At 37.9% G+C, this 144,179-nt stretch overlaps 2 protein-coding genes across 3 annotated transcripts; both read left to right on the top strand.

Moving 5' to 3' along the window:
* Positions 1-6,025: 6,025 nt before the first annotated feature.
* Positions 6,026-18,559, top strand: EPCAM (epithelial cell adhesion molecule). Its single transcript, XM_021001298.2, has 9 exons — positions 6,026-6,349; positions 8,422-8,526; positions 9,243-9,483; positions 9,765-9,830; positions 11,069-11,132; positions 12,471-12,572; positions 13,238-13,438; positions 14,744-14,788; positions 18,049-18,559. Exons 1-9 carry the CDS (start codon positions 6,274-6,276, stop codon positions 18,088-18,090), a joined length of 942 nt encoding a protein of 313 aa, XP_020856957.1. The 5' UTR covers positions 6,026-6,273; the 3' UTR covers positions 18,091-18,559.
* A 26,791-nt stretch (positions 18,560-45,350) lies between these two features.
* On the top strand, positions 45,351-108,360 carry MSH2 (mutS homolog 2). 2 transcript variants are annotated; one of them, XM_021001266.2, is made up of 16 exons: positions 45,351-45,598; positions 51,099-51,253; positions 54,601-54,879; positions 55,634-55,780; positions 57,648-57,797; positions 58,584-58,717; positions 68,281-68,480; positions 84,300-84,409; positions 90,112-90,235; positions 90,793-90,943; positions 95,817-95,914; positions 98,932-99,177; positions 100,356-100,560; positions 101,639-101,886; positions 105,180-105,355; positions 108,024-108,360. In XM_021001266.2, exons 1-16 carry the CDS (start codon positions 45,388-45,390, stop codon positions 108,192-108,194), a joined length of 2,805 nt encoding a protein of 934 aa, XP_020856925.1. In that variant the 5' UTR covers positions 45,351-45,387; the 3' UTR covers positions 108,195-108,360. The 2 variants fall into 2 exon arrangements, with proteins under 2 accessions (XP_020856925.1, XP_078005627.1); XM_078149501.1 differs by lacking the exon at positions 51,099-51,253 and having other exon boundaries at positions 45,521-45,598.
* The last annotated feature ends 35,819 nt before the right edge of the window (positions 108,361-144,179 follow it).

A 144,179-nucleotide genomic window follows, 5' to 3' on the forward strand; every position in this document is an offset into this window, starting at 1 on the left:
ATTTCTTGAAAGATGATGTCTAGGCTCTTTTTTTGGTCATGGCTTTCAGGTAGTCCAATAATTTTTAAATGATTTCTCCTGGATCTATTTTCCAGGTCAGTTGTTTTCCCAATGAGATATTTCACATTGTCTTCTATTTTTTTCGTTCCTTTGGTTTTGTTTTATAATTTCTTGATTTCTCAAAGAGTCATTAGCTTCCATTTACTCAATTCTAATTTTTAAGGAATTATTTTCTTCAGTGACCTTTTGTACCTCCTTTTCCATTTGGCCAGTTCTACTTTTTAAGGAGCTTTTTTAATTCAGCAAATTCTTATGCTTCTTTTTCCACTTGACCAATCCTGCTTTTCAAGGCATTCCTCTCTTCATTGGCTTTTTGTACCTCTTTCACCATTTGGCCTATTTTGTTTTTTAAGGTGTTATTTTCTTCAGCATTTTTTTTTGTGTGTCCCCTTTACCAAGCTGTTGACTGTTTTTTCATGATTTTCTTGCATCACTCTCATTTCTCTTTCCAATTTTTCTTCTACTTCTCTTACTTGGTTTTCAAAATCCTTTTTGAGCTCTTTCATGGCCTGAGACCAATTCATATTTTTCTTGTAGGCTCTGGATATACATGCTTTGACTTTGCTGTCTTCTTCTGAGTGTGTGTTTTGATCTTTCTTGTCACCATAGTAACTTTCTATGGTCAGAATTTTTTTTCTGTTGTTTGCTCATTGTCCCAGCCTATTTCTTGACTTTTAACTCTTTGCTAAAGTGGGGCTCTGCTTCCAGGGTTGAGGACACACTGTCCCAGGCTTCAAGGGTCAGGCTTCAGGGGTTTTGTGCAGCTGTTTCAGAGATACTTCTTAGGGACCTGTAAATTTTCAGTTCTTCCAAGGTGGTATGATCTAGGGAGAGGTGTGTTTACTCCTCTCCTGGCTTGTGCTCTAGTCTGTGACTGATCACAAGCACTCTTTTCTGTCCCCACTCCACCGTGGCTGCAAGCTCTTATGTGCTAGTGCTCTTCCTGATCCTGGAACTGTTACCGAGGACTATGACCCAGATTTGAGTATGGGCAAAGCAACAGAGTCCTGCCCCCCCCCCAGTGCCAGCAAAGACACCTCTGTAATCGCCTTCTGATCAGCTGTTCAATCCCCTTACCATCTATGGGCTGAGAGCTCCAGAAGCAGCTGCCACCACTGCTAATTCAGTAGCTCACAAGGCCTGCTCCTGGTTTTCTGGGGCCTGGTCTATGCTGGCATGGCCTACACTGTGCTCCACTCTAGGTACAACAGACCTTTCCTGCCAACCTTCTAAGTTATCTTTGGCTGGAAAATTATTTCACCCCATCCTTTTGTGGGTTCTGCCACTCTAGAAATTGTTTTATGGCATCATTTAAAGGTGTTTGGTGTTTTTTGGGTTTTGGGGTTTTTTAGGTTTTTTTTTTTTTAGGCTAGGCAATGGGGTTAAGTGACTTACCCAGGGTCACACAGCTAGTAAGTGCTATGTGTCTGAGGTTGGATTTGAACTCAGGTCCTCCTGACTCCAAGGCTGGTGCTCTATCCACTGTACCACCTAGCTGCCCCCATTTAAAGGTGTTTGAAGAGAGTTCAGGCAAGTCACTGCCTTTTCTCCACCATCTCCCCACTGTGCTTTTCCATACCCTTTGTTTTTAAAAAGCATATAGTGAATTTAACAAAATAGTAACAAAATTGTCCTTTGCATCCACTTTTGGACTTTTTTCTTTCTATATATTTTTAAACGTTTTGTGGATACTTCTTTTTTCATGTGCTACTACCTACTAATTTCTCTCATAAAAGCCCTTTCTTAAGTAATAACTAGCATGTATATAATATTTTTTTAAATTACAAAGCACTTTACATATATCATCAATTCTATGCAGAGTTGCTGTCTTAAACTTTGTACCTCTATAAGTGTCTATTGCCAGAGTTCTGCACTAATAAGGAGTAATGCAGATCATTTTGTTTAGGGAGAGAAACTGCCATACAAATGAAAGATGAAGAATATTTTACTACCATGGTGAAAATCAAAATGGAGGTGAACTGATTATAGGTGATTTAAACCAGAAAATAGTGTCCTAAAAATCTTAGTGCAGTTTTAGGCTATCAAGGCTTAAAACTGCACTAAGACTTTTGGGACACCCTTTTTGGGATCAGAGGCAGCATGGTATGGTAGATAGACAACTAGCAGCAGGACAGGAAGACGTGAGTTCAAATACAGCTTCTTTCTCATACCAGCTGTGCAATCTTGGGTAAGTTTTTAGGAAGAAACACTTGAACTAGGGTTTTTAACTCATATTTTTCTTTAGGCATACAGCATACACTGAAGATATGGGGGAGTATTTTATATGAATATAGAGAGATGTGAGAAAGTTCAGGATCAAATTATGGAACAACTATCCATTAGCCCACTATAGCTACTGGCTAGCCCTGGATATAAAACCATGCTTTAGCTTTACATGCTATCCAATTACTCTTTGAGTCCATCTCACCACCTTTTTCTACCACCTAATTCTGGTGTACCTAATTCTCCCCTTTCCTACCTTCCCAGAACAAATACCTTTCCCTAGTCACCATTCCCCTATATGTGTTGTCTTTCTTTATTTTTCTGGTCTCCTTAAGAATGTAAGTTCCTCAAGAACAGAATTCCTGTCTTTGGCTTGGCACTGGATCTGACATATAGCAAGTGCTTAATAACGCCTTTTAATTCATTCATCATGCTTTTCAAATAGGAAAAGAGGAATAGTATGAATTAAAATTTGAAAGGCAGATTGGAGCCAAATTTTGGAGGCTTAAATGCCAGGCTAAGAAGCTTGAATTTATAAGTAAGAGAATTGAAATGTATTTGTGTTAGAAGGAAAGTGACGTGGTCAGATGTATACATTAATAAAATGAAACTGGCAGCTATGTGAAGAATGGAAAGGGAAGAGACTAGAGGCAAAGAGTCCCGTTAGGAGACTATTATACTAGTACAGAAATAACTGTAAAGAGAAGGGGATGGATAGTGGAGACATGAATTTAGCAAATGATTAGATATAATGTGGTAAAGAAGAGTCAAAAATGTCTTGATATGAAGCCTTGTTGACAGGGAAGACAGTGAATAATTTCATAAAAGAAATAGGAAACTTGGGTGGAAGGGCAGATCTTAGCAGGAAAGATAATGTTTAGTTCTGAACATGTTAAATTAGGGGTAAACAGGAAATTCAGGTGATGTCCAGTAGAGTTTTGGAAATGTGTGAATAGAGCTTAGGGGCATGATTAGTGCTGTTGATGAATATCAGCTTAGAACTAATCATTAAACTATTTGGGTGGATAAAATTGTCTAAAGAGAGCAAAAGGAGAGAGAACCTTGACTGACAATTAAAGGGCAGAAGGAGGAAGATGAACTAATGGAGGGGAGCATCAGACAAGTAGGAAGAGAATCAAGAAATAAAGTGCCCTGGAAGAGAAAGGAGAGCATCAAGAAAGTAGTCAAAGGTGTTAAATGCTGCAAAAAAAAAAAATCAATCAAAAAGAAACGAGGACTGAGAAAAGGCTACTAGATTGATTGCTAAGAGGTAACTGGTAATCTTAGAAAGGAAAATTTCAGTGGAGAAGAGAATTGGAAGTCAGGTTTCAAGTAGTTGAGTGAGTGGGAGCCAAAGAAATGAAAGTAAATATATAGTTTTGGCATGGGCTTTTTGACAATATCTTCTAGCATACTGGTAGATTTGTGGAAGGCTTAGGACAAGATTAAAGCAGAATAAGGCATGGATAAGTGCTGGCTGGGGCACCCATATCAAGAAAATTACAGGTCTAAATCCACTGAAGGGGGCTCTCTATTTTGTTTCCTAAGGACTATACTGAAGATGTCTATCCAGAAGGTTTGGACACGCTATTAAAATTCACCATACTAATGTATTACATCAACTAATTAATATTAATGCTAGATACTCTAATAGTTAAAATTGAGAAATTACCTGTAAAAAACTGACTGTACACAAAAATGACAGAAATAGGGGTTTGAGGATGAACAATCAAAACACTTTAAAACGGGGAAAAATTGGGTAGTATTGATCAAATTTGGAAAAGTTTTCAGAGCAGGAAAGAATAAACAATGCTAGGGAGACAAACTATGAGTCAAAGATTACTGTGATACCCTATGACAATATTTGATAATCGCGCTGATTTGATTCACCTCATAATAGATAACAGAAAGTACAATAAAAAATGTTATAAGATTAAATCCTTCCTTGATTTGTAAATTTGGCATTAATCATTGAATAAGGCAGAGTAAAAATATAATAATGAAGAGATATTGGAAGTTAAATAACTCTTGGCAAAAAGTATATTTGAGTTTTATCCTTTACCGTACGCAACTTCCTCAACAATTGTACCATTAACAAAAAGACCACAGTATATGTTTAATTAAAAAAATTTATATTCCAACATGTTGTACTCAGAAATTAGATTTAAATAGCGAATTATTCAGTTGACCAAACTACTGGAAAAAAAAATCGACGTCTTAAAGTAGCTCTACTGGAAAAAATAGTCATCTCTCAATTATTCAGAATTAAAGATAAAAAAAAAATGGCAGTCTTCCTTGAGTTTCTTTTGTGAGGCTGATTGAGTTACAACCTGTCCGGTCTTCGGTTTCATTACCAGCAAAATAAGAAGACTGAACTAGATTAAAATTATTTCTATAAGGGTCCTTCTCTATCCAGGATTCTGTGGTTCTGTATTTTAATTTGGCACCTGTTCATATTTCCTTGTAAAAATTCAAATTATATAGTTACTGTATGTACAACTGTATAAATAACATTTCATAAACTCTTTCAAATGTAGTAGAACACATTTACTGTAGACATAAAAAACTAGTCCTAAGATTTTTTTAAAATGATTTTTCACTTTATTTTTGTACATTTGTAATAATTTCTTAAAGATTAAGAATATCGCTTAATTAGGTTCCCAGGTAAAGAAAAGAAGCTGTAGACAAGGAAACTGTTATAAGAAAATGATCCCTTTGGGACCGTGAGGATTCTTTTGTTTACATTTCCTTGAAGATATTTAAAACTCCAACTCAAGGGCTTTGGAAGATTTGTCTTAACTCTACTGAATCTATATTAATCCTTTTATTCCCTACTTTGGAGAAGAAAAAAATGCAGGAATTCATTAACACGCCAGCCTGCCATTTGGCAGGTAAAAGAAAAGCTAAAAAAACTCGGTTCTTAGAACTTATCTCTGTCGAAACATCACCGATTTCCGCCAAAGGGCTAACAACGTTGAGCAAATTACCTGGCATATGAAAGGTCAGGAATTATCAACTGTAGCTATAAAGAAGGACCTGGTACATCTGCTTCCTCATTCACCCACCTCTGAAGCCAAGCTTTTTTCCTGGGCCCTCAAGTTTATAGCTCAAGGGACTCAACTGAAATGGCCTTGGGGAGATGAGGGGTAGCGAGAGTGATCCAAGCGGCTGCGGGCCGCCCTCCACTTTGGTCCCCTTTGTCTGGGCTGGGCTGGCCTTCCCGGGTTTGACCCTGCCCACCCCCTCCTCCCGGACTCGTCCTCCGGGGCCTCCTCTCCCTCATCCTGTTCTAACTAGGGCGGGACAGAGGAGCCCAGGTGCCTGGAGGGTGTCACTGGGCGCCCCCCGCCACGTCCTCCCTTCCCTTATCGCTTCCCCCCAGCGGGGCAAACTCGAAGGAACGGAAGCAGAGAGGTGGCGGGGGCTTCAGGAGGAGGGGTGAAGGGGGAGCCGGCGGGTCCGCGGTGGCTTAGCGGGAAGTGCCCAGATACCACACCTGAGGAGCGCCCGGGGAGGGGGAAGAAGGGGGCGGTGCCTAAGCTGCTGCCCGCGCCGCGGGCGCCAGGGGAGGGGAGCGGAGGGGAGGGGACTCTACTCCCCCCTCCTCCGGGAAGGGGAGGGGGGAGGAGAAGGCGGCCCGTGACTGTACCAGGGGAACCGGTCGGGCAGGTGGGGGTGGGGGGCAGGGGGCTCGCAGCCCTGAGGGAGGGGCTTGGGGAGAGGCGGAGACGAGGACGGCCGGGCTGGTCGTGGTGCGGCACCAGACACCCGCCCCACACTCGCTCTGTCCGTCCGGGAGTCGCGCTCACCTGGGGCTTCTCTTCGCGCTCGGGGCCAGGTGACCTTCCCTCCTCGCCCCTCCCTGTCCCGAGGGGCACGAGACCCTTCCGCTCCCCCCCAGCCCGAGCTCTCGAGGATCCTCGTGTGCGTCCGACGAGCCGGAGGAGCCCCCGCGCCCCTGTGCCCCTTCGCTCCCTCCGGCGCGCCTCCATGGGTCTGCCCCGGGCTTTTGCGCTTGGGCTGCTGCTCGCGGCTACGGTCGTGGCGCTAAGCTCGGCTGAGACAGGTGAGCCGGAGGGGTGGCCGGGCGTGCTGGGGCGGGGGGCGGCCGAGGATGCTGGGCATGCTGGAGCCGCCGTCGGGCTGGCCCGAGAGGCCCAGGAGGGAGAGAGGGATGGACGATGGCGTCGGGCGGACACCGCACTTGGTGACCCGAAGACCCGGAGAGGGGAGGCGGCGGCGGGGGGTGGCCAGCCCGAGCCCCGCGTCCTCGCGACCGTCTTTGTCCCCCGGGGGAGGGGGCAGCGCTGAGCTTCGCCTCGGAGACCCCCGCCACTTTCGTTCCTCTGAAGTGACCAAGGGTGGGTTGGGGGTGAGGGCCTAAAGAGGGGACCAGTCTCGGGAGGATGATGGGCGGGGGGGGGCCCGGGAAAGATTACCGGGTTATGGAGAGTCTAGGAGAATGGGACCCGGGGAGGGGTCCTTGTTGGTGTTCTTTGGCGGGACCCTGGGGTTGTGCGTCGGGTCGCCCCCTCCACCCTCCAACCCTGTCCTTTCTCTTCCCTCCTTGTCCCTTTCCATTCCCTCTTCCTCTTTTGCACACAATGGCGCCCCTCTCCCTCTTCCGGGTTGTGGCTACTTCGGCGACTGAAGGGAGCGCCTTGGGGAAGCTGGGGAGAGCGGGAACTGGTCAGTGGCCCGGGTTGGGCCGGGCCCCGCCCCCCGAGAGGCTGCTGCCTACCTGTGCTAAGGCCCGGATGTGGGCCAGGCGCTGCGCGAGAGGTGACCGCCCTGAAGCGCTCCTCGCCCGCCTGCAGTGCACCTGCATCCTCCAGGCGTCCCCTCCCTTCTCCCTGCAGCACGTCTGCACCCTCGGGGAGCTGGAAACCAGTTACGCAGTCTGGAAGGAAAGCTGTCTAATCTTGACCCATCTTCTTTGTTTCCTTCTGAGACCCAAAGACTTCAAATTAGTTTACTGTTATCGGAAAGATAAAAAGCAAATGATGATTTCCTTTAAGTGCGGTTGGATGCTACATTCCATACTCTTTGAAGACAGTTTTCAGCTAGCTCTAATTAAGTAGTTTGACTGCAGTAATTTTTTATTCTAGCTAGTTGCAAATAGATTAAAGCCTTTTCTGGATCACTTATTCCAAGTCTTCCTTCTGGGGCAGCTAGGTGGTGCAGTGGATAGAGCACCGGCCCTGAAGTCAGGAGGACCTGAGTTCAAATCCGGCCTCAGACCAAACATTTGACACTTACTAGCTGTGTGACCCTGGGCAAGTCACTTAACCCCAATTGCCTAAAAGCAAAAAACAAAAAAACAAAAAAAAACCCCAAGTCTTCCTTCTGTTGATTTACCTACCATTTGCCTGTCTCCCATCCCTACCTCCCTCTCCTTGAGAGCAGGTTGGGTTTTTAATTTTCATTCTGTTATGTTTTTTGCCTTTCTTTATGTCCCTGGCCCGTTGCACAGCCCTTGCCGCATAGTGCATGCTTCATAAATGTTTGTTGGCTGACTTCGGGATAGAAAGGCAATTTTGTTGGAGACCATTTGCCGTTTCATTAATGAATCAAATAATTTTTGGACTGCAGGGGTGGGTTCAGAAGGGAATAAAGGAAGAAATTATTTGAGTTCCGTGACTGTCAGATGGAAACAAGAAGATGGGTCAAGATTAGAAAGCTTTCCTTCCAGAGTGGGTAACTTGTTTTGTAAAGGTTGGTTATATTTAAGGGGATGGAAAGTTTGAGCATAAAGACTGAAATGGGGGGGGCGGCTAGGTGGTGCAGTGGATAGAGCACCAGCCCTGGATTCAGGAGGAGCTGAGTTCAAATCCAGCCACCTGCATATAACACTTACTAGCTGTGTAACCCTGGACAAGTCACTTAACCCCCACTGCCAAAACAAAACCCCCCAAAAAAAATTGAAATGGGAATTAGTGAAATGACCCATTGTCAAAAGTAAATTCTGGAACCAATTTTTCTTGTCATTTAAAGCTGTGATGTACTGGGTACTTGGGTAGAATTCCCAGAAACTCATTTAACTGGAGCACTAGAATTGTCTTTGAGGGGAGTATTATTTTGTTGTTCCAGCATTAATTGGAAGATAACAGATTTCAAATTTTTTTTTCCCTTTTCTAGCTTGTTACTGTGAAACAAACAAGTTGACAAACTGCACTGAAATATCACCTGGTAATTGCCAATGTCAGGCTATTGGTTCACCAAATATAGTCCTCTGTTCACAACGTGAGTTTAGTCTAATTTTCTGGCATTAACTTAATTTTGGTATACTAATTTGGTTAGTGAAATGTAATAGATACCATTGGTAAATAACAGTCAATTCAGTGTGTCAGAATATTTGCTCAGAAGTATATTACTTGTCTTGTTTATGCTGGGATACTTCAGCTCAGTTGTATGTGCTTTTTAAAAAAATAACCTATCCACATTTATAGGTAATGTGGCTTTTTCTAGAATGTGAGAAGTGAATTTTTACTTTTATAAGTAATGTGGCTTTTTCTGGAATGAAAATTTAAGGCTGTGTTGTTCATCATTCTGTAGTGGGTCAAAGGAGAGTAAAAATAAAAACACTCTTCAAAGTAAACAGTATAACTCATGTAAGAAATTTGTTGTTTTTTTTTAAATTTCTGATGTGAAGAATTTGGACCCCAAGAAAGATTTCCCTCATTAAATATGAGAAAACAGAGCCTTGACTTGCATGTCATACATGTAATAAATGGCAGATCCATGTCTTCTGATTGCTATTTCACGCTTCTTTTTTGTATTATGCTACCTGTCTCGGGAATTTATTTTTTCTTGGATTCAGTGATTATGAATTCTTCTCTTTATTAACTTTTGATCAATGTAGGTTCTTAGTGAGTAATATTTGATTTTGAATTCTTTTTGGGAAGCATAAACCCACTCTTATTTTTGAGTTTGACTATAACCTTTTTCCTCCCCCAAAGTGGCTTCAAAGTGTTTGGTGATGAAAGCAGAAATGGCTAATTCAAAGAGTGGGCGGAGAAAGAAACCAGAAGGGGCTATTCAGGATAACGATGGAATATATGATCCTGATTGTGATGGAAACGGTCACTTCAAACCTCGACAATGTAATGGCACTGCTCTTTGCTGGTGTGTGAATACAGCTGGAGTAAGAAGAACAGATAAGGATAGTGAAATATCATGCAGTGAATTAGTAAGAACACAGTAAGTTTGTTTGCCTTTATTATTAATATTCATACTTTTCAGATAAATTCCTTATCTGTGAATTATAATAGCATTGATTTGTACCTAAAACTTTGATGGTAAATATGATAGTTGACCTAAAAGTATTTTGATTCATTTGTTGGTTTAATTAAAGAGGAAACTTACTCTCTTTTAATAGTACTACTATATTTGGAGCTGGGAAAATTTTAGTTGTATTCACTAAGAACTGAAAGTTTAAAAAAGTATAAGGAAGTAATTCAATTTAATTTTTTTTATTACAGTTGGATCATCATTGAACTGCAACACAAAACACGAGAAAAACCTTTTAATAATACTGTTTTAGAAAAGTAAGTCTTATTAAAGTCTGTGTCTTGGCATATTTTTAAGAGCTTAAGTAAATGGTTTTTCATTCATTCATTAAAATGCCTAATTATTTGTAAAATGAAGCCTTTGGACTAAATCATCTTTAAGATCCATTCTAGCACTGACATTCTGTATTTACCAACTGGGGTTGGTGTTTAAAAATCTTTACCTTCATGTTGTTCTGTCTATAGGAGACAAATATTCCTTTTTTTTCCTTTTTTTTATTAATTTATTTTGAATTATTAACAATCACTTCCATAGGCTTTTCAGTTTTAAATTTTTCTCCACCTCCCTCCCCAAGATGGTGTGCAATCTGATATAGGCTATACATATACATTCCTATTAAACATATTTTCACATTAGTGATATTCTAAGTAAGAATTAGAACCAATAGGAGGAGCCACTAGAAAGAGGAAACAAAACACAACAGAAAAAAAAATAGCAAATAGTATGCTTCAGTTTGCATTCAAACTCCATAGCTGTTTCTTTGGATGTGGATAGCATTTTCTATCATGCCTTTAGAGATGTCTTAGATCTTTGTATTGCTGAGAAGGGTTAAGTCTATCATTATTAGTCATCGTACAACGTGGTTGTTACTGTGTACAATGTTCTCCTGGTTCTGCTCACTTCACTCAGCATCAGACAATACAAGTCTTTCCAGGTTTTCTGAAGTCAGCCTGTTCATCATTTCTTATAGCACAGTAGTATTCCATTACATTCATATACCACAACTTGTTCAGCCATTCCCCAATTCATGGGCCTCCTCTCAATTTCCAATTCTTTGCTACCATAAAAAGAGCTGCTATAAATATTTTTGTACATGTGAGTCCTTTTCCCATTTGTATGATCTCTCTGGGATATAGCCCTAAAAGTGCTATTGCTAGGTCAAAGGGTATGCACATTTTTATAGCTCTTTGAGCATAGTTCCAAATTGCTCTCCAAAATGGTTGGATCATTTCACAACTCCACCAACAATGCATTAGTGCTCTAGTTTTCCCACATCTTCTCCAACATTTATCATTTTCCTGTTTAGGGAGACAAATATTTCTTATAATAGATTGTTTATGATACTTGTAAATTAAAGGTAGCATCTTTAACTGGTTAATTTTATAAACACTTTAGTCTTGGAGAACTATAACTATCTGGTTATATCAATAAAAATAGTGCTTCTTGTAATGTGTCATAAAATAGCTGTTTCATAACAGATTTTTAATTCTTACAGGGTCATCAAACAGGAATTTCAGCAGCGTTATAAACTGAACCCTAAATACATCAAAAGAATTTTGGTAATATATTTTCTTCTTATTGCAAACCATCTCTGAAAGAACTAGCTAGTTTTAGCAAATACATGGTAATATAGCTGGGTCCAATGGGTAAACTACTAGATTTGGAGACAGGAGGACATGGGTTTAAATCTTTCCTCTGAAACTTAAAAGCTGTATGACCATGGGCAAGTCACTTATTGTCTCTTAGTTTCTGGTAACTCTGGAAAAACTCATTCACTAAGTTGTAACTGGCTTGCCATCTGTGTTAAGCACTTTATTGTGAATTCTGTACTCTTTATCTTTGATTTCTGTATATTCTTTATATCTAGAAGTTTAATGATTCTTATCTCCTTGGATTTTTAAAAATATAATATGTATTCAGGAAAAAAGGCTCAGACAGTTCAAATTGATTAGACAAATATTTTCATGAACTAATGATATAGATAACCACTGAGACAAAAAACTTGAGATACTGCATTTTCTTGCTCATCTTTCCCATAGGAATACTCTTTAAGTATCAGTTTCCTCCCCTAGTCTCTGTAACACCCTGCCTCCTCTCCAGGAAACCTAGCAGCTCTTTGAAACTTGACACACATACCCCCACCACCTTGGCCCTAGATAATATATTTTCTTTGTGGGTACTCAGTAACTACTGTAGTCTTACTAACGATGTATTCTAATTTAGGTTTTTCTTTTTAATGCCGCATCAAAAGAAAGATTAATTTCACCTCTTCCTAAGAGTATTATTTTTATAGCTTCCCATCCATGGGGGTCATATAGTCAAAATGATCTATTCTAGACTGTTACTGAAAAATGCTTGAATGTAGTAAATATCTGAGGCAAGATTTGAGCCCAAGTCTTAAGACTCTATATTCAGCTCTCTATCCATTATCCTACACTGTAGGATATTTGGGAGAGAGAATCTTACTCCTTTCTTTGCCATCAAGTAGGAGACTGAATTTGGATTACACTTCATTTTAGCACTTTACATATGCTACACTTAGGATAATTTAAAATGAAAGGCATATTACTTGTCCAAATAAGGGGTTTCAAACTTCTGCTTATCTGTCAATAATTCTCATTGTGGTAGCAAAGACTTTTTTTCATAACAGAAGTTTTTATTATTAATTTTAGTCCTCTTTTAGATTTTTAGTGCAATATTTGATATTTAGCATTTAGAACCATATGTAGAATATTTAAAGATATCACAAAAATTCTGAATGTCTAATAGTTAATTATCTTCTACCTTAGTAGAAAAGAGCAACTGTGCAAATGATTCAAAAGGTCACAGAATTCAATGACAGAAATGCCATGATGAGCACTATGATTTACTTGATGTTTACTCTTTTTTTTTTCCAGTATGAGGATGATGTTATCATTATTGACCTGGTGCAGAATAGTACCCAGAAAAGCACTAATGATGTGGACATAGCTGATGTGGCATATTATTTTGAGAAAGATGTAAGTATGATTGGCCAGATCATTCTGAAACACTATTTTGGCCAAGAACCCTACTATTCAGAGAGGAAAGGGGAAGAGATTAATTTATATTCAGGCAAATTGGTATTAAAGGTCTTCTAGCTCCCTTTTCAGGCTCTATTTCTTTACGTTCTTCAGAATCATCCCTTTGATATAGTCAATTCAGTCTTTTTATTGTTTGCTCCCACACCAAAGAAGTATTGCTAGTGCCATTCCACTACCTGTAATGCCATCTTCTCCTCCTCTATTATATACTTCAGATAACTATGTCAGACTCTATTAATTCTTAACAACCCTTCCTGAAAAATCTCAGGCAACATCATTCAGCATGTAGGTATATACACAATTTACTCTGCTGTCTTGTACTTGATCGTGTTATCTAATTACATGTGTATGTTTTGTGTTTCCAGTTAGATCTGTACATTTTTTAAGGGCACGGGGGCATACTTTTGTCTTCTTTTATGCTTCCTCTTACCCTCAGAGCCCATAGTTCAGGGAGTGGAACATGTGGGAGACATGTAAGGAATTCTATTTATCATTCAATTTGGGGATAAAGTATTGGTGGTGACCCCAGAGCTCAGTCACGTCTGGCAGTGATTCTTTCTAAACTTTTTGAATTTTGTTTTTTTTTTTCATTTCCAATATAGGTAAAAGGCGAATCTCTCTTTTATTCCAGTAAAATTAATCTTGTCCTAGAAGGTGAAACGCTTGATTTGGATCCTGCTAAAACTTCGATCTATTACCTTGATGAAAAGGCACCTGAATTTTCAATGCAAGGACTAACAGCTGGTATTATTGCTGTCATTGTAGTTGTAGTTCTGGCACTTGTTGCTGGAATTGTGGTGCTGGTAAGTGCTGTACAGACAAAATGCCAAGGTTCCAGGTATTATTTCAAAGATATTTTCATACTCTAGTGGAGTAACCATAGTAACAGTACTCAATCTGACTGTAAATCTTTATCAATGAATTAATCTCATATGAAATCATTTTCCTGGTCTTGCTATGAGATAATCACTTTCTGTAAGGAAAGACACTTTGTGCTGTGTATGCTATAAGAGGAGAAGAGAAGTATAACCATACTCTTTACATTTATTTTCTTTTGCCTTCAAGCTGCAAATACAAATACCCTTCTCCCACTTCAGACATTTTAACCCATGAGACAGGAAGACAAAGAACCAGACAATCCTAAACTCCCAAATCATCTACCACTACTAAGTAAGGGAACATCATAAAAAGTCCAAGCTGTTACATGATGATAATTATAGCGTGCAGGTGGGAGTCACACAAAATTTAATCCTCACAACATCCCGGTGAGGTTGGTGCTATTTCCCCCATTTTAGAGGTGAGGAAACTGAGGGTGAGAGAGACTGAATAACCTGAAGTCATGTAGCTATTAAGTGTCTTGAGGTAGAATTTGAACTCAGATCTTTTGACCCCAGATCTAGCGTTCAAGTCATTTCTTTAAGGAAAGGAGAAAAGAGATTGTTATGTGATTAAAACTAGGGGAAGTAAATTCTCTAAGTCACATGCTTACATACATACGTACTTACACATATACATAAACCATAAGGAAGTTGGGCATTGGCTCCTACAGATTGAAAATGTTGTTTTTAGTATTATTCCCCTTTTATATTTTTATACAACAAAATCATTTAGATATTCTGTGGACTTTGTGATAATGGGCTTTCACTTTTACTTTGAGCATGACTGTCCCCAGTTTTTAGAGTTTTATTTTTAAAAGTTAGACCTTTACTAGAAGCAATTATAACTTAAAAACAGCTCCTATTTTTCTCTACCTCAATATTTACCTTTTTTTCAAAGGTCAGCTTAGTCTGTTACTTATGCTGTTTAAAGGGTCAGCTAGATGGCACAGTGGATAGAGCACCAGCCCTGAAGTCAGGATGACCTGAGTTCGAATCCAGTCTCAGACCAAACACTTGACACTTACTAGCTGTGTGACCCTGGGCAAGTCACAACCCCAATTGCCTCAAAAAAACAAAAAAAACAAAACTTATGCTGTTTAAAATAATTGGATTAAATATGAAATTGTGCAGTTATGAACTTTTTAATAGCTCTTTGTGCTAACGTGTAACTATTATTTGAATAAATATTAAACAGTTTTCTAAAATTATCAAATATCTTCATCTATTTAGGTTATGTCCAGGAAGAAAAAGAAGACAAAATACGAAAAAGCTGAGGTAAGTTGATCTTTAATGAAATTCATTTTAAAGTAATAGTACTAGTAATAATAACAATAGCACTTATGTAGAACTTTACAGTTTGCAAAGGACTTTACAAGTTATTTTACCCTCACAACAACCCTAAGAAGTAGATGCTGTTAATATCTCCATTGTACAGCTGGGGTAACTGAGGAAAACAGAGGTTACGTGACTTGCCTGATGGTCACATAGCCAGTCAGTGTTTGAGGTGAGAACTGAACTGCGTTCTTCCTGACTCAAGGTCTAGTACTCTGCCCCACTTCACCGCCTAGCTGCCAGGTAATATGGTATAGAGGCTGTGAAGATGGAGTCAGAAGACCTGGATCTCTGGGTCAATTTCTTCATCTTTAAGAAGAGGACATTGGATTACTTGGTCTGTAAAGTTCCTTCCCGCTCTAAATCTGTGATGGCTATGAATTTGTAGAATAATTTGTTGAACAGCTTTCTCTTGGTACATTAGAGAATGTCCCCAACATACAAACAGATTCCAACTGTGTTATGGCCTCATTAGAATGTTATTCTAGGAGTTTGTGCCTAATGAGAGAATAATGATGTCATTGTCTAAATCCCCTTATGTAAAGCCCAAATGGAATACCTTTTATTGAATTCTGTTCTAGTGTCGTAGCAATTATACTGGGATCTCATTAAGGTAGGAGGTCCATAATACTGTGCATGTTTAAAAAGAGATGTATTGCTATCCTTTCTTCATGTTACTCCCCAGTAGACCCCTTCCTTGTAGCAAGGATGTATACAGTTAAGCAAAACAAGTCAGCACATTGCCCATATCTAAGGACATATACCTCTTTCTACACAACTGATCAGTGACTTGATAGGAGTTCTGGTCTTTCCATATTGTTTTCCTTTGTATTTTTATGTTTTGGGTGGATGGGTGGGGTCTGTTCACTTTGTTCTTCAATCTCTTATTTTGTATAACCTTTCTCAGCTTTCTCTGAATTCTAATAATTTCTTACATTAATTGGCCACAGTTCAGTCATCCATTCCCTAATCAAGCAACGTCTATCCATTTCATCTTGGGATACTGTTTCTTAATGGTGTCCCTTTAATGAGATCTAATTAATAAGCTAAATGTAGCTAAGGTGAAATGTTTAGCTTTAAGCTAGTGGGGTAATATTTGGAATAGCTGCACTTAATTTATATCATGATTATTATTTTTGCTATTATATGGTGTGCTGTTAATTATAAATCTGCAAAAGTATTTGCAAACTTTTCTCACCTACTTGGGATTAGACTTGATTTCTGATGACATAGACATTTGGTCTCCTGATCCTAAGTATCCTGGGATCATCCCTTTAGAGCTGGAAGGAACCTTAGAGGCTGTCTGGTCCAAATCCTTCATTGTACAGATGAGGAAACTGAAGTGAAGTGGCTTGCCTCATGATCTCACAGCTTCTTGAATCCTCCTGACTGGTGTTCCAGACAGATGTGTAAAGCGTTATCTTTTTTCACTAAATACTATTAGACTGATAGCATCATTGGAAGATCATGGGATCACAGATTTAGAGCTATAGGGGATCATGTTTTCAAAAAGTTTCCTAAGTGCTTTACTTAAAATAGCCCAGGGATTCCTTCAAGTAGTATTGTCCCCATTTCACAGATGAGAAAACCGAGGCCCAGAGAAGTGATATGACTCACCTATGTTCATAGGGATAATAAATGATAGAGCTAGAATTTTAATCAAGTCTAGTATTCTTTCTACTGGAGCAGCTAGATGGTGCAGTAGATGGAGGGCTGGGCCTAGAGTCAAGAAGACCTAAGTTTAAATCTGGTCTCAGGCATTTACCAGTTATATGACCCTGGGTAAGTCATTTAACCCTATTTGCCTCAGTTTTGTCATCTGTAAAATAAGCTGGAGAAGGAAATGGCAAATCATTCCAGTATCTTTGCCAAGAAAATCTCAGAAGGGGTCACGAAGAGTTGGACATGACTGAAATGACTGAACAGCAACAACATCCTTTCTACTCAGCCTTGTTTCCCAGTTACTGTTTGGGTAATTTTGAAAAGTGGGCCTCAGTTTTCTTATCTGTAAATTGAGAAGGTTCATTCAAACTCTAAAGATTCTAGAAGTCTATGCTAGTTTATTGAGAACCCTCCAACCATCAGCTATAATACTATTTTTAATATTAAGCCTTTCAGCATCATGATAGATATTGCTCCATTTTCTGAACTTTTTAGATTGTCTTATTCTACTTTGGGGACATTTATAACATTTATTTGTGTTTAAGTTGTTTGTATATAAAGACAGTATATGATGCTTTGTAGTTTATGAAGCATTTTCTCACAACATCCCTGGGAGCTGGAGTTTACAAGTATTATTGTATTCATTTTACAGATGAGGAAATAAAGGCTTTAGGAGCTTAAATGACTTAACTAGACTTTTTATGGCTAGTAGACTTGAACTATTTTCTTGATTAGTTGTCCAATGTTCAGGGTCCTCTACAGTTTTGCAAGACTCTAATGGACAAGGAATATACAAATACATATTCCTGCAGTCCTTTGCATATAGTTAGTATGTCAATAAATATTAAGATTGAAAAAGTTGATTCACTGAGGATTCCTATTCTGTTAATCAATTTGATATAATTCCATGGAGGTCATGATGATAAGTTCCCGTATAGTTGGCCTCAGAGCTGCAGATTTTAAGTTCACTTCCTTAATCATAGGAAGTTTAACTAGAGGCCCTTTGCCCTTCTTTTTTTCCTTGTCATGGTGACCAAACTCATTGTGATGGAGGTGACTCAGCTACATGGAAAGTCCTCCAATTTATTTTGTACCTCGATACCATTCTCTTTTGTCCAACACAAGCAGGTGACCATTTTATGACCATTTTATCACCACCTAGTCAGTGGAGTTAGTCTTTGCTTCATCCAACTCAAGACCTTTCTGACAGATCATTTTTTGCTTATGCATCATATGTCAACAGTGGAATTATTCTTCATTTGGTATAGCCATTCTTGAATGTCTAGATAGCTAATCCCATAAAAATAGAGCCCTGGAAAGGAGGGGGCATCTCTGATTGTGAGGAAGATCTGAGGTGCACTTCATTAGAGGGGACCACGGACCCTTTCATAAAGTGCCATTGGCGCAGAGCTTTGTCTCAGTCTCTTTCATTGTAGGCTGGATAATTTTAATCCCCACAAGATAAAATTATTGCAAATGAGAGGAACTTGATTTCTGATGACATAGCAATTTTGTTCACTTTTTTACCTCCTTCTTCACAGATAAAGGAGATGGGTGAATTACACAGAGAACTCTCCACATAACTACCAAAATACGAAGACAAGAAGAAAAAAAAATAGATATTGATACTGTATGTGTGGAAATGGGGAAAAAAAAGCCCCGCCAGATTAATATCTTGTTAGAACGACTATAACCTAGGGTTTAAAAATGCAGAATGAGTAGATTGTTGTGAAGTGGGATTTACTCGGTACTCAAATTATGAGTTACTTGAAAATTTTGGCTATCCCTATCTAAAAAAGTTGGGCCACTATAAATTATTCAAATATACATTTTCTTAGACAAAAAACTAGACTACATAGGTTTAAGCTAATGCTTATATGACATCAGAATTCATACTTTAAATATATTTCAACGATAGGGTTTGAATTCCACACTTGTAAAAATGAAAGCTAGTTTTCAATAATGTTTTTTGTTTGTCTTGTACATATTTTTGTCTTGAATTTCCTTAAACTTTTTTTATGAACTATAAATAAACAAGTTATTCAAAATTGAGTTTCCCATTTTTAAAAAAGTTGTCCTTGTTAAAAAACAGCTATCAATTTCTACAAAGTTCTGACCACCCTAAGCTACTAGGTAAATTGTAGTATCGTTCAAACATCTGAATGTCAGAAATGAATGATGTGCTTCATGGACATGGAAATAGTTTTTGCTTTGCATAACATCTTAAAGTTCTGCTTTTCATGTAAAAACTAAAGTAAATATTACCTTTTAAAAAATGAGAATGGGAAATGAACCTTGGGAAAGAATTTAAGGGGAGGGGTTTCTGAGACAGGAAAACTAGATAAATGACTTCATATGAGTAATTTATTGCACTAAAGTTTGTTTTGTTACAAAAGACTTGTTACTAAACTGTTCCTACAAAAATATAGCTGACTCCCAAAGTATCCAGGGTAGATTGTCCAGATTACTGACCTCCTTACATACCTTGTTTTTGCTGTAGGAAAAGTTTTTAAAATCAAGATATTTCAGTAGCTTCCATGAGAACTGCACAATACAGGAAAGCAGAAGTAAATGAATAATTTATCTCAGGAGTGGGGAGCCTGCATTCTTGAGGCCATGTGTGGCCCCCTAAGTCCTCAGGTGTGGCCCTTCGATTGAATCCAAACTTCACACAACAAATTCCCTTAATAAAAGGATTAATTTTAATTTAATTTCACTTAGAATGGGTACAGTGTAAGGAGTCAGTCATATTTGTATGAACTCTGGAGTGAGAGGGGTCTTGGGTTCAAATACTGCCTCTTGACAACTCTGGCCTTGAACAAGTCACTTCATATCTAGGCTTTGCCTCTTCCTTTGTGTACAGTTCCTGGTACATAGTAGGCACTTAATAAATGTTCATTTACTGATTCCATTGTAACGTGGGGCTTTTGGATCAGATGACCTCTAATGTCCATTCTAGCTTTCAATTTGATTATCTGGTACTTTAGAAAAGGTGTCAAATGTATCTATTAGATTGATTAAATGGTAGTAGATATAACCCCAACTACTATCTGGTTAGCCACAGGAGAGATTTAGGGGCTGGGCAGTTCAAGGAGTTTTTAGTCTGTCAACTAGAAAATCAGAGACACCAAAGGAAGTAACTCTGGAACAACTTTTACTTTTAATGTATGCCCGGTGAGTAACAGAATGTAGCAACAGGTTATCACACCACCAGATTAAGGATGAAAGCCACCAACCTTATAATGATATAATAGAATTTCAGTTTATTCATTCTTTTATCCCTTGACATTAAATCTCTAGCAAATTTTGTTAGTAATAACACATTTATACCACTCTAAAGTTTACAGAGTACCCCTTTTCCAGATATTTGAGATTGGTGGGATAAGCATCATCTCAATTTTAAAGATGAAGAAACAGGTTAGTCCAATACCATACTGATGGAACTGGGAATGCAGTTCTGATATATGGCCTTTAAAAAATATTTCGAAATTAACATTCAATGAGATAGAGGACTTTAAAGCATTCTTGATGAAAAGACCAGAGCTGAGTAAAAAAAAAATTGACTTTCAAATAAAAGACTCGAGAAGCATAAAAAGGTGAACAGGAAAGGGATTTATAAGGGACTTTGTAAACACATTCTTATATGGGAAGATGATATTTGAAACTCATAAGGCCTTTCTCATTATTAAGGTAATTAGGAACATATATAGACAGAAGGCACAGGTATGAGTTGAATATGAAGGGATGATATCTAAAAAATTAAGGGGTGAGGAATGTACTGGGAGAAAGGGAAAAGTAGAATGGGGTAAATTATCTCACATAAAAGACGCAAGAAAGAGCTTTTACAGTGGAGGGGAAGAGTGGGAGGTAAAGGGGAGTGACTGAACTTTACTTTTATCAGAATTGGCTCAAAGAGGGAGTAACACACTCAATTGGGTATAGAAATCTATCTTACCCTACAAAAAAGTGGGAGGGGAAGGTGATGAGAGAAGAAAAGGCAGATTGGGGGAGGGGGTAGTCAGAAGCAAAACATTTTTGAGGTGGGATAGGGTAAAAAGAGAGAACAGAAGGGGTTGGGGTGGGGTAGGGAGGATAGAATAGAGGAAAATACAGTTAGCAACAGTAACTGAAAAAAATCTTGGGGCAGCTAGGTGGTGTAATGGAGAGAGCTCCAGCCTTAGAGTCAGGAGGACCTGAGTTCAAATGTGGCTTCAGACACTTGACATTTACTAGCTCTGTGACTCTGGGCAAGTCGCTTTAACCCTAACTGCCTCACCAAACAAAAAAAATCTTGAAGCAAGTTTCTTTAAAGGCCTCATTTCTCAAACATAGAGAACAGAGTCAAATTTATAAAAATAAGAGCCATTCTCCAATTGATAAATTATCAAAAGATACGAAGTTTTCAAATGAAGTAAAAGCTATCTATAGCCATAAGAAAAAATTCTCTTAATTCACTATTGATTGGAGAAATGCAAATTAAAGCAATTCTGAGGTACTACCTCATACCTATTAGATTGGCTAATAGAAAAGATAAATGACAAATGTAGGAAAAATGAGACATTAATGCACTGTTTGTGGAGTTGTGAACTGATTCAACCATTCTGTAGAGCAATTTGGAATTATGCCCAGAGGACTATAAAACCATGCATATGCTTTGACCTAGCAATACCATTACTAGGTCTGTATCCCAAAAGAGAAAAAAAAAAAAGGAAAAAGGACCTATATGTACAAAAATATTTAAAGCAGCTCTTTTCTGAGGGCAAAGAATTTGAAATTGAGGGTATGCCCATAAATTGGGGAATGGCTAAGCAAGTTGTGTTATGTGCTCATGATGGAATACTACTGTACTATAAGAAACGATGAGTAGAATGCTCTCAGAAAAACCTGGAAAGACTCACAAGGACTGAATGAAGCAAAGTAAAATGTACTGTGTACAAAGTAACAGCAATATCGTAAGATGATCAGCACTGAATGACTTAGCTATTATTCTCAGCAATACAACAATCCAAGACATCTCTGAAGAACTTAATGATGAAAAATGCTATCCATCTCCAAAGAAAGAACTGATGGTGTCTGAATACAGACTGAAGGATACTTACTGTTTATTTTCTTTATTTTTCTTGAGTTTTTTTGGTCTATGTTTTCTTTCACAACATGACTACTATGGATATGTTTTGCATGACTACATATGTATAACCCTATATCAAATTGCTTGCCTTCTCATTGATGGGGAGTGGGGAGAGACAAAGGGAGAGAATTTGAAACTCAATGTTTTAAAAAGGAATGTTAAAAATTGTTTTTACATGTAACTGGGGGAAAATATAATACTAAATTTAAAAAGTTTTCTAAAATGGAAAGTTAAAAAAAAATTTGACTACCAGTTTGAGAATATAATTCACTTCTACTAATCATTCCTTAGGTCCCCATCCATAAACAAAAGGAGTTCAGCTTATCTACCTCATTATAAACTCCAAAAATAGTTCAGTCAATTTTAGTATTGCTACATGAAGGGGTACCTCATCAAAAAAAAATGTAAACTGGCCAAGTTAATGTTTTTGATATAATGGAAGTGTATCTTAAAAGCCAACTGAATATAAATGCAATCTGCATGTATATTTACATGCATATGTAAATATATATACACATATACAGTAAATATATTTGTATAGGGTAGCTAGGTGGTGCATTGTATAGAGTGCCAGACCTGGAGTCAGGAAGACTTATCTTCCCAAGTTCAAATCTGGCCTCAGACACTAGCTATATGACCATGGGTAAGTCATCGCACCGTTTGCCTCAGTTTCCTCATCTGTAAAATGTGCTGGAAAAGGAGATAGCAAACCACTCCAGTATCTTTGCCAAGAAAACCTCAACTGGGGTCACAAAGAGTTGGACACTATGGAAAATGACTGAACAAATATGTGTGTGTTTATTACATGTATATACACACACTGTATAAAAAGTTAATTCATATAATATATATTATAAATTTAAGGTGCTATGTAAATGTTAGCTATTATCACTCAGATACCAAAAAGTCAATAGCTTAAGCCTTTTGTTTCCTGAGCCAATCATGTCTCAGATAGGATTTCAATACCTTTTAAGGAAAAACTGGCTTAACTTCCATAGGGGTGAGGACTAAGCTATTGCTTCCACCACATAACACCCCACCCCTTGGTAATAAGGTCCTAAAGGTCTCCTAGAGGATTGTCTACCGCTTCATTGGCTTTACAGCTAGTCAACCTTGATCGAAAGAACACAAACAACCTAATATTGGCAACATTAAAAAGAGAGGGGAAAAGTAAAGCAGAAACAGCACGACCAATGTAACAACCCTTTAAAGGAGTGGCTGAATACAGAAAAATGAAATCAGAAATCCTAAACTTTGTCACCCTTTGGAAGGACTGAAGTTTAGATCTAAATAATCACCTCCATTGGTTAGGTGATGCCAAATCTTTTTACTTCACAGTAGATTTCAACATAAAGAGGTGACCATGAACAAAAGAAGCACTGGAAACATGAGGGCTACAAGAAAGATTAATAAAACTAGTTTTTATATAATGCTATGAGGTTTGCATAGTGCTTTACAAATATTACATCATTTTATCTTCTCAACAACCCTGGGAGGTAGAGGGTATTATCCTCATTTAAGAATTTATTTTCCCTAGTTAAGGAAACTTAAGGCAGACAGAGAGGTTAAGTGACTTGCCCAGGGTCACAAAGGCAGGGTTTGAATTCAGGTCTTCCTAACTCCAGTTCCAGTACTCTGAATACTGTGCTGCGGTTTGGGGTGCTGGGAATCACAAAATGTAAGGGTTCAGGGTGAGACTGGGATAGTCTGGAGGCAAAAGAGAAAGGTTCTAGATGGGATTAAGGAGTGACAAGTAACCTGGGGTAGACTAGGTGCAGACAATGAAAGGAGTTAAATGGTCTTGGCTGGGTCAGAGAGCCACAGTGAAAGGGAAGTTAAAAGGATTATGGAGTACCTAGGTGGACTGGGATGGGCCACATACCTCAGGTGAAAAGCCAGTGTGAGCAAAGACATGGTCTTTTCCTTTAAGGTCCAGGTCCCATAACCCCATCAACTGGATCATCAATCCACATAATTTCTTTTCTCTCTCACTCTTTGTCTCTACTTCTTTCTTCCTTTTCTTTTTCTTTCTTTCTGTCCACATAGAGAGCGGGTGCTCTGCCCAAAAGGAATGTAAATTTTTAATCTGAAACTTTTTTTAAAGACCAGCCTTAACCCCAAATCACTCTGGCTCTCATTGACTGGCCAATAATAGGTCCCAGGTCAGTTTGGGCCCTGATTAGCTCAGAATTAATGTAAATAGCAATTGTTTCTGCTTTGGCTAGAAACCTTGAGGGTCTTCCCCTCCCAAATTTCTATTTTTTTTAAAGAGGCCATTTTTTTTTTACTTCATTTACTATTAAGCCTTAATCATTGAATAGGCTTTGCCTCAGTCAAACTGAGACCTGTTAAGAACCTTAGCTTGAAATAAGCAAAGATCCACTGCATCCTGAGCCGTCTCTAGTTGTCCTATCTATATCTGGCCACTGGACCCAGATGGCTCTGGAGGTGAAAGTGAGGCTGGTGACTTTGCACAGCTCTCCTTCACTTAAATCCAATTCACTTGCATGTCATGGCATCACCTTCCTGAAGTCATGGTCCTCTTTGAAAACAAAGAAAAAACAGCAGCAATCCACATCATGAGTCGGAGAAGCACCTTGTACTACCAGCTATTTACTGTTTCCTGATCCACCAGCCAGGACCTTCGCTTCCCTAGAATCCCCAAAGGGGTGGGGAGAATACCAAATCTTTATCTTTAGGGGTCTCTTAGGGATTGCCTTCTTTCTTCTCTGATGGGTAGTTAGAAACTTTCACCTCTGCATTGTTTCCAGAAAGCAAGCTTCCTCTCAGCAGGGAAGCCCAATTTGTCTGGTTCAGCCCCAGCCCGCAGGCTCTAGTAAGGCTTAATTGGCCTGGAGACATGGGTATTGCCCCTTTCCCCAGTCCCTTGCTTGCTGTGGCATAGTGAAGAGTTAAGTTTCCTAGCTCCATGCCCCTCATTCCTTATTTCTTTCTTTCTTTCTTTTTTTAGGCAATTGGGGTTAAGTGACTTGCCCAGGGTCACACAGCTAGTAAGTGTCAAGTGTTTGGTCTGAGGCCAGATTTGAAATCAGGTCCTCCTGACTTCAGGTCAGGTGCTTTATCCACTGCGCTGCCTAGCTGCCCCATTCCTCATTTCTTATTAGGCAACTAAGAGACTAAAACCCTCATCTCCATGACCCACCAACCCTTTGCCTCACTCTACTTCGACATGGCAATCATCTATTAGTGCCACGTCTGCTCTTTCTCTAAACACTCTATGTAAGCTGGAGCCCTGAGTGGCTCCAGGACCTCGATCAGAGTGAATCTTCTGCTTCTTGTCTGAGTCACTAACCTTGTGCTGCCCATACAGTTGTGGGCAATGGGGTCACACATCGATATCATTCCCTATTGACATCTGTTCTTTCTTTGTGAATGGTACAACAGTTACAATGCAGTTTATGTGTTATAGTAGAAGTGGTCTTTCTTTCTAAAGTTTTAAAACTGATATAGCATCCCCTTGTACTCAACAAATCAACTGAAGGTGAAACTGGCACATTTGTCCAAATCCAGAAAGGTGTCTCTTCTCCTAGGGAGAATTAAGCATTACGCTTTCAAGAGTTACCCTTACAGCAAAGAATCACAACAAAATCAACCTGACACAAACCACATCAGGGAAAGGATGTTCAACAAGAACATGTATACACTGAGGGCACCTTGTATTGATTCAGCTGAATGAACTTTCCTTGCCTCTAAGCTGCCTGTTGTAGTTTGCCAGCCAAACTGTGAAAGCACCTGGTGTACTTCATGGCTTTTTTTGTAGTCAAGAAACCAAGAAGTGAAATCAATAGCCTAAGCTTGCAGTTCACAGATACCCCAGCAAAACCAAAGACAAATTACTCTAAGAACCATGACTAATTAAAGATTTAATATTAAGTAAAGACATTTTAAAATAGATGAGTCGGTTAGAATATAGTGTTACTGAGGCTAAGTTTATACAAGTTCAGTACCCTACATGAGCTGGTTAACTTTAGATCTGGCCACACAGTTTATCCATATCATAAATTGGGTGGCGAAAGAAGATGGGTATTAATATAAATCTAACTCCACTCAGGGAGCACGTGCTACTTACTGATGGTGTGCTAAACTGCACAGATTCACAGATTACTATGATACATGAAGGAGATCACAGACTCATTTTAACCAGACAGAATTTCTAAGTCTCCCAGCCACTTAGGGTTCGTTTCAGAGTTTATTCTCTGCTTTGCCTTTCTTTTTTTTGCTTCCACAGGGAGCTGATTCATTCTCATTACTTCAACTACCCCTTCTATGCTGAAGAACCTACAAGTCTTTATCCCCATTCCTGGGGCAGCTAGGTGACATACTGGATAGAATACTGAGATTGGAAACAGGAAGATAACTTCCTGAGCTCAAATCTGGCCTCCAACACTTACTAGCTGTGTGACTTGGGCAAATCATTTAACCCTGTTTGCCCTAGTTTCCTCATCTCTAAAAAAAACTGGAGAAGGAAATGGCAAATCTCTCCAGCATTTTTGCCAAGAAAACCCCAAATGGAATCGTGCAGTCAGACATGACTGAAAATGACTGACCAGCCAACAACCAAATCAGTATCACCAACTGTTTATTATGTTTCCACTTAGACATCTTGTCATCTCCAACTCAATATGATCAAAACCAAACTGATTCTCTTTCTCTCTAAAGCCAGTAGCCTCTCTTAATTTCCCTGACTTCATCAAAAGCAAGAATGCTTCTAGTGTGACCCCTATTCATGTTCATATACTAGGAGTTATCCAATCACTAACCTATAGTCAATCATACACTATATATTTTTCCTCTGAAATATTTCTTGTATCTATTTCTAAATCTTTATTACAATAGCTACCATCTCAGAATCCAGTTTTTCAGAAACTTATACCTTTATTACTATAACTTTCTAGCTGTCTTCCCCCAATTAAACTATGCAGCATAATCTTCCTAAAGCACTGCTGTTGTCATGACACCCCTCTTTGAAAACATGCAGTGTAGGATTCTAAAGCTTTTTCTCTATTTCATCAAGTTTAAATTCCTTTGCCTAGCAGGCCTGTTCTTTATATTTCTTTTTGCACCTCACCCAGTGTTTTGTTACATAGGCCCTTAATGAATGTTTTGTGGCTTAATTCATTCCTGCCTCCCAGCCCTTCTTTAGTTATTCCCCTTCCCTGGAGTATCTCCCTTTCTCATTCCTTCTGCTTATTTAAAATCTTACCCATCCTTCAAGATCCATTTCAGGAACCAACTCTTTCATGAAAGTTTTCCTGACTATTTCTCTTCTCATTGTGTGAGACAAGTGAAAGTTTCTCATATGAAATGGAAGCTATGCCCCAAAAATTTAGTTAAGGCTTTAGCATTAGCTGGGACTAAGTTTTGTTTTCCTGTAAATCATATAATAGGGTCATACACCAGCTGCCCACCCCCTCCCTTGTTTTGTAACCATCACCCCAGCCTTATCCTTACCAAATAAGGCAATCTTCTAGCTTCCAAGCTTGGTTTGGGCAAAATGTATCTCTTGGGTTCTAAATATAGATTGTAAGGTCTCTTGCCTCAACCAATGAGGATAAAGAGATTGAGGTAAACAAGTGGGGATGGGGGTTTCTTGGAGTGGTTTGTCTAAGGGTATATAACTGGTTGCTTGCTGTGGTATCTTGCCTCACTACTCCAGTCTGCCCTGGGTAGGTGATGCCCAACTCTCTTGTGAGACTTGCTAGAATAAAACTTCTGTTTTCTACCTGGAGAAACCTCTGAATTTTTATTTGAGTAGGTGGTCTCAATCCCACTCAACTGGGGGATTGTCTGGTATTTTCTTTGATTAGAGAGGGGGCTTCCTTACTGAGGTCAAGACCAAGCTCGCAACTGAGATTTCTCAGAGGTCTTGAGGCCCAGAGGGAGGTTACTGCCCAGTCATTGAAATAAACCCCAAGAGAGGGCCTCGGAGAAACAGGTTTGTTAGGGCTCTGACCATTAAAAACGAAACTAAGAAATTCCCACCAGCTGGTGAGTAAGAGCAGTCATGTAAGCTGTACGCATGCAACCCAGAGGTAAGCACTCAGGGGTCTGGAGGTAACTGGCATAGGGTGAGGGCCCTTTTAGGACAGACTCTAGTCTGGGTGGAGTCCGGGCGGAGTCAAATTGCAAATAGATACCTCATCTGAAGGATACCACAGAGAAAATTTCATGGGTGACTGGTGAGGAGTGGTTGACCCTCCTTGGTGATTCGGCTGAGTCTGTCTTTTAGACTCGGGGAGTTCGGTGACGGCTCCCGTAAATTCCCTAGGTGAGGGCCTGGGGGGTCCCTAAGAATGGGAAAGGGACAATGTAAATCTGCACAGTCAGAGCGCAAATGTGAGATACCTATAGACGGTCCTTTAGGCAATCGATTGCAGAATTGGAATGAACTACCAAAATATAGAGGAAAGGATAGGAAGAACATGATTAAATATGATTTGTGTTTGTGTCTGTGTGTGGTATGAGTGAGTGTCAGTGTGTATCTTTTGCAGCCAGACAGCAAAAGGCTGCAGCTGGACTCTGGAAAGTCGCTGTCTTTCTCTCCCCCTCTCCCTCCCTGGTAACAGCAGCTTCAGAGGAGCGGGTGGATGGGAGAGAGAAAGAGAGAAATATACTTTATTATTTAGGTTATATGATTGGTAAAAAGCAAATTGAGAAGGATTTTCGAAGTGTCAGGTCAGAATTAGAAAGAAATAAGATATGTGCAGTTTTAAAGGGACTTTAATCAAAGTCCATTAGAAAGAAAGGCAAGAAAGTTTAAGCATGTAGGAGAGAGGAGTATGTGTAGAAAGCTTAAGGAAGGTATAATTTATTTGCAGGTGTAAATAGAGGTTTTGAAAGTAAGAAGGTTTGAGACTTTTGGCAAAAAAAAATAATTTCTCTCTCTCTCTCTCTGCATTCTAATTCTGGCCAAATTTGAGTGTGGAGACAAAGAGAGAAAAAGGGAATCTTCTTCCCTCAGATCAGAAAGAGAGGTAGCACTTAATCTTTTCTGCCTCTCATAAAAGAGAAAAGTTTTTGTGTACCAGAACACAACCAAAGGTTATTTAATTCATTCTGGTAATATTTCAGATGAAATGTGATGCTCTTAATTTAATGCTTAAGTCAGAATTTATTATACTGTTTGGTAAATTGAAAGAGACTAAAGAACAATGGAAAAATAGTGTAAGACAAGTGAGTTGTTTAGAGTGCATAGTAAAGTCATAACAGCAGTTTGGGGAGAGGGGGAGGGACAGCCCTATTCAATTATCTCCCTTCAGAAATGCAAAAAGAAAGCTGTGTAGTAGTCTTGGTGAGTGTAATTTGGATGGGGGTCTTAAGTTCCCCACCCTTGGACTAGGATATCCTCTGAATAGCTTTAGATAGTTTAAGTAAGTTGAGAAGGTGTGAAGAAGTGGTATGTTTTAAAGTAGAAGGATGGAAAAATAAAATTCTTTTTTTTTTTTTTTGCCTAATTTAAAAACCAATAGATAAAGTTATGGAGAGATGGAAGGAATTATGTCCACCCACTTTTCAGGCTAGATCTGTGGGTTGGTTCTATTAAATCTAATACGGATACTGGCTATGATAAAGATATTGGTTATTGTGAGTTATGATTATTACTGTTCAATTAATTATTAAGCTCCAGAGGTGCCTACCTGGAGGGAAAGCAAAAAAAAGTAGTTAGAATACTGGCCCAGTACATTTTAAACTGACTTAATTACAATAGGTGATTCCAAACTGTTTATGAAACTTTCACAAGAAAATGTGGACATGAATGGGGAACTGAAATATTAAAGAAATATATGAATTTGTTCCCTTTATAAAGGGCCAAGGGTATTGAAATTAGAAATGTGTATTTGTATAATTTTAAGAGCACGTATTGTTACTTGGAAGTAAGAAATTTATTAACTATGTGGCCCCAGGAGAATCTGGTGAAGGGGTCTAGAAAGAAAGAAAGATTTTTTATTGAGTCTGTTTTCAATTGTATTAGTTATATTCTGGAAGAGCAATTTCTTTCATAACATGGAATGTTAAATTAATTGTGCCTTCAGAGAAAAGAGGAAAAGGAATGAATCTGGCTGTTGGGGATTTAAGAAATCATAAAATTTCCAAATTTTTATTTAAAGGGAATTTTCAGTTAAAATTGTTTTGTTCTCATTTATGAAATTTGTGAGATTTTTAACTAAGTTGTTTAGGATTACTGTTTTAATGTTAAAACCCCAAAAGGGTTAATTGATTACTGTATCTGTGTGGGCAAGTTCATTTGCCCTGAGAAAAGAACTTGTTAGGATTATGCAGTTCCTAGACAATGAACTTGCCTTGCTGAGAAGTTGCAAGTTTATGTACAGTAGATAGAAATGATTTCTAATGATTGGCTTTTACAGCAGGGCAAGTTTAAATTTGAGAAGGAGAGGTAAAGTGAGATTTCTTATGTATGAGTCCTGGTAAATCTATATTGCTTATTGCAACTCCATGAGAGTGAAAGTAACTGCATCTGGCTTTAAGCTGTGATTAGGAAGACTTGCTGTTTGAGGTAAAAGGCTCTTGGGACTATAAATAATTTTGTTTTGAGTTTAAACCTGGGTATAGTTGTCTGCATCAAATCAGTATCTGACAGAAATGCCACAAGAACAGGTGGAGGCCTATTTAGAGGAAATGTGATTTATTTGGGAAAAAGGCCAAGGGGACAATCTTAGCCTCAATCTAGGATGGGATCCTCCTGGCTCAGTTTCCCCATTGTGTTCCTTTGGAAAGGAATGTTTCCCACCTGACTATTCCTGAGTTTGGCTATGAGGAGAAACAGATACTGCATGATGGGAGAACTGCGACTCCATCTGAATTTAAACAAAGCTAAGGATGTTTTATCCTGTCATATTTGATACATCACCTATCCGTGCTCTTTTTCCTTCTATGGTAAGTTTCTATGATCAGAGCAAGTAGTCAGCATGAGACATAAGAAAAGGATTAGATTATAGTCATATCTTAAACTGATTGTTGGAACTTGCCGGGACTAGTGACTGACTATTTCTGAGTCTAACTCCAGGTGTCCTTAACTGAAACCTGGTGGACTTTAATGTAGTTTGCAGTTCAACATAACACTCTGTCTGGAGTTGACCGGAAGTTGGGGGAAATATTGTCCCCTTACTCCAATCTCTTAGTGACAAGTTTCTATAATCAGAAGGTTTTATAAGTACAGTAACAAATTTACTCAAATAATTGATTATGGAACATGTTGGGTTATTATAGAACTGGGACTAGTGTTCCTGTATGAGTCAGGATCCTTTAGTTCTTGATAATGGTATGGAGATAATCAGGAGCTTGTGAGAATGTTATTTTGTTATTTGGATAATATCATACTCATCTAAAGTTTTGTTACCATTGATTAATAAAGCCAAAAGAAGAATGGCTTGTGATTTATTTTGTAAATGCCATCAAAGAAACAAGGCATGACTAAAATTTTAAGATTTTATATGTAACTGTGTTAAAAAAAATTTGATATGTATGTACTGAAGCCTGTGATTAATTCCATAGTGAAGTCTCATAATGGATTAATGTAAAGTATAAGACACTGGGTTCTGATGTGAATTTCTTAAACATGACAATTGGCCATGGTTCCAATTTTGAGTTTGTAAAAATGATCAGGGTCATAAGGACTTGAAACAGTGATTTAAAATTGTGCTAAGACCACTTTTGTAGGAGAATGGACAGAAAGCTGGTTCCTAGAAGAAGACAAGAAGAAGAAGATGCTGAGATGCTGTGCTGGAGATGGCTAGAGCAAATATCAAGGACAAGAGGACTTCATTGATGGTGTTCCCTGCCAGACAGCTGTATAAGAAAAGACTCTTTGATTCTTAAAGGGACAATTGCATTATTATTTTCTTTTGGGTCTCTGTATCTACATTTATGAAGGGGCTGCCCCTTTGATTTGTCAATGCTTAGATTAATCCTTCTCATATTTACTTAAAGGAGTGGTCCTGGTTTGGGGGAACCTGGTGGAAGCAGGTTTTATGGTTCTTATTGATAGCAGTGAGTGCAGTCATACTACTCCCAGTGTGTGTCCCTTGCATGACTACTGCACAAAGGATGCACTCTAGGATGATTACATTAAGAGAGTCTGCTAGTGAGTCCATAAGATTAATGATATTGGGGAATCAAGGGTGGATAGCAGTCAGGCAGGAAGAAGAGGGAAGGTTAAACCCTGATGAAATAGCAAATAGGGAGGCTGCAGAAACTTACCAGTTTTGGCATGAGAAACTTTCAACTATGAAATGAAAAGGGGGAACTGTGTGGGACAAGTGAAAGTTTCTCATATGAAATGGAAGCTATGCCCCAAAAATTTAGTTAAGGCTTTATTTAGCATTAGCTGGGACTAAGTTTCGTTTTCCTGTAAATCATATAATAGGGTCATACACCAGCTGCCCACCCCCTCCCTTGTTTTGTAACCATCACCCCCAGCCTTATCCTTACCAAATAAGGCAATCTAGCTTCCAAGCTTGGTTTGAGTAAAATGTATCTTTTGGGTTCTAAATATAGATTGTAAGGTCTCTTGCCTCAACCAATGAGGATAAAGAGATTGAGGTAAACAAGTGGGGAGAGGGGTTTCTTGGAGTGGTTTGTGTAAGGGTATATAACTGGCTGCTTGCTGTTGTATCTTGCCTCACTACTCCAGTCTGCCCTGGGTAGGTGATGCCCAACTCTCTTGTGAGACTTGCTAGAATAAAACTTCTGTTTTCTACCTGGAGAAACCTCTGAATTTGTATTTGAGTAGGTGGTCTCAATCCCACTCATCACTGATCTCCCTGAAATCTTACAGCAATATGATCCACACAACACTGTGTAATAATACAGTATTCTTACTTTGTGTTCTTATCAGCTCTCATAGAATGAATTATCATCTCCTTGCATATGAGTCTCAGATTTTTTTATCTAGCTTTAACCTTACTCCTGACCATTCTCACATCATCAACTGTCTATTGGACACCTTCAACTGGGTGGCTCACTGATATCTCAAACTCAATAAGTCCAAAACAGAACTCATTATCTCTTTCCTTCTTCACCACTTCCCTATTACCACTAAGGTAACCACATCTTCCTGTGTACCCAGGCTCACAACCTAGGTGTCATCCATGAATCCTTGAACACATCCACCCTCCTATATCCAATTTGTCAAAAAGTCTTGTCATTTTTACCTTTATCACATCTCTTCCATATATCCTTTTCACATATACAGTTGTCATATGGCTACATGCCTTCATCACTTTGTTTCTGGACTACTGCAATAGCCTGATGGCTGCTCTCCCATTCTCGCCTGTCCTCTGTAACATTTAAAACATTAAGGTAGCCCGAGGCACAAAGTTCCAAGCACAATCAATGTATTGGCTGTTTGTTGTTCTTCATTCTGGAAGAGGACCAGAATGAAATCACTATGTTGGGGTCAAGGTACAGTGTATCCAACTATGGCTGATCAGACCACTGTTAGGTCAGAATGCTCTTCCACGAATAGTCCATATGAACATTTGGAGTGGAGATGACCTAAATTGTGCATCTCACATTTTTGAGCTACTGCAATTCTGCTTTGCTCATAGAGTGCCTTCTTTGATGTAGGCATACCATACTGAGTGTTCCTGTTCCAGTGTCTCCCATGTCTCAAAATCGATACCAGGGTTCTTCAGAGAGACCTTGAGAGTGTCCTTGCATCCCTTCTTCTGACCTCCATGTGAGCACTTGCCTTCTGTAAGTTTTCCATGAAATAGTATTTTAGGCAAACATATGTTTGGCTTTTGAACAACGTGGCCAGCCCATTAGAGTTGTGCTTTCTTCAGTAGAGTATGAATGCTTGGCAGTTCAGCTTGAGAAAGGACCTCAGTATCTGGTACCTTATCTTGCCAGGTGATCTTCAGAATCTTAGGAGGTCAGCACAATGATTCAGTAGACCTTCAGTTTAGTAGGCAGCCAAATAGATCATCTCTCTCACACTTTCCTTCAGAGCCTCCCAAACACTGAACTAGCTCTGGCAATGCATAGGTCAATCTCATCATGTCTGTGTACATCTCTGGAAAGTACACTGTCAAGGTAAGTGAACTTATCCACAGCATTCCATTCGAATTTTTCCATTTGCTACAACTGATAGTTCCACAGAAGGATGGTGTGATGCTGGCTGGTGGAGAACCTCTATTTTCTTTGTGTTAATTGTTAGGTCAAAATTAACACAAGCAGCAGAGAAACAATCCATACTTTGTTGCATCTCAGCTTCAAAGGCTGCATGATCAATTTATTAGTAAAGCGTGAATTTTCCAATAAATAGGATCTCAGCTTCCCCAGCAAAGCTAGGACCCCATTATGAGGTTAACAGCACTTTTTATAGTTTGGAGGAGTACAGAAAATAGGAGGGCTAGCATCATAGATGAAAGAAAATATAATTGGATGGAAATTGGAAATGAGAGCTAGCAACAACCTGCTCCTTCCCTCCTATGACTAAGAAATGCTCATTGTTTGAGTCCAACTACATCTGCAAAGACAGAGAGAGCAAACTGGACTTCTTTGTGTGTGTGTGTGTGTGTGTGTGTGTGTCTAGGCAATGGGGTTAAGTGACTTGCCCAGGGTCACACAGCTAGTAAGTGTTATGTGTCTGAGGCTGGATTTGAACTCAGGTCCTCCTGAATCCAGGGCCGGTGCTCTATCCACTGTGCCACCTAGCTGCCCCTGGACTTCTTTAGATAGCAAACTGGACATCCTTGAAGGACAGCTGGTTGTGTAAAGGTACTAGACCAGACTCCGTGATGTCCACCTGCCTCCTTCAAGGGTAACAGATTTCCTTGACATAAGAATAGAACAGGGATTAACAAGAGAACTGGATTTCTAAACTTATAGGTCAGCTAAATTTCTGAATTAAGTTCAAGGAGAAAGAATCATGACTTAGGCAGTTATAGGGCAAAAATCAATTAATTGCAAATAAGATCAATTTTAAGAAGCCACAGAATCAATTTGATTATTTCACTTCCATTCAGTGGACAAAATGATATGTTACTCCCCTACTCAATAAATTCCGTGGTTCCCTATTATTTCTAGGATAAAACATAAAGGCTTCTGTTAAGCTTTTAAAAACCTTCACAACCTCTCTCCTTTCTGATCTTCTTATGTCTTACTACTCTTCCTGTACTTTACCATCCAATAATACTGACTTTCTTGCTGTTTCTCACTCTCAACTCTGCCCTTTCACTAGCTGTCTCCCACATGGAATGCTCTTCCTCTTCATCACTGCTTCAAGCCTTCCCTGACTTCCTTCAAGATGCAGCCCAAAGCCTACCTTCCATAAGAGACCTTTCTCAGTCCTTCTGCCTTCCTTTCCATTGGTAGTACCTTCCCTCTCAGATTATGTCCCATTAAATTTTATGTTTTTGTACTCTCTCCCCCAGTAGAATGTAAACTCTTTGAGGGCAGAGAATGTTTTTTGCCTTTCTTTGTAATTCTAGTGCTTAGCATAGTGGCTGGCACATAGTAACTACTTAATAAATAATTGTAATATGATAATGGTGACTATAAATGTAAATTCGAAGCCAGATGTTCTTTTTTATGTAAACAGTATTTTGTCTTTCAAATTACATATAAAGATAGTTTTCAACTTTCATTTAAATAAGATTTTGAGTTCCCAAATTTTTTCCCTCCCTCTTCCCCTTTCTCTCACCTCTTTCCCCTCCTCCCTTCCCTAGATGGCCAGCAATCTGACACAGGTTGCACATGTGCAACTATGTTAAACATATTTACACATTAATAATGTTGTGAAAGAGGAAACAAGAACAAAAGGGAAAAAATATGGAAAAAAAAACCCAAAAGCAAAAATAGTATGCTTTGATCTGCATTCAGACTCTCTCAGTTCTCTCTCTGGATGTGGATAACATTTTCTACCATGAGTCTTTTGGAATTGTCTTGGATCATTGTATTTCTGAGAAGACTAAGTCTAGGGCAGAGCCAAGATGGCAGCATGGAGGCAGGGACTTGCCTGAGCTCTCCCCGAAACCTCTCTGAATATCTTTAGAAAATGACTCAAAACAAATTCTAGAGCAGCAGAACCCACAAAAAGACAGAGTGAAACAAATTTCTAGCCCAAGACTAGACAGTCAGCAGGAAGGGTCTGTTGCACTGGGGTGAGAATGGAGCACAGTTCCATGCAGGCCACTCCAGCACAGCCTTGGCCCCAGCAAACCAGGAAGCAGGCAGTGGGAGTGACTGAATCAGCAGCTGCAGTGGCTACTTCCATAGCTCTCAGCCCTCAGATGGTAAGGGGGTTTGAAGAAGATTACAGGGGTCTTTTTGCTAGCATTGAGGCATGACACTATTGCTTTGCCCATACTTGGATCAGGGTCACAGACCTGGATGGCAGTCCCAGAGTGAGGAGGAGCACTGACATAGCAGAGCTTGGGGCTGCAGTGAAGAGAGAACCTTCCTCACGGTTCCAGGGCAGAAAAGAGCGCTTGGGGTCACTCAGAGACCTGAGCACAGGCCAGGAAAGTAGTAAACACTTCTCCTTAGATCATACCACCTTGGAAGAACTGAAAACTTATAGGTCCCTAGAAGTATCTCTGAAAACAGATGCACAAAACCCCTGAAGCTTGGGATAATTTGCCCTCCTCCATGGAAGATGAGCCTCACCTTTACAAAGAGTTAAAAGTCAAGTAATAGGCTGGGAAAATGAGGAAAAACAGAAAATACTCTATTGAAAAGTACTATGGTAATAAGGAAGATCAAAACACACACTAAGAATAAGATAATAAAGTCAAAGCTCCGATAGCCAAAGCCTCCAAGAAAAATATGAATTAGTCTCAGGCCATGGAAGAGCTCAAAAAGGACACTGAAAATCAAGTAACAGAGTCAGAGGGAAAAATTGAGAAGAGAAATGAGAGTGATGAAAGAAAATCATGAAAAATGAGTCAACAGCTTGGTAAAGGAGACAGAAAAAAAAAACTAAAGAAAAAAACATCTTAAAAAAGCAGAATAGGTCAAATGGTAAAAGAGGTCCAAAAAACCAATGAGGAGAAGAATGCCATAAAAAGCAGAACTGACAAAATGGAAAAGGAGGTTCAAAAGCTCACTGAAGAAAATAACTCCTTACAAATTAGAATTGAGCAAATGGAAGCTGATGACTTTTTGAGAAATCAAGAAGCAATAAAACAAAACCGATCTCATTGGAAAAACAACTGACTTGGAAAACAGATCCAGGAAAGATAATTTAAGAATGACTGGACTACCTGAAAGCCATGATAACAAAAGAATCTAGCATTATGTTTCAAGAAATTATCAAGGAAAACTGCCCTGATATTCTAGAACCAGAGGGTAAAATAGAAATTGAAATAATCCACCTATCACCTCCTGAAAGAGATCCCAAAATGAAAACTCCGAGGAATATAATAGACTAATTACAGAGCTCCCAGGTCAAGGAGAAAATATTGCAAACAGCCAGAAAGAAACAAATTCAAGTATTGTGGAAACACAATCAGGATAACACAAGATTTAGCAGCTTATACCTTAAGGGATTGGAGAGCTTGGAATATGATATTCCAGAGGTCAAAAAACCTAGGATTAAAACCAAGAATCACCTACCCAGAAAAACTGAGTATAATCCTTCAGGGGGAAAAATGGACATTCAATGAGACAGAGGACTTTCAAGCATTCTTAATGAAAAGACCAGAGGTGAATAAAAATTCTGACTTTCAAACACAAGACTCAAGAGAAGCATAAAAAGGTAAACAGGAAAGGGACATCATAAGGGACTTATTAAAGTTAAACTATTTACATTCCTACTTGGGAAGAGGATATTTGTAACTCATAAGATCTTTCTCAATATCAGGTAGTTAGAATATATAAACAGAGGGCAAAGGTGTGAGTTGAATCTGAAAGGATGATATCTAAAAAATAAAATTAAGGGGTGGGAGAGGAGTGTACTGGGAGAAAGAGAAAGGGAAAGATAGAATGGGGTAAATTATCTCACACAAAAAGAGGCAAGAAAAAGCTTTTATAATGGGAGAGAAGGGGAGGTAGTGAGGGGGACAGAGTGAACTGTACTCTCATCGGAATCAACTCAAAGGGAGAATAACATACATACTCAATTGGGTGTAGAAATCTAGGGGCAGCTAGGTGGCACAGTGGATACAGCACCAGCCCTGGAGTCAGGAGGACCTGAGTTCAAATCTGGCCTCAGACACATAACACCCACTAGCTGTGTGACCCTGGGCAAGTCACTTAACCCCATTGCCTAGAAAGGAAGGAAGGAAGGAAGGAAGGAAGAAAGAAAGAAAGAAGAAATCTATCTTACCTACAGGAAAGTAGGAGGGGAAGGGGATAAGAAAAAGGGGGGAGTGGTAGAAAGGAGGGAAGACTGGGGAAGAGGGTAGTTAAAAGCAAAACACTTTTGAGGAGAGACAGGCTGAAAGTAAAGAAAGAATAGAATGGGGGGAGGGAATAGGGTGGAGGGAAATTCAGTTGGCAATAATAACTGTGAAAAAAATTTTGAAGCAAGTTCCTCTAATAAAGGCCTCATTTCTTAAATGTATAGAGAACTGAATCAAATTTATAAAAATAAGAACCATTCTTCAATTGATAAATGATCAAAAGATATGATCAGTTTTCAGATGAAGTAATCAGAGCTACCTATAGCCGTATGAAAAAATGCTCTAACTCACTATTGATTGGAACAGTTCAAATTAAGACAATTCTGAGGTACTACCTCATACTTTTTAGATTGGCTTTAATGGGACAGCAAAGGTGAATGACAAATTTTGGAGAGGATGTGGGAGAAATGAGATATTACTGCACTGTTGGTGGAGTTGTGAACTGATTCAACCATTCTGTAAAGCAATTTGGAACTATGCCCAAAGGGCTACAGAACCACGCATATATACCCTTTGATCTAGCAATACCACTACTAGGTTTATATTCCAAAAGAGATAAAAAACAAAAAGGAAAAGGACCTATATGTACAAAAATATTTATAGCAGCTCTTTTCTTGGGGTAAAAATTAGAAATTGAGGAGATGCCCATTAATTGGAGAATGGCTAAACAAATTGTGATTATAATGGGATACTACTGTGGTATAAGAAATGATGAGCAGGATGCTCTTAGAAAAACCTGGAAAGACTTATATGAGCTGATACAAAGTGAAATGAACGATGTACAAAGTAATAGCAATATTATAAGATGATCAGCTGTGAATAACTTAGGTATTCTAAACAATACAATGATCCAAGGCAACTCTGAACAATTTATGATGAAAAATGCTATCCATTCCCAGACAAAGAAATGATGGTGTCTGAATAGTTTTGTTTATTTTTCTTGAGTTTTTTTGTCTGTTTTCTTTTATAACATGACTATTATGGAAATGTTTTGCATGACTACACATGTACAACCTGTATCAAATTGTTTGCCTTCTCAGTGGTACAGGGGGTTGGGCAGGAAGGAAGGGTGAGAATTTGGAACTCCAAGCTTTAAAAATTAATGTTAAAAATTGTTTTTACATATAACTGGGGAAAAATAAAATACTAAATGAGTAAAAAAAAAATAAAAGGAATGTCTTTTAGGAAGGGATGGGAAAGGATATATTGGGAAATGAAGGTGATATAAAAATAAAAGACATTAATAAAAATTTAAATAAAAAAGAAAATGAGCTCAAAAAAATAGAGGAGCTAAGTCTATCACAGTTGATCATCTCACAGTTGCTGTTACTGTGTACAGTGTTCTGGTTCTGCTCACTTCTCTCAGCATCGGTTCATGTAAGTCTTTCTAGGTTTTTCCCAAGTCTGTCTTAAGCCAAGTGTTCTTAGTCATTCTTGTGTCATGGATCCCATTGGCAGTCTGGTGAAGCCCATGGACTTCTTCTCAGAATAATGTTTTTAACTGCATAAAATACATGGGATTACAAAGGAAACTAGTTATAATGAAAATAAAAATAAAACTTTTCCCCATCCTAGTTCATGGGAACCCTTGAAATCTATCCACAGACCCTGTAGTGGTCCATGGACCTTAAATTTTGAACCCCTGGAAAGCAGAGTTTATATTTTATGTTTCTATATCTTCAACAAAGTGTTTGAGGACATGATATAGCTGATTAATAAATACCTGCTAAATAAATGAGTTTATAGGACTCTCTCATCCTTTCTACAACCCTTTTATGATTCAACAACTTCTCTGAAGGGAAATTAGAAGTCTATGCTAAAATAGAATGAGCTTTTGTATTTAATTAATGTAGTACTCAATGTACTTAAAACAAATAATTTAATCTTTTTACAAATGGTCTGAAATGATCTTCAAAATACCAAATAAACCTTTTAACTTTTTTTTTTTTAGCAGAATTTCAAATTGGAATTCTCAACTGAGGTCTTTGGTAAACATTTTCTAAGGTAACTTCTGTTTTCCTTTAAAAAAAAAAAAGTTCCTCACAAGAACTGGGCTAAGCCTGGAAGTGAAGTGGTTACTAAAATAGCCCATAGAGCAGGAAGTGTTAAGTCTGCCTTCCTTGTGGGTACTGCTTCATAGAAAACTGATTTAACTTAACTATTTATTTACTGGTGTAAGAGAGGTAATAGTACTTTTAAATAAACTTAACTCTAGAGAACTGCTGAGTAGGGTGAATAGGACAAAGCCAGGAAAATGTTCATTTAAAAATATTAGACAACCTTTAGATAATAAAAATATTAGACAAGAAGCTCAGAGGAACAACTAACATGCTAGATGACTGACAGGATTGGAGCAGCTAGCGCCACAGTGGACAGAATGCTGGGCCAGGAGTCAAACTCATCTCCCTGGGTTCAACTCTGGTTTCAGACACTAGCTGTGTGACTCTAAGTCACTTAATGCTGTCTGCCTCAGTTTCCTCATAGGTAAAATGAGCTGGAGAAGGAAATGGCAAACCACTCTGGTACTTTTGCCAGAAAACCTCAAATGGGGTCACAAAGAGTCAGATACAATCAAAATGACTGAACAACAACAATGAAGATGAAATTCAGTAGGGATAAGTATAAAGTCTTTCATGTAGACTCTAAAAAAAATCTTCTTCCTTCAATTCAGTCAATGAACATCTATCTATTAAGTGCCCAGTAAGATGCTGGGGATAAAAGCTTAACATATGAAACAATCTCTCCTCTCAAGGAGCTTACATTCTAGTGGACGAGACAACAAGGACATTTATAAGCATACATAGAATACAAGTAATTAAATACAAAGTTGTTAAATTCAAGGTAGTTTGTGAGGGTGGTCACTAGCAGTTGGGGGGATCAAGAAAGGCTTCATGTAGAAAGGTGGTGCCTGAGCTGCATTTGGAAGGAAAAGGGGCATTCTAAGGTGTAGGAGGGGAGAAATTCCATTGCAGGCACATCAGATAGCCAGTGCAAAGGCACAGAGGTGGGAGACAGGAGTAGAGAAGACCATTTGACTGAATCTTTGAGGGTGGAAGAGTAGTGGACTATGAATCTGGAAAGATAGGCTGTGAAGGACACAGTACTCGTCTCATAGCGGGCACTTACCATTTGTTGTCCAATTTTACCTCTGTAATGTTTTCTATCTATCCCCCCTTTTCTACACACACGGCTACTACTCTGGGTCAGGCTCCTGCTCAGACTACTGCCATGGTGCTCTCTGTTTCCAGTCTCTTTCCTCTCTAATCCATTTTGAATAAATGAATGAAGAAAAAAACCACTTATTAAGGGCTAAGTGCCAAGAGCAGTCCCTGCTCTCAAGGAGCTCACATTCTGCTTTTGTTTTGTTTTTGCTAGGCAATGGGGTTAAGTGACCTGCCCGGCTCACACCATTAGTAAGTGTCAAGTGTCTGAGGCTGGATTTGAACTCAGTGGATCTCACATTCTAATAGGAGATAACATATACAGAAAGGCTCAGCTGTAAGGAAGATGATGGAAAGGCTCAGTGGTCATTAGAATGCAGCACTAAGGCCAATGGTCCAATGAGTATCTTCTCTGATAATGGCTTACTGGGGTATGGTGTCTTAAAAGGACTCAGGGACAATTCTCCCACCACTCTGCCTTCCATTACTGGGAGGCAGAGGCCAAAGTTCCCTTCCATGCAACCATCATGGACAATGTGTGTAAACTAAGTTTCTCCTCTTTGTTGGCTGCCTACAGTATACTCAGAACCTCTCATCTTTAAAACCTCCAGTTTTCCTAGATAAACACCCAACTCCCATCACACTAATGACCCCTCTTAAACTTCACTATAACCCCCCCCGTTTGATAGCCCAAATGTGATTTGATGTGGTACATTTTTGACACAGCTGTCAAATCAATATTCCTAAAATAAAGATCTGAACATACCTACAAAATCCTCATGTTAGCAACCAAGTCCCCACCCCCTGCCCCTAACTGGGCCCCCATCTACATTTCTAGTCTTATTCCATAATATTCACCTTCACAAACTCCACATTCCAGGCAATTCCAACTAACTGTTCTTTGAACAAGAGAGTACATCTCTCACTTCTGTGTCTTTGAACAGATGCTCCTGCATGCCTGGAATGTATTGCCAATTTACCTCTGCTTTTTAGAATCTCTACTTTCCAATTCAGGAGCTAGCTACCTCCTATATAAGGTTGCTGGGTTTTTTTTTTCTCCTGACACACCCAGTTGTTAGCGCTTTCTCTTTCCTGAAATTATTTTGCATTTATTTACTTATTAACATCCATGTACTTCCCCAGTAGAATTTAATCTTGGCGTGGGTATGTTTGTCACTTGTTACATTCTCTCAGTAGAACTGAAACTACTCAAAGGCGAGGACAATTTCTATTTGGTCTGTATCCCCATCACTTAACACTGTGCTGTGCACATAGTTGGAGCTTAACAATAAACACTGTTGTTAAGTAAATGTTAGTGGAATTGAATTGAATTAGGGATGATAGGTGGAAGTCCTCCTTACTGCTAGTGCTTTCCTTCTGATGTGCCATTTACACTGTAAATATATTGCTTGCACATAGTTGTTGGAATAGTTTATTGTCTCTCCCTAAATTACACTGTGATCTCCTTGAGGGCAGGGATTTTTTTTTCTTTTTATGTCATTGTTCAGTTGTTTCAGCCTTGTCTGACTTTTCCTGACCCTGTTTTGGGGTTTTCTTGGCAGAGATATTGGAGTGGTTTGCCATTTCCTTCTCTAGCTCGTTTTTCTGATGAGCAACTGAGGCAAACAAGGTTAAGGGACTTGCCCAGCATCACACGGCTAGTGAGTGTCCGGGGCTAGATTTTAACTCAGGAAGATGAGCCTTCTTGATTCCCAGCCCTTTATCTACTTTACTACCTAGCTGCCCCTTCTTTGTATATACTCAGAACTTAGCAAAATGCCTGGCACATAGTACACACTTATTAATACTTGTTCACTTGCTTTGGAAAAAGGAAAAATTTTAGTCTGGATATTATGAAAACTTTGATAACATTAACATGGTCACAAAGCAGAGTGGCTTGCTATAGGGTACAGTGGGTTCCCCCCTCAATGAAGGTCTTTAAGCAAAAAGTTGGATGATCACTCACCCATCCGGTAAGTTACAGGGGCAGTTCTTTTTTGGGTACAGGTTGAGACCAGATAGCATCTGAGCTCCCTCCAACCTTGACTCAGTGATTTGGTGATGAATGCAAGAATCTTCCTCCAAAGAATGAAGTAACCAGACAGCAGGCCATTTGCTTAAAGAACTGTCTCCCCTGCTAACTTCTTTAACTATCAGAGCAAACTCCCAATCTCATAGTATTGTTTCTTCCCTCTAACAGTCAATAATCACCTTTACTTTCTGAGTGGAATATAAGAAACCCAAGTTATTATTGTCTCCTCTATTTGTTGTTCAGTTGTGTCTGACTCCTTGTGACCCTGTGGACCACAGCACACCAATACCACCCATGAGGTTTTCTTGGCAAAGAGCCTGGAATGGTTTGCCATTGCCTCATCCAATGCATTGAGGCAAATGAAGATTAAGCGACTTGCCCAGGGTTACACAGCTAATAAGTGTCTGAGGCTGGATTTGAACTCAGGTCTTCCTGACTCCAAAACCAGCTATCTAGTGTGCCTCCTAGCTATCTACCCTCTCTACTTAGACAATATTTAAAAAAATGAACAAAAAACATATTCTTTTTCTTTTTATTACTACCTCTTTCAATGTTTTATTGAGGTGCCCCAAGCTGCCAGTGCCAGTGGGGGTGATCCAGTTTTTCTGAAGAATGAAGATGATGAAAACCAACAAATGATGAGGGGCAACAAATATGAAGCACCTACTATGTACAAAGGTACTGTGCCAGCTGAAAGGTTCCTCTCTGCCCTTGAGGAGCTTACATTCCCGCTGAAGGAATACAACATGCACATAGATAATGTAATGGGGGGGGGGCGGCAAAAATTGGGGCAAAGAAGGGAGCTCCAGGAGAATCTGAGGAGGGAGAAAGCACAAACATCTTTGGGAAGCTGTAAGAACGAGCTAGCAATTTCTCTTTCACAGTGGACAATTAAAAAGAAAACATGGCATGTTCTGAAAGAAGACAAGCCTCTATTAAGTGCCTACTATGTGTCAGATGCTGTGCAAAATTACTAAATAGTATCTCACTTTTATCCTCACAACACTGGGGGGTAGGTGCAACTATTACCTCCATTTTACAGATGAGGAAACTGAGGTTAAGTGACTTGCTCATGGTCATACAGCTAGTAAGTATCTCAGGCAGGATATGAATTCCTGTCTTCCCAGCTCCTGTACATCTAGTTGCCTAGGTAAGTGGACGAATTGTTTTGGATGTCAATTGGACACTATGAATACCAGCAAGTGCCATATCCTGGGTAGGAAAGGTGTTAGTCCTCAGCATGTTGAATTAGGGAATTTTGAAAAGGTCAAGGGATGGGATGGCACTGAGATGTTTTAATTTGTAATCTGTGAGGGTGGGCAGGGAGGAGGTGAAGTGAGTCATTTTCCTGAGTTCAATCTGGCCTCAGATACTTACTAGCTGTGTGACCTCGGGCAAGTCACTTAACCCCGTTTGCCTCAGTTTCCTCATTTGTGAAATGAGTTGGATGACATCTTCGCCAAGAAAACTCCAAATGGGGCCATGGAGAGTTGGACACGACTGAAAAATGACTAAACACTTGGGATACCAAAAAAGGCAAAAATCAGCCTTCATCCTCAAAGTGCTCACAGTAACAAAGACAAACTGCAAACAACCGAACAAACAGGATATGTACAGGATAAACTGGGGATTATCGAAAGAAGGCCGGTACCTGCCGTTATTGTCCCTATTGCACAGCGGGGGGAAACTGAGTGTGTGGGCAGCATTTGAACTCAGGGCTTACTGATTTCGAAGGCCCCATGCGGTGTCAATAACATGATTCATTTTCTTGGCTGCCAAATGACGTGACCGGCTGGAAGGCGGTCCAGCTGCACAATAACCAGGCAGCTCCAGTTTTCCGTTGGAAGCCTAGAACCTCTGCAACCCTGCCCACTTCCGGTCCCGAGGAAAGGGAAGAGGAGGGGGAGGGGCGCAGAAGCTCTCCAGGGACTCGGTCCCCAGCTTCGCGTCACTACCTAAGAGGCGGAACCTTGGGGGGGCGGTGCATCACCGAGTCGCAGCTTCCGTCCGGATTGTGATTGGTCGCCTCAACCGCGTCCTCCCCGCCCCTCGGAGGGCAGAGCTGGATGATGATTGGACCTCTCTGCTGAAGCAGCAACGAAGGCGGGAAAGAGGCGGGCCGGCGCGGGGTCAGGCGGGGTCGCCGGCGGCCGCTGGCGGGAGATTCCAACATGGCGCTGCAACCGAAGGAGGTGCTGGCCATGGACAGCCAGGCCGAGTGCAGTTTCATCCGCTTCTTCCAGGCCATGCCGCCGAAGCCGCTCACCACCGTACGCATCTTCGACCGGGGCGATTACTACACCGCGCACGGCGATGACGCGCTGTTGGCCGCCCGGGAGGTGTTCAAGACCCAGGCGGTCATCAAGTATATCGGGGTAACCGGTAAGGGCGGCCTGGCGGGAGGCCGGGGCCTCCTTCCCTAGCCTGGGGGGGCGGGTGTCCTGGGACTGTTGGAGAAAACGCCGGCCGGGCCTCAGCTTCCTTCTCCGCTCGCCACCTAGCGCTTCTCCCCCTCCCCCTTTTTAGAGGTGGGAACACGCCCCTTTTAAGACTCACCATTGAGAGTTTTGCATCCCAGCTCACACTCCTCACACTGCCGCTGGGGGGTGGGGTGGGGTGGGGTGTGCGTGATTGTCGAGTATTCCGCCCCCTCCCATCCTATTTTCCGAAAAGTGCAGAGAAAGAACTCCCGCAGACGAGGTGGAGCTAGGTCTCGAGCCCAGATCCTCTCCCTCTATTCAATTCAATATTTTTCCCAATTCATTAAACACTTATTAAGCACCTGCTGTGTGCCGGGCACCCGACTAAGCGCTGGCTATACAAAAACGGCCGAAAGCGACTCGGTGACCTCAGGGAGCTTGCAGTCTATTCCCCGGTGCTGGCTCTCGTTGTCACCCCACCCCCTCCGGCTTAAAACTGCAAAATTGGGAGCCGTGAGAGGAGGGTGGGATGAAGATTTCATCGTCTGCGGGTTTTTTTTTTTTAAGTCATAGAATTTTAGAACTCAAAAGAGGCCGTAATGATCGTTTCATCTAATCCTCTCATTTTACAGATAGGAAAAAGTTTCCAAAGAAACATCTTTTATCAGACTTTGTACCTTGATTTGGGGTTTGGAAAATAGAGTGGAAGGAAGGAGCTCTGGACTTCAATGAGGTTCTTACTGCTTTGCTTCTTATTATGACGGCATAAATTACTTACCCTCACTGCACCTCAGTTTTCTTAGCAGTAAAACGAGCGGGTTAGATGAAATCCCTAAGGTCTTTTCCAGTACTAAAACTGCCGCAGTTGTCCAAAGGTTACTTCCCCCCTCCCCAAGTACCAGTTATCTTCCCAAAGTCTTCATCTCAAATTCACCTCCCTTTTCTGATCACACTGATGATTTCTATCATTTAATTTTTCCTCCTGATTCTTTAAAGTGGTCAGCTGAAAGTCTGAAGAATCTTTATTTTTAAAAAAGTTTTTAGCAATCCATCCAGTTCCTACGTATAAATCATCTTGCTATAAAAATTATTACACTAAACATATAAATCGTTAAGGTTTGCAAAGTTTTTTGCAAATATTAAACATTAAGTTTCAAGCTACTGCCCTCATGCATCAATAAATTGCCCTCCGTGGAATTTCTACAACAATGAAATCCCAGGTTCAGACCAAAATAACGATAATAAAGTACAGTAATGACATCAATTCAATAAACATTTTAACCATACAACACCCTGGGGAAATAAGTGCTATAATTATTGTCCTCATTTTGTAGAGGAGGAAACTGAGACAGGCGGAGGTTAAGTGACTGGCCCAGAGTCACAAAGCTAGCAAAAGTCTGAGGCTAAATTTGAATTTAGGTCTTTCTGGTTACTGGTGCAATACCCTATTCTCTAAGCATTACATCTAAATATTAGGACTGGGGAAGATTGGTATGTATTGTTAAGTACTTCTTTAGGAGTGAGTAATAGATTTTTACGTAAGAATAGCCTGTTGCTGTTGTCCAAATACCTCTTATTTTGCTGTATATCTGGGAGTTTCTTTGTAGACTAGGGTAAGCTCATTAAGCTTACCTAAATAGCTACAACAATAGCTGGCTTTTCTCCAGTTTCTAACTGCCCGCCCTTAAGTCTAAACCCTGCAGTTTAGCTCTGAATCATAATCTCAAAATCCCCATAGCTATTCTTTTCCTCCTCAAGTTTTCTTAGGGGACTTTGTCAGGATTTTCCCTTTACTTCTTTCAGTCAGTCAAACCCTCTTGAAGAGGAATCACCTGAATCCACACCCTAAATAAATGTTTGTTGGGTTGCTATCATTATTGTACTTTATTATTGTTATTTTGGTCTGGACCTGGGATTTCATTGTTGTAGGAATTGCAGGTAGGGAAATTTACTCTATTGCTGCTGGAGGGCAGTAGCTTGAAACCTGACGTTTCTAGGGTTGCTGGGAGGCACTGAGAGGTTAAACCACTTTCCTAGATTTAAGCTTGATCTTCTTGATTTTGAGGCTTTCTCTTTAACTGCTATTCCAAACTATTGTATCAGTGGTACACTGTTATTTGGTGACTAGAAGTATCATAAGAATGGAGTGAGTGGGATGTTTGGGTAAATTAGGCCTGTTGAGAATTTGTGGTTTAAAGATGATTATGACTTCAAATGTGTCAAATTAAGAGGAGACTGAAGTGTAGTTCTTTCAACATGTTAATGGGGAAATGCTTAAATTAGTTCAGTGTTGGCTGAAAAGAAGCAGTAGCTTGCCTATGAAATATTTAAGTGGGGTAATATAGGCATTATAAACATGATTAATTGATGACCAGAAATTGAATGAGAAGGGGTCCTGGGCTTCCCCCCTTTTTATTTAAATTAAAAGTTTATTACATTATGAAAACGAAATCTACTATACGTGGAAAAACCCATGAAAGGGTGGAGTGAGGAAGATGGTTGGAAAACTTGATCGGGGCCAGGTTGTGAAGGGCTTTAAATGCCCAGTTTTATCTGAGAGCTTATAGGGGATCCTCTGGAGTTGGAGCAGGGGATTGCTATTGTCAGACAGACTTAAGGAAGATGACTTTGTCAGCTGTGTGGAGAATGAATTGGAATGGAGAAATACTTGAGGTAAAGAGACCAATTAGGAGTCTCTGGCAGTCACCCAGAAGTGAGAACCTGGCATCTTGACCTAGAGTGGTGGTCGTGTGAATTGAGTCAGGGAATGAGGACTCTGCCTCTGTTGAAATTCAGGTAAACTGTATTGTAAGTACTGAAGCTTAAAACTGCATTAAGACTTTTGGAATACCCTGTGTCATACTTTTACCCAGATTACTTGGGTGGCTAGTGAGTGACCCAGGAGAATGGTAGCTTTCTGAGGTCAGGAAATTTCTTTATCTTTTGTCTTTGTTTTCCTGGTACCTAGCGCAGGGCCAGGGCCTTGCATACAGTGTTGCTTAGTTCAGTTTAGTTGTTTTCAGTTTGTGTCCTACTTTTTGTGACCCCAGAGGCCAGATTTAAACTCAGGAAAATGAGTCTTCCTGACTCCGTGCCCAGCTCTCTCTGCTGGGCCAAGTAGCCGCCATTGCACGTAGTAGGTGCTTAATAAATACTATTTCAATTTAATTCAAATGAATGCTGGTCTGTAAAGAGTGTTATCTTATTTAGTGTTGTTAGGTTTTGTCCTGCTTTTTAATTTATTTAAAATCTGGGTAAGACTCACTATTTTTCAGTCATGAACATTTTGTTGTTGTTCAGTTGTTTCAGTCATGTTTTGAGTCTTCATGACCCCATTTGGGGTTTTCTTGCGATACTGGAGTGGTTTGCCATTTCCTTCTTCAGCTCATTTTAAAGATGAGGAAACTGAGGCAAACAGGGTAAAGTGACTTGCCCAGGGTCACACATCTATCTGGTAAGTTTCTGAAGCCAGATTTGAACTCAGGGAGATGAGTCATCCAAACTCTAGGCCTCAGCTCAGGAAGATGAGTCATCCAGACTCTAGGCCTGGCACAGTATCCACTATGTCACCTAGCAGCTCCCTTGAACCCTTACTAGTACCTTGAAGATAAAATACCTCCCTCTCGCTCCCTAGCCTCCCAAAAAGACAGCTGTGTGCAGTTCTTTCACTGTGCCATCTTGCCTTAATTTCATGAATATCTTGTCCCAAATGAATTTTTTTAATTTTTAAAAAGTTTTATTGATGCTTTTTATTAAAGTTACAACAAATTTATTTCTGAGTATATTCCTTCTTTACTTTCCCATCAAGCTATACCTTTTAAAAAAAAGTGATGGTCAGAGAAGTAGTTCAGGAAAAGCAACCAACTCATTAGCCATGTTTGACTGTACATGCAGTGTTTCATGCCCACAGTTCTCTACCTCTGCAAAGTGAGGAGGGAGTTGTATTTTTTCAGGTCTTCTCTGGAGCCATTTTTAGTCATTATAGTTTATAGAAGGTTGGTTTTCATTTTTTTGGTTATTTTTGTTTTACATATTGTTTTCCTGTTACTTATCACTTTGTATCAATGATGTTTTCCCCTGATTTCTTGAATTCTTCATTTTAATTATTGTGGTACAATGTTGAATCATATTGATGAACCACATTTTGTTTAGTCAGTCCTCAGTTAAATTATAAGGTCACTAGTTAGCCTTGCGATAGCGGTAATCCATGTAACCTTTCTGGGCCCCAGTTTGTTCATTTATAAAATAAGGGTGTTGAATTACATTATTAATGACCTTTCTGTCTCTGAAAATTTCTGATCTCTCCTGAGAGTCTCTGTTATTATGCTTTCCTGTTTCAAGCTTCATCATATGTGCATTGTGAGAGGTTGTAGCCTAAGAAGTATTCAATGACTCTTATATGAGATTTAAGGGTATGGGCAGCACTTTCACATTTTTTTTGTCCCTAGCTCCTGGCTCAAATACATATGTATACCACAGATTTTCTTATGAGCTATTTCTCTTATAGGAAGTTTATTATTTCAAGTGTTTCAGAGACTAATAGAATTTACCAGTGTTTTCTAAGAAGGCAAGAAGAATGATTTTTGAAGTTATTACTATCCTTGAACTATTGGGCTATTTCATGAGAGGCCTACTTATGAAGGGAGGTGGATTGATTTTAAGATCTACTCTTGACCCCAGGAATTTTTGCAGTTTGTCGCCGTGCCCACAATGTTCTCCCTCATCATTTCTACTCCCTGGCTTCCTTTGGGTCCCATCTAGAATTCTACTTTCTGCAAGGAGCCTTTCCCAATTCCTGTTATCTCCAGTTTATCCTGTCCATGGCTTGTTTGTCTATTGAAGTTGGCATGCTGTCTCCCCATTAGATTGTGAGCTCCTTGAAAAAAGGAACTACCTTTCTTTGTGTAGCTGGGCATTTAGCACAATGTCTGGCACATAGTAAGTACTTAATAAATGCTTATGGGCTGACTGACTGTAGCAAAGAAGTGACTCTGGATTCTCCAACGCTATGCCCACAGATTGCAAGACCTGGCAAATCCTCCTATTATGGTCTAATTGCTGGTTCCATTGTGGGTCCTGCACACAGCCCACTATCAAAGATTAGCAAGAAGCTCATTCCCAGAAAATTTGTGATGCAGTGAATTTTTTATGGCCAGTTTAGCTTGGAAGCACAGAGGTGTTATATGTGCCAGAGGAGTTGAAATGATGGATCCCTGGACTGTTAAGTAGGAAGAGTGTTATGTGTGACGTAAGAGTAGGATTAGCAATTTACAGAATATAAGCATTGCTAAGAGTTTTTACAAATTATGCTGAATGCTTTGTCTCTGATGATATTTGTTTTCAAAGTAATGTAACCTGAAGTTTTGAGTCTTTATTATTCTGATTTGTGAGGACTTGAACTTTTTGGTTTTTGTCAGTATGCAATCCCAGATTAACTTAAAGTATGCTATTTCTCTCCTTAGGTACAAAAAAATTGGAAAGTGTTGTGCTTAGTAAAATGAATTTTGAATCTTTTGCGAAAGACCTCCTCTTGGTTCGTCAGTATAGAGTTGAAGTTTATAAGAATAAAGCTGGGAATAAGGCCACCAAGGAGAATGATTGGCATGTGGCATTCAAGGTAATTTTTTTTTCTTGAAAAGAAAAGTAGAAAGAAAAATCTCACAATTATAGTGCTCTACCATTATTGGCAGTTCATACCTTCTGTGGCAACAGTGGTCCAGTTTTCTGTGGACAGTGCCAGGCCACAGCAGTAGAAGTCCCTGGCAGTGGTGGAAAGGAGAGGGATGAGGGAAAGAATTTTCTAGCAAAAGTATTGGTTGGGAAAAGACAGACCCTTGGGGAATAGAAGAGTTCCCGCATCTATGTCCGTGGGAAGATGAATCCCAAATGTGTAAGCCATTCCTAAATAAGGGTCATTCCTAAGTCAGGAATTTGTAAAGTTGTCTTATGTCTAAATTGGCATGTATGACAATCTGTACTCTTACTGTTAGACTGGAAATGTTAGATTTAATGCAACTTATTTTATTATGTTGGAGAAGGACATGGCAGACCACTCCCATATCTTCGCCAAGAAAATTCCATGGACAGTATGGTCCATGGAGTCACAAAGAGTTGGACATGACTGGATCAGCTGAACAACAATAATAATGAATTTTATTATGTGACCTATTTGTTTATTCTTCACTTAGGTCTTAAAATACTCACCATTTTTCTTGGAATATTGGAACTCTTTGTCCTTAGGGTCATTTTGTAAGAGCTTAACAGTTACTGTGGTCACTTATTGGGAAGAGGAGGTAAAGTAAGAGAGTTCAGCTTCGAGCGACCTGGATGATAAAGCAGGAATGGTCTTGATTCCCACTGACGTCTGCCACACAGTTGCCTAGCACAGTTAAAAAAAGAAAGTGTGTTTGTGATGTACAGGGTCATATGGGTTTTTCTAGTTGCGTAGTAAGTAGACTAACATTAAACTCTTAGCTCAGAGTTGTTTTTAAAGCACATTTTAAAGCACAAAATTTGGATATTTTATGTATTGTATAACATCCCTTAAAGCATAACTATATAATGAAAACTATAGAACATGCCTGAATTACTGACAGTAACAATTCCCTTTAGTAGAGAGTCCTGTTTATAAAACTTGTTCTCTAAAACAATTTTTGAAATTAAATGTTTTATCTCCTTTTTATTTTGGGGGAAACTGAGACTTAGAGATGTTAAATGACTTGAAAAGTTAAATGCCTTGCCCATGGTTACAGAAGCAGTGTCATAAGGGGAACTTGAACCCAGGTCTTTCTGATTGACTGGCTTCATGTCACATTCTGGCTTTCTATCACGTCACATTCCCTTTCATCTAACATATTAGGCCTTGGATTTGAACCTAGGTTTTCTTACTGTAAGTTATTGCTCTTTTTTCTCTGTTATAATTTTTTATTCAGTCTCCTAACACTAGCATTATAAAGGGATTCCACTAAAATTGTTGATGTAAATAAAACAAGAAATGCAGTTATTTTTTTGGGAGGCAAAATACCTCAGTGCTGTGATTTCATCATTCAGGAAACGCCCAGGTGAGGAAATTCCCTCCCTCAATGCGGAAAGGAAACTCTGTGTGTGTGTGTGTGTGTGTGTGTGTGTGTGTGTGTGTGTGTGTGTGTGTGTGTGTGTGTGTGTGTATGCATGCAGGAGGACACATCTCCACTTGCCGACTTTCTTCTGTTAAATTACAAGTTATAAATTGCTGCAAAGATCCCGTTCATTGTTAATCTGCAAGTTTTATTGGGAGAAGTTGGAATCGTTACTGTATTTTAAAGGATCTTGTCTGGAAGAGAACACTTATCCACATGAAACAATTAGAGAAAGGGGGTCTCTCTCATTGTGGTTCTAGTCTTTATCATTAACCACCTATGTGACATTGGGCAAGTCACTTAACATGCCTCTGATGCAGTTTCCTCCTCTCTAAAGTAAAAGTATTGGACTTGGTTTCTAAAGCCCTCCTAGTTCTAAAATTCTGATTTTCTTCCTCTGATATTTTAATAATTTAAACTTCGATGTTTCTTAGGTGCCTCAAATGACAATTTCCAATATTCTCTTTTCCTCAATCTTTGTTTAAATTTATTCTAAGATAGCTATCTCGTTGCTTTGCAAACAACAGGTATTTAATGAAGTTATTCAAGTACCATTTGTGAATATTTTCTCTGATACGGCTTGCCACTAGGACTTTAATCAGTTCAGCAGAAAAACAAGGAAACCCATCATGAAGAGAGTAGAATACTCTCCTGCAAAACTTTGCCACCATCTAGTATCATTAAAGCAAACCTATACCTGTCTCAGAATAATGTATGATTAATACTTTGAGTACATCAGACATTTTCATTAGTAAAGTTGTCAGAGTTGGCCCTAGGTAAAATTTGTGGCTTTTGTTCATATGATTTGAAAAATATTTATTCATATCTTTTGTTTTTATATCACTTGAATTTCCTAATATGCCCTTTCTTCCTTCCTCTCCCAGACAACCATCCTTTATGGCAAATTATAACAAGAACAAAACAGTTTAGTAAAAAATTAACTGGTGATATCGACCAAGTCTGCTATCATATGTAATGCTCTACATCCATATTTCCCTACTTCTGCATTCTCGTATCTTTTCTTTGGGATTAATCTTGGCCAAGATAATTTCATACCATACGGTTGTGATTATTTTATTCTTTCCATTTATGTTGTTGTCACTGGATATATTATTTTCCTTGTCCTTTTTTTTTCCATTTTGAATCAGTTCATGCAAGTGTTTGTACAGTAATATTCCATTCCGTGTGGGTCTCACAACTTGTTTAGTCGTTCCTCAGTCTATTTACATTTCCTTTCTTTTCAGTTCTTTACTACTATAAAAAGTGCAGTTTTGATATATCTAGAATCTTTCTTTTCATTTTTGATGTACTTGGTTGTATGTGTTTCTTCAACCTGTGTGAAAGGGCATGGTCCTGGTCACATTACTTAATTCTAAATTGTTTTCTAGAATGAGTTGGACAAATCCGTAGCTTTGTCATCTTTGCCAGTTTTCTAAGTTCTAGGTGGAACTTTAGAGTTGTTGTGTGTGTGTGTGTGTGTGTGTGTGTGTGTGTGTGTGTGTGTGTTGCGTTTCTTTTCTTAGTGAATTGGAGCAGTCTTTCATGTAGTTGTTTATAGTTTACAGTTCTTGTGAGAATTTTTTTGTCCTTGGACACTGTATCCATTTTGAAGTGGCTTTTCTTAAATATTTTACATATCTTAGATATGCATTATTCTTAGAATTATTTGAGGGAAAGATATTTTCTCTCAGTCTACATTTATTGTGTGGTTGCTTTGCTCCTGCAATAGATTTTCGGTACATGTAACTAAAATTAGAAGTTTTTTCTTGTTTATGCTTATAGGATCTAAAAGGAAGGTTTTAAGTGGTTTCTAGTGATTTTCCTTTATTTTTTGTTTGTTTTTTAGGCTTCACCAGGCAATCTTTCCCAATTTGAAGAAGTTCTCTTTGGCAGTAGTGATATGTCATGTTCCATTGGTGGTGTAGGTGTTAAGTTGTCTGTTGTTGATGGCCAAAGATTAGTTGGGGTTGGGTATGTTGACTCCATACAGAGGAAGCTAGGACTGTGTGAGTTTCCAGATAATGACCAGTTCTCCAATCTCCAAGCTCTGCTGATTCAGATTGGCCCAAAGGAATGTGTGCTACCAGGAGGTGAAACTGCTGGGGACATGGGAAAACTGAGACAGGTACGAAAGGGGAAGATTTCATGCTAATTTTTTAAAATTTTTATATTCAGTTCTAAATTCTCTCTCTTTTCCCTTCCCCCCCCATTGAGAAGGCCAGCCCCCACCCCCCAAACCCAAAGGTCTTTACAAATATATATAGCCATACAAAATACATTTCCACATTAAAAATATCCAAATAGAAAGAAAGGAAGGAAAAGGAAATATGCTTTGATCTGCACTCTGAATACATTACCTTTCTATAGAAGGTAGGTAGTGTGTTTCATCATGATCCTTTGGAATTGTGGTTGGTTGTGTTGTGTTGATTGTGTTGATCAGAATTCCTAAATGACTTAATACTAATAAAGTATAACCAAAAAAAAATCTTAAAATCTTAGAAAAGAACACCATGTAAAAAAAACCCAGAACTAGAAAGGGCCATTTAATTGCTTTGATGATATTTTACAAAAAAACATTTTTGAAATATTCTAAAAAAAAAAAGATAGTTTTAGTGCTGATTTCTTTCAAAAAGAGAGAGAGAGAGAGAGAGAGAGAGAAATCATTTTGGGTTGTTTTTTGATATAGTTATTGCCACTTAGCACAGCACTGAGGAAAGGAAAACAAGCACATTAACTATATTAAAGCAATTATAACCGAGATAATTTAACTGATACTTCATAAGCTTAAACTGAATAATCAGTTGGTTTTTAAAAGGTTCACAAATTCTGTTTTCCAGTAAAATTATTGGGAGAGAACAAATGTGTATTTTTAAAAACAGGTTATTGAGAGAGGAGGAATTCTGATCACAGAGAGAAAGAAAGCTGACTTTGCAGCAAAAGATATTGTTCAGGACCTCAACCGTTTGTTGAAAAGCAGAAAGGGAGACCAAGTGAATAGTGCTGTATTGCCCGAGATGGAGAACCAGGTATGTAAATTAAATGTGTTGATTTATTTATTTTTAGTCATAAAAATGTCGTTTTCCTAGTGGAAGTTTCTAACACATTAACCTTGCATCAGTTGCAAATAACATTTGCTGTCATTCCTTTGACCTTCAGTTCATCTCAATGTTGAAATGAAAAATTCAAGGTACTTCCCTAAAGGAAGGACCTACATAAATAATTTGTCTTTTTACTAGTGAATTTCATTATAGTTCCACTATATAGTTCTTAAATCCTTTTTCTTTTTGCTTGAAAGAATTCTTTGTAGGTTGTATAAGTTTAGTAACAATATTGAGTTTTTAAAGTTTTAGACTGTGTGTTTATCTTTAGTATTGGTTTATTCCCTGATTTTGGCCAATAAAATAAGAGAAAGGAACTGAATTAGGGAGTCTTAGGGGTCTGTGTTTGAATAGAGAGAAAAGTAGATATTTATGTATCACTACAAAATTAGTGTATAAATACCAGTTGTACTTCCATTTAAATGAGGCTTACACTGTGTTACAGCCACTGAAAAATTTTAAGCCACATACATATAGATGAGCTTGTTCTTAAAGTGAAAATAACATTTCTTCTATTTGCAGCATGTTTAGAGTCTGGTCCATTTTGAAAATATTTTATTGATCCCTTTTGTCATAGCATGGTCATTTGCAGATAGACCCCATCCCTGCTTCCTCTACTTCTCACCTCCAGTGCGTCTTTACTGTAACAAAGAATTAGTTAAGCAAAATCAGCCAGCACAGTAACACAGTGACCATATCTTACAGTGTGTACAACATTCCATATGTGATCCTTTTTTCAAGTGAGATTTCCTGCTGTGAATTAATTTTATTGGTTTACCTTTTGTTTTGGTTTTATGAGAGCAGAAAACAACTTTTTTTTCATTTTTACATTGCTTTATTTTTAGTTTTCAGTATTCACTTTCATAAGCTTTTGAGTTTTAAATTTTCTCTGCCTCCCTCCCCTTTTCCCTTCCCAAAATGGCATGCAATCTGATATAAGTTCTACATATGCATTCTTATTAAACATATTTTCACATTAGTCATGTTGTAAAGAAGAATTAGAACCAATGGGAGGAACCAAGAGAAAAAAGAAACAAAACCAAAAAAAGAGCAAATAGTATGCTTTGATCTGCATTCAGACTCCATAGTTCTTTCTCTGGATGTGGATAGCATTTTGTCTCAAGAGTCTTTTGGAGTTGTCTTAGATCCTTGAATTGCTGAGAAGAGCTAAAAAAGTTAGCACACGATATGGCTGTTACTGTGTACAGTGTTCTGGTTCTGCTCACTTCACTCAGCATCAGACCATACAAGTCTTTCCAGGTTTTTCTGAAATCTTCCTGCTCATCATTTCTTATAGCACAGTAGTAGTCTATTACATTCATATACCACAGCTTGTTCAGCCAGTCCTCAATTGATGGGCATACCCTCAACTTTCCAATTCTTTGCCACCACAAAAAAAGCATGTAATTTGTTTAGCTGTTCCTCATTTCAAAGACATTACTTTGTTTCTGCTTCTTTGCTGCTACAAAAAGTAATGCTACCAATATTTTGCATGCATATTGGACTTTAATTTTGTCTTTAAGTTCTTTGAAGTATATGTCTAGTAGTGAAATCTCTGGGTCAAAAGGTATTGTCATTTTAGTCATTTTATTTGCATCCTTCCAAACTGCGTTTCAGAACAATTGGATACATAGTTCCATTAGGCCCTTAGTGTGCCTGTTTTTCCTGAACCAGGGAAAATAATGCTGCTTGTAATTTGTCTTTGTTCAGTCATTTACGTTAAAACATTTTTTAATGACTTTTACTTTTCAAATATAGGATCTCAGTAACACAAGGAGAAATTCTTTTATCTTAGGTCGCAATTTCATCATTATCAGCTGTGATTAAGTATTTAGAACTTTTATCAGATGATACAAACTTTGGACAATTTGAACTGACTACCTTTGACCTCAACCAGTATATGAAGCTGGATAATGCAGCTGTCGGAGCTCTTAACCTTTTTCAGGTAAAAAAAAAAATACCAAACATGGAAGCTTGGGATGGAAAGGGACTTTGAGAGTCGGTAATTTTAATCAATGTGGGTACAGATTATGAAAACCTCTTTTATGATTTATGGCCTGGAGGAGATGTTGTGGTCAAAAAGCCCCATCTAAGGGGCCTATTTGTGATGAGCTTCTCAGCTCTTAGGTAGGCTGGTCCATCCCTGGGTACCCACTTGAATCCTTTAACATCATTAGAAGCCTGTCATAGATCTTGGTCTAGAAGAATAAATAACCTTCAAGGACACAGTCAGTGGGTAGATGGGAGGGAATTCTTTGTCAGAAGCAATCAAAACATATTAAAAAATAAAACCTGGAGTCATTTCCACAACACAATAAGATATTGGGATAGGACTTCAGTGACAGTTTCATGTTATGTTAAAGGGTTCTGGTATTCTTAAATATTTAGAAGTATCATATGTTTAATGTGTAATTGTACAATTAGTATTGTTAGATAAATGCAATAAATTTTAATTGTTGTATTTTATTTTTCTACTCTTAAGTAGTATAGAATAGTTTTATAAATAAATTTACACAGGATGCAATCCTTAAATTTGGTTCTGAAGTTTTCGGCTTAAGGTTACAGGAATAGTAGTATATGTCATTACAGAAGTACCATTGGGCAGAAGCTTGATTGTATATTGTGAGTTATATAAAAATTCGTCATTTAAATACAAATTTTAATTACTATCATTGGCTTAGTGAGACATGCTAATAAGCCTGTCATTTCATCTCTTACCTTCTGTTACTAGGGCTCTGCTGAAGACAAAAGTGGTACTCAGTCTCTTGCTGCACTGCTGAATAAGTGCAAAACCCCTCAAGGCCAAAGACTGCTTAATCAATGGATTAAGCAGCCACTACTGGATAAGAACTGGATAGAGGAAAGGTAGATAAACATGCCTATTTATAGTGGTCATATGGAAACCAACTTGACTATAAATGATACTCTTGCTTTCTTAAAATTAAGTAGTCTTTATTAGAAGAAGAATCAAAGTAATTATGTAGTTGACTGGTAATAGCAGATAATTATAAACTTGTGGCTAAAGAAATATTAATAAAATAGTGCATAAGATTAGAAATCTCTGTTGTAGTATTTTTGTTTGAAAGCTGTGGTGCCTTCTGATATTGGAGCAAGTAATAGTGGGAATAATATTTACTTAAAAGTTTGACCTCTTAAAAGAAAGAACCTGTGTTTCTAAAAATATCTGACTCTGTGTTTCCGTTCTAACATATTCTTTGTTGAAAAAATGAGTTCTTTTTAAATAGCTCTCTGTTTTTGTAGGATTTATGGTACTTGTATGTTTCAAATTGGAGCATAAAATACTAAATAAAATATTAACATTAAGATATTCGCTGTGGGAGTTCCGAATCATTTCCTTTAAGGTGTCTTTTAAAAACCTATGTAGCAAAGCTTTGAAATTAATTGACAGTATATAAGGTTAAAATCTCATCTATCTATAGTCATACTTAGTCAAATAAGGTAATATTTGTTAGCTATAATTTTCGTAATACTTATAATTGATTATAATACCTAACCTTGCAGTTGTGGTCCATGTTCTCATTCATTAAGTGAGTCATTTATAAACTGTCAATATTACATATAACAAAAGTTTGACTCTCCAAACTCAGTTGTGGATTGATGAGACTAATTGAATATATCCTTGTCCTTTCTGAGGTGCTCATTTCTTTAGGCTCAAGGAGTTTACTAAACTTAATGACCGTCAGATATTAAAATAGGCATTATCCATAAATTTATGATAAAATGTGACATTTGTGATAATATTTATTTTGATGTGCAGTTTATTAATTTTCCTTTAGAAGTTGCATGGGATGTACAGTATTCGTCAAATATTTGTTATAGAAGTTTCAAATACTCTTTTCCTTTAAACTGTGTTTTAAAACTTTTAGTAGCAAATCTTAGAAATCAGTTAGTTGGCAGTAGGTAGGGTTAAAATTCAGCCTATTAGTGATTGACACTTACATAGTGTTTTTTAAACATAGTGTTTTTTAAGGTATATAAGGGCTTTATTTATGGACATTAAGTCATTTGGGCCTCATAGCTATGAGGTGGGGTTTTGGTGTGTTTTATTGTTTGGTTCAGGCTAACACTGCTGCCACTTGAGTGTAGGCCCTCGTCACCAAATGCCTGGATTGTTGCAGTGGCCTGCTGGTAGATCTGTCTACCTCAAGTCTCTCCCCACTTCAGTCCATCCTCCATTCAGCCACTGAAGTGATTTTCTTAAAGCATCTGATTATGTCACCCCTAATAAGCTCCAGTAGCAAATACAAAATGCTCTATTTTGCATTCAAAGTCCTTCATAAACTTATTCCCTCAACCTTTCTAGTCTCATGCTCTACTCCTCAACTTGTGCTTTTCAGTGCAGTGACACTGGTCTCCTGTCTGTTCTACGAACAAGACACTTCATCTCTTGGTTTTGGGCATTTTCTCTGGCTGTGCTCCATGCCTAGGACACTTTCCTTCCACTGCTCCAATTACTGATGTCCCTGGCTTCCTTTTAAGTCTTAACTGTAATCCTGTCTTCTACTGAAGTTCTTCCCCAAACCCTTTTAATTCCATTGCCTTCCCTCTGTTAATTATTTCCTGTTTATCTTATGTAGATGGGCACATATTTCCTATAGCTAGGGACTTAGTATACTATGAAGTATACATTCTATAACTTAAGACTTTACTTTTTTAAAAGTTAAAATCCCTAACATCATAGGTGTGGAATTTATTTATATTCTGAAAAATATACTCTATTGATGTCTTTGTTTTTAAAACAATTATTTCTGGAAAAAAGTCTCCTCCCCTTTGTATAGAAACTTACCTTATAATGAAAACATTTAAACAGTATGTGATAGAGCGACTCCATCCTATAAGGTATGTAACGTTCTGTCCTAATAGTCATTGTCTCTTCTCTGAGGACATTTTTTTTTTCCCATTTATTTTGAATTCCGCTTTTCTTTTGGGAGCCTTACTGTTTACATTGTTGTTCCCTTGCTGGATATTGTCCTTTTGTTCTCGTTATTTCACTCTCCATGAGTTCATACAGATCTTTACATATTTCTTTGAATTCCCCGTATTCACAGAACCATATTTTTTATTTAATTTTTTGGGGGAAGGGGGCGGCATTTAGGGTTAAATGACCTGCTGTTGAGTAGCATAAGGTCCAACGTAGACCCAGGGGCACTCCATTGGAGATCTACAGCTAAGTTGACATGGAACCATTAATGACTTTTTTGATCCTCACCATTCAAGTCCATGTAATCATATTATTATCGAGTCCCTAGGTAAACTGTATCTACAACAGTGGCCTTAATCTACAGTTTAGCAAACCAGTCAAAACATAGAAATAGGGTGAGCCTAGCAAGCCTTGTTCTTGATGAACTGGCTGTTCATCATTCTGGATTTTTATAATCACTGCTTTTTCTAGATATTTGTTAGCCGTTTCCTTGGTGATTTATTCTAGAGTCTTCTAAGGAATTAAAGTCAAGGTTACTATCTGACATTTGGTTACAAACTGTTCTCTAGGGGCAGCTAAGTGGCGCAGTGGATAGAGCACCAGCCCTGAAGTCAGGAGGACTTGAGGTCAAATCCGGTCTCAGACCAAACACTTGACACTTACTAGCTGTGTGCCTCTGGGCAAGTCACTTAACCCCAATTGCCTAAAAAGGAAAAAAAAATTAAAAAAAAACCCCCAAACTATTTTCTAACTTGTTTTTGAAAATTGGGCCAACATTTGCCCGTTTTTAGACCTGTGGGGCCTGTCTGTGTTCACCACAGTCTTTCACATATCACTGATAATGACTTAGCAAGCCCACCTCCATCTGCCAGTTCTTTGAGGATCCAAGAGTGTCATTCTAGGGGGCCAGTTGACTTGAATGAGTTAAGGGGAACTAAAGTATTCCTTTACTATTTCTTATCTTGGGTGTCACTTTCCTTTTTTCATAGTACCAGGGTCATTCTCCATGGATTAAAAAAAAATTAAAACAAAAATTGAGCAGCTTTGCCTTTTCTCTGTGGTCAGTTTTTACTATCCAATCCACACTAGCCTGTCCCTTCTTTGATGCTCTTTTTTCTCTGTCAGAACTTTTCTTCCATTTTGTCATTCCTTTGCTTCCCTCTTCAGCTTTAGCTTATTCTGAGGTTTAATAATGTCGACATGATTTTAATTTTTTCAAATTAATTTTTTTCAGTTACACCATTTTCTCACCTGGGAAAAAAAATAGAAAAACAAAGCACTTCTAACAATTTATACGTAGTCAGCAAAACAAATCCTTATGTTGGAAAAAAAATTTATCTCATTCTGCACTTTAAGCCTCACTTCATCATCAATTCTCTGGAATTGTGATTAGTTTGACAGTATTTTTACAGGACCCTATAAACTCTTATTTATTTGCTTTTACCAGTTCCTGCTTCTTTATTTATGTTTTTAAAAAATCTAACTTGGTTCATGAGTTCTGAGCATTCACATAGGTCTACTCGTACGGCTCCCATTTTTCCTTGGCATTGGAATTGTTTCCCTTTATATTTTCAGAATTTCATTTTTGAGTTTCCTATCTCCCTCTTGGATTGACTTCCTGTAGAATTTTTGGCTATGAGGTCTTTACAAGGCCTACTTATCCTTTCAATAAAGAAATTTCCTTTAAAAATGTGCATTTATTTTCTGTACAATAATATTCTATTACATTCATGCAATGTAAGGTTTGTTTAAAGCCATTTTGATTTCCAGGTCTTTGCTACCACAAATTGTTAATTTGGTAAATAGTTGATCTTTATATCTGTCTTTGTTCTTGAGGTATATGCCCTGTAGTTGGATTGCTAGATTAGTGTATACAGTTTATTCCAGTATACAAATAATAATTACAAATTCATATTAACAATAGTTGGAACAATTTACAGATTCTCTAAGTGTATTAGATAAAAAAAAGATAAGCTCCCCCCTCCTCTCCCCACAGAGGCATTGCCAGGCCCATGGTCAGGAAGACTCAAGGTCATATCTGGCCCCAGGCACTTAACTAGCCCTGTGACCCTAGGCAAGTCACTTAACTTCTGTGTCTCAGTTTCCCTAACTTTAAAATTGGGATAAGAGCATTTACCTTGCAGAGCTGTTGCTGGAGTCAAATGAGAGAATATTTGTAAAGCACTTAGCACAGTTCCTGGCGCATAGTAGGCACTATATAAATGCTTATTCCCTTTCCTCTTCCCCCTTCCCTGTTAGTATGCCTGTTTCACACAGTTCCTCCAACATTGACTCTTGGAGTTTTTTGTAATTTTTGCAAAGTTGCAGCATGAGATGAAACCTCAGAGTTGTTTGAATTCTTGTTATTAGTGATTTGGGGCATATTTTTAAGTGGTTATTTATAATTAGTAATTTTTTTTGTGGAAAGTTATTCTTATCCTTTTGCTAACTTAGCTTGGTGATATATTTGTCAATGCATTTCTTAACTATCTAATGTTCAGGGCATTGTGTTGTACTAGGTATTGAATTATACCATCAATACATTAAAAATACCACTCTATCTTATTTGACATAGGATTAAGGCTTCTCTATAGAATGACCCTTGTTTCATGACAATGATAGCAAGGGAGCCCAGCCTCTGGGGTCTCTTCCAAACTGTACAGGCTTTGAGCTTGGCCTTGGCAGACTGATTGTGTGTCAGTCTGAGGATCAGCCTAGTTATGTTCGTAGGAATATGACACATATATACATAATTAACAGAATTATGGTGTCAGGCAGAGAACTGGAAACTTTAATAGGAATTCTTGAACTAATTGGTATTACCACATTTATCCTTTTTTATTAATTCTGTGCATAGCAAAATTTCCTTCGTATTTAGCTGTGAATTCAGAGGTAAAAGGCCAGTTTTTAAATAAAGCATAATATTGTAATAAATAGTGCCAAACTTTGATTAAAAAAGGTAATTTTTCTGTTGTAGTTTTATGAATTGGCTATCTTGAAAAATTGCTATACTTATCAGTTTCTAGGCAATTTGTGAGCTGATATTGCATGCAATTGTTTGTGTGATGCTTAGCATTCCTATTGTGTCGTACTGACAGTATATTATGACAATACTAAATTTGATCCCTTAAAAATTGTCATTTAAAGTGGCATTTCCATGGAAACAGAGGTAGTAATCTTTTTTTCTTTTTTTAGCTAGTTGCAAATACTGTTACTAAATTAATTTCACTTGTGTCATGACAAATAGACTTCTGTAACTCACAATTTATCAGGCCTCAAGATTTCTGCTGAGATCAAAGATTTTGTGTGTGTGTGTGTATGTGTGTGTGTGTGTGTGTGTGTGTGTGTGTGTGTGTGTGTGTGTGTGTGTGTGTGTGTGTGTGTTCCTGGTCTGTGAGTTCACCATTTTGGGGGAAATACCTTTACTGACAGAAATTAGTTTCTTGTCTGTAACTTTATCTTAAAAGAGTTGGCTTGCCACTGAGAGGTTAAGTAAGTGACTTGCCCATGGTCAAGCAGTTGGAATGCACAAGTGGCAGAAGTTAAGCCTAGATCTCCCTGGGTTCAGTACCCAAGAAGTGCCACTCTTATATGTATATAAGCTGCAGTATATACTGTGCATTCTAGAAAATTCTTATTTTTTTTCCACTATATACGACAATAAACCCTAAATGAGTTCTTGACCTGAATGAATGTTAAAGGTCATGCCATTATAGAAAAATTAGAAGAGAATGATCAGGTACATTTCACAGTTATATCTAAGGGGAGAAGTCTTAATCAGATGAGAAATAAAAGTAATTATAAAAGAGAAAAACATACATATGCTTTCAGTTACATGAAATTAAATAGAATTTGCACAAAGAAAATTAATTCTTTTAGGAAAATGAGAAGCTGTTGATTGGGGAATAAAAAACTTTATATCGGATGTCTTTGATAAGAGTCTGATATCCAACATATATAGGGAATTAAGGCAAATTATAAGGCCAAGAGACATTGCCTAGTATATAAGTGGTTAAAGAATTTGAACAAATGCTTGTAAACTATTAAACACCATATGAAAGAATGCTACAAGTCATTAATAAGAAAAATACTAATCAAAACATTTCCACACATTTGGACGATTTGAAAACAAAAGATCTATACGGTTTAAAAAAAAAGGTTTTTATTGTTTTTGGCAGAAAACAATCTACCAAATTTTTTAAAGGGACAGATGTACTCCTAATACATAAGCAGGTAAAGATAAAGTAGAAAAAGAGAATTATAGATTAGTATCCGAGGAATATTGATTCAGAAATTTTAAATGAAATCCTAGAAAGATACTGCAGCAATATAGCTAAAAATAATTCACTATGATAAAGTTGAATTAGTCCATGGGATCCAAGGATAGTTGAACGGTAGGAAACAATGGATAATTAACTCTCCTTATTTCATTTGTTTTTAAAAAATATTCATATATATATATATATATATATATATATATATATATATATATATATATATATATATATATATATATATATGCTTTTTGAAAAAGTGACCTTTTCTCCCTCCCCCTTCCCTAAGAAGGAAAGAAAAACAAAAATTCCACTTACTGACATGTATGATCAAGCAAAACAAATTTTTGTTTTGCCCATGCCCTTTTTTCAGCTCTAAATCTGTGTGTCTCATTTTGTACTCTTGGAAGACTCTTTATCGTTAGGGTATTTCTTGTTCTGTTTCCTTTAAAGCATAGTAGCTAGTCGTCATCATGACCTTTTCTAGAATGTTTGCTTTTTTTCCCCTTTGAGTTGGTTGGGTTTAACTGGGAGTAGATTCATACCTAGCATTTCCCTTGTCCTTTTTGCTTTTTGTCGTTATTCTTTTATTATCAATAGGTTCTATCACATCTCTATACTCTTTTTGTCCTAGTCCTTCTGTTCCTGGGGTGCCACACATTTTGCTGATTTAAAAATACATCTATGCATGCATACATCCATACATATACACATGCACACACACATTAATATTTTTTCAAATATTAATTACTTTTGGTTTTCAACATTCACTTCCATAAGATTTTGAGCTCAGATTTTCTCCCCGTCCCTCCCTTTCTCCCACCCCAAGATGGCATGCAATCTGATATAAGCTCTGCATATACATTCATATTAAGCATATTTTCACATTAATCATGTTGTAAAGAAGAATTAGAACCAATGGGAGGAACCACGGGAAAGAAGAAACAATAAAAACAAAAAGCAAGTAGTACGTTTTGATCTGCATTCAAACTCCATAATTCTTTTTCTGGATGTGGTTAGCATTTTCCATCATGCATCTTTTGGAGTTGCCTTAGATCGTTGTAGTACTGAGGAGAGCTAAGTCTATCATAGATGATCATCACACAGTGTGACTGTTACTGGGTACAATGTTCTCCTGGTTCTGTTCACTTCACTCAGCATCAGTTCATGTAAGCCTTTCCCGGTTTTTCTGAAGTCTGCCTGCTCATCATTTCTTATGGAACAATAGTATTCCATCACATTCATTCTCTCATGTACCACAACTTGTTTGGCCATTCCCCAATTGATAGGCATTCCCTCAATTTCCAGTTCTCTGTCACCACAAAAAGAGCTGCTGTAAGTATTTTTGTACATGTGGATCCTTATCCCATTTTTATGATCTCTTTGAGATACAAACCTAGAAGTAGTATTGCTGGGTCAAAGGGTATGCACAGTTTTATAGCCCTTTGGACATAGTTCCAAATCACTCTCCAGAATGATTGGATCAGTTTACAACTCCAACAATGCATTAGTGTTCCAGTTTTCCCACATCTTCTCCAACATTTATCATTTTCCTGTTTTGTCATGTTAGACAATCTGATAGGTGTGATCACATTAATATTTTTTAAAAATAAGATAAGGGGGATTAATTGTTCATTGTTTTCCTAATGTTCAACCATCCTTGTATCCCAGCTTGATCATAGTGAATAATTTTTAGCTATATTGCTGTAGTATCTTTTGCTAGGGTTTTATTTAAAAATGTTTGTTTGGGGGTTGGATTCATACCTAGCCTTTCCTTTGTCTGTTTTGCTTTTTGTTCTTATCTTTTGTTATCAATAATTTCCATCACATCTCTATACTCTTTTTGTCCTTGTCCTTTCATTCCTGGGCTGCCACACATATTTTTCCTACCTACAGCTAGGTGGCCTCAACCTTCTCGTGTTGGAAGATAAAAGGGTTCAGCTTGCCAGAATGGAATCTGAATTCATATTTTCCTTCTCCTTGATTTGAGAAATACTTTGTCTTCTATCTAGCATGTGGTGAGGAGTAGTTTAACCCCCTGACCTCATTTCAAAAGACCTTTACATTATATGTGTCCTCTCTTCTTCTCTTCACACTGCTTTTTTCATTAGCCGAAACTTAATAGTTTACTAATGGTGTCACCCAAGGATGGTATTGATGGAACTCCTCTTCCTGGATAGTTTGGAATAAATGCCCCCTGAGGTCCTTTCCAGATCTATGCATTAGTTTATTTCCTCCCTCCTTGACGTTTTTACAAAAGCTTTCTATGTAAGGCAATATGAATACATGTGCGATAAGTTTTTAAAAAGATATTCCTGGACTTACACATTATTGTTAAATTACCTTTGTGTTTACTTCAGTGTTTTTTATTGAAGTCACTTGATTACAAAAATAAATCCTTTATTATTCTATAATATATAGAAAAAGAGGAAGGTATAGTGAAAATAGGAAGACCTGGGTTAAAGTCTCACCTCTGACACATACTGGTTGTGTGATGCTGGACTTGGCACTGATGTTCATAGTTGTTGAGGCATCTTTTTAACACTCCCAAGTTGCAGAAATGGCTCTGGCCTACTTTGGTATTGGGATTTTCCTCACCTAGTAGTTTCCTCTAATGGTGAAATCACAGGCCTCATTCTATATCCCTTTCTATTATAGAAAAATAAAACAACACCTATATAATATTTGTGGGTTATTTGTTTAATTTAGTGATTTAACATGAGTTAAATTTATAATTAAAAAGTTGTATTTTTTATTTTCAGTGTCATTTTGGAATGAACCCTAAACTCTTATACTGCATTCTCCTACCAAGACAGATATTTGATTTGACCTGTTATCATTCTTTCCATCATAAGTGTCTTACAGGAGTATATTTTAGCTGATTCTGTCTTTGTTTATCTTTCAGCCTTTTTCATGTTGAAATAGAAGATGGCAGTATTATTTCAAATGTTTTCAATTTAACAAGTAACATGTAGATTTAATTATCCCTTGATAGAGCTCTGTTAAATAATTATTCAGTCATATTTCTTTCAAATTTTTCATTTGTATATATTTTCAAGATTTCTGCTGCTAGCTGCTCTGTGAATACCTACTTCTAGATACATATTTGGAAATTTGTAATCCAACTGAGACTTTGTTTTCGTAGTTGAAAGGTTTTAGTTGTGCTTTATTATGGTATTTATGATTAATTTTTGATAAATGCTTTATTTCAGATTAAATTTAGTGGAGGTCTTTGTAGTAGATGCAGAGCTGAGACAGAGTTTACAAGAAGACCTACTTCGTCGTTTCCCAGATCTTAACCGATTTGCCAAAAAGTTTCAGAGGCATGCAGCCAGTTTACAAGATTGTTATAGAATCTATCAAGCCATAAACCATCTTCCTAATGTTATACAAGCACTGGAAAAACACGAAGGTAACAAATGATTGTGGTTTTTATTCCTTCCATTGAAATCTCACTCTTTGATTGCCATGAAAATGTACTGCAATCTGTTAGAAAGAAGATGCTGCAAACCCATTCTTAATTATATTTGTATGTTTTTCTATTAAAGAGTTTGTACTGATTCACAGTGGAACTGGGCTGGTGTAGGAGGGTCTGGGTTCTCATCTGAGCTCTACTCCTGTCCTCTGGCCATGCAAATGTTCAAGTCCTTTAACTCCTGTGCCTGAGTTTAATCATATTAAAATGATATATGGTGGATAAATTGATCTCTAGGGATGCCTTCCAGCTTGGTGATTTGTCAGTCCACTGCCTGGGAGGGAATGCAGTTCAGCGGAAGGAAAGAAGCTGGATTTGGAATCGTGGGACCTGGGTTAGAACCCTTGTTCTGCCACTTCTTATCAGTGTGACCCTGGGGACATTATTTAACTTTCCTCATCTATAAAATGAGTGGTTGGACCAGATGTCTTTCAAGATCTCTTCTAGTTCTGTATCCATGAGCTTGTAATCCTTGTGACAGTTAAGCATTTACAAGAAGGCCAGCTAGTATTGGTATGCCATCAGGCTTTGGCAAGGTGGGAGGAAGCAGAAAATTGTTGGATTAAAGTTGAAGGATGCTATTTTCTCACTCAAGGCTGCCTGAAAGCAGGATATGCCTGTAGGTTTGACCTACATCTTTGTACTTTAATAAATGAATTAGAAACGTAATATTTGAGGTTACCTTGGGCATTGCAGGCAAAATAGGTGACAGTAGGGGCCGTTTCTGGCTGTGGAAAAGAATTTGTATTTATGTTAAATTAACTAGAACTTGATTCTTAAGAAGAACAATACAGTATTAGGTTTTTTTTAGATTCAGAAGTCCTCAAAGCAATGAGAATGATGAATTGAAAAATTAACTAAATGCACTAATATTTCAAAGGGAAATTATGACTTTAAAGCTTTAAATATTTGGCTATAAAATTGCTATTTTCTTTTGCTTGTGGGCTTTTTTTGGTTTGTGATCAATCACTTGGGCAAAAACAAATATAATGCCATGAAAAGAAAGTTAGGTAGATTTAGGAACAGCAGGGGGCAGCAACAACATACAAAGTACATAAAAATGTGGGATTGTTTTCTTACTCGTGTAAGAACTAGTCTATTGGAATGAGAGAAACACACTGAAGTCATCCTCTTCATTGAACCTCTTAAAATTAGGAAGTTGAGACAGTACCTGGAATTCAGGGATATTTCTGTTAAACCTTTAGGGCAAAATTTTGCCTAGTGCTGTTATGTAGAAAACCCACGAGGCATTTATATTATTCTGTTATATTGTTCTATTATATTAGAGTTTTGTTGTAATAAGTTGTATTATTACATCACTTTTTAACGACTTACTCGGATGGTTCATGTGTTTGTAGCAGGAGATTATGAATTCTGACATATCCTTTTAACTACCAAGGCTTTGAATATTAGCCAAGAAATTGGTTGTTGCTTGTCTGAGAATCAGTCTGGGGAAATTTCTGGAGGCTTTCCAGTAAGGTAGTTGAAGGGTAACAATTTCATTTGGCTATTAACAGTTCTTAAAACTCATAGAAGAATATAATGAGTGTCTTGTTAGGAGTTCAACTAATTCATTATTGAACTATTTAACTCTTGTTATTATTAATGAATTTTATAGCCAATGACACTGATGTTTCTCTAAGCTGTGAGTCTTAGAGTGAAAGAGACTGAGAAAGGAGAAAAAATTTAAAGCAAAAAAAGGTTTCTTTAGTTTTTTTTTTAAAATAAAACAGGGTGGGCATTTAAGTTATAAATTGTTTGTTTCTGCATTTGTGGAAACTTATGGTAATTTCAGAATATACTTTCTACATTGCCTTAGGGCTCAATATGAGAGAATTAGTAAGATAACCAGTCAACTAGCAGAGAGAGAGAGTTGGGGTTTAGTGTGTTTCTCCCTTAAGAGCACCTGAAAAGTGTGGCTTTCACCTAGCAATACACACTTGGTACAATTTTATCCATGGTAGTTAATGCTACCCCTCCCTCCCCCAAACAACAATAGCCAACCAACCACCTGTTACACATAGGCCTTCCATCTGGAATTTTAAAAAAATATTATTCTTGTTCTGTTTTTTCCCCGGTGATTATTTGTTTCTCCTTATTAGTCCACTTAGCTTTAATAGAATCATAAACACAAAGTGCCTGCCTGTTGTTGATAATTACTCTTTTAAGATATGTTTGAAAAGGTGATGTTCACAGATAAGTGGTAATGATTTAGTGAATGCTCTTATTCATATAATAATTGATGGTATGTAGATAGTACATGTTCAGTACCTCGTTTAGCATTATTGGGTTGCTGAATACAACATTCATGTTATGACTTCTTGAATAAATGGACTCTGACATGTTTGAAATATATTGGCAAGTAGTAGGTGTTGAGATAGCATTCAGTCAGTCAGGCATTGTGCTAAAGCACTACAGATATAAAGAAAGGCAAAAACAAAAAAAGTCCCTTTTTTCAATGTGTGTTTGAATACAACACACACACACACACAGAATGTAGATGGAAAGTAATCTTAGAAGACAGGGTTCAAATGACATACATAGAGGTATCTTCACATTAGGAAGAGATCCTAAGGATAAAAACAAGGAAATCTCCCTACATGGAGCTGCTCCTGGAAGGTGCAGATGCATACATATGGTAAGCAGAAAGTAGATTCAGTCCAATGCAAGGGCTTGGTTCTATTTCTCAGTGTTACTTCTACAGGCAGAAATTAAAATATCAGTGGGCACTTTGAAGCAAGAAAGAAACTACAGCCTCAGATAGCTCCTTCGTTAAAGTCTAACCCCAGAATCTTATTGTGGGGTGAAGTGATTCTGTGTTGTTGAAGGCCTTGCCAGTGAAAGGCAACATGCTGCCAACTGGAAGGGCTGTTGCTTATCTACATTTCCCCTAATCCATATTTGTAAAGTTTTAACTTTTTTTAACCCAAGTGTAAAACCTTATGTTTATTGCTACTAAATTTCATCTTATTAAAATCAACCCATTATTCTAGCCTACTGAGATCTTTTTGAATCCAGACTCTGCCCTCTGTTATCTATTCCTCCATGCTTTGAGCCATTTTCAGTTCTGACAAGAATTTCACCTATCTTTTCTAATTTTTAAACATCAGTGTTAGTGGCTATAAAATTTATTAACAGTCACAAACAATAATACAGAGAGTTAAACAATTCAACAGTGAATCAGTTGTGAGAACAGTCGTATCTCCTCAATAGGTACAATTGACGACTCTCCCACAACACTAGAATGACAGTCCAACAGTTTGGATGGCATTTAAAAATTTCTTGGAAGTTGTTAGATTTCCTTCTCCAGCGAGTGAGAGTTAAGCTCAGTCCCTCAAAATGGCTCTTCAGATCCTCTCAAAGATGAAGGTTAATTGTTGTAGGCTTTCTTAGGTTCTTTCTTCATGATAATTAATTCACCAAACCTCGTTAGGAAAGATTGTCAGTTCTCTGTTAACTCTCACAGATTCCTCTATTGCTTCTTTTAAAGATATAGTAACAATTTCCCAGGTCTGTGTGAGAGGGAGGGGCTTTTAAACTGGAGTTTTTGCAGAAGGGCATATGTGAGGAGAATTACAGATATAGCAGCCTGACCCAGGAATTTAGCTATAAGGTACTGAGTGGGGCTGATGCTTCAGATAGAAGCAAAAATGAAGAGTGATTGAAGTACTAGAGACAGTCTATTCAATTAAAATCAGACAGTCTGTGTAAGTGTGAGTAGTAGTTGTGGTAGTGAAGATAATGATGGTGATGATGAATGGGCTTTTTGTTGGTCTGTCTTTATATGGCTTCTGTCACCATTCCAGTTTTGGGTGATCCTTACATATAATTTCTACATATATATTTAGTTGTTTCAGTTGTGTCCGGCTCTTTGCGATCGTGTTTGGGGTTTTCTTGGCAGAGATACTGCAGTGTTTCACCATTTCTTTCTCCAGCTCAGTTTACAGATGAGATGAGGCAGGCAGGGTTAAGTGAATTGCCAAGGGTCACATAGCTAGTAAATATCAGAGCTGGATTTAAACTCAGGTCTGTCTGACTCCAGGCCCAGTGCTCTATCCGTTGTATGAACTAGCTGCCCATTAGTGTGTATGAGTTAGGCTAATTGAGGAACCAACCTACTGTGTGAGATTAGATCCATGTGTTATTTATTGGGTGATGAAGGTGCTAATGCAACCTCTATTTTGGGAGATTCCCTTCCTAAGTAGAAGAAACACTTATATTAAGTCCAATGTGTTGTATATAGAAGAAACACTTATATTAAGTCCAATGTGTTGTATACCTTTCTGCTTTTTGCTTCATTGTTAAGCTAGAATAGTTTTCTTTGAAGTGATAAGAAGCTGTACTGTGCAGGTACAGGTTTTCCCACTGCTCTTTTTCCCCCTTTCTCCTGCTCTCTTCCCAGCTAAGATGCTGATGGCTTCTAAAGTTACTGGATCTGTGTCATCTTTAGGATAATTATGAAAAACTTCCCAGTTTGTAAAACAAATTTACAATCTAGATAAATTACCTGTGTCTAAGGGTCCAGGGAACATTGGGTGTTTCCAAGACAGGGCAGTCCAATCATGATTTCAAAAAGACTGTCCATGAATTTTAAGAGCTTGACTATATTAACTTTGATCAATCATTATTCCCTAGACCTTCAAGGAACCTGAAGCCCAAAGAATCATGGGATTGTGGATTTTTTTTAATGTTTTAAAAGTGATTTCTTTTTCTTTTTAATAAAATTTTTTTCTATATGTACTTTCCCCCCTACTTGATAGTATTTTATTTTTTTCCAATTACATGTAAAGCTAGTTTTCAACATTCACTTTTATAAGATTTTGAGTTCCAAATTTTTTTCTCCTTCCCCTTCCCCCTCCCCAAGAGGGCATGTAATCTGATATAGGTTATAAATGTACTGTCATATTAAACATTTCCACATTAGTCATGTTATAAAAGAAGAATCAGAACAAAAAGGAAAAACCACAAGAAAGAAAAAACAACAACAACAAAGAAAATAGCATGTTTTGATCTGCATTCAGACTCGGTAGTTCTTTCTTTTGGATGGCATTTTCCATTATGAATAAAAGTGATTTATTTCTTCACAGTAGCCCTGTGAAATAGGTACTACTTCCGGTTTTATTTCTCCTATTTTATAGATGATGAAACTAGGGCTCTGAAATATTAAACACTTTCTCTGTGTCATATAGTAGGATTATGGATTTTGAGCTGTAAAGAGCCTAAGAAGCCATGAACTCCTCATTTTACAGATGAGGAAACTGAGGTTCTAAGAAGTTAATTGACTTGCCAAAGATTATACTACTAATAAGTGACAGAGGCAAAATTAAAATCCAGGTCATCTGATACAAAGAAGAACTAGTTTCACTTGCCACAAATTCTGTCCATTTAATTGTTGATCTTTTTGCCAATTCCCCTAGAGCCCCCTTTTTAACTCTCTTCTCCCACTCGCCCTTTCTGGGTTGGGCCTCACTCAGGTCAGTCCCCTGGTAGTTTAGGCTTAGTATTGGAACAATATGTGTGTATCATTCTGCAATTAAGAAAAGGAAATTTACTTAGCTGTAGCAGGAAGTTTTCAGTAAGTTTAGATATTGAGTATGTCCTGAGTTAATTCAGTTTAAAATGATGCTCTTTTGTCTGAATCGTCCATTGTTTTCCCACAACCAAGAGGTGTTTTTGAAGCTTCTCAGGGCTGCCTTGTGCTCAGATGACCAGCCAGTGATGTCGAGAGCCTGAGCCTTCAGTCCCCAGAATCAATCAAGTACAGAAGATGTCCTCCATACCTCTTAAGGAAAAACTAACCTAACTTTCCTGAGGCAGAGGGCAGTACATTGCCCCTACCACAGCCTGCCTTATTAGAGTGCAATTGATAGAGTCCCACATTAAGGAGAAGATGCTGAAGTGAAAGGCATTATCTTTCCTTTTTCTAATTCCTCAAATTAAAAAAAAATTCCTCTTTAAAGGGTTAAGTTGAGCTTCTTAAGTTTTTGTATTTACTTATTTTTATTTGGAATTTATGTAAGATCAGCCAAATACAAACTGAGTACTGAATGGATTTGTAAAAAATATTTGTTAACCAAAACTGTGACCTTTTTGTTTTTTTCATAGATTATGAAAGTGAGTTATTCACTTAATGCCATTTTTGTAATTCCTCAAACTTTGGAAGGATTTCTCTTAAGAAAGGTACCCATCAGTTTTTCCTGTCTTTGTTTTCCCGTGACTAGCACAGTCACTCAGACATCATAAGAGCTTATAAAATGTTTGTTGAGTGCTTGATTGACTGGAAGACCATGAATTAGATACCTTTTAGGTGCAACCTTGATTCTTTCTGTAGATGACTTTTGTTTAATTGTTACCATCTTTCAGAGTAAGATAAACTTCTTTTTTAAAATAAGTTTTTATTGATGTCTTTTTTTTAAACCACTGTAGTCTCTCCTAGTATCCTTCCACCTTCCCTTCCCAAAGTATTTTTTTAAAAGATAAAAAGAAGAAAAAAACCCCAGTATTTAATTGGTCAGTGTATTAGTAAAGTCTGAAAACATGCAGTATGCAGTGGTGGGTTGGGAATATCTTCTCATCTCTTCTTTTAAGGTAAGCTCTTTATAATTTTGCAGCATTTACTCTATGTGTGTGGGTTTTTTGCTTTTGCATTGCTGTAGCCATTTTGTACATTATTTCCTTGGCTTTGATTTCTTTACTGTCCATAGTTCATGAAGCTCCTTCCATGCTTCTCTGTATTCATGGCATTTATCATTTCTTACAGTGCAGTAATATTCCATTATATCTATGTACCACAGTTTGTTGAGCAATTTATTGATAGGCATCTTTTTTTTTTTTTTGGAGTGAGGGAAAGTCTTTATTACACTTCTCGCGAGAGAAGTGGGTACAACACACTTTAGTAGCACGTGGACACTGGTTCAGAGGTAGAATCACTTTTAAACCGTTAGTAAGATCCACACTCCACCATCAGGGCTACAGTTGGTTTGGTTCACCTGAGTTACACCCTTCCTGGACAGCCCATTGCAAGTTCATCTATGTTCTGTTAACTCCACCCACTTCATGGGGCCCATGTTCAAAAAATGGTGGCTGTCTCTGTCCTTGGGGTGTGTCAGTTCATATTCAGATAGGCATCTATTTTGTTTCCAGTTCTTTGCTGTCACAGAAAGTGCTACTATAAATATTTTGGTGAATTAGGGGCAGCTAGGTGGCACAGTGGATAGAGCACTGGCCCTGGAGTCAGGAGAACCTGAGTTCAAATGTGGACACAGACACTTGACACTTACTAGCTGTGTGACTCTGGGCAAGTCACTTAACCCCAACTGCCTCACCAAAAACAAATAAATAAATAAATAAACGAACAAGCAAACACATAGGTGTATTTGGGAACTTTCGTATCAGTGGCCTCCTTGGGGTCTTAATGAAATCTCTGGTCAAAAGTGGTATGGGCATTTTCATTGCTTTATTTGCCCAATTTAAAATTTTCAAAATGATTACCAATTAGTTCTACTACCAATGTGCACCAATGAGCCTGTCTTCACACAGCCCCTCTAGCATTGACTGTTTCCATTTTTTGTCACTTTTGCCAATACACAAGGTACTAAGTAAAACCTCAGGATTGTTTTGATTTGCATTTTTCTTATTAACGATTTGGAGCATTCTTTCATGGCTGTTAATAGTTTGCAATTCTTTTGAAAACTTTTTTCTAATCCTTTGACGACTAATCTATTTTGAATGGCTATTGGTCTTTTATATACATATACATATACATATATATATATATATATATATATATATACACACACATAATATATCTGTTAATTGTTATATATATTAGATATGAAACCATTAGTAGATAAATTTGATACAAATATTTCTTTCCCTGTTTAGTCACTTTTTTTTACCTGAGGTGGGTTAATTTTGTTTGTGCAGGAGTTTTTTTATTTCATGTAATCAAAGTTATCAATTTTTATCTTTTGTAATGGTCTCTATCCCTTGTTTGGTTAAGAATACATCTCCTCAAAACAAAACAAAATAAATGGGGCAGCTAGGTTGTGTAGTGGATAGAGCACTGGCCTGGGGTCAGGAGGACCTGAGTTCAAATCCAGCCTCAGACACTTGATACTTACTAGCTGTGTGACCCTGGGCAAGTCACTTGGCTCCATTGCCTAGCCAAAAAAAAAATACATTTTTTCCTCATAGCTGTCAGAGGTATATGCTCTGCTTTTGTTCTAAACTTTAAGTGTAATCTTTAATATTATCTAAATTTTTAATAGTGTTATCTTTAATATTATTAAGGCTATGTATCCATTTGAATATATTGTAGAGTATGATGTATCATTTAATTTCAGTAGAGTTTCCCAAAGGCTTTTCTTTAATTATTTTCACAGTGGCATAAAATTCCACTATTCATTCATTTGAAAAGATAGGATATTGTAATTCTTTATAGGGAGAGAGAAGGTATTTGGCATTTAAAATACATTAATTGTTCATTTATTCCAAGGTCATATATTAAGAAATCTGATGGTATCCGCAACAGTAGTTGAAAGCAGCCTAAACAAATGTCACCGAATTTGTGAACTAAAGCACATGTACTTTACTGGAAGCTTAACTCTTTAATCATCCCTTTTGTCTGTCTCTCATCAATCTCTTCCTATCTACTGGCTCCTTTCCTGCTTTCTACAAAGGTACTTGGGTCTTTCCTTTCCAACACTTTTACTGTACACTACCAGCCTTTCAAGCTCTATTGTCATTTTACCCATTTCACACTCAAACTCCTAGGAAACATTGTCTATACTTATTGCCTGGAGCAACTAGGTAGCACAGTGATAGAGTGCTGGGCCTGGAGTCAGGAAGACTCCTCTTCCTGAGTTCCAATCTGGCTCAGATACTAGCTGTGTGACCTTGGACAAGCCACTCCAGTATCTCTGCCAGGAAAATCATACGGGGTCATAACAAATTGGACAGGACTTAAAAATGATTAAACTTATCATACTTAATGCCGCCACTTCCTCAACTCCCATTTGCTTCTCAATGCCTTGATGAATTTTAGTCCTGTATACATTGGAATTTCCCTTGGGCATCTCAACTCAATAGATCCAAATTGGAATTTGTTTCTCTCTCTCTCTCTCTCTCTCTCTCTCTCTCTCTCTCTCTCTCTCTCTCTCTCTCTCTCTCTCTCTCTCTCTCTCTGTCTCTCTCTCTGTCTCTCTCTGTCTCTCAGTTAAAGAGAAATCTCTGGGGGAAATCTGAGGAGAAGGAGGAGGATTTATATAGCGTCTACTATGTGCTAGGCACTATGCTAAGTGCTTTGGGTTCCCTGTTTCTGCTGGAGTAATTGTCATCTTTCCAGTCATTCAGTTGTACAATCTTAGTATTACCCTTGACTCCTCACTCTCTCACTTCACATATCCAGTCATTTGTCAAATCTTGTCATTTTATTATAAGGCCATAAAATTATAGCCATAACCCAAAATAATTGGACGATAAAATATGGTTAATATCTAGAGGCCATTGCTGAAATTGAGTGAATAGAGGCAGATATGAGAACAAGAGATTGAATGTTCTTCAACAATTTGTCAAGGAATAAGAACTTTTTATTTTTGGGACCACATGTTACTTAATCTTATTGAGGTTTTTAATACTTTCTCTTCTTAGGAGGCATTTGTAAAATTTCATTAGCAGGAACTCTTAGAATATTTCTTGATTCTTGATTAATGTGACTGTAAATATTGGAAAGGGGGAGAAAATAAAATAATTTCCTAAATTATTTGTTGATACAGTAGTTAAACTTTATAATCTGAATAAGTGCTGGGAAATGTTTCAGTAGTGAATCTTACATTTCAGTAATGAATCAACTACTGTTGATAGGACTATGGCCTCTCCTTTGGTCTTGGAGTTTGATAATATGTATCATGGTAGGCGATAATGAGACTTAGGTAGTGATTAAATTATGATTTAGGCTATTGTCAAACTGTAGATGCTTGTGTTTATTAACTTAAAATGTTTGCAGCTGTTTTGTGTAGGCTCACAGCTGCAATTTTTAGACTGGAGCCTTGAGTTATAAAAGAGTCGTCAGCTACTGACAATAAATCAGAGATTCTTTTTGAAGGTATTCACTTGCTTGATTTCCTGAGCAGTTGGAATTCTTAACATTTCTGTAAGTGTTATTGTGGAAATATCTCACAGCTCTTTTGCTGTGTGATATTTGTTACCCTTAAATTTGTCGTCAGTTGTCTGTGCAAATCCTAGATTTCCAATCTTTGACTTCACCCTTATAATTTTATTTAGTTAACCTTTCTGGATTTTAGTTTGTTTATCTTTAAAAATTAGCTGATTAGATTGAATGGTTTCTTTTGTTCCTTCCTTAATTCAAACATTAATGTTTGTGTAAAGAGCATTGTTTTAGGTGCTGGGGAAAATCATGTCCCAAATTTAAGGCAGACATCCTGCCCTCATGGAGGTTACAGCCTATTATGGGTATGATAGTAAAATGAACTACTTAGTAAAATAAATTTATATTATAGGGTTAGTGACTTCTCTCCATCCCTTACGACATAACACAATCAGGATTTCTCTCTATTAAAAGGCCATCACTTTAGTGACCTACTATCTTGTATTTCAGTCACTGTTCAGTCACTGCATAGAAATACTTTTCTATGCAGAAATTACTCTGCATCCCTCTTACTCCCTTCCCAAATTACCTGAGCACACCAACAGTCAATAATTGGTTTTAATAATAGTACTGGCAGCCACCACCCTTCTCCCCCCCCCCTCCAGTTTGGCCTTAATGAATGACAGGAGATTTTGAGGTAAGATTCATTAGTACACATCTGTGTGAATGAATCACATTCAAATGTAATTCAGTATTAGATCAGGGTTATATATACTCAGCCATGTGTTCAAGTATGATTTAGTTTTTCCTTCATGGGAGAAACTTCGCATAGTTTGTCTTGGTTTACTCAAGCTTTTCCCTTCCAGAGTAACAAACATGATTCCAGGGATTATAAATTTAAAGCTTTTTATTACAATAACAGTAGCTGGCATTTATATAGTGCTTTTAAGATTTGAAAGGTACTGAGTGAAACGATGTAAACAATGTGAGATCTCTCAGATGGACTGAGTGTAGCAATTTTGTAGACTGTTACAAACTCAAGATTGGTTACACTAGCCTGAATAGGCCTAAGTTTCAGGTTCCTAGAAAACACATGATTTGTACTGTTAATCAGCATTAGGTAATGGCTAATACTAAATAAGGATAAAATAGCTAGGATTGGTAGTATTATAATGTTTCTGGGGTAGATTTTCTCATTTTAGATTGTAAGGCTGAAATTCCTGTCCAATGGGAATTTAAGGCCAGTGGTGGGTGGGTGTCTCTGTGTTAGGACTATATAACCTTTGTTCTGGCCTTTGTGCCTTGCCTTGCTTCGCTCGGACTGCCAGACGAAGCAGACACCCACTTCTCACGAGAATGTAACAAATCTTTCACTTTATACCTAGAAAATCTGAGTGTTAATTTTGGGTAGCTGTAGCACACAGTACTTTACAAATATCTCATTTTCTCTTCACAACAACTGTGGGGGTAGGTACTATAATTATCCTGTTTTACAGATGAGTAAACTGAGGTAGACAAGTGAAGTGACTTGCCCAGGGTCACACAACCAGTTAAGTGTCTTGAGACTGGATTTGAACTCAGATGTCCTTGACTCCAGGTCTAGCATTCTGTTTACTGGGCCACCTAGCTGCCTTTTTTGTTATAAAACAGAAAGGATGAAACTTAAAGCTAGATTACTTGGCTTTTTCTTGTATCATTACTTAACAATCTTTAGATCACTTGGTGGCCAGCATCATTTCAGATCTGTAGTTGTGCTCAGTCCATTCAAAATTCAGTACCGTCTTTGCTGTCTTGGCTTTTTTTGGGGGGAAAGTTGGCTTTGCTTCACCACCATAGCTAGGCTGTTAGTGCCTTTTCTCCTGAGCACATAGGGCACCCTTGACCCCTTCTTGTGGTGTGTCAGTTTGTGAGGCTGGCAATTGTAGTATGTTTTGTGGGTTTGGAGATTGTTCACCTTGTTGGTGGCAGTGTTATTAGTAGGAAGAAGGGATAAAGGATTTCTAATACTCTTCTATCTCTGTGTCATTGGTCTCCCCTTCTTATGCTTTATCATTGTGAAAGTAATACCAGTGGAATGCAAGATCTGCCAGTGTGTCCGCCAGTCTTAAAATAGGGCCCAGTGACTGTGTCAATTTATAATGGCTAGCAGAGATAAATATGAGAAGCTCATCACCAGAAAGTTGGACATAGCAATTATTTTGGTCACAGCAGTTATTGAAACAATAGACCTAACATGGAGGATTGTTATTCTGTGTGTGACAGGAGCACCCATGTAATTTTTATTAGTAATCAGCAAATTAGTAGACTTTTTCTTGTGTTGACACTTGTTTGTAACATATTATCTTACTACTTTAACTGCTAGCTCTTGCCTTATTTTACGTCCTCTTATCAACATGAAATGTTTTCAGTTCTACTGACCTACGTGTGCCTGTCTCATTTAGCTATTTGTAAAGGAACATGTGTGGCAGTTTACAAATAAGTATATTTTGATATATATTAATCTATATTTATTGGTGGTTAGGTGGTATAGTGGATTATAGTTCTGCCAGTCCTGAAGCCAGAAAGACTCACCTTCCTGACTTCAAATCTGGCCTTAGACATTTACTAGCTGTGTGACCCTGGACAAGTTACTTCACCCTCTTTGCCTCAGTTCCTCATCTGTCAAAGTGAGGTGGAGAAGGAAGTGGCAAACTACTCTAGTATTTTTGCCAAGAAAACCCCAAGTGGGGTCATGAAGAGTTGGACATTATTGAAGCTACTGAACAACAACAAAAACGTGTATTTATGTTCCACATAAGTTCATCTGGAACCCATACTTTATAGCTAAATCCATTCATTAGATAATTACATTAGCCAGAGAAGATCTTGATCTTTCTAGCTAATATTGCAGTCGATCTATTTGGACTTAAGCCATTATTTGGGGAAGACAAGATAGAGGGGGCTGTATACTTTATGGAGTATTTTTGTTTCTGAAAAGTTGTAAGTAAAGCAGAGAAGAAACTTCTTGGGGAAGAAGTCTGTATTTCACAAGAACTTATGGGAAAACTAGAAAGCAGTTTGGCAAAAATAAGTATAGAAACCCTATATCACCATAAACTCCAAATGGATACTCAGTTTAAATATAGAAGCTCATATCACACACACAGGAATATGGATCAGCCCATAAATGGAATATTTTTAACCTTACCAAAGCTAGAGATCAGAAAGGCTAGGATAGATAACAGTGATTACATGACATTGAAAAGGTTTTTTATGAATAAAATCAATGCAGCTAGGATAAAAAGGGGAATGGTTAATTGGGGAGAAAATCTTTGCATCAGATATCTCTGAGGGTCTAATATCCAAGCTATTTAGCTTGTTAACATTTGTATAGTACTTACTATGTGCTAGGCACTGTGCTGAATGCTTTACAATTATTATCTCATTTGATCCTCACAACAACCCTGGGAAGTAGGTGCTATTATTATCTCCATTTTACTGATGAGGACACTGAAGCAAATAGGTTAGGTTTGCATGTCTAGGGTGACATAGCTAGTAGATGTCTGTGGATGGATTTGAACTTGGGGTGTCCTTACTTTCTCAAGAGATTCAATACTTGGAACATGATTTTTTTTTCTGTGCTCTCCTAATTAGTTAATTAATGTTAGTTCGTAATAGCTAACACTTATATAGTACTTATGATGTGGCAGGCAAAATAATTTTGAGTGTTTTGGGGATTTGCTGTTTAAAAGCATCCTTTAAGTTCTTTTATAAGGTGATTTTTCCCCCACAATGAAACTAAGAATCTTTATTCTTCAGATATCTAAACAGAATGCTAATGAGCATGTTCTTCAGTGTCAGTCCTAGAATAAGGGTACATACAAGTAGTCCTAACTTTTAGACATATTTGTGTTTCTTAGAACCCCTTCCACAAATCCTGACTGTATATTACACCCTCTACTGACTATACATACATGTGTGCTTTCTTTGGATGCTTTTGGAAGCCAGTAGATTATGTATATGTTAGTGGTAGTAGGAAAAGAATCTTTCTTTTTTTGTTAAGTTAAGTGTTTGTTAAGTTTGTAAAGTTTGTAAAGTGTTTAACACTTAATAAATGTCAGGAAGCAGCTACAGTTATTGACCATTTAAACTCCTGCTTATTTAGTTTAGCATAAAGATAGTCCACAGTGATAGTAATACACCTCATTATTGTGGTTATTAAAGTATGATAAGAAGTATCCTATTTTCTTCAATTTTATTTCCTTCCCATTTTCACCATCCTTCTTTGTCCCCAGAAATAATTGTACAATGTGTGTCATTAAATGTAGTTTTTTACTTTGGTTATACAATACACATTTGCTTCTAGATGGTGAGCTTTTTAAGGATAGTAGAGTCATTAGAATTTGAAAGGACCTTAAGAGAGTTCATTGAGTATAAACCTTTGTTTTACAGATGAAGAACTATAGCTAAGTAAATTGTTCAAGTTTACATGACAATGTCTACTTTGTGCAGAGCCTTGTCTTGTAGGAAATAAAACGTTGAGCTAAAACATGATTTTTGTTGAGGAACTTATATTCTGTAATTGTGGAATATGATACATAAAAGATGAGCAATATGTTATGTGAAATCTGAAAGGGCTAAAGACCATTACCAAATGGGATCTGGTGAACTCCTCCTGAGGAAGAGACATTTGGATTAGGCTTTGGAGTATGTATGGATGAGTCATTAAATGGAGAAGACATTTTAAGCATTTGGAATCACGTGAGCCAAATCCTGGAGGCATATGGGGAAATAGGGGATAAGTAGTTCAGTTTATATGGAAAAGCATGTGAAGAAGTGGTAAGAGATGAAGTTACAGGCATTTATAAATGCTTACTCTATGATAGTCATTGGTGAGGTAGTGTGGTTTCAGATGTGGAGGGCGTTTGATGCCATGATTAGAAATATGACTTTTGTTTATAGGCAAGAGGGAATAATTTATTTGAGATTTTTGAGAATTGAAGTGACATTACCAGAGTTCTGCATAAGGAAGATTTTTTCTGTCCTGTGCTGGAGACAGTAATATTAAATAGGAAACTATTACAAGAATCCATGAGGACCTGTACTGAGATCCAGCTATGCGGACAGAGAAGAGAGCCTGATGTTTGAGATGCTGTTGAGATAGAATCAGTAGGACTTAGTAGCTGACTGACTATAGGAAGTAAGAGAAAGAGGAGAGATATAGAACATGTTAGAAGAGAAATAAAAATTGACTTTTTCATCACCATTCCCGAATTGTCCTTACTAAATATCTGAGGTTATTGTTCTAACGTGACTGAAACCTTAACATGGCACTGCACATAGAGTTGAATTCCATGTGAATGAGGCAGGGCTTAGAATCTAAGACCTGTATTGGATTCTTGATTCTGCTGCTTATTACTTAGGTGTGGCCAAGTTACTTAGTAGCCTCTTTGAGCCTCAATTTCCTCATCCATAAAACAACAATAATATTTATATCATCTCCACGGTAGTATTGAAGAATTGCTTGGTGTAGACCATTAAAAACTATATAGATGTGCATTATTATTAACATTGCCATGTGATTGTTGTTATGTTAACTTTTTTATGGTCCATACTGTTCTTTGTCTTTTTTTTCTCTAAAGAAACAATTTTTCCTTTCTCACTTATAGGAACACACCAATCACTGTTATTGGCAGTCTTCATAACTCCTTTGACTGATCTACATTCTGATTTCTCCAAGTTTCAGGAAATGATAGAAACAACCTTAGATATGAATCAGGTATGCATTATGGTTTTGCAAATAAAAACCAGAATATTTTGAACAATTATGTTTTTCTAGCAGCTGATTTTGTCATTTCTGAGTGTTGGTTGTAGGACCATTGTTACCCAAAGCATTTAAGATGATTAAACTATAGTTGGGAAAGATTACTTTTAATGGCAGAGTTGTTTTAATAGATATCAGCTATACAGAAACCAGAAAAGTAAATAGGAGTTGGGTGTCATTGATGTAGCAGAATTCATTATCAGAAATCTCAGATTGTGATAGAGGATTTTTTTTTTCTAATTAGAAAAGAAAAAAAATAATATTAGAAAGCCAGTGTATAGAATATTAAGTACAAAGGAATAGTGGAGATAAACATGAAGGGAGAATACTTGAGAGGGTGAATTCATTTGTTTCTTTTTAGTGGAATGCTGGGTATTTTGTTAGGTAGGTACAAGGCATGGATGTCCTTAAATACTGTTGAAAACAGAAGTAGGAAAATCAAACTGATTTTGGAAATGTTTCAACCACTATTAAAATTTGCATTGGATTATAAGAATGTTTCAACTAGGATTCTATTTTAGTGATCATCTTCTTACCCTGAATCTATGAGATTTTTCCAGCAGCAATTCTTATGTAAAAGTGAAGTTATTAATGAGACATTTAATATTTGAAAAGAATCTTCCTTTAAGCTACATATTCTCCACATGCATTAACTTAAAATGTAAGCACATTTTATTGAATATTAATTAATTTTGTTCTATAGCTTTTAAAATATGTTCACATGGAATACTTCAGGGTATATTTGAAAGAAATTAAATATGGGATGTTAAAATTGCTAAGGGGTTTGACATTTTAAAAAACTGTTCTTTTATATAATTACCTCTTTGAAATGAGCCTGTGGGACAGTCATCCTCTTGTTTTCAGATGTGATAACATTTTGATCTCCTAATTGATGTATCCATTTCAGTTTTTTTTTCTCGTTGAGTAGGAAGATTTGAATTAGCTGTTTTTTTCTCTGTAAAGATATTGAGGTTTTTTTAAAAGCAGAATTATTCAATATAGTCTGAAGTACCTAAAGGACATTGCTCTTCTCATAGTATTTATTTTTTTAATCTGTATTCTCTGAGGTTTCTAACTAACGTATGGATTTTTGTTTTCTTAGAGTTTTCATGAACTGCAATGGTTACAATGATCAGAGGTAGATTAATCTCTTTTTCTGATGCAGCTTAACAAAATTTCTTATGTTCGCAGTTTCTTTTTTAAATTTAATATTTTATTTTCTCCCAATTACATGTAAAAACAGTTTTCAACATTCATTTTTAAAATTGAGTTCCAAATTCTCTCCCTTCCTTCCCACCCCCTCATTGAGAAGGCAAACAATTTGATATAGATTATACATGTGTAATCATGCAAAACATATTTCCATTTTAGTCATTTGTAAAAGAAAACATAGATCAAAATAAAAACTCTAGAAAAATAAAGAAAATAAAAAAGTATGCTTCAATCTGTATTTAGATTCCGTTAGTTCTTTCTCTGGGGATGGATAGCATTTTTCGTGATGAAGTCCTTCAGAGTTATCTTGGATCATTGTATTGCTTAAAATAACTTAAGTCATTCATAGTTGATCATCTTACAATGTTGCTGTTACTTTGTGCAGTGTTCTCCTGGTTCTAATCCTTTCACTTTGCTTCAGTTCATGTCAATCTCTCCAGGTTTTTCTGAGGGCATGTAACTCATCATTCCTTGTATCACAGTAGTATTCCATCATAATCATATACCACAAATTGTTCAGCCATTTCCCAGTTCATAGGCATTCCCTCAATTTCCCATTCTTTGCTACCAGTAAAGAGCTGCTACAAATACTTGGCCATAGTTCCAAATTACTCTACATAATGGTTGAATCAGTTCACAGCTCCACTAACGGTGGATTAGTGTCTCAGTTTCCCTACATCCTCTCCAACATTTATCATTCTCCTTTTCTATCTTATTAGTCGATCTAATAGATATGAGGTAGTACCTCAGCATTGTTTTAATTTGCATTTTTCCAATCAGTAGTGATTTAAAGCACTTTTTCATATGACTATAGATAGTTTTGACTACTTCACCTGAAAACTGTTCATATTTTTTGATCTTTTGTCAATTGGGGAATGGCTCTTGTTTGTATAACTTTGACTCAGTTCTCTGTATATTTGAGAGATGAGGCCATTATCAGAGAAACTTGCTTCAAAAATTTTTTCGCAGTTATGATTGCTAACTGGATTTTTCTCCATCCTATTTGCCCCCTTGTTAATTCTGTTCTCTTTCTATTCACTCCATTCCTCCTCGAAAGTGTTTTCCTTTTGACTGTTAACCTCCCTCTCTCCATCTTCCTTCTCTTATTCCCTTCCCCTCTTACTTCTGGTCCATCAAAGGACTTTAGGTTGGTGGGCCTTAGGTTGTGCAGGCCTGCTGCAGGGTAAGATAGATTTGTATACCCAATTGATTGTGTATGTTATTCTCTCTTTGAGCCAGTCCAACGAGAGTGAGGTTCAGATGTTCCCTTCCCACCTCCTTTATCTTCCCCTCCATTGTAATAGCTCTTTCTTTCTTTTTTGTGAGATAATTTACCCCATTCTACTTCTCCCTTTCCCTTTCTTCCATCGCATTCTTCAACTCACCCTGTACCCTCTATCTATCCTTCTATCTATCTGTCTACCTATACATACATATAATGTTTTTCCAGTTGTGAACTTTTTAAAAGTGAAATGAAGATTAAGGGGTCATATCTGGAGAATAAAATTAAGGAATGAGAGAGGATTATATTCGGGAAAGAAGAAAGGGAGAGGTAGAATGGGGTAAATTGTCTCACAGAAAAACAAAAGAAAAGGCTCTTACAGTGGAGGGGGAATGGAGGAAGGTGAGAGGGAATGAGTGAATCTTATTCTCATAGGATTTGGCTTACGGAGGGAATAACATACACATTCAGTTGGGTATGGAAAGCTGTCTTACCCTACAGGAAAATAGGGGGAGAAGGGGACAAGAGAGCAGGGGGATGATAGAGAGGAGGGCAGATTAGGAAAGGGGGTAGTCAGAAGCAAATACTTCTGAGGAGGGCCAGGGTCAAAGGAAAGAATAAAATAAATGGGGGGGCAGGATAGGATTAAGGGAAATAGAGTTAGTTTTTCACAACGTGTTTACTATGGAAGTGTATTGCATAACTGCACATGTATAGCCTATATTGAGTTGCTTGCCTTTTCAATGAGGGTGGTTAGGGAGGGAGGGAGGGGAGAAGAATTGAAACCTAAAGTTTTAAAAACATATGTTTAAAAAAATGTTTTCACATGCTACTGGGAAATAAGAAATACAGGAAATGGGGGTACAGAAGTCTGTCCTGTCCTACAGGAAAATAGAAGGGGAAGGGAGTAAGAGAAGGGGGGAAGTGATAGAAGAGAGGACAGACTAGGGGAAGGGATATGCAGAATGCATGCCATCTTGGGGTGGGGGGGAAGGGTGAGATGGGGTGAAAATTTGGAACTCAAAATCTTGTGGAAGTAGATATTGAAAAGTGAAAATAAATAAATTTATATTAAAAAAGTTCACAACCTGTTTGCCAGGCTTGTTACACCTTTATCCACTCCATATATTTTTTGTCCAACCATACTAGCCTACTTCCATTCCTCTGAAGGAACATTCCATTTCCCATTTCCCTGCCTTTCTGCTGGCTGTTCTCCATGTCTAAAGTGCTCTTCTACCATACCTCTACCTCCCAAATTTTAGGTTTCCTTCCAGATGCCGTTCAAATGATACTTAATGTAGAAGGGCTGCACTTTAAGGTTACCTTCCATCTATCTTGTACGTACCTCATAGGTGCCCATTTATGTATTCTCCCATATTAGAATGTGAGCTCTCTTAAAGACAGGGACTGTTTCTGCCTTTCTTTGTATGCCTGCTGCTTAGCACTGTGCCTGGCACATAATAAGTCCTTAATAAATGCTAATAACTAACCAATCTTTCTACCAATATTAAAATTTGTGTTGAATAACAAGAATGTTTCGACTTGGATTCTATTTTAGTGACCATATTTTTATCCTGAATCTATGAGATTTTACAGCAGCAATTCTTATGTAAAAAATAAAGTGATTAATATGATATTTAGTATTTGAAAAGAATATTCTACAATGCTTATCTGTATATTTCTGTAGGGCTTACAGTTTCAGACACTGTGTTAAGTGCTTTCCAATTACTATTTTATTTGATCCTCACAAAAACTTAACAGGATAGGTGCTGTTATGATCCCCATTTTACAGATGAGAAAACTGAAGCAAACAGGTTAATTGACTTATGCAGGGTAACATAGTAAGTATTTGAGACTGGATTTGAATTCAGGTCTTCCGGACTCTGGACCCTGTGTACTAGAGAGGAATTTAGAGGCGTCTTCTTAGTAAGATACAAAGTGGCATTGAGGGTGCGATGAATTTATATAAGTGAGAGGCTTGTTAGGTATGTATTAATGGGGAATATGGGAAAGAAGCAGAGCTTTATGCTGAGTATAAAACCCCAGAGAAAGGGCAGTCCTGGACTGGATCAGATACAATTTCCTTTCTTTTCTTTGAGAAAGGTGGCTGCTTCTTTTCTGCTTTAAATAAATAACAGTGTTAAAAGTCTCATTCCTAAACCACGTTGGTAAAATTTCAAATGGATGCTAATAGACACATTGGTTACCTAAATCCTAAAAAAAAGATTCATTCAAATTTCTGAGGAAAAGCAGATAAACAGATACAGGTTGGCCTGAACAATTTATCACAAGAGTTTGGTATAGGAATGAGGGCTTCTAATTAGAATGGGAAAAAGTGGATCTAAGATACATCTCACCAGAGCAATCCATTGGGGTGAGGGCCATGAGAATAGATGTGGTAACCTTTTGGCATTAATATTCCATGGAATGTAGGGCAGAGTCGGGATTTCAGAAAGATCTCAGTAAGCTAGAATGTTGAGATAAATCTAATCAGATAAAATTTAACCGGGGAAATGGAAAATCTTACACTTGGGTTCTAAAAAAAAAAATCAACTTTGTAACTACAAGATGGGTGGAAGTATGGTTCATCCAAAAGAGGTGGGGGATGTGTATAGGCTGCAAGCTCAGATGGAAGGTAGTAGTCAATTGTGGCAGCCAGGAAAACTGAGAGGATCAGCTATCTTCAGAGCCATGTTCTGGACTAGAGAGGTGATTTTTCTTGCTCTAATTTCTGCACCTGTCAGACTACTTCTAGAGTGCTGTGTTCACTTCTGGGTTTAGGAATTACATTGAGACCAGAGAGCTTCCAGAGGAGAGTGGCAGGATGATAAGTATCTAAAGGATCCTTCTTTATAAAGGTGGGATGGGGAACTGGCGACATTTAGACTGAGAAAGATAGCCCTTCAGATATATGTGGAAGGGGAATCTAACTTATTCTACTTGATCCCAGGGGCAGACCTAGGAGCAGTTGGTAGAAGAGAGAGAGATAAACTTACCCAAAAAATAGAATGCATTGCTTCAAGAGGTAGTGAGTGAGGCCCCTCTTCCTGGAGATCTTAAAGCAAACGCTGGCTCACCATTTCCCTGGTGTGGTGGGATTCTTGTTTTGTTGCAGACTGGGCTTAATGGCTTCTGAAGTGCCTTTCCATTTAGTAATGGGAAAATATTTCATTCTTAATGACTTCATTTAGTTACAGTTTTCATCATTCTTTTATATTCACAGGTGGAAAACCATGAATTTCTTGTGAAGGCATCCTTTGATCCTCACCTGATGGAGTTAAGAGAGTCAATTACTAATCTAGAAAAGAAGATGCAGGCATCTTTAACAAATGCAGCAAGAGAGCTAGGTAATGAAAGGAGATGAGCTCACTGGTGGTTTGTTTCAAGAGGTGGGGGACATAGTGAATAAATTGTCTTTACCATCTTGTTTGTTAACACTCACGTGCATGATCTTATAGAGTGATTGAAACCCATAGGCTATCTTGTCCATTCTCCTCCTTCATCTAGGCAGGAGTCATCTGATTTAATGATTTCCACTGACATTTTAGAACAGTGTAATGATCACAACCTAGGGGACACAGGCCTTATAACTATTCCCATGAGAACTTATTCATTCAAAGTGATAGATAGATATATACACATATATTAAGCTCCAGATTTGGAGCTAGTGTTTATTAGATCTTTGAATTGAATAAAGGAAATTAAGGCAGTCATATATGACTTAATGGTCTTGATGTAGTTCTGGAAGGGAAGAAGACTTTGAGTAATTTTACAATTAGATGATTTGTCAGGCTGCTGTCTTACACTGAAGGTATATTTGTCTTGGTTCATATTTGGCACATTTACGTTAAAGAAAAAAGGGGGGGTGTGTTTCAAGTCTACTTTCTCTTCACCTGATCCTAAGGCTTAGAAGCTGGTAAACACATTAAACTGGACTCCAATGCACAGTTGGGATATTACTTTCGCGTAACCTGCAAGGAAGAAAAAGTCCTTCGTAGCAATAAAAACTTTAACACATTAGATGTCCAGAAGAATGGTGTTAAGTTTACCAACAGGTATGTGACTATGCTTTATTTAACTCTTTTGATGGTTTCTGTTTATTGTAACTGAAGAGACGATGTCTGCCCATTTTCCTAATGTAGTAGCATGACTTAGATAATTAATAACACTGTTTATCACCCAGAAAGTCTTTCATTATTGTGTCCTATTAAAAATTTAATGATTTATGAACGTTCACAACCTGTGGCAAATGAATGATAAGATGATATTTAAAACTATTTATTGTGCTTCCTCACTTTGAGGTGACTACTGTGGAAGTGGGAGGTGGGCATAGTAACTTACAAACTTTGATCAGCTGCCCTTATGGCCTTCTTTTCCATTCAGTCTACTGACATCCCTTCAGGGTAAGCTGGTACTAGTGATGGAGGTAGGAGCAGCACTCGTAGCATTGTGGCCAAGGGAACCTGGGTCTGGAATTTGTATTGGAATAAAGGGGGTCACCAACCCTCTGGAAACATCTGATTGTGTATAAGAATTTCCATTTTTAAATTTTGGGAATTGTGCCCAACTGCCCTTCATCTAAAATTTTCATTGTGTAGTGAATAGACAGCTTCAGTCCTTGAGTCTACCAGTCAGTATAATAATTCATTTCTGTATCACTTGAATGTTTACAAAATGTTTTCCTCATAACATCCCTGTGAGATAGTGGATACATTGTTATCCCCACTTAGAGGAAGAACCTGGAGCCCAGAGAGGTTAATGAATTTGTTCTGAATCAACAGCAAAAGAGAGTCAAATTTTGAATCTAGGTCTCTTTGCTTCAAATCTAGCATTCTTTCCGATTTAGAGCTAGAAGAACCTTAGAGGGTATTGAGTCCAACTCCTTCCTTTTAGAGATAAGGAGACAGAGTCTGACCCAGTTAATGATCTATAAAAGAATGATATTAACTATTGACTACTTAATAATATTAACTACCTACTTCAGAGGATTGTTGTGAGGACTAAGTAATTAATATATATAAAATAAGTGTTTGCCTGCTGTGTAAAAATTGACTATGATGCTGCTGCAAAGCTGTTTCCCATAAGGGGTTGGTGTTGGCATCTTTAGCCGGTGCTTCTGTTTCATGTTGCTGACTGTCAAGGTTGTCTTGGGATTAAGTAACAAAATTGTTTCCTCATTTTATGGTGCCAGAACTTGATTTTTTTAGAATTTTCTTTTTATTATTACGAACTTTACAAAGTTCAGCAGACATGAATATTTCCTCATGTATCAGTGTACCTTAAACTAACCATTCTTTAGGAACTTGAATAAATTCAAAAGGAGGTGTAATAATGGATTTTTAAAAATGCAGCCCCCAGAAATTAATTTGAAATTTATATCCAGCTTCTATTTTGAGAAATCAGTAGTATTCAGGATCCTTCTACTTGACTAAATTCGTACCTTATTTTTATATTGACATAAGACTCTGAAAGCCATCTATGTACATCATTGTCCTATGTTAGTCTCTCCAAGGCACTACTCTAATGTGTTTTGTGCCCAAGACAAAGGCAGTCATCTTTCATCTTTTTCACCCGCAGTGGGTCATCTTGTTATTTCTTCAGTATATTTTTGTTTCTTCAGTGCTTTGCCTTTTCCAGTTTCACTGTGAAGAAAGAATGTTGGCAAATGTAGCTATGTGATTAAAGAGAACCTAAAACCAAAGAATATTGCCAGTTAGGTTAGGTCAGAGTTGAGTTTAAATAGTACTGGTGTAAAGGAAATAAAATAGCTGCTTTGTCCACATTTAGAGGAGCTGAGGCAGAGTATAAAGGCTATATGCAGTTTTGAGGGGGATAGAATATCCTAATATAATGTGAGCTTTTAAAATATAGAGGTAGAAGAGCCAATATGCTATTTTCTTCATATAGCAAGTACCCATTGTTTATTGAATAAAAAATAAAAAGAAGGCAGTGAACTTTAAAATTACCACTTCGTTAATTCATGATTGCTAAAAACCTTGTAATGCAGGATCATGCCAATAAATTGCCGTAGAATCTCAGAATTTGAAGAGCCCTTAAAATTCATCCTCCAGCCTAATTTCTTCTCATCTTGTGGATCCCCCTGTGTAACATTCCTGATAAAGTAGCTGTTTCTGTACTTCCGATGTGGATTCATTACCTCATTTTATAGTTCATTCTATTTTCAGTGGTTCTCATTGTTAGGAAGTTCTTCTTGGTGTCAAACCAAGAGCTGTCTCATACTTGGATACTCCCTGATTCTGTTTCTGCCCTCTGGAGCCCAGCAGAATAAGCTTTAATATTTCTTGTAGGGGATGCTTCACATGGCCCTGTAGTGGAAAGAGCCCTGGGATTGCCTCAGGATGACCTAGACTTGACCCTGGTGTGAACCCTGTCAGTTATTTCTCTGATCCATCTTTTCTTTAACATGGGAAATAATTTATTTACTGTACTATATAGAGTTGTTGTGATGAAAGTTTTTTGCAAATTCTAAAAATGTTATGTAACTTTAAGCTAGTAGAGTAATTGATTCCTCCTTTAGTCTTTTCTAGGTGTTAGCCTTTTTTTTCATATGAGTTTCCAGATCTGTTTACCATCCTAGTCATTCTCTTGTGGATATACTCCAGTTAGTCCATGTTGCTTCTAAAATGTGACTCCATAAATTTGCTTTTTAAAATTTTATTATTTTTTGGGGTCCATGTATTTAGCAGATTACTTTTAAAAGTGGTCTCTCTAGGGCTAAGGAGGGCTGTTACTTCACTTGTCTTAGACATACTCTGATAATGTAGTGTAAAGTTTCAATGACCTTTTGGGCTGCAAGGCCACATTGTTGGTTCATAATGAGCTTAACCAAAATTGGTAAGTTTATCTCATGTGCATTGCAGTCAAAGTATTTCTCCCCCTGTCTTTTGAGATGTCTATTGATTGAACTTTCAGTAGCTCAGATCTATAATGTTAGTGTCATTGTTGACTCTTCACCCCATGTTATCTAATTAATTGCCAAACTTACAATTTCTTTCTGTGCAGCAACTCTCACATCTGTCCCCTTCTCTGCTCTTGGGCAACCACCGCTCTAGTTCAGGCCCGCCCTTTTCCCCCTCCCCTGACAGCCTTCTAATTGTTCTTCCTGCTTTATCTCTTTTTCATCCATCCTCCACATAGCTGCCAAAGTGCTTTTTCTAAAGCCTAGGTCTATCCATGTTGTCTTCCTCCTCAGTAACCTCCAATGGCTTCCTGTTAATTCCATGATCAGATATAAAGCCCTTTGGCATTTAAAACCTTTCACAACAAAGCCTCTTCCTACCCATCCAGGCTTGCTTTCTGCTGCCCTCTGCACATGCTGCTCCTGGCAAACTGTCCTATGTATTGTTCCTCCCACAAAACTCTTATCTCTTGTTTTCATGCTGTTGTGCTGGTTTTTCCTGTGCTTGGAATGCTTTCCCTTCACAGCTTCAGATCCTTAGAATCCCTTGCTTCCTTTAAGACTCAGCTTAAGCAGCTCCTTCTTCAGAAGGTCTTTTTTGGTCCCTCCTGCTATTACTGTCATACCCTCAAAGGTTCAGCTACTTTGTGTCTATGTATTTCTGTCTCTACAACATATTTTGCATCTGATCCTTTCTCTACTTACACAGCTCCTAACTTAATTTAGACCCTCATTACCTCTCACCTAAAATACTGCAGCAGCTACTTAATTGGTCTGCCTGCCTGCCTGCCTGAAGTTTCTCCCCACTTCATTCCATCCTTCAAAGTGATTTTCCTCACGCACAGATACAACTAAACCAGCCTTCCTCATGTCATAGAATTGATATTTTACAACTTTTAGTGCATTCTCTTTTCTTTAAATTAAATCTCATAATCCTGCAAGGTAATATCAGTTACGAAAATCACGCCTCCTTAGTATCCCCTGCCCTAGAGGCCCTTCCCTGCCTCTGAATAGAGACAGGACAAGGGGGACAGCTGAGAATGCCTCCTAGATCTTCCATTTAAAAAGGGTACCTGGGGCAGCCATCTCATTATGTCCCATCTGGCTGTATTCTTCTGGACTTTTACCCATGCCACCACTTTCAGCTTCTTTTTGTTGTTGTCTTGTCCCGTTAGATTGTCAGCTCTGTGAGGGTAGTTCTTTTCCACTGCAAAAAGCGCTGCTTGCTATGAATATTTCTATATAGCTTTAGTTAGATTTGTTTTGCTTAGGTCTTATCCTTCCCTTGATCCATCCTCTTACCTCTTCTTTCTCTCCTTTGTCACTGTTGAGTGAAATATACTTCTGTATCCAAATGTGTGTGTGTATGTATGTCTGTGTGTATATTTTTCCTTCCTTTGACTAGTGCTGGTGAGAGTGAAGCTCAAGTATTAACCATTCCATCCATCCCTTCCTTGTTTGGCTGTAGTGCTCCTGGGAGTTTTCAGTTGGGGGCTTCTTTTAGGAGATGATGACCAATGATTTTTTTCTATTTCTACTTTGTCTAAGAGATCTATGCAGTTTTCTTTTATGATTTCTTGAAATCTGATGCCTGGGCTCTTTTAGTCTTAACTTTTCAGCTAGTCCAGTGATTTTTGAATTATCTTCCCTTGAGCTGTTTTTCAGGTCAGTTCTTTCTGTGAGGTACATTACATTTTTTCTGTTTTTTTCAGGTTTTTGATTTTATTTTAATATTTCTTTTTGTCTTATGAAATGCTTATCTTCGAATTGTTCTTCCTGCCTAAAGTCTCTCCATGCTCTAATCCTCCACATAACTGTCAGGGTGATGTTTCTAAAGTCAAGGTCTGTCCATGTTGCCAAAGTCCTTTCCTTCCCACTTTTCCAGTCTTCTTAGACCATACATCTCTCCATGTACTGGGCAAACCTTATTGCGATTATAGTGTAATGATTAATACAGTTATTAAAAGATAATTAAAAAATTTTCACAGTTCTCTAATTTTCATTTCCAGCAAATTGGCTGCCTACAATGATGAGTACCTCAAAATTAGAGAAGAGTATGAGGAAGCCCAGGATGCCATTGTTAAAGAAATTGTCAACATTTCTTCTGGTAAATATAAACAAAACAATACCTGTAATTGTTTGAATACAAAACGCAATTTCGTTTAGCAGGAGAAATTTCAGTTTTATGTACAAAGAGAAGGTTTTATAACTGAATTACACAGTGACTATTTAGTTTGTATTATGTATTAGTAAGAAGAAAACAAAAGTTTTAGAAAAACCTAAAATTAGATTGGAGAGAAATTTTAGATAAAATTGACTTTTAGGCAGCTTCCTTTTTGGTAGATTATTCAGTTGAAATGGAGAGTATTTTTGGAGAAAACTGGAAAGTATGTAGAAAGATTGCAGGCTTTTGTGAAACAGGTGGGAAAAAAGGTGAAACAAGAAATTTTATCTGCCTACATTACAATCCCACAAAAAACTTTTTAATAATAATCTGTACACACATCAAGAGCATAATTATGAGAAGAAAGCATAACCAGTAGAAAGTCTCTATGTTCACATGTCGTCTTCTGGAAATTGGAAGAAAAGCAAGACCGTCCCTCAGCACATTGGGTTAAGTCCCTGCCTCAAATATAGGAAAGGCCTTGAACAAGGGTCCCACGCCATGAGTGGCACAGATAGATTGGCGATGTGCACACTGGAGGATTGTCCACACTGATGGTAACACATTTCTAGTGGAATAGGAATCTTGAAGGCACCAGCACATCAGAGGCAGTGTTAAAAGTTGTAATTCTTGGACTTGGTACCAGTCCCAGCTAAGATGGCAGAGTAACCCTGGGAGAGGTACCATGACCTCTAGGCCTTCTATTGTCTTGTTTTTAAACTGGAAGGTACAGCAGCACTTGCACAATCGTCCTCAAGAGGTTGTTGTAAGGAAAGTACTTAGAAAACTCTGTAGACATGAATGGTCTTGAGAGCCACTCTGTGGCAGATGCTATACACCTTTAGTTTATACAGCCAAATTCCAGTCCTTTTTAATGTTACGAAGGTAATATAGAGCTGAAATCTGTGTGTCATTTACATAAAAGAGAAAACTTTATTTCAGCCAGATGTACTATTCTGCAGGGCTTTTGAGCTGAAGATTTGAAAATTCACTAAAGATTTGAAGACTAAGTTCAAAGCTATGGTTACTTTGTAATTAAGGAAAGTGGCATCAGTTGGGATCTGTCATTAATATTTGAGTATTATACTAAACAGCAGAATTATATACACTATCCCTGCCTGTCCCATCCAGTCTTAAGAATTTAACTTTTATTGAATATTCTAAAAGGGTAAATAGGGACTTTTTCAATAAACAAGTAATGAAAGGAAGGAAGAGGTACAACATATTAATTGTTATTCCATTTGAAATGCTTTATTTATGGCTGTGAAAATGACTTATTTGAAAAGATACATTTTAAGTGTCATTAAATAGACATTTAATTTTATTACACAGTGAGTTTCTAGCAGGATTATTTCCTGAATTTTGACCTCCCTGAATTAAACCTGTATAGGTAGCGTTCAGTCAGGGTCTCTCTAAAAAGTTAAATTAACAGATTTTTGTTGAGTGTTGGCTTTGGATACTCTTGTTTATTTTCATTTTTATAGTTTTATTATGTTTGAGAAGGTATTATCATAGTCTTAACTGGATATACTTTCTTTTTTTCTTCAATTTTTAATTGATATCTTTGGTTTTTAAATTGTTTACTTTGAAATATCTCCCTCTTCCATCCCTTTGTGGAGGGCTAATCTTTCTAACAAAGATTAGAGGAAGCATTTTAGTAAAACTTATCAACACAGCAACCAAGTCTGTTCATTTTTGCAGCATGTTACACCTCTGCAAAAAAGGGAGGGAAGTAGACATTTTCTTATCTCTTCTTTGAGGTCAGGCTTACTTCTTATAATTGTGTAATATTGTTTTTCTGCCTTTTTTTGTTGTTCTTTCCTTGTACATTGCTATAGTCACTGTGTATGTTGTTTTCCTGGGCTTCTCAAAACCCTTCATATCTTATTTTATCATACAATAATATTCCACTACATTAATGTGCTCTAGTGTATTAGCCATTATCCAATCAAAGTTTGTTTATTCATTTTTAAAGCATTCAAATATACTTAAGACCTGTTATGATAATGGTCTTTTTGCCCTACCAGTAGAGGTGGCTACACTTGGAGTCAGAAAGACCTGGCTTCCGGTCCTCTGGTTGCAGGACCACCACCTGACGTCTGGGAGCAAATCATGTGACCTCTTATTTCCTCAAAAAATTTCACTTTCTTCATTTGTAAAATGAAGAGGGTTCGACTCTCAGGACTTTGATGTCCTTCCTCTTCCTTGTCTCTTCTCTACCTTCTCCTTCTTTCCCCCCTTTCCTCTCCCTTCCCTCCTTCTTCCTTCTCTCCTTCTACCTCCCAGTGCTTGGAAGATGCTCTTTTCACTTCTGTCTCGCTTCTGTCAAAGTTTTCTTCCTCACAGACAGAGCTCAGACATCTATGAAGTCTTTTATTATTCCTCCACCTCAAAATGATTTTTCTCTCTTTAAATTTTCCTAGAGATTGGACTCTTATGCCTCAATACACCTTATGCCTCAATACACTTTACCTTATATTACTATACTCATCTTTTCATTTATCTGACAACAATAATAGGAGGTGATCCCCCTTTGAAGGTGGCGATATTCTTTTTCATTTTTTTATGTCCAGCACGTTTGTTGTTTGAATCAGAAGGAGTGCTCAAATTGATGATATATACTGGATCCAGGCATGCAGCAGTAATCACCAAAAATTTTTTAATGTTTTGAAATGTGTTCTGAAAGAGGCGAGGGGAGTCTTTCCTTAAGTGGGCAACAGATAAAGTTTAGTTTTTCATTTCAAATTGATTTTTTAGGCTTTTTAAAAAAATAAAGTATCATTCTAGTAAATAGGAGAGTTGATTAGTTTATACTTTATTTAGATAATGTATATAAATTTAGAAATGCAAATTGAACTCAGATTGGGACAGTTATGTTTCTTTACTTGCTTTGCTGTCATGTTCTATATTTATGACTAAACATTTTTTTTTGGGGGGGGGGATATTTGTTTTTTATGCAGGCTATGTAGAACCAATGCAGACACTGAATGATGTATTAGCTCAACTAGATGCAGTTGTCAGTTTTGCTCATGTATCAAATGGTGCACCTGTTCCATATGTACGTCCCGTCATTTTGGAAAAGGGACAAGGAAAAATCATTTTGAAAGGTTCCAGACATGCTTGTGTTGAAGTTCAAGATGAAGTTGCGTTTATTCCCAATGACATTTACTTTGAGAAAAATAAGCAGATGTTCCACATTATTACTGGTAAAAAGTTGCATTACTTCTCAGGTTTTTTTTTTAAATAAGAAATATTAATTTAAAACTTTTCTTTGGAAAATTAAATATTAAGAAAATTATAGTTCTTGACATTTGAACAAAAGCATATTATTTATTGTTGTCTCGAAATACTATTTTACAAGTTTGTAAGAAAATATTTTGCTTTCCTGTAGAATTCTTATTTCAGGATGTTCAGGTATTTAAAAATTCCATGCCTTTGACCTTAGAGCATTTTTATGAATTAGTGCTTTGGTTACCCAAGATATTAGTTCTTCCTTCCAACTTCATATCATAGCAAATGATAAGCTTGCCGTCAAATCACTGTTAAAGGATTGAGCAGGATCTAGGACACAAGTCCTGGGATACTCCAGAGACCTTTCCCCAAAATGCCTGACTCCTTATGGCTGCTCTTTGGGGTCGGTCATTAAGCCAGTTTCACATTCACATAGTCCATACCTCTCCACAGGATGAATGGGAGAGTCTTTGTCAAATGTATTATTGAAATTCAGCTCTGTTCAGTGTTTCCTTGATCTGTCATTTTAATTAAGAAGTACAACAAGCAGTCCTCTTAATGATAGCTTCTAGTACATAAAGGCATTCTCATTGAAATTGAGGTGTCATTCTTCATCTCCAGTCTTAGGACATCTCTCCTAGTCTATTGTTTTTCAAAGAAAAAATGCATGGTTCCAGCAGTTGGTTTTGGGCTCATGCTCTACTGTTGTGTTCAGGTCTGTGGGTTTCCTATCTATTTTGAAGTAATGGGTCCTTGTGTATCCATTTACATAAAGAACATTCTTTAGTTATCCTTGGTCTATAATTACTGATATCTGTGCTGCTTCTCTGTTCAGTCTTTACATCTTAAAAATGTTAGATAAATTCTGTATGACTTTCTAGACTAGCTAAATTGTAGAGTACTCTTTCTAGTGAGACAAAATTTTTTAAATCTTTCAGATGATGACACATTGCACAATATTGCCCTTAGAGCAGAGAACTTGGAATTGGCAAGCGTTTAGTTGTACAGCTAGAATTCCCAGTCAGCCTGACTTCTGTGTCTCATCTACCCACTTCACAATTTTCAGTTATCCTTTTTTTTGGATTCTTACTATGTTCTGCATATTAGCAGCAGGACATCAGCACTGTGTTTCACTTTTAACGTTTGGTTTCAGGCCCTAATATGGGAGGTAAATCAACATACATTCGTCAAACTGGAGTAATAGTTCTGATGGCTCAAATCGGCTGTTTTGTGCCATGTGACTCAGCAGAAGTGTCCATTGTGGACTGTATCTTGGCTCGAGTTGGAGCAGGGGATTGTCAGCTGAAAGGTGTGTCTACGTTCATGGCAGAAATGCTAGAGACGGCTTCTATTCTCAGGTAAACAGATTCGGGTTCTGATTTTTTAATTTTTTTTTAAAGATGGAAATATCATGAGGGAATACCACAGGCATAAAGCAAACAAAGTTTAGCTCTCTCCTGGGTCCCCCTGTCCTGAGCATTCACCTCAAGTACTATACTTGGTCCCTGTTCTCTTCTCTCAAAGACCTATCCAATATCCCTCTGCCCTTAGTTCAGCTCAGAGGAATTTCAGGGTTTTTTAAAGGAAACCAAGATACTAGATTGCTGTTACTGACTTGTGGAAAAGTAAAACAAACAGCTTAAAATAGATTTATGTTCTGTCCCTGACATCTCTGTATCTCTGTGTATATTGCAGACCTTGAGGTACATCTTCCCCTCTTGCCTGACCTGCCCCCTCTCCCAGTTAAGAATAAAGGGTTATTTCCCCATGAATATACTCACACCCATCTATTTTAAAAGCCTCTTTGAAGGTACAGCTTCAAATAGCTGTCAGAATTTATTTTATCCAGTAACTCTGAATCTTTTATATATTTTTAAGAATGTGTTCTTTGATCTTTATTATTGTGAAAGTATAATAGTTATGAAAATGCATTTAGGGTTTGTGGTGAATTTCAGACTTTCTCATATTGGCTTTCAGTGACATGCCAATTAATCGTTTCACTGTGTGTTTTCTCACTGCTGTGTTTTAATCTTGATGTTCTGTCTGCCTGGAATGGCTTCCCCCTGTTCTCTCTAGCTGTCCAGATTCTACCTATTTCTTAAGACCCAGCTTAAATCTTATCACTTGTAGGAGAGTTTTTGTTTTTGTTTTTAATAATCCTAACTTCAGATTGTATCTGTTTTCTCTGAGCTGCCTTCAGAAGTTATTTTCTGTGCCTTTCATTTGGCAGTGAACTACATGTTGCCTCGACACTTCTCTTGTCTTAACTCTTACTTTTTATGTGTGTATCATGTCTCCCCAACTAGATGGTAAGTTTCTTGTGGGCGGACGTGCTATGGCTTCTTTGTATACCCTACCACATGTGTCTTTCACCTAGAAGTATTAGCCTTGATAAAACTATATTATGGAAAAGCTTAATATAATTTTATTTTTTAGGTCTGCAACCAAAGATTCCCTGATAATCATCGATGAGCTGGGAAGAGGAACTTCTACCTATGATGGATTTGGGTTAGCATGGGCTATTTCGGAGTATATTGCCACTAAGATAGGTGCCTTCTGTATGTTTGCTACTCATTTTCATGAACTGACAGCATTGGCTGACCAGTTGCCAACAGTGAATAATCTGCACGTTTCAGCATTAACTACTGATGAGACGTTAACTATGCTATATCAAGTGAAGAAAGGTGAGATTGTACTAATGTCGATGACAAAGCTGTTGTGTGTCCTTTGTGACCAGGGGAAATGACTTCTTGTGAGCTCATCAGTAACTGTCTTGTCTTCTCAAGGAAATGTGAATTGTTTTGGAGTAGTCAGTCAGTTAGTCAGTAAACATTTATCAAGCGCCTACTGTGTGCGAGGCATTGTGCTAAACACCGGGTATAGGATTAACAGGAAAAAATGAAAAGAGGACTTGGCAGAGCCCTAATTTATCTACCCAACCTTTATATCCAGGCAAGAATCTCCCAAATGTCCCCCAAAATATAATTAAGATGAGACTATTTTTCAGCCATCAGAGATTGTTCCACAGCCTCTCTTATCAGTGTATTCCCAGTAGATTATAAGATCCTTGAAGATAGGCAATTTTGGTTTTGGCTTTGTATTGCTGGGGCTTACTGTATACCAGCTAATGTTGGTATATAGTAAGCACTTCACTGCTTATTGAATTTAAGTGAATTTCAAATTTTCATTTGAATTACATACTGAATAACCACAGTTATTATTGTACCATCAAATTCAGATGTTGAGAGCTGCTCTTCTGTAGTAAAATTTTTGTTTCCATGATCCTTTAACATTCTTTGATTCAGTTAAAGCTGCACAGAGGCAGAGAAATGTCTGAAATTGTTTTGCCCTTATAGTGAATAACTTGCCCTTTGTATGCTATTCCTTCAGTAAAAGTTGTCATCTCTGATGTAGATATTACCTAATAAGATCACCAGAATCGTTGATGAAGTTAATATTCCAGGTTGTACTTTAAAGCTTTTCACTAGTCATCATACTTTTACAATCTGTTCATCAGATAGCCATGTTTATATTTCTTTATTGGTCATTTACGAGCCAAAAAGGAAGACAGATCATCAACATTTTCCCCACTATTGTTGTGACTTATGCTTCATAGGTGATCCTTATGAGTGACTGTGCTTGAATTGATATTGTGGACATAATTACATGTATTTTTTGTTGGCATTTGACTTGTATGAATTGGGTAGTATGGTCTGTTAGGAATTTAAATCAAATTACATTGTGTCTGAGTAGCACAAAAATATTAGTTCAAAATGCCAGAAAACAGCCTTTCCAAAACAAGAATTGGTGAAATTGGCAAGTGATGATTTTACTCGTCACTGTTACACTGTGGTACCTCAAAGAAACGAAGATCTCATTGATGCAGGTATTTCTTCCATCATTCCAGATTGAAACCCATCCATGCCTTGTTATACCAGGTGATCTTTGTTCTTCCATAAGTCATCCAAAGAAAATCTATGCAGTATGCTGGAAGCTTTCCTCTAGGCTCGTTTCGTTGTTATCCCTCTCTCACTATATGACTCTCCCTTCTTCTTTTGTAATCCTATATTTCCTGGATGATATCCTTTATATCATTCTTGTGCGTAAGTCATTCTTAAAAATATATTGCAGCCTACTTGCACCCACCATGCATTTCTCCATTGCTGTTTGGATCACTCACTACTTGGATATTGGGGTGTTTCATGATTTTTAGCCATACAGCATCACTTGGAGAGAATAGTGATGTTAACAAGATCAGTTTTTTTGTGTTGGGGAGCATCTTGAGGTTATTGAAAAAATACTGTGCAGTTTAGCCTACTCTCCTATTCCTTTGTGGGTCCTGTGTCAATCTGTGGCTCCTTTCCTAGGTATATAGTATATAGACTGTTAAAAATGCCCATGACATTGCCCAACTGTAATGTCACAGGCATTTTTCCTTCATTTGGTTTTTCCTTTATAGTTTGTTGGGCCTATTTCTTTTGATTAATCATGGATCTCATTGAGAAACCCTATAATGTTCTTTCTGGAGCTTCATGCTGTCATCAGCACAGTGTCATCCATGAGTAGGAGTGTCTGGAGGCCTTCATCAATAAAGAGCCCCTATTCCCATTTTGATCCCATTCAAGTCATTCTCCATGACAATGATGAACTTTTGGCAAGCATGCCTCACTATTTTATACCTCGAGACTGTATTAGAAAAGTCATTGAAGAAAGTTATCACTGCCCTTACATTTATTCAGAAGTCTCATAGTCTAATTGCTGGATTCCTTGTTAGAGAACTTTTAAGACTGTTTTGCCCTGTTGAGTCAAATACTTTTTATATTTTCAGAAAACAGGCATGGGTCTTATATTATCTATACCTTTCTGTTGAAAATGGTGATTCTTAATGTCCTCTGGCCTGTTATTGGAAGTATAAGGGGCTTGCACAAGTCTGAGGGGCATTTTTTATTTTTCTTTGTTTCATGATTTGTATTGGCCAATAATTTAATCAACAAGTCTTTAATCTATTGTGATGAATCTATGTATTGTACTGGGTTGTCCTTTCTGTCAGTGAGATGTACTTTACCCTAAGACAGCTTGGCAAAAGAAACCAAGTTTTACACTCCATTGGCATAGCTTTCAGGGTTACTTCTGTGCCATCATAAGGCATCAGAGCAGGGCTTAGTACAGTGTTCACTATTATATCCAAAAGATAGGCATTTGATTTTGAATGAGCCCATTAGATGTCATTTTGTAATGATGATGATAATGACTAGGACAGGAAGCTTCCATTCTCAAAAGTAATCAGTCATCTAGTTTAGCCCCTGAGACTTTTGAAGCTACATGCTTATTTTTCTGTGTACTAGTATTAGAAGATAAAGTAATATTTGAAAGGAGATCATAGATTTGGAGCTTGGAGGAGACTTGGAGGCTCTAGATTCCAATCCTGTCTCTCCCTCTGTGGTACTTCTCACCCCCTACCCATGGATGAGGAAAGTGGTATGAGAAGGTTAAGTGACTTTAACCCAGGTCTTGCTGATTCAGGTGGACTGCCTTCCTCACCTGCTGTGCTCTCTCTTTCCCAGACTGATGACATGGACCAATAATTTATTCAGCTCAGTATTTCAGTTTTCTCCTCCTTGACATGAAGATGCTACAACTAGGTCTTCATAAAGTGTTTCCTAGGAACATTGGTTGGATTAATGCAAGTCAGCTCTTTTCTCTGGCTGTTTACTTAGCGCAGAGACAGTGCTCAAGAAGAGATTTGGTATTTTGGTGGTGTTTCTTATCCTCTCATTAATCGTTTTTAAGGGTGATATGAATGCTAAGTCATAATCACCTGTGCCTTCTAGAGGAAGCTTAATTAAAAGCTCATTTTTATTTTGGTCAGGATCATTGCCTAGCTTTTTTAATATATAGTTAGATTTTCTAATGGTACGTGAAGAAGGATTAATTCCAGTTCTGTAAGCTGCTGTTTTGCCCCTCTGATTTCTTACAGGTGTCTGTGATCAGAGTTTTGGGATTCATGTTGCAGAGCTTGCTAATTTTCCTAAGCATGTGATAGAGAATGCCAAACAGAAGGCTCTGGAACTAGAGGAATTCCAGCATTTTGGGAAGCCTCAAGAATCTGATGAAACAGAACCAGCAGCCAAGAGATGCTACGGCGAGAGAGAGGTTGGTCAGTTTGTCGATCGAGTTACTTAAGCTGATAAGACTAACTGCATGATGAAGTTCACCACAGTCACCATATTACCACCCCGGAATGCATGATTATTTCCATCATGAGGTATTTCAGTGAATAATGATTAGCTTCTATAGAATCTGCTATATATAAAACAGTAAATCAAGTATTTATTAAGCGCTTCACTATGTGCTAAGAACTGAGGACACAAAAACAAACGTGAAAGACAGTCTCAAGCTTCAGGCAGCTTGTGTTCTAATGGGGGAGATGGGAAAATGGCCTAGGGGAGAGGAGAGTGTGCATATTTGGGGAAGGCTGCTTGTGGGACAGTTTGCAAGTCCAAAGTAAAGTACGCAGGGCTGGAGCCCCTCAGGAAAGGGCAGTCCTACCTTTCTCCTTCTCATAGATCTGTATGTGTTCGGAAGAGAAAACAAAGAAGAAAACTTCAGAAATGGAGAAATGTGCTACACCCCTGCATTGATCTAAGTGTGAGCCAGATAAATGTTAGGAAAGGAATGGTACAGATCAATTAAGCAAGCATTATTAAGTACCTTTTGTGTGCAAGGTGCTAGTGATACAAAGTAAGAATGAAACAACCTCTTACATTCTTTTGAGGGAATCATCATATATATAGAAAAGTACCTATGAAATCTGTACAGAATAAACGCAAGGTCTTGGGGAAGTGATGTGAGAAGTGGGTTGGACCACTTACCTCTGCCCAGGACACTGGTGAAGGTGCTTAAAGAGGACTAAATCAGGGTGCTTTCCCCCAAGGCGCTGATCATCTCTATGTGAGGAAACAAAACTGCCCTAAGGAATAGACAGTATTGTAAACATTATAATTTCATCCATTGGTATGCTTCCTTTACCAACATAGGGTGTAATCCCTCCATACTTTAGTAGAGAAGCTTACAAAACTATGCACCTTTTGGTGATAATAAGCCTTTTTGAACTTAGGCAGAGTGTTGCTCAGGCAGAGTGATTCTCTGATACATGATCTGATTGTTGCCAGGCCGGTACTTGAAACTGCCAGTGTGATGGACCCTGTCGGACTATACCTATTAATGCGACCTTAGAGAATCCAGGGGTTATCTGTATACCCCACTGAGAGATGTTCTGGTATATCTTCAGTGGAGAATCCAACAGATGTACTAATTTGGTAGAGACAATAACTTAGAAAAGAAGATGATGACAGCATCGTTTTCATGGAGAAGAGTTTGATCTTGAGCTAGACCTTAAAGGATGGGAAGAATTTAGATAGAAAGGAGTATGGCAGAGTATTTCCAGGCTCCATGAATGGAAACACATACATACACACACACTGAAAAGGAGGGTACAATTGAGTTATCCAGTGGTTCTCAAATTTTTCGTTCTTATGACTCCTTTCCACTCTAAAAAAAAATATATATATATATATACACACACACACACACACACACACACATATACACACATATTTACATATATATACATGTGTATGTATGTATATATACACACATGTATGTATGTATATATACACACACGTGTGTGTGTGTGTGTGTGTGTGTGTCTATATATCTCAAAGACCCAGAGAGCTTTTGTTTATCTGGTTTGTATCTATTGTTATCTACCATATTAGAAATTAAAATGCTTTGATATTATTATGGAAATATTTTTGACCTGGTAGATCCCCTGAAAGATTCTCAGGGATTCTTAGCGTCCCTAGACCACACTTTGAGTACTGCTGTATCATCTTGTAGAGTAAACTGATAATGAAAATAAATGCAAGAAATAGTTTTGGTTTTCAGCTAAATTAAAAACATAATTTTGTGATATCTGTTCATTTGGTACAATTTTAGTTTTTGCTTACTACGTTTTATTCTTACATGTTCAGACGTTAATTGGTGATGTCATAGAGTATTACTTTAGAATTAAAAGTCTGGCCATTGTATTCAGCTTTATGACTTTGTTTCTATGGATAGAAACATGATATACATCAGAATTCTTTATATTAGAATGAGAGAGGTAAGAGATAGAGACATTGGATGTGATCTGCACTGATGCGTTATGTAGCTGAATCCAGATGTTCTGGTTAATTGACATGCTTTTCAAACACTCTGCTTTTACTAGTGGTAGGAGTGGTGTGGAGTCGATGTAGCTGATGTTTCGGTACCTTGTTCCTCAGATTCAGTGCATCAGTAGTAGTTTGTTCCTTTGTGAAGGAAGGCATTTTTTATTTTCTTCAGTAATTGCTGGGGCTCTTTACCTCCTGTAGATAGTCTCCTTCTCTTTGCCTTAATGTGCTGTATTCGGGGTCCTAGATTTAGTTGGTGAAGTGATTTGTGCCAGGTCACACAACTAGCAAATGACACATTTGGGATTCTCAGGTTCTCCGACTCCCAACCAGTTCTTCTCTCATGACACTTCTTTGCTGTGAAACTGCTAAAAATGTAGTCTTTGGGCCATAAGTGAGTTATAATTGCTTTTGAAATGAGCCTTTAACCTGAAAATACTGAGCTCATTAAGTGGCCCAGGACTTTGATAACTGTGCTAGTCACCAGCATGCATTTTCTCTAGGAATTGAGTAGAGTGTTTGGTATTACATTTCAATAAAACCCAATTTATGGATTTGGAGAAGATATTTTAAAGTCTAATTGTGTGTTCTTTTTTTTTTTCCCCCAGCAAGGTGAAAAAATAATTGAGACATTTCTGGCCAAGGTAAAGGAATTGCCTTTTGCAGGAATGTCTGAGGAAGGCATCAGAATCAAATTAAAACAACTGAAGGCTGAAGTGGTATCACAAAATAACAGTTTTGTGAATGAAATAATCTCACGGTTAAAAGTTACTCCATGAAAAATTCCATAGTGGAATGAACAAGATTTGTAGATTTTTTTTTAATTGTAGAAAGTCCCCACTGTCTATGTTAATGCTTTTGTAAGGTTTTGTACTTTTCCTTTGGTGTTTAGAAATGGATGCACACAGATTACTGAATAAAACTTTAGTATTATGTTTCTTTAAATTACTTGTGTAGACATTTATTTTGAAAAATTGAAAAGCAATTCATATAGGCCAACCTCCTCATTACAAAGAAAAAGGTGAGTAAGAGAGTGCATAGAACATTGAATTATCCAAATACAGGAAACACTACCCCTGCCTGCTCAGTGTGAAGAGATATACTGCACCAAGCACTAGTGGCCCTGGGCCAGAATGGGACAGTTAGCCCTCAAGGAGAAACATCCTAAATGCATTTCAGACAATCAGGAAAATGATTTGATTGTGGAGTTCAGTTATAATGGTGTTAAGGAATTTTTGAAATTATATTTGTTTTGGACAGTAAAGTACAGGGCATGTGGTCCTGGGAAGAGCATATGAGGTTTGAAGATTTGTAAAAATTATACTTTAGTATAATATAGACTTTTCTAAAAGACACATTATACCTACTAATAACCACAGAAGCGCAGACACAAACTTTCAGTGATGCTTATGCAAAGAGATGAAAACTAGTCAGTCCTTTGAGTAGACACCAGGTGGTCAATATCTAACCAGCCCCTGTCACAGATGGCAGTTCCTTAGAATTGAAGAAACTTAAAGAAACAAGTGGCGTATGGCCTTTATCAACTTCGAGCATATTAAAGCTAAAAATGGTGCCTAGAGAAGCTCTTACAACTCCTCCATTTTAGAGGAGGGGTTCAGAGATGTGCCTCACGTCACATGGTGAGTCCTTGGCAGAATCAGCCCTTCGAGTCCAGGTCTTCCAGCTCCCCGTCCGGTGTTCTTTCCATTACTGCTGCTTAATGCGGCTTGTTTTCTGCTCAAATCTAAGCATTGGCTAATCATTTGACAGCAGTCAAGGGTAAGAAGAGTAAACTTCCTGTACTTCCACTACCAGTTTTCCAGTTTTTACAAATTTAAATGAAGTTGGCAAGTAGACACATACCCCTACTGCCTGCCTTCTGCCATCCTTAGGTCACCTTGTCCAGAGCAGAGACTGTTTTGCTACTTAAGAGCGATATTGGCTGGAGGTTTAGAGGTAGGCTGAAATTTATGACCATAATGGGACTTGTTTGATTGATAGATTTTCTATGGACTTAATTTTCCATATTCTCCCCTCCCTAGTACTAACTGTGAATGGTGTTAACATTGATTTTACTACCTGGATAGTACAAGCTGTATAACTGGGGAATAGGGCAGACTTGTAAATAATGTGTTTTTTAAAAAAATTTGGAAAAATTGTACTTCTGAAAGGCAGAGTTGACTGATCAGTGTACATATAAAAGGCAATGAAGATTTTGAGTTTAACATTCTATTTAAATAGTCTGTCTCTTGGTAGTGACAAAAGGAGTGTTGTTTAGATCACTGTGAGTGAAAACATGGTTAAAATTAAAATCATCTTGCAGTTTTAATTGCTGGTGCTTAAAAAAATGTGGTGCTTTGATTCCAAGGACAAAATTTGCAATGCAGCAAGCTCTGGTAAATCAATTCAGTTCTGTAAAGGTTTAGTGTCTAGTTTCATTTGAAAATGAAAAGGCACATAATAGACCTGCTTAAAACCTTTCTGAGACCCAAGCTTTATTTATTTTGTGAATATGCTAATGAGTCAGCTCAGACCTTCCATTATGATGGGTACTTTATATTGGAATCACTTATGTAAAACAGAAGATTTACCAATTTGTGACCTTGTCATGGACAGCTTGTGTTTTATGTTAATTGTAATGTACTTCAGGCTCCCCCCACACCATCTGCAATAACAACAGAATGGTACCCAAAATACAGATGTTACTCAAGATTCAGGACCAAACTGTGCTGTTATTACGAAGAAAGCTGGGGACCATTTACCATAATCTTTGAGAAAAGACTTTTTTTGCTCATTCACACTACGGTGTTTTCAGAAACTTGGCTCTGAGATTCCATTAGAGATGCAGTATCTTTTTGTAATTGGTGTTCTCTGCTGTTCTCTCCCTTTCTTTCCTTAAAGATGCTATTTAGAGAGAAAATATCTTTGGGGTAAAAGAGACCTTTGTTACAAAGCACATTTACAAGAATTGTGTTTTGAGGTACACTGTGTATTTATTTGGGGACAATTTTTTCTTGTCATCTCAGAGTTCTATGTATATTAAAGGCACCTCGGGAGGCCTCTTGAGTATTAAATGCATTTTATCTTCATGGTCTTTCTGCATTTAACCTTTTTGCAAAATGGCTTTTGTCTGTAAATTGTGTCTCTCTGCTGATTCAGGAATTTCTTGTTATTTTTACTTATTGTATTCTTTGGATGGAACAGTGTGTATGGCATGAAGTATCTCTTGCCCTGGGCCTTCAGGTGAACTGGGGTCTGCTTCCTCAGTCCCCCCTGCCCAGAAGACCTATTTGTACCTTGTTCCCAAAACCTGTTTGTACTTAAACCCTAATTGCCAGTTCCCCGTTTTGTAGATGCTACTGTTCATTGGTGCTTTTTCAGCACCCACTTTCCTCTTTCCCCTTTATCCTTTGTCTCCACACACTCAAAATCACATTTTAGGACTTACAGGGGAAATGAAAATATGCAAATTCAAAAGCTATGTACCCTGGTCAGCTGATTAGAAGTGTATATATAAAAAGGAAAGCTAACAAGTCTTTGATGGTTACCTGAGCTTTCTAACCTGTTTCTTACCTAAAATTTCCTAGGCTTGATTTTAATCCTTTCAAGGCTGAAAACTACTCATCAGAGGGTCTCCTAGAATATCTCTAGGGAGTTTTGACCACTTGAACTGTATATATGCAGCTCATCGGTCCATTCACAGATTTAGAGCTAGAAGGAACCCCAGAGATCATTCCGTCCAACCTCCTCATTTTATAGCTAAGAAAAGTGAAGTCAGACAAGTCACACACAAAATAGTGGCAGGGATCCTCTTCATCTAGATTTAGTGCTCTTCCCAGTATATTACTTTGTTATTCTTCTGATCCTAGGCTCACTTTAGCCATTTGGGAACCTTCTGATGGTATAATGAAATTTTGGTGTTCCAATCATATTCCTAATTAGTTAACTGATTTTCCCTCACTAAGACAAACAAGGAAATAGAAATAGGTAAACAGGACAGTGCTTTCTTGGCTCATATCGGATGAATTTATAAGAAGCCAGATTAAGCTAATCAGAAGTGTATATGTAAAGAGAACATACCCAGCTCTAAATTGAATGGTGCCTAAGCTTTTTAACTTTTAACTATAGTTCCCTGTGCCTCTATGTCACTCCTAAAGTTTAGTTTTCCAAATTGGTAACAGTTATCAAGGACTTGCTCAGTGCGAGGCATTGCTATACTTTTCAGGGACAGCCAAGATAGGGTTGCTACAATCTAGAAGGTAGAAAATTTGCACAAATAACAGCAACAAAAAAATAGGTGCAAAACAGTGTTATGTGAGGTCCAAAGAGGAAAGGTCATTATAAATTGATAATCAAATCTTCGTGGTTTGGGCTACTAGGTAGTGTAGTGGATAGTGTTGGGCCTGCAGACTACAAGACTTGAGTTCAAATGTGGCCACACCTATTATCTGTATAACCCTAGGCAAGTCACTTAACCTCTGCCCTAGTTTCCTTGTCTCTAAAATGGGGATAATAATAGTATCTGCCTCCCAGGTTTATTGTGGGAATCAACAAGAAAATAACAAGGTCAAGAAAAAAAACAAGTGCCTTGCAAACCTTAAAATACTATTTAAATATTACTACTGCTTTTTATTTGAGTTAGAGTATATAAAAAGTGCATAGAATTTCCTAAGAAAAGAATGACATGGAATAGCTTGAACAAAGACTCAAAAGGTCAGAAATTGAAGGAAGAGTGTTTTGTGGAAACAAAAGAGTCTACTTGGATTGGAGTGTAGAAGTTATGGCGGAGTGTGTAAAAGAGGAGGGTATTTACAGACTGTGGAGAAACTTGAATGCCAGGACATAAATTTGAACAATTTAGGTAATAGGGAACCGCTGAAGATTTATTAAGAGAAATGACAATTTCTCAAAATAGGTTTTTTCCTTAACATTCAGAATGTTGTTTGTCCTTTGTTCTCGAGGACCATGACATCAGGGAGGTGATGCTGTGACATGCAAGAGACTTCGATTTAAGTGAGGGAGGGCTGTGCAAGGACACCAGCTTCACTCTCTCCTCAGGAGCCATCTGGGTCCAGTGGCCAGATATAGATCAGAACGACTGGAGATGGCATAGGATGCAATGGGAGACCTTGGCTTTTTAAAGCTAATGCTTTTTTCATGTTTAATGGCAGGAAAATGTGAAGAACATTATCACTGAGAATAAAAGTCTATTGTTGGAGTCCTTGAAGAAGAGAATAACAAAGTAATATCTGTTTGAAGATAAAAGAAACTGCAATAATCCCTAGCAAAATTGATACCTAAAATTTTGGAGATTATTCATTGGTACTGCAAAAGCAAAGTATTAGGTGAAACAGCATTGCAGGGGCAGTTCCATGCAGTTGGTCCAGCAAGTCCGCGCAGATTTTTTGATGTTACAAGGAGTTTCGTCATAGTATTATATTGTGGACAATAACAAACATTAAAAATGGCACCATAAGGTTTCTGTCTGTCATTCTTGCCCTTTCGCTCCTAACAGTTCTTGTTCTATTCTGGTAGTTAACTCTTGGAGATAACGTTTTTAGTCTTGATATTCCCCCTCACCCAGTGTAGTGCCTTGTATAGTACACATGTAAACAAATTGTTGAATGATTGCTATTGAATTAAAATTTACCTGCTATGTCAGTAGCTTTTATTCTAAAAAAAAAGTTTTAAAAATAAAAATCTTTCCCACCTCTATCCCATTCCCCCCCAAAAAAAAAACCCAACAGAAACACTTCTAGATCTTTTGTGTAATTAGACTTCCTCTGTGATCTCCGATGATAATAATAGAGTTCAGAGGGGACACATGCATCATCTCTCCATATTAGAATGTAAGCAAGTTTATCCTTAATGATTATTCTTTTAGGTTTGCTTTTTTATGTTTCTCTTGTGTTTATTTCAAAGTTTCTGTGTAGTTTTGGCTTTTCCACAGCAGTGCTTGAAAGTCCCCTTTCATTAAGGACTATTCCCTGTTTCTTCCTCTTCCCCCCAAGATCATACTCTTTTATCCTGCCTGGTATCATTCTTTGTTCCTTCTGAAATATTGTATTCCAAGCTCTCTTTTCCTTTATTGTGGTGACTGCTAAATCTCTCATAATCCTGACTGTGGCTCCTTGGTGCCTGAAAACTCTTTCTGGCTGTTTTCAGTATTTTTCCTTTGACTTTGAAGCTCTGGATTTTGGTTATAAATTTTCCTAGTTTTCATTTTGGGATTTCTTTCAGGAAGTGACCACTAGGTTGTCTTTATTTGCAACACTCCACCTATCCTCACTTCTAGGAGATCTAGGCAGTCTTATTTTGTGATTTCCTGAAATAAGATGCCTAGGTGTTTTGTTTTGGTGTGTTGTATGTGTTGGCTTTAGCTATGCCAGTGATTCTTAAATTATCTCTTCTTGATCTATTTTGCAGGTCAGTTCTTTCTATGAGATACATTATATTTTTTTCTTTTCCAGTCATTTAGCTTCTTTTATTTATACATACAGACATATATATATATATATATATATATATATATATATATATATATATATATTATTTTATTTTATTTTATTTTGGCTAGGCAATGGGGTTAAGTGACTTGCACAGGGTCACACAGCTAGTAAGTGTCAAGTGTTTGGTCTAAGGCCAGATTTGAACTCAGGTCTTCCTGATTCTAGGCCTCTTCCAGAAATATTCATTGAATTTGTACCCAACTTTTGTTTTTCTTTGAGTCTTTGCTCTTCTTCTGTGTTTGTATCTTGAGTATCCTTGTTACTATAATAACTTTTTATGGTGGGATTCTTTTTCTGTTTGCTCATTCTTACAGTCTGCATATTTCTGGAGGGAGTGCCTGGGCTGGTCCTGCTGCTTTCTTGGTCTATTAATTGTTATGATATCCTAGGATCTCTGGGATAGCCCAGACTGAGGACCTGTAAGCTTCCAGTCCCACCCAAGTGCTCTGATCCATGGCACAGCCTGATTTCTGAGCAGCATGCCAAGAGGATTGCCTTGGTTGAAGTTCCAGCAGACTGTTGCTAGACTCAGCTACTATCAGCCTGGTGAAAAGCTCTGTTGGTTCAGTGACGGAAGTGCAGGCTCCCCTTTGGGCTTAGGCTGGAAGGAAGTGAGATCCTGCTCCACTACTGGAATCTGAGCCATATGTTTGCTAGTTGCCTTTGTACTTGCTCCTCTCTCAGTACACAGCCCTGGGCTCATGACTCCACCTTAAGCTACAACACCACCCCTAGTCACCGGTTAGTTCCTTAGTGTCCTTTGGATCTGTGAACCAGAACTGAATAGGGAGAAAAAGAGCTGTCAGTTGGCCCCTGTTGCTGCTCCCTGAACAAATTAAGGCTCTTCTCTGCTGTATCTAGACCTCTTTTTGCTTTGGTGCACAACCTCTCCCTATACTAGAAGGCTCCATGTAGTCATTGCTGCCTAGATTCCTATTCTCAGTGTATGCAGAGCTCTGTCTCTCCGTGCCAATCTGGATTGGAAAAAGAACTCGGTGATTTTTTTTTTCTTTGATTTCCTCATGAGGATTTGGTCTGGTGCGTTTTCTAGATCTCTTTGGAGGAGTTATAGGGCAAAGCTTGGCCACTTCACTAGCTTGGCTTCACACCAAGCCTATAGCTTTCAGGTGCCCATGGACACAGTAGTCTTATGTAGGAGGATATATATTTAAGGGATAGCACAGGGAAAAAATTATCCTTTGAAAAATCCAACTATTTCAGTGTAAGTTTATAATACCACCCTTACCTCCTGGAGCACAAAGCATTAGGAGCCCTTCATTTTGCTTTGCTTGTATTAAAGCAGATTTTCCCTCCTCACCAGGAATATTGTTTTGTATGAGAACAAATGGTTCATTGCCCAAATTCAGTAAACGTTGAGAGCCTATTTTTGCTTTGGGCAGATGGTTTGTCCCTTCAGAAGTGCCTATGCACACACCCGCACTCACCCACTCACTCATTACCCCCATACCCGCACACACGTAATTACATCTAAGGCTCTGAGAAATGTGACATTCTGGTGAACTATGAAGACTGTGGTCTTCAGGAACTAGGATTAAGGGTTGCCTTGCCATTACTTCTGGCATGAGCTGTAACTTGAAAAGAGTTTGTACATTTAGAGCTGAGAGAGACCTTTAAGAACATTTGGTCCAAACTCATTTTATAGAGGAGAAAATTTAAGCCTAAAGAACTTAAGTGATTTGTCCAAGATTACCCAACAGTAAGTAATAGAGCTAGGATTCCAGCTCCTGCATCTTTTAACTCCAAAATCTGGTACTTTTTTGCTTGGACTTAATTATTCACAGCATCTAGTTCCCACCCAGGTAAACTTAGTTTTTGGAGGCCATCTTAATGGTTCAACTTTGAGGGGAGGGGAGAGATCAACTTTCAGGGCAGTTTCTTTTAAAGTTTGAACAGTGGAAGCAAATTATTCAGTAGAATTTTTGGCAATGACATGAAAACAATAAGTGTTTTCTCTATTATTAACATTGGACACATTCCTTCCTTGGGCTTTTGTTGGAATTCCTGATGATCAGTCAACTGTTGTGCTTGTGTGGAAAGAGAATGAATGCAAGCATACAAGAATGCTTCCAGGCACAGCAGAAAGAAATTAAATTTGACTAGGGATACATGCCTACATAATATACACACATATATGTGTATAAACTGTATATACATATATGTGCATTATAAGGGATTGAATTATCCCTCCCAGAATCCCAGATTTGGAAAGGACATAAGAAACCAGCTAGTCCATCCCACACCTGAACAAGAATACCCTTAATAAGATCTCCCAAGAGTGGTCACCAGCCTCTCCTTGAAGATCTTTAGTGAGGGGAACCTACCACCTCCCAAAGAATATTAGGTTATTCTGATAGTTTATTTTGAGGCTTATCGGGGTTAAGGGACTTACCCAGAGTCATGCAGCTAGTAAGTGTCTGAGGTCCTCTTGACTCCAGGGCTGGGTGCTCTATCTGCTGCACCACTTAGCCTCCCCTGCTCCATACATCAAGAACAAATGTGCTTCTCTTTAGCTTCTATTTATTCCTTCCCTTGGGAGCTCTGATGTCATTGAATTGGATTTGGATGGCTTCAGTGGAAAGTAGCACAGGACCAACTACAGATCCCTGGGACCTTCTTAAATTGACATTAAGTGATTAATAATTCTTCATTGGGTTCAACCTGTCAACCAGCCCTGAATCCACATATGAATTGTTGCGTGGCTCATGTATCTCTAACCTACCAAAACAAAGAGCCTGTCAAATGCTTTCAAAAGTAAAAAATAAAGGCTATTCCTAACATTTCCTTCAATTTACCAGTTTAGAAAACCCTGTCAAAAAAGGAAATACAGCTATTCTGGCATGATGCATGAAGAAACCAAACGTCCCTTTGTTGTCACTGCTCTTTTGAGAGGTTGACTAACCATCTTTTGAGCAATATTCTAGAATGATGGTTATTGAACTTTTTGATTACTTTCTTTGTCAAAAGACTCTTAAATATTATGGAGAACCTCTGTGCCAAGAGCTTTTGTTTATGTGGGTTACATCCATTGATAATTACTGTATTAGAAGTTAAAATGTCAATATTATTATGAAATGTATATCGATGTCTCAGACCCTCCCCAAAAGACCTCAGTGATCCCTAAAGGTCCCCGGACCACACTTTGGGAGCATTGGTCTGGAATTTTGCTGGAAGAAACTTGCAGTTGTAGAAGCTAATCTCTTCCCCTTTTTTGAAAGTTGATACATTTGTCCTTTTTCCTATCTTCCAGTACCTTTTCCTCTCTCCATGATCTTTTGAAGATTGAGAGCAGCTCAACAATCACATTTACCAATATTTTCAATTCCTTGAGTTCATCCAGACTTACTGACCTGAAGTCATCAAGGGAACTCCCTTAACATCCCCCTTCCTGTCTTGGGTTTCAGCTCTCTGTTGGTTATTTTTGTTCAGTCCATCCTGGTGTAAAGATTACTTTCTTTGGCAGGGGGAAAAACTGAAGCAAAACACTTCTCTCCCCTATGATTCCATGTGCCCTGAGTAGTAATGATCCTATCCTTTCTTTGATCCTTCTCTTTTCTCCAGTATAGCTTTAAAAAAAAAAAGCCAGACCAAATCCCCCCAAATTCCCTTTTTTGTTTTCTTTAGCTTTGCTAGTTAGCTTCAACTCATTTTGAGCTTTCATAGTCCTCACACCATTCATAAAGTTCTTTGCAACACTTCTGTACTCATCCTTGATTACCCTAGGTGTTACTGTATGTTTCCATCTATGTATTGTCTGTGTGTACTACAAATCCATATAGATCATTGTTCCTTCTGTATCCATGCCAGTATTTTTAGACTACTCCCCCTTTTCCCTTTACCAGAACTATTTCTGTTTGTGTCTTTAGATTTTCTTCTTGAGAATTTCACATCCATCCTAGATTGACTTCCCTCTAACATTTTAGTCCGTGGGATTCTGTCTATCCTTTCTTTGAACCCTTTGAAATTTGCTTTCCCAGAGTCTAGTGTACGTGTCAGATAAGATCTGTCTTAGCCCTTACAATCAATCAGTAGCTGAATGCAGTCTGTTCTTTCAGAACATGAGTACTCTCCTTTACAGTCACACTGACCCCACCTTCATTACCTTCAAGACCTCAGTACTTTCTAGACTGATTCCTGGAGCCAGCTCTTAATAAATGTTTGTACCTTTTCCCCTGTCCAATCCATCCTGCACATGGAGCTAATCACATCATTCTCATCACCCAAGTTTGCAGCATCAATCTTCTTGGACACTTATTCTCGCTTCTTCCCATCCCTCCGTCTTACTCCTTTCACTCACATGGACAACACCCGATTCAGGCCCTTAACACTTCTCACCTGGACAATTACAGTAGCTGCCTAACATCTCTCTGTCCCTTTCTTCCACATCTTTGAAACTGTCACTAATGTAAACTTCTTAGTACACATATCATGCTAATTACCCCATTTTGCAACCTAAAAGTCATCCACAGCTTTTCACTGTTCCCTCAGCCCACCACATCTGTGATAGAGTGGGAAAAGAAGTTGGTTTGGAGCCAGAATGACCTTGGCTTCAAATCCCAGCTCTTCTGCTTACCGACCTGTGCGACTCTGGGCAAATCACCTCATCTCTCTTGGCCCCAGTTTGTTCATTTGTAAAATGAAAATGTCAAACGATGTGATCTATAAGCCCCACCTCCAACTCTAAATTTATTTTCCTATTACCTTAACTTGCTCTCCCCTCAGTTACCACTTAAAGGTAATGCTTAAAGTCTTCTCCAAGAGACTGTATAGTGAAGAGACCAGGTCGTGAAAGGGTTTGCTGATAAGTTAACTTTCCAAGTTTATGTTAAGAACAATCCTTTACATTTTTATAGTGCTTCATATTCAAGTTATTTGATGCACTTTTTGTTTGAGCCTCATAATGACCTTGTGTGGTAGGTAGGGCAGGCATTATTTCCATTTTGCAGATAGAACAGCTGAGGTCCAGAGTGGCTAACTTGCCCAAGGTCACTTGACTAGTTAGTGATAGAGCCACTTAATAGAACTCAGGTCTTCTGATGCTAAAGATCTATTTCCCCTAGTAATCAATCAGTGACATTTGTCTAGTGCCTCCTTGGTGCCAAGTACCTTATTAAGCAGTGTGGATACAGAGACAAAACATAAGTAGTCTTCATCCTTAAGGAACTTACATTCTACTAGGAGAAGCAACATGTACACCTGTAAGCGTACACACAGAGTAGATACAGGGTAAATAAAAGGTAATTTTGGGTGGGAGGAGAGATACCAGTAGCTGGAAAGATCAGGGAAGGCCTCACATCGGAGGTGGCATTTCAGCTGGACTTGGAAAAAAAGGATGCTAAAAAGTGGCAGTGGCCACTAAAAGGAGTGAGTGTATTCCAGGCACTGGGGAACAGACTCTGCAGAGGAGAAAAGAGAGGAGCTGGAATGTCATAACATCATAGATTTATAGTTAGACCCTTCAGAGTCATCAAATCCAGCCCCTTCATTTTACAGATGGAGAAACAGGCAGAAAGGGTAGGTGATTTGTCCAGGGTCATTCTAATGAGAAGGAAGGAATACGTCTTCTTCATAAGGATAAAATGGGGTATGGTGACCAATGGTTTTGGAATATAGAAGTAAGGGAGAGCAGGAAGCTCTCTAGCAAAGGGGCCTCTATTCTCAGTAAGCATGAAGCGAGATTCTCTGATGAGAAGCAGGGAGAGATGGAGCTGTATAAGTTTAAGAGAAATAAAGATAGAGAATTCATTTTCCTGGTTTCAGAGAAATTATTTCTTCTCTCCCCTACTCCCTTGATTTTCTTAGCTATAAATAATGAACCTGAACTGTTATTTTTTGAGCATCAGATCTAAGAGGTAATTGCTGAACTTGTGCCTTATTTATAGGCTTTTGAAATATGTTTTATCTTCATTAAAAATAACCCCTTTTTCTCTTCTGGGTTTTTATCTGAATACTGTCAGATCAGAAGACAAATGAGTTGAGTGAATTCCCATTTTCTTTTTCCTTCCTTAGAAGCTGCATATCAGAGTTCAAAAAGATTGCAGGATTAATCCCTCTAGAAATGTATTTCTAAGAACTCATCCTTTAAGGAAGTCTCATCTTGTGGCTAGGCCCCAACTTTGTGAGTTGCTTGGGGTGTAGGCTGGATAAATTTTGGGGGCAGTCCCTCCTGTGAGCTTGCCAGGGACAATGAGGTAGCTTCTTGGGAAAAGGGAATTCACAGTCACTTCTGTGTCTGTTTTGGGGAGAAAATCTGATGAGAGCTTGTAGTGAGGCAAAGTTTGGAGGCCTCTTTTATGAGCCCATTATATCCAGGGGCAGAATAGAGACAGAACTTGGAAATTTCTTTCTGTCTGTCTCTCAGATCATGAACCTGTTTTCATTTCTATTGGTTATAATTCCCAGGTGTGGCTCACTGGGAGAAAAATTGGCTAAATCTAGGATGTTCCAGAAGTCTTTTGTACTTTTAGAATATTAGTGCTTAAGCTGCACTAGGACTTTTGGGACACACTGTATTTTCCTTCCCTCCTCCCAGTTGAGACAGACGAGGAAGGCAGACAGATTGATGAAGTGAGGGGAGTGAGGAGATTGGAGGAGAAATTCCCACTCCTGCCATCCCAAGAAGTAGAGATAGGTTGGGCTGTGAGGATTTTTAAAATTATTCTTTATCATTTGTTAACTTTTTAATATTCTTTTTTTCAATGTGAGGATTTTGGACTACCATTTTCTGTTGAGGGTTAGAGTGAGAGGGACCCAGACATCTGGGTGCTATGGGGACATCTTTTGTTCAGTCGTTATTAGAGTGGTGTCTGACTCTTCCTGACCCCATTTGAGGTTTTCTTGGCAAAAAATGCTGGAATGGCTTGTCATTTCCTTCTCCAGCTTATTTTATAGATGAGGAAACTGAGGCAAACAGGGCTAAGCGACTTGCTCAGGGTCACACAGCTAGCAAGTGTCCAAGGTCCTATTTGAACTGAGGAAGATGAGTTCCTGACTCCAGGCTAGGCACTCTATCCACTGTGCCACCCAGCTGCCCCATAATTGGCTGTAATATAAAAATCAGCTATCATTTCTCTCTCCCCAATACACCTACCATTTCTGACAATTGGAAGCTTCTCTTGGACTTGGTCAGAAAAAAGGGACCAAGTCCGAAATTCAGCCTAGATTCTGATGCTAGCATTAGCCAGTCCCATGGGCATGGTTGTTCTCTATATGTCTTAAAAGTTAGCTACATCCCAGCTTTCCCTAAGTAGCCATTTATAATTTGTTCAAACCTATTTAAAATTCACTTACATTTATCATTTCTACTGCAGTGTAGCTGAAAGAGCCTGAATTTGAAGTCAGAAGGTCTAGATTCAGGTTCCAGCTTTCCACTTACTAGTTATACCCTTGGGGACAGATTGCTACTTTTGTCAGCCCCAAGTCCCTGAGCTTTGAAGTGGAAGTAATAACATTTGTCCTGCCTACCTCACAGGATTGTTGTGAGACGATACTTCTACAGATGTGAGCTTTATTACCACTGCTTCTAATTGTTATTAGGGTGATAGGGAGCTAGCTCCTCAGGAACACCTGCATTCACCTATGACATATACTGGTAGTTTGAACCTGGAGTTAGCCCCATAACCTTCTAATAAATAATAACTTTTTGTGTGTCATGGGCTCCTTTTGCAGTCTGGTGAAGCCTATGGGCCCCTTCTTAGAATAAGTTTTAAAAATTTGATTTTTGAAGGATATGTCAAATTTTAGTTAGAGGTTAATAAGAACAAAGATTTCCACCTCCCATAAACATCCAGGTTCACAGATTTCCCCTGTGTATGTGTCTACAGATCCTAGGAAAAAAAACTTGCTCCAAGAATATAATTTACAGAGCAGGTATGATTCTGCATTGGTAGAAGGAATTTCCTTATCTGAAATTCCCTATACCAATGAAATAAAAGGTCAGGTCTCCATTCCCCAACCCTTTCCCTACCCATCCCCCCACCTCCTCCAAAAAAAAATCCTGTGAGAATCAATGCTGTATATAACACTGGGCTTGGGATCAGAAAGAGTGATATTCAATCCTGACCCTGATAGTTGCTAGCTGTGTGACCCTGGGTAAATCATTTACCCTCTCTATGTCTTAGGCAACTTCCTAGGACTGAACTACTAAGAATTCCCTTGCAATGATGTAGTAACATATCCTTTCCATAGTCTTTTCCAGTTATTCCAATTATCCTTTCCAATGCATCCTCACTGTGTGAAGCAATGCTTCCTTTGTTTTCTCCTAAACTGTGTTCAAATTCCATAGGGTATCTCCTCAATCTACCCTTAGTATTTGGTGAACAAGTACCTGTTTAGCTTATTCATACTGTTCAAGGGTTTACAAGTTTTTATAATGCTCCTTCCCATAGGGGAGCTAAGACCCATCCTCTCCCACCAGCCCTCACTGAAATATAAGAATTGCCACAGTGGCTCATATTAACCCCTACACTTCTACCCCCATCCTAGAGTATGTTGTTGGCAACATTGGCCTGAATGAATGGGTGTGGGGGCATGGAAAGACAGATTGTGTGTCCCTCTTAATGTCAACTTCAAGGGAAGAGTATCTCGCATTGTCTTAGTAAAGTCAATAGAAGATCAAAATGATCAAACAGGAAGCCTGGTCAATTGGAGCATGATCAAATATTGTGGTAAGTGAAAATAATGAAATATTACTGCTCAGAAGAAATGACAAATATGAAGAAGAAAGAGAAACGTGAAAAGACTTATATGAACTGATGCAAAAGAAATAAAGCTGAACCCAGAAAACAGTATACAATACTAACAACAATGGAAATGGAAAGAATAAAAAACTGAATACTGTCTACTTCGAATGATCAAGCCTGGCCCTGAACAGATGAACAAATTTACTTTCTTCCCTTTATTGGAGTAGTGGAGCTGCATTATTAGTATTGAGTATTAGTAGAGTCAAAGTATTGTCTAGTTTTGTGAAATTGCTTTTTTCATTGTTACAAGAAATGCTTCTCTGTGTATAGGAGTGGGGAGGGATAAAAATAATAATAATAATTAGCATTTGTATAGTTCCTTAAGGTTTGTAAAGCATTTTATACATGGAGAGATATATTTGGAAATGAAGGTGATGTAAAAACAAGACATATCATATGAATGTAATGCAATACTATTGTGCTATAAGAAACAAGCAAGCAGATTTCAGAAAAACCTGGAAAGACTTATATGAACTGATGCTGAGTGAAATGAGCAGAACCAGGAGAGCATTGTACACATAACAGCCACATTGTGCAATGACTGACTTTATTGATAGACTTGGCTCTTCTCAGCAATGCAAGGATGTAAGACAACTCCAAAAGACTCACGATGGAAAATGCTGTCCACATCCAGATAAAGAACTATGGAGTCTGAATGCAGATCAGAGCATACTATTTGCTTCCTTTTTCTTTTGATGTTTTGTTTTTTGCTTCATTCTTATGGTCCCTCCCATTAGTTCTAATTCTTTACATCATAACTAATGGAAAAATATGCTTAATATGAATGTGTAAGTAGAGCCTATATCAGATTGTATGCTATCTTGGGGAATGGGGAGGAGAGGGAGGGTAAGAAAATTTAAAACTCAAAATCTTATAAAAGTGAATGTTGAAAACTAAAAATAACTAAATATATTATCTTAAAATACATATTAATAAAATTAAAAATAACCCCAGTATTAAAAGACTTAAAAGATGTTCTTTTCTTCCTCCCCTGTGTCCCATTGAAGTAATTGCATCAACTTCTTGGTGGGTGGGGTCCTGTGTTTCCTTCCTTTGACTCTCAGCTTCTAGGGCTTCCCTCTATATGGTTTTGGAATTTCCAAATCAACTTCTGCAGCCCCCTACATCAATTATATTTACCCCTAACCTGGAGGAAGTAAAGGTGTTTATCTATCGTTTATCTTATTCCAGTAGAATTTGAGAGGTTAAAAGGGACCTTTGAGATCATTTACTCCAATTCTCATTTTATTTTTTGTTATTCTGAACTTAACAAAAGTCAACATATGTAAATTTTTCCATATACAAAGAATCAAAAAAGAGAATTGGAAGAAAAAGGTAGAATTTTACTCCTTGTAAAAAAAAGGCATAATAAATTCAAACCATTTTCAAAGCTATCTTGCTTATCTGTGTCTCCCTCTGAATTTCCCTCTGTTCTGTTATTTTTTTTTTGCTTCAAAAATATTTTAAAATTATTTCAGACAAAAGGAAGTATATATTTCACACATAAAAAATTCTGTATTACTCTGATAGATACAGGGTTCACAAAATTTTGATATTGCATCTGATAAAAATGAACTTTAATGAAGGCTTCATCCTCTCCCCAAATACAAATATTTATATTTGAGGTATCACTTTTACAAATGCCAATATGGCATATTTACAGAATGGCATAGGGTTGCTGTTATGCATACTAATCAACAGAATATTATCTTTGAATCTTATTAAATGAGTAGCAATGCTAGGAATAAATACTTGCGTTGGTCTTTTTCTTTTTAAACAAAGAAAATACAACAACTGGGGTGGGGGGATGGGGGAACCACATACACACACACAAGCAGTTGCTAGAAATTGTTTCACAAAACAGTCTTACAATAAAGCTCTTGAATTTGGCATTTTCCTGTATATTTTATTTATTCTAAAAATCTCAATCAAGACCCATAAGGCAATGCTATTCCCAAACAACATTCAAAGAGCCTGGTGCTAAAAAGACAGCATGCTACTACTAACATAATAGGATCCGTGGCTACTTGAGTTTGCAGTGTTCATGAGAAGATGTTGAACATCTAGAGGGATTTGATTGCTACGGAAATATTTCACTTCGTAAATTTGCAAGCCTGGAAGGTGGATAGGCATTTGATTTGCCAAGAACATCAACTCCTACTTAGGCTACCTGGCTAGCTAAATAATTTTTTTTCTACTGATTAGGATGGCATTTTCAATAAGCTTTTAAAGCAATGCTAAGAATGGAGAGAGAAAAATCAGGGGAAATTAATCAATCAAAAACCAAAAGATTTTCATACTAGTTTTGTTATGAAAGAAGAAACAGGCCACAAAAAAAAAACCCTACCAAAAAAAAGTGAAAATAGTATGCTTTGATCTGCATTCAAACTTCAATTCTTTCTCTGAATGTGGATAGCATTTTCCATGAGTCCTTTGGAATTGTCTTGGATCATTGCATTGCTGAGAATAGCTGTCATTCCAAGTTCATCACATGAATAATATTGCTGTTATCATGTACAGTGTTCTTCTGGTTCTACTCATTTCACTTTGCATCAGTTCATGTAAGTCTTTCCAGGAAAAAACACATTTTTTAAAGTGGCTATTCTACTTCAGGGCTATGCCTGGGATCTGACTTTAAAGTAGTAAGACTGACCCATAAGCCTTATGAGGTTGCTTCTCATTACCTTATAGACACAGCCTGTGCATGTTAGGAGTGATGTTGGCCCCAATCAAGGAGGAATACTACTTGTCTAGAAGGTGTGAGTTTAATACAAGGCATAATTATGGAAACAAGTTAAAATGTTTTAAATTTAAATGTCAGCAGTATAGACAACCAAAACAAGTCCATACATTGACCTTATCTGAAAATATATGTCTTATTCTTTGTCTAATAGTCCAATTTCTCTTTGTCAAAAGGTAGGTAACATGCTTCATCAGTCTTCTGGAGTTATGGTTGGTCATTGCATGAATGACAACGCATATCTTTCACAGTTGTTTTTCTTTACAATTTTGCATTCATTATGTAAATTGTTCTCTTGGTTGTGCTGACTTCAGTCTGCATCTGTCCATCTAAATCTTCCCATGTTTCTCCACATCTGTCCCTTTCTTAATTTTTTGTGGTATAATAATATTCCATTATATTCATATACCGTGATGTGTTCAGCCATTTCTCAATTGATAGATTCCCCCTTAGTTTCCAGTTCTTTACAACAAAGTGGACCAGCATACCATTAATAATTTTATATCCCAAAGAGCTTAAAAAAAAAAGAGGGATAGAACCCATCTATACAAAGTATTCATAGCGAAGTCATAGTTAAGTGATTTTTGGGAGCATAGTTCCAAATTACTTTCCAGAATGTTTAGACCAATTCATGTCTTTACCAACAGATTATCAGTGTGCCTGTGTACCACATACCTTTCTACAAGTATTGTTTCCCCTTTTTATCATTGTTAATCTGATGGGTATCAACATAACGTTGTTGGTAGCTTTCTCCTTCCCTGCTCTTCTAATTTATTTATGATATGACCATTTGTATCTAGGTTCTGTATTCATTTGGAGCTTATTTTGATATATGACACGAAATGTTGATGTAAACCCAATTTCTGTTACGCTGCTTTTCAGTTCTCCCTCATGTGAGACTAGTACCCTGGTACAGACATACTTCATTTATTGCATTTCACAGATACTGAGTTTTTTACAAATGAAAGGTTTGTGGCAGCTTTGCTTTAAGCAAGTTTATTGGCACCGTTTTTCCAACAGCACATGCTCACATCCTGTCTCTTTGTCACATTTTGGTAATTCTCACAATATTTCAAACTTTCTCATTGTTATTATGTGGTACGGTGATCTGTGCTCGGTGATTTTTGATGTTACTATTGTAGTTGTTTTGGAGCCTCACAAACCACTCCCATATAAGATAATTGATAAATGTTGTGTGTGTTCTGACTTCTCTGCCAACTGGCAATTACTTGTCTCTCTTCCCAACTTCCTATTCCCTAAGATACAACAATATTAAGATTAGGCTAATTAATAGTCCTGCAGTGAACTCTGAGTGTTCAAGTGAAAGAAAGAGTCAGTCAAGATGAGACAAACTTCATTGTTATCTTATTTTAAGAAATTGCCTTCAGCAACCACCATCCTGATCAGTCGGCAGCCACCAACACTGAGGCACCAATCCTCCACCAGAAAAAAAAGATTACAACTCTCTGAAGGTTCAGATGATAATAAGCAATTTTAGCAATAAAGTATTTTTTAAATTAAGGTATGTTCATTTTTTAAAGACAATACTGCTGCATACTTAACAGACTACAGTGTAGTGTAAACATAACTAATGTACTGAGAAACAAAAAAAATTGTGTGACTCAATTTATTGCAATATTTGCTTTATTATGGTGGTCTGTAACTGAACCTGCAATATCTCAGAGGTATGCCTATAGTTGAGGGCTTGAGGTTTGTTGAATACTATGCTACTGTTAGTTTGCCTCTGTATGTCAACAAGCATTTCATTCTCTTGCTGCTGAGTTTTGTTGATAATATACTGAAAGACTGATGATTAATGTGGTCTTATTTTATATCCTGTTACTTTGCTGAAGTTTTTAACTGTTTCAAATAAGTTTTAGTTGATTCTCTAAGGGTCTCTAAGTGAATATTACATTATCTGTAAAAGGTGATCACTTGATTTATAAAAATAAATCAATTGGGTCAAAAGACCCAATGTTTGTTTCTTCAATTTCTTTTTCTTATATTTTTTGCCACAGCTAACACTTTCAGAACTATCTCAAACAGTAGTGGTGATAAAAGACATTCCTTATCTTATTGAAAAGACCTTTAATTTCTCTCCTTTAATGTAATGCTATCTCTTGGATTTATCAAATTAAGAAAGGTTCATTCTTATATTTTCAGCATTTTAAATAGAATTGTGTGTGTATTTTGTCAGAAGCTTTTTTTCGTTTCTAATGATATAATCCTGATGTTTTCGTTGTTGTTGTATTGTATCATTATTATTATTGTTTTGCTGATGTTGAAACGACCCAACACTCCTGGTATAAATCCAAACAGGTCATAGTATATAGTTTTTTAAAATATTACCAACAAGCATTTATTAAATACTTACTAGGGGCTGGGCATTCTGGTAAGCACTGAGGATACAAAGAATGGTGGAAAAACACAATCTCTGCCCTCAAGGAACTCACGTTCTAATGGAAGAGACAACATGCTGACAACTATGTAAATAGAAGTTATATATATGTATATATGTTATATATATGTACATAAGTTATGTGTATATATAATACATAAATATATATGTATATATAAGTTATATATATGTTGTATATAAGTATATATATAATGTATGTATAAATGGGAGATAATTACAGAGGAAGTCAGTAACTGGGTCACAACCCTGAAACCAAGGAATCCTTTGTAAAGTGAAGAGTCTCTTCTCTATTCATTTTTATATATCAGATTTACTTAAAGTGAGGTAATAGGATTGTAGATTTAGAGCAGGGAAGAACCGTAGAAGCCATCTCCTCATTTTTACAGGTGAGGAAATTGAGGCTCATAGAGGTTAAATGACTTACACAAGGGATGGATTGTCAGTGACTTCTTGCCTGCACAAGGTAGAATTTGAGGGGAATCTTGTAAGAAGGTAGGGTAGTGAGGCAGTAGAGACCAGAAGAGAAAGCATTCCATGAAGGCCAGGACAAGCAGTGAGAAGGCAGAGTTGTGAGGTTAGTCAGTCAATAGCATTTATTAAGCACTTACCAAGGGCCAGGCATGATACTAAACCCTGGGAATACAAAGAAAGGCAAAAGCTAGTCCCTGCCCTCAAAGAGCTCACAATCTAATGGAGGAGACAACAAGCAAACAAAGCTATAAATAGGGAGCAATTAACAGAAAGAAGGCACTAGAATGAAGAAGGATTGGGAAAGGCTTCCTGTAGAACATGTGGAATGTCATCGGTGAGGAACAGTAAGAAAGCCAGAGTCACTGAGTACCCAGAGAGGAGTGACTGGAAGGATGGAAGGAGCCAGGTTGTGAATGGCTTTATGAGCCAAACAGGATTTGATATATGATCCTGTGACTAATAAGAAGCCACTAGAGATTATTGAGTAAGGAAGTGACATTGTCAGACCTGTGCATTGGACAGAACATCTCTTTTGGGGTTTACCCAGGAAAAATTATGGCATTCAAAGGTCAGGTGACCAAGAGACCTCCATTTTTTAATATCCAGCCATGATAATGTTCTTGTTGTCCCTTGGTCGAAACCTAGAAGTTTCTCTCTTGGTTGAGCTCATTCCCAATGGAAGAGTTCCTTTGCTTTGCATTGCCTGGTATATAGTCTTCCATGTATACCTTCTCTCAGTGAAGCTGTCCTTGGTACCTGAGTTAAATGGAGGTTCTGGGAGGAGCCACAGGGGCAGAGAGAACTTCACTCCCAGTGGGTGTATTCCGGCCCTAGAGTGAGCTTCCAGGATGAAATTGCTTCTGGGGCATAGCAGAGAGAGTACAGAGTGCACCCTAGAGAGGAGTGTGGAGTTCTCATGAACTTAACTCCCATGAACTTAATTTCCCTTAGTCCTGAAGCAATCTTTCCTTTGTATGTTGAGTTTGTCCTCTCTCTCTCTCTCTCTCTCTCTCTCTCTCTCTCTCTCTCTCTCTCTCTCTCTTTCTCTCTGTGTCTTTCTCTATCTCTGTCTGTCTCTGTGTCTTTCCAGTGTAGTCTCTCTGTCTCTGTCTTTCTCTCCATCTGTCTCTGTCTCTCAGTCTGTCTTTTGGAGAAAGAGAGAAAGAGAGAGAGACAGAGAGATAGAGGCAGAGAAAGACAGAAGGGGGGGGAGAGAGAGAGAGAGTTCTCTCCTCCCTCTTGAAGGGCAATTATCAGTCTTTGGCCACTAGATTCAGTCACCACATGACTATATGTTGCCTCTTTGCTAATATTTTAATGTTTTTTGTGTTGAAATTCACTATGGATATTGGTCTATAGTTTTATTTTTTTGCTTCATCTTTCCCTGGTTTAAGTATCAAGACCATATTTGTATCATCAAAGGAATTTGTTGGGAGCCCAATTTTCCTCTTTGTAATTTCCACCTATTATTCCTAATTATGTCTTCAGGGGTCAAACAGAAAAAGTCTAATTGCTCTTCCCAAATGCTCCAAAGGGGCCAGTCACTGGGTCACAACCCTGAAACCAAGGAATCCTTTGTAAAGTGAAGAGTCTCTTCTCTATTCATTTTTATATATCAGATTTACTTAAAGTGAGGTAATAGGATTGTAGATTTAGAGCAGGGAAGAACCTTAGAAGCCATCTCATTTTTACAGGTGAGGAAATTGAGGCTCATAGAGGTTAAATGACTTACACAAGGTTACATGCCAGGACTCAAACCTTTGTCTGGTGCCTAGCCTTTTTCTTTTTCTTTTTCAAATTTAAATCATGAGTTAGAAGATCTACTTGTCTTGGCAGTGGGAGGGCTGAAATGCTGAAGAACTAAGATGGGTGTGGGAAATCAATTGGAAAGTGGGAAATCAATTTACTATTTGCATATGTGGTTGTGTATGTGTGTGTGTGATGGAACAGGGAGGGAATTTGTCATACTAATGGATGTCAAGGATATTAGGAAATGCAGAAGAACTGGAGTGAGAGGGACGTAAAAGAAAACATTCTCTGGGCTTTAGCAGTCAGGGAAGGCAAGCTTTCCTGACTACACCAGAATGAGAAGAATTGTAATGTTTGGTCCGAAGAGTTAAACTAGCTGAATATTCCCAGGTATTTTTTTTTAAAGAACTGTTACAACAAAATCCATCGTGGCAGATTCTCCACATGAGTGGCAGCAGCTTATTGGTTGGAGAGTGAATCTAAAATGTTTCATTCATTATGTTGATGGGCCGTTGTTTAAAGCTGATGGGATAAAATGAAAAAGAATTCTCTCTCTCATCAATAAGAGACCAGCTCTAAGGATAATGTTTGTTTTTCCTGATAGTCTTTCAAGAAAGATTTCTCCCCTAATTCTTCAACACAAAGCTGGTTGGAAACACTGGCAGGGCACAGAATAAGGGGAGAGGATTCTAATTGTTGGGTTGGTCTTGGCTGCTAACCCTTCAAAACTTCCTCCAACGACCAAATTTCTGCCAGTGAAATTGCTGAGTGGGAATTTTCCATTGTTTGCAGACTGTCTTTAACTTATTCATCTTTTCTTTTGGCTCATTTCATGGGCTTCAAGATTCCCCTCCTCTACTTCTCTCCATCTCTCCCCCCACTCCCTCCAATGAAAGCTTGATTTAAAATCTTGGAAGAAATTAGTAAAAAAAAAAAATCAATGCCCTACATTATTCCTAGGTTTGAGTGAATAGGGAATAGGAGATGAATATGCTAAAAATGGAGTTAAGCATAAAGAGATAGCATGTAATTATTTTTAGGCTTACCTCAGGCTAGAATAATTAATAATAGTTAGCATGTATATAGCACATTGCAAATCCTATTTCATTTTAGCCTCACAACAACCTTAGGAGGTAGAGGCTATTATTATCTTCATTTTACTAATGAGGAAATAGTTGGTTTCTGAGGCCACATTTGAACTCAGGTCTTCCTGACTCCAGGTACAGCACTCTAATCCACTCTGCCTCCTAGAATGAGAGCAAATCAAGAGAGAGGAAATAGGCTCACAAAATCCCAGAATTTTAGAGACCTCAGAGCCATTTATTCAACCCATTTCCAAACAAGAGTTTCCCCTATAATATTCCTAATGTGAACATCCAGCCTTTGAAGACCTCCAGTGGGGGTGAGCACACTATCTCATTCTACTCTTACATAATAGCACTAGCAGTATTCCTTGCATCAAGCCTAAATGGTAGAATGCTAGAGCTGACCTATCAGATTGGCCAACATGACAAAACAGGAAAATGATAAATGTTGGAGAAGATGTGGGAAAATTGGAACACTAATGCATTGTTGGTGGAGTTATGAAATGATCCAACCATTTTGGAAAGCAATTTGGAACTATGAATGTGCATACCCTTTGACCCAGCAATAGCACTTCTAGGGCTATATCCCAGAGAGATCATACAAATGGGAAAAGGACTCACATGTACAAAAATATTTATAGCAGCTCTTTTTGTGGTGGCAAAGAATTGGAAATTGAGACGATTCCCATTAATTGGGAAATGGCTGAACAAGTTGTGGTATATGAATGTAATGGAATAATACTACTGTGCTATAAGAAATGATGAGTAGGCAGATTTCAGAAAAACCTGGAAAGACTTGTATGGACTGATGCTGAGTGAAGTGAGCAGAACCAGGAGAATGTTATACACAGTAACAGCCACATTGTGCAATGACTAACATTGATAGACTCAGCCCTTCTCAGCAATGCAAGGATCTAAGACATCTAAAAAGACCTCATGTTGGAAAATGCTATTCACATCCAAAGAAAGAACAATGGAGTTTGAATGCAGATCGAAGCGTACTATTTGCTGTTTTTTTCTTCTGTTTTGTTTCCTCTTTCTGATGGTTCTTGCTATTGGTTCTAATTCTTCCTTACAACATCACTAATGTGAAAATATGTTTAATAGGAATGTATATGTATATCCTATATCAGATTGCATGCCATATTGGAGAGGGCGAGTGGGAGGGAGGGGGAGAAAAAATTTAAAACTCAAAAGCTTATGGAAATGATTGTTGATAAATCAAAATAAATTAATTTAAAAAAGAATGCTGGAGCTGGAAGGTACTTTAGAAACAATTTTATAGATAGGGAAACTGAGACCCAGACATGAGAGATGACTTAGCTGGGATCTGTGGAGGATAATTGAAAATAACAGGAAATACAATTTGAATTATACCTTTATTAGCAACACATGCATAATCAATGGTCAGTGGACTCCCCAGTCAGTCCAAACACTCATTTGTTATACCTGTTTTGCTAATACATCATATAGCTCAGATTGTATTTCCTCAATTTTATTATAAACTATCCACCCCAGTTTTTGGTGGAGTAAGCCAGGTCGAGCTAGAACTCCAATGACCAGGGTGACAGCCTTTCAGAAAAACTCTCTAGAGCACTCTAATTAACTTTCACTGGGGAACTTTTTTCCTGGAAGACTACCCTTAGAGGTTGGATTCTCCTTTATTTTAAATTCTTCTGGCAAGAGTAAGGTTTGCCCCTACACTGCTGGGGAAGGTTTACCCCAACATTGCTTTACCCTGAAGGTTGGGGAAGATTTACTCCCTTTAAGGAAATGATGGGTTCCAGTAATAATAAAATATTGAAGGATTCCTCATGGATAAAATTTCTTTTGGCATGAGAGCAGGGCAAGAGCACACTATTAAATTGACACCCACTCAGGGAAATTCTTTTTGGCCTAGAACGTCCTGTATGAGAATGGCTGAAGTAGAATTTTCAAAGCTTTATGGAGGAGAATTAATTGCTTAGGTAAACTAGAAGCTAGGTCACCAAAGAGTATTACCATGCATTTGTAAGCTCTTAGGAACCCCAAAGGTAAGAGTATTGCAATTAATTGGGGTTGTGTAAAATTTTGTGCTAAATTGCAAAGGAGAAATTCTATGGGATAAAGATGAGTTATTCAGATAGTTTGGAATATGATTAGGAAATACAGTACTCTGCTCCTGAAATGTCATTTGGGGGTTGGGGGGCATATTCCATTTAGAACCTCCTCAAAGGGGATGGGAATGTGAGGCTGCCATTTGGAACCTCTCCCTACCTTTCACTGGGGGCTAAAACAGAGAAGCCTTAGAGAAAGAGAGGGTAGGGCTAGGTTATGAACATGAGAGGAATTTATTTGGCACTTTGGGTGATTTTTGAGTGAAAATTAATAGAAAATTTATTGAAAGGTGAGAGTGCTACTGTGAACATTTGAAAATGAGTTAGTTGTTAACTCTGGGCTTTAATTTTTTTTTTAATCTATTAATTTATTTTTAGTTTTCAACATTCACTTCCACAAGATTTTGAGTCCCAAATTTTCTCCCCATCTCATTCCTCCCCCAACCCCAAGACTGTGCATTCTGAATATCCTTTCCCCTAATCTGCCCTTCCTTCTATCTCCCCCCTCCCCCTTCTCTTATCTTCTTCCTCTTCTACTTTCTTGTAGGGCAGGATAGATTTCTATACCCCCTTGCCTATACATCTTATTTCCCAGTTGCATGTGAAAACAATTTTTTTTAACATTTGTTTTTAAAACTTTGGGTTCCAAATTTTCTCCCTTCCTCCCTCCCCACCCACCCTCAATGGAGAAGGCAAGCAACTCAATACAGGTTATACTTGTACATCATGCTGTGGAAAACTAACTGTATTTTCCCTTCAACCTATCCCGCCCCCTGTTTATTCTATTCTCTTTTTTGACCCTGTCCCTCCTCAGAAGTGTTTGCTTCTGATTACCCCCTCCCCCAATCTGCATGTCCCCTACTCTCTTATCCCCTTCCCCTCTATTTTCCTGTAGGGTAAGATAGCTTTCCATACCCAGTTGAGTGTGTATGCTATTCCCTCCTTAAGCCAAATCCTATGAGAATAAGATTCACTCATTCCCTCTTACCTTCCCCCACTTTGCTTCCAGGGTTAAAGCCTTTTCTTGTCTGTTTTATGTGAGATAATTTACCTCATTCTACCTCTCCCTTCCTCCTTCTCCCAGTATAATCCTCTTTCACCCCTTAATTTTATTCTCCAGATATCACCCATTCATCTTCAACTCACCCTGTGCCCTCTATCTACCAATCTATCTATACATATATTTTTTACCCCCTCCAACTACCCTAATACTGACAAAGGTCTCATGAATTACAAATCTCATCTTTCCATGTAGGAATGTAAACAATTCAACCTTAATAAGTCCCTTATGATTTCTCTTTCTGTTTACCTCTTCATGCTTCTCTTGAGTCTTATATTTGAAAGTCAAATTTTCTGTTCAGCTCTGGTCTTTTCATCAAGAATGCTTGAAAGTCCTTTAATACACTGAATATCCATTTTTTCCCCTGAAGGATTATACTCAGTTTTACTGAGTGGGTGATTCTTGGCTTTAATCCTATCTCCTTTGACCTCTGGAATATTATATTCTATGCCCTCCAGTCCTTTAATGTAGAAGCTGCTAAATCTTGTGTTATCCTGAGTATGTTTCCACAATACTTGAATTGTTTCTTTCTGGCTGCTTGCAGTATTTTCTTCTTGACCTGGGAACTCTGGAATTTGGCTACAATATTCCTAGGGGTTTTCCTTTGGGGATCGCTTTCAGGAGGTGATTAGTGGATTCTTTCATTTCTATTTTACCCTCTGGTTCTAGAATATCAGGACGGTTTTCCTTGAAAATTTCTCAAAAGATGATGTCTAGGCTCTTTTTTTGATCAGGGCTTTCAGATAGTCCAGTAATTTTTAAATTCTCTCTCCTGGATCTATTTTCCAGGTCAGTTGTTTTTCCAATGAGATATTTCACACATTGTCTTCTATTTTTTCATTCTTTTGGTTTTGTTTTACAATGTCTTGATTTCTTATAAAGTCACTGGCTTCCAATTGCTCATTCTAATTTTTAAGGAAGTATTTTCTTCAGTGAATTTTTGGACTTCCTTTTCCATTTGGCCAGTTCTACTTTTTAAGGCATTCTTCTCCTAATTGGCTTTTTGGACCTCTTTTGCCATTGGGATTAAGCTATTTTTTTCTTTTTCTTTTTTTTTTTTTAGGGGTTAAGTGACTTGCCCAGGATCACACCGCTAGTAAGTGTCTGGTCTGAGGCCGGATTTGAGCTCAGGTCCTCCTGACTTCAGGGCCAGTGCTCTATCCACTGTGCCACCTAGATGCCCCTAGGCTATTTTTTAAGGTGTTATTTTCTTCAGTATTTTTTGGGGGTCTCCTTTAGCAAGCTGTGGGCTTGTTTTTCATGATTTCTTGTATCACTGTCATTTCTCTTCCTGGTTTTTCCTCTACTTCTCTTACTTGCTTCTCAGAATCTTTTTTGAGCTCTTCCGTGGCCTGGGACTGATTCATATTTTTCTTGGAGGCTTTGGATGCAGGAGCTTTGACTTTGTTGTCTTCTTCTGGTCGTATGTTTTGATCTTCTTTGTCACCAAAGAAAGATTCTGTGGTCTGACTTTTTTTGTGCCTTTGTTTGCTCATGTTCCCGGCCAGTTACTTGAGTTTTAAACTCTTTGTTAAGGTAGGTCTCTGTTTCCAATGTGGAGAATGTACTGTCCCAAGCTTCAAGGGTTTTGTGCAGCTGTTTTCAGAAATACTTCTAGGGACCTGTAAGTTTTCAGTTCTTCCAAGGTGGTATGATCAAGGTGAGGTGTTTACTCCTTTCCTGGCCTGTGCTCTGGTCTGTGAGTGACCATAAGCACTGTTTTCTGCCTTGGAACTGTGACGGGGATTCCTTCTGCACTAAGGCACAAGCTCTACAACACCAGCCCCTGGATTGCCATCCAGAACTGTGACCTGGGTCCAAGCACAGGCAAAGCAAGAGAATCCTGCCTCAGCACCAGCAAAGAGATCCCTGCAATCCCCCTCTGATCAGCCACTCGATTCCAGAAGCTCTGCAAGCAGCCACCACCCCAGGGCTGTGCTGGGACTGGGGCTGGGACCAAACTTCTTTCTCACCGCAGTCACAGACTTTTCCTACCCACCTTCTAAGTTGTCTTTGGCATTTGTGGGTTGAGAAGTCTGGAAACTGCCACAGCTGCCCATGATTCAGTCCTCTGAGCCCTGTTCCAGGTTCACTCAGGCCTGGTCTTTGCCTGCGCACCCACACTGACCTATGTTTCTTTCTCAGCCCGGTGGCAATAGACCTTTCTAGTCAACCATCCAGGTTGTCTTGGGCTGGAAATTTGTTTCACTCTGTCTTTTTGTGGTTTCTGCTGCTTCAGAATTTGTTTAGAGCCATTTTTCACAGATATTTAGAGGGGTTTGGGGGAGAGCTCAAGCAAGTTGCTGCTTTTACTCCGCCATCCTGGCTCTGCCCCTGGGCTTTAAATTTTAAAGGTGCCTAATAGTCCTGGAAAATTCAGATTTTGATTTTGTAGTTGTAAATCCAGATTTGATTTGGTTGGAATTTGTCCTGTAACTAAATTATAATGTGGTAAAATGTGTTCTATTAATTGTGACTCAAATGCAAAAAAAAAAAAAGCTGGAAAAATGCCAGGAAATCTGAGTTATACTCCAGTCTTAGAAATGCATTAACTGTGTGATCTTAACCAAGTTATTTTATCTGTTTCCTGATCTGTAAAGAGGAAAATAATGATAGTACCGACCTCCCAGGGTTGTTCTGAGGACCAAATGATATAATGATTGTGAAGTGCTTAACACAGAGACAGGCACATGGCAAACACTATATAAATGTTGATCATTGTTATCATTATTTCTTCAAGTGAATATAATTGCATATCAGGTTTTAGATGTGATTAGTATAAAATGCCAAAGGTGATAAAAGATTAATGATTTTCTATGTAAGATAATCTGGAAACGAATTCAGCTGAATTGACATCATATGACTGATAAAGAAGTTTTGTTTCATGTTTTAAAATATGATTTTGTGTATGTTATTATTGTGTTCCTAAATTCTCTTATATTGTGAAATCTGAGAAACTGTTGTATCAGAAATGCTGTTAGAAAAACTTTTTAAAAAACAATCTAGATGCTATTAGATTATGAATTGAGATATTGAAAGAATGTGATTAAAATAGACATTTAAAACAGTTAAATATTTAATGAGATATATTTTATCTTAAAACAAACAATAATAATAATGTTTACTATGATAGTGAGTTTTCATTTAAAAATTTGGGGCTATCACTTGTAAAAATTATGAAAATGTGGTTTAAAAATATAACTTCAATACATTGATATGAGTCAGCTATCATATATTCACTGCATATGTAATTTGAAAAAACTCTATAATGTGGTTATTTTTAATTTATAAGTAAAGGGTAAATGATATGTTAGGGAAACTGTTAGGGAAACATGAGAAAATGAATAACATTCAAGCCCTAAGCTGTGAGTAGTGAAATTTTGCTATTTGTGGAATGAATTGTTATTCGTTTTGTGAACTTAAACGTTAATTCTATGTACCTTTGGCTGAACGCTTAAAAAGGAACATTATAACTTCCAGCAGAGGCAGCTAGATGGTGCAGTAGATAGGGTGCTGGACCTGGATTCAGGAGGACTTGAGTTCAGATTTGGTCCCAGAAACCTAAAAGCTGTGTGACCCTGGACAAGTCCCTTAACCTGTCTTGAAGCTTCATTGTCCACGTGCATGAAATGAGGGCAATGATACCTACCTCCCAGAGTTGTTATAAGGATGAAAAGATTATTTGTAAATCTGTAAAATTGTGAATGCAAAAAATGTTACCATAATTATTATAAATTAAAAAAGGTGAAATGGCAAGAGATTTACACTGAATTGAATCATAATCTAGGAGTAGGAGCCAGAATGTTCTTTTTGGGTTTTTTTTAAAGAAATATTAAATGATGGAGACTTGGAAACAGTTTAGCTAAGCATTGGTTATTTGGTTATTGGTTATTTTGGGTAATTCAAAGTCAGAAATTACATGATAGTGTCTGAGCCTAGAAAATATCTTTAACCCCAGAAGACTGGTTTTGGTCAGTCCCAGTCTCAAATATTTTTGTTGTCCTTCTCAGCAATACAAGGATCCAAAAGCCCCATGATGGAAAATGCTCTCCACATCCAGAGAAAGAACTATGCAGTTTGAATGCAGATCAAAGCATACTATTTGCTATTTTTTTTCTTCTGTTGTGTTTTGTTTCTTCTTTCTAGTGGTCCCTCCTATTGGTTCCAATTCTTATTTACAACATCACTAATGTGAAAATATGTTTAATAGGAACGTATATGTATATCCTATATCAGATTGTGCACTGTCTTGGGGAGGGAGGCTGGGGGGGAGGGGGAAAAATTTAAAACTCAAAAGCTTATGGAAGTGATGGTTGATCATTCAAAATAAATTAATTAATAAAATATTTTTGTTGTTCAGTTGTGTTTGACTCTCTATGATCACATTTTGAGGTTTTCTTGGACTGGAGTGGTTTGCCATTTCCTTCTCCAACTCGTTTTGTAGATAAGGAACTGAGGCAAACTGGGTTAAGTAACTTCCCCAGGGTCATATAGCTAGTAAGTGCCTGAGGCCAGATTTGAACTCAGGAAGATGAGTTTTCCTAATTCCAAGCCCAGTACTCTATCCATTGTGCCAGCTAGATGCCATGAGTCATTTCACAGCTAGTGAGTGTCTGAGGTCAGATTTGAACTCAGGAAGATAAGTCTTCCTGACTCCAGGACCTGCACTCTATCCACTGTACCACCCAGATGCCTCTTCTCAAATATAGACTGGGCAACTTTTGCTTGAAATAAAACATATGCCTATCAGTAAAGAGAGAGGGATCTGGGTAGGCATTAAGTGTAGGCTTCTTTTGGAAAGGTTACATGATCTGGACTGTGTGTAAGTACCTTCTTCCCCCTCCCAAACCCCACCATCTTGCCCATAACAAGGTGTTGTCTTCTCAGTGAGAATGTGAGCTCCTTGAGGGCAGGGACTGTTTTCCTTTTTGCTTGTGCAGTATTTGTATTCTCAGCAGTTAACATAGTGCCTGGCCCATAATAAGAGCTCAGTAAGTGCTTTTTGACTCATTGTTTGGACTGGCAATAGGGACAGCCTTTTAGATAATACACAAAGTGCTTTCAGCTCTAATATTCTATGTCTCAATAAGTAGGCGGAGTAGGTGACCACCCTAATGACTGATTTCTGGGACTGAGGAATGTTCCAACTCTCATCCAAATACTCTCACAAACTGGACTAAAGACTGAAGTCTTTCCAATTTAAAGCTTCATGCTGCTAGTTGAAGGTTTCCAATCCCCGAGTAGGTTTCCAATCCCCGAGTAAAAGGCATATGCCCGTGGGAAGGGTCTGACTCTAAGCTGTGTGTGACTGCTGTTCAAATGCCGCAATGACTATCAGGCCCTCAATTCGACTTCTCTTGTGCAGCCTAAACATAACCAGTTCCTTAAATCAGTCCTTATATGGGACGATCTGCAGGCCCTTCACTATCCTGCTTGCTTTCCTCTGGATGCCCTCCAGTTTATCTTCGTCCTTGCTAAAATGTGATTTCCCAGAACTGAAAACAGTATCACAGATATTGTCTGACCACAGCAGAAAAGCGTCATAGCCAGGCACTCTCTCACCTCTCCCTCAAGGCAGCCTAAAATCTCATTAGCTTTTTTGGCTGCCATGTCATACTATTGATTCCTACAGCTTGTTAACTAATTGATTAATGAAGCAAACATTTCCAATGTTTAACAACTGGCTCTCCAGAAAACAAAACAAACCCACAACCTGAAAGTACTCAAGACACGCTTGTAAATCTAATCTGCAGTATTAACATTTTCTCTATCATTTTCTTCAGTCTAAACAATCCACAAAACAATAAAACAAGCCTTGCTTTATAGCATTTGCTGATTTCCATAGTGCAAATGCTCATACTGAAAATTTAACAATAAGCTCCTGCAAGCTTGGCTCTAGTCCGTGTCCCTCTACCTTCTTCATAAGAATAGCATGAAGGACTGTCAAATACTTTTGCTAAAATCTAGGTTAATATATATATATATAATATATGCAATACAGACATATTGCGTCAGATATGTATATGTGCCTATAGCACATACACATATACACGTACATACATATATGCAACATGTATACCTATATATATATATGTGTATATATATATATATATATATGTATATACACACATATTACTTTCCCCTGATCTATAAGTCTGGTAACTGCCAAAAAAAAAAGCAATAATATTTTTCTAACATGACCTGTTCTTGAGGAAGCTTAGTTATCAGTTTTTTTTAGGAAACCCTTAATTTAAAATCTCTTTAATAATGTGTCCTAGAACTTTACCAAGAATAGAAATCAAACTTACTGACCTACAGTTTGCAGGCTCTGTTCTCTTGCCTTCCTCAAAAATTGAAACAACTTTTACCTTTCTCTGAGTCTTCAGGGCATCCTTCATTCTCTATGATCTCTCATCTGGGCCTGGTGATTTGAATTCGTTAAGGACAGCTTAGGAGCTTTCTTACTTAGTATTTGTCTTAGGTGCCAAATCACTCAACCATTTCCTCTCTTGATCTTTTCAACACTTACATCATTTCCCTTAGTGGAGAAAACTGAAGCAAAGTAAAAGCTGAGCAGTTCTGTCTTTTTTTCCCCTAAATTATCTGTTATTATTGTCAAAGACATCTTTATCTCTTCTTTGATTTTCCCTTTTCCCCATCATAATCTAAAAAAAAACCAGACCCACTCCTTTTTATTGTCTTTAGTTTTCCTTGCCATCCTCAATCCCTTTTGAGGTTTATCCTTTCATCTCTAACTCTGAAATTTGTTAGAGAAAAATTTTGCTGACTTCACAATTTTACCATGGTTGGCTCAGATCTGAAGTCACTGTCAGAGCAGGCAGGAGGGAGAAAATTAAATATATAAGCGTTTGAGAATCATAGACCCTGGGGTTGGAGCCTAGCTACTGTATCTCTCTCTTCTCTGAATCCCGCCTAGGTGCCTTTTAAGGAGATCCTACAACCTACCTTTGCTACAGCTGGGGTTTCTCACCAGTAGCTTGGAAAATGACTTGAATTGAACCTGTAGGACCCTTGTTCTCTCACTAGATGGAACCAGCCTTCTATATCTAGGTTTGAGCTTTAGCAAGGGGACAGCCTCAGCAAGCTGATAGTGTGTTGGGTAAATGATAGTATGCGAATGTTACAGAATACCCTTGTGCCATAAGAAATGGTGAAGGGGCACTTTCAGAGAAACCTGGAAAGACTTGTATGGACTGATGCAGAGTGACATGAGCAGAATCAGGAGAACAATTTAAAGAAAAACAATTTTGAAAGACTTAAGAATTCTGATGGATGTGAAGACTACCCACCCCTTGACAGAGAGGTGATGGGCTCAGGATGCAGAATGAGACATACATTCTTGGACATGGCCAATGTGGGAATTTGTTTTGCTTGATTATGCATATTTGTTACAACAGTTTTAGTTTTCTTTTCTTTTTTCAAGTTTCAGGGAAAGGAGAGGTGGGAAGGTAAGAAAATAAATGCTTGTTAATTTAGAAACTATAATCTTTTTAAAAATATTAAAAATGTAATCTTTTTTAAAAAAAGATTATAATATTATAGAAGTTTGTCCTTTTTATCTCTAACTTCTCCTACTTGGCATCCCTTTCAGGGGACTAGAACATTCCTGCTTCCTACCTTTTGTCCTGTGGCCATAAATTGTTCAAGGAAAGGCTCTGATATCAACTTTCTCCCTAGTTGTGTTTCCTCTGTCAGATGTATTCATACCTCATACCTTATCTTTAAATGGACAGAACCCTTCATCTCTTTGTTAAAGGAATGTTTGGTATGAAGGAGCAGGTGTAAGAGGTGATTTTTTTTCCCCTTTTAGGGCAGGAGTTCTTAAACCAGTCCACAGTTCCCATCAGAGAAGTTTGTAGATAGATTTCAGTAGGTCTGTGAACGTGGCTGGGAAAAATCATACCTTGATTTCAGTATGACTAGTTTGCTTTGTAAGCCTTCATATTTTGTTTTATGCATTTAAAAAAGGACCCATGACACAAGAAAGGTTAAGAACTCCTGTATATAATAATAGCTAATGTTATGTAGTTTTTATATATTTTATATAGTTTATATATAATTTTTATGTAGTTTATATATTATTTATATATTTATGTATAATTTTAATATAGTTTTATATATAATTTTATACAGTTTGTATATATTTCAAATATAATTTTATAGTTTTTAATATATATTTTATATATAATTTTATATAGCACAGACGCTGTGCTAAGTACTTTACAAATTTTATCTCATTTGATCCTCACAATAACCTGAGGGGGAGGTTCTATTTTTATCTCCATTTTACAGATGAGGAAACTGAGGCAGACAGTAGTTTGCCCAGGGTCTTACAGTTAATAAGTATCTGAGGCTGGATTTTGAATTCAGGTCTTCCTGACTCCAGGCCTAGTACTCCATCCATTGTGCTGCTTTGCTTCCCTAATAGGGCCATCAGGTTAAGAACCCATGTATCAGGGGAAGGGAGTTCAGAGCCACTTCTAAAATGATATATGGATACTCACTCCACTTATGAGTAAGGCCTGACTGGCTGTTACTTTTGTCTTTGACTCAGAGTCCTTGAAGGTCAATTGATTCCTAAACGCTTAATGTCTGACTAGCAAATTCCTTCAGCTATAATTACTGCTCACAAGCCCTAATCCCTTTGAACTTCTTTCTCAGAAGACCAGGAAACCATTTTACAATCAATTACATAATATCACATAGTAGTGGGGAAAATGGATGATTTACTTAGACTAGAAAAAAACATGGAAGAGACATTACCATCGTACACTTAAGTTGTCTGTGGTCTAGTGCAAACTACCAAATTATTCCCCTCTTCCTTTCCCATTTCTCTCTCCCTTTCCCCAACCCAACCGCAGGAGATAAGGTTGTAAGTCCAAACTGATTCTAGCTCCCCGTAGCGGCCTGGCTATCAGCCCAGGGCCATTATAGGGAATCTAGAAATGATAGGGTAATGGCTTACCCATTGCCACTGGAGTAATAATGATGATGATGTTGATGATGAACTTGTAGAGAGGAATAGCAAATTGTACATATCGGATTTGCAGTTTCATGTGCAATCAGCTTTTTTAGTATACTATGTTACAGAAATGCTTGTTTTATTCCATATATTAAAAAAATAGTAATAATAATTTTATAGGTTTACAAAGCACTTTACAAGCATTATTTCATTTGATCCTTACAACAACCCTGGGAAGTTGGTATGATTATTATTCCCATTTTACAGATGGTAAAATGGAGGCAGACAGAAGTTCAGTCACTTGCCCAGAGTCACAAAGGTAATGGATCTAAAGATGGGTTTTAACTCAGGTCTTCCTAACTCCTAGTCTTCTGCTCTGTCCACTGCACCTTCTAGCTGCCTCAGTGTCTATACTTCCTCTGCCTGAAGTTACTGGACACAGAAGTGATGTTCCCTTTTCAGGATGCGGGAGACTAAAGAGCTTAGGGGAATTTGGAGCCCAGGGAGACCAACCCACCCATGGTGATGAATGTCATGGAGGCAGTCATATAGATATGTCATGCAATCGCAATGGGGTTCACACTACTACATTGATAACCCACTTATTTCAGGCCACTCCCCTCATAGCATATGTCTGCTGTCTTCCCTCTGTTCTTCAAACCACCTATTCCACTCTCTGTTTCCCATCTTTTAGAAAAAGGCTCTCCACAAATGCTTTATTGAAAAAACCAAGGGGGGCAGCTAGGTGTTGCTGTGGATAGAGCACCAGCCCTGAATTCAGGAGGACCTGAGTTCAAATCTGGACTCAGACACATAACACTAGCTGTGTGACCCTGGGCAAGTCACTTAACCCCCATTGCCCAACCAAAAAAACCAAACCAAACCAAAAAAAA

The sequence above is a fragment of the Phascolarctos cinereus genome, unplaced genomic scaffold (assembly GCF_003287225.1).
Source record: "Phascolarctos cinereus isolate Bilbo 61053 unplaced genomic scaffold, phaCin_HiC Scaffold_2;HRSCAF=192, whole genome shotgun sequence".
Classification (NCBI taxonomy): Eukaryota; Metazoa; Chordata; class Mammalia; order Diprotodontia; family Phascolarctidae; genus Phascolarctos; species Phascolarctos cinereus.

Bases quoted from the DNA above. Each gene is read 5' to 3' on its own strand.
- MSH2 (XM_021001266.2), top strand. From the start codon at position 45,388: ATGGCGCTGCAACCGAAGGAGGTGCTGGCCATGGACAGCCAGGCCGAG. The intron at 57,798-58,583 runs GTAAAAAAAAAA...TTCTGTTACTAG, and splicing joins GAGCTCTTAACCTTTTTCAG to GGCTCTGCTGAAGACAAAAG. The intron at 100,561-101,638 runs GTAAACAGATTC...TTTATTTTTTAG, and splicing joins GAGACGGCTTCTATTCTCAG to GTCTGCAACCAAAGATTCCC.
- EPCAM (XM_021001298.2), top strand. From the start codon at position 6,274: ATGGGTCTGCCCCGGGCTTTTGCGCTTGGGCTGCTGCTCGCGGCTACG. The intron at 9,831-11,068 runs GTAAGTCTTATT...TAATTCTTACAG, and splicing joins AATAATACTGTTTTAGAAAA to GGTCATCAAACAGGAATTTC. The intron at 14,789-18,048 runs GTAAGTTGATCT...CCTTCTTCACAG, and splicing joins CAAAATACGAAAAAGCTGAG to ATAAAGGAGATGGGTGAATT.